The 112,459-nt window shown below is 38.0% G+C and overlaps 7 protein-coding genes across 10 annotated transcripts; 1 reads left to right on the top strand and 6 right to left on the bottom strand.

Moving 5' to 3' along the window:
- Nucleotides 1–6,391: 6,391 nt before the first annotated feature.
- LOC137956730 (MYB-like transcription factor EOBI) lies at nt 6,392–7,981 on the bottom strand. The gene is made up of 3 exons (XM_068804330.1): nt 7,825–7,981; nt 7,162–7,291; nt 6,392–7,033 (listed from the first exon to the last, which is right to left on the bottom strand). Exons 1-3 carry the CDS (start codon nt 7,979–7,981, stop codon nt 6,436–6,438), a joined length of 885 nt encoding a protein of 294 aa, XP_068660431.1. The 3' UTR covers nt 6,392–6,435.
- A 12,226-nt stretch (nt 7,982–20,207) lies between these two features.
- On the top strand, nt 20,208–61,704 carry LOC137955388 (E3 ubiquitin-protein ligase UPL6). Of its 2 annotated transcripts, none has more exons than XM_068802303.1 (26): nt 20,208–20,692; nt 21,076–21,173; nt 21,331–21,452; nt 22,008–22,119; nt 25,360–25,543; nt 25,834–26,013; nt 26,246–26,428; nt 28,596–28,668; nt 32,569–32,678; nt 33,010–33,314; nt 33,458–33,554; nt 34,094–34,237; nt 37,557–37,643; nt 37,724–37,810; nt 38,033–38,173; nt 38,284–38,409; nt 43,188–43,286; nt 44,140–44,207; nt 45,174–45,240; nt 49,813–49,983; nt 50,082–50,171; nt 51,189–51,269; nt 51,351–51,424; nt 60,593–60,664; nt 60,743–60,835; nt 61,061–61,704. In XM_068802303.1, the coding sequence occupies exons 1-26, from the start codon at nt 20,534–20,536 to the stop codon at nt 61,125–61,127; spliced, it is 3,090 nt and encodes a 1,029-aa protein (XP_068658404.1). In that variant the 5' UTR covers nt 20,208–20,533; the 3' UTR covers nt 61,128–61,704. The 2 variants fall into 2 exon arrangements, with proteins under 2 accessions (XP_068658404.1, XP_068658403.1); XM_068802302.1 differs by having other exon boundaries at nt 32,560–32,678.
- A 218-nt stretch (nt 61,705–61,922) lies between these two features.
- Nucleotides 61,923–76,867, bottom strand: LOC137956688 (AP-3 complex subunit mu). 2 transcript variants are annotated; one of them, XM_068804276.1, is made up of 8 exons: nt 76,672–76,867; nt 75,925–76,024; nt 75,582–75,692; nt 64,129–64,218; nt 63,322–63,569; nt 62,787–62,996; nt 62,485–62,692; nt 61,923–62,382 (listed from the first exon to the last, which is right to left on the bottom strand). In XM_068804276.1, the coding sequence occupies exons 1-8, from the start codon at nt 76,704–76,706 to the stop codon at nt 62,137–62,139; spliced, it is 1,248 nt and encodes a 415-aa protein (XP_068660377.1). In that variant the 5' UTR covers nt 76,707–76,867; the 3' UTR covers nt 61,923–62,136. The 2 variants fall into 2 exon arrangements, with proteins under 2 accessions (XP_068660377.1, XP_068660378.1); XM_068804277.1 differs by lacking the exon at nt 76,672–76,867 and having other exon boundaries at nt 75,582–75,682; nt 75,925–75,990.
- Nucleotides 76,868–80,080: 3,213 nt separating this feature from the next.
- On the bottom strand, nt 80,081–83,287 carry LOC137956520 (Golgi apparatus membrane protein-like protein ECHIDNA). Its single transcript, XM_068804052.1, has 6 exons — nt 83,175–83,287; nt 82,768–82,824; nt 82,478–82,681; nt 82,266–82,325; nt 81,959–82,085; nt 80,081–80,534 (listed from the first exon to the last, which is right to left on the bottom strand). The coding sequence occupies exons 1-6, from the start codon at nt 83,187–83,189 to the stop codon at nt 80,446–80,448; spliced, it is 552 nt and encodes a 183-aa protein (XP_068660153.1). The 5' UTR covers nt 83,190–83,287; the 3' UTR covers nt 80,081–80,445.
- A 1,932-nt stretch (nt 83,288–85,219) lies between these two features.
- On the bottom strand, nt 85,220–87,147 carry LOC137955994 (galactinol synthase 1-like). Its single transcript, XM_068803266.1, has 4 exons — nt 86,705–87,147; nt 86,080–86,400; nt 85,850–85,984; nt 85,220–85,755 (listed from the first exon to the last, which is right to left on the bottom strand). Exons 1-4 carry the CDS (start codon nt 87,029–87,031, stop codon nt 85,534–85,536), a joined length of 1,005 nt encoding a protein of 334 aa, XP_068659367.1. The 5' UTR covers nt 87,032–87,147; the 3' UTR covers nt 85,220–85,533.
- A 6,014-nt stretch (nt 87,148–93,161) lies between these two features.
- LOC137957136 (uncharacterized) lies at nt 93,162–102,168 on the bottom strand. Of its 2 annotated transcripts, none has more exons than XM_068804865.1 (9): nt 102,074–102,168; nt 97,724–98,039; nt 96,785–96,910; nt 96,313–96,358; nt 96,132–96,214; nt 95,892–95,969; nt 95,499–95,552; nt 95,282–95,398; nt 93,162–95,182 (listed from the first exon to the last, which is right to left on the bottom strand). In XM_068804865.1, exons 2-9 carry the CDS (start codon nt 98,000–98,002, stop codon nt 93,503–93,505), a joined length of 2,463 nt encoding a protein of 820 aa, XP_068660966.1. In that variant the 5' UTR covers nt 98,003–98,039; nt 102,074–102,168; the 3' UTR covers nt 93,162–93,502. The 2 variants fall into 2 exon arrangements, with proteins under 2 accessions (XP_068660966.1, XP_068660967.1); XM_068804866.1 differs by having other exon boundaries at nt 96,785–96,907.
- Nucleotides 102,169–103,389: 1,221 nt separating this feature from the next.
- Nucleotides 103,390–108,873, bottom strand: LOC137956750 (uncharacterized). Its single transcript, XM_068804355.1, has 8 exons — nt 108,451–108,873; nt 108,041–108,146; nt 107,526–107,618; nt 107,224–107,419; nt 106,327–106,502; nt 104,636–104,886; nt 103,723–103,913; nt 103,390–103,623 (listed from the first exon to the last, which is right to left on the bottom strand). Exons 1-8 carry the CDS (start codon nt 108,806–108,808, stop codon nt 103,456–103,458), a joined length of 1,539 nt encoding a protein of 512 aa, XP_068660456.1. The 5' UTR covers nt 108,809–108,873; the 3' UTR covers nt 103,390–103,455.
- Nucleotides 108,874–112,459: the final 3,586 nt, after the last annotated feature.

The raw sequence follows: 112,459 nt of genomic DNA, 5'->3' as shown, positions 1-112,459 counted from the left end.
ACTAGCTTTCTGGGGTGGAATGAAACCATGACAGGACTATAGCTGCAGCCCATCTCCTTGTCTCCCACAAGCTAACCTCCAAAGACTGAATTTGCCCACTTCTGAACTCATTGCCTCTTTGACTTCCCTTCCTTTCCTCCCCACTAGAAGCTTTATAGACGAAAGAAGAAAACTAAAGCATCTTCACGACCAGTCCTGGGTTCCCACAAACTGAAAGTGGGCAAGAAAAGAAGACAAGAGCAGACTTGCCCATTCCCTGCAACCATTCTCACCACGATTAATGCAGACACTTCGAAGAGAGAAAGAGAGAGTATATATAAGAGGTATTGATCGTTTTCTGGACGGAAAATCATTTCAGACAGTAGAGCAATGGCTGGACTGAGTAGAGTGGAGATGAAGGCATCAGAAAGTCAAGCTTACAGCAGCAGTTGTTGCTGAAGATAATGAATGGGATCTAAGGTGTCTCTATCTACTGTTTGATATGGTGGTGGATCCTTCTAAATGAATGGAAGAGAAAAGGAAAGAGCACGTGGTGTGGGATCCTCCACTCTCCTGAAGCTTAAACAAGCTGTCACCATAGTCGACTGTTGAGATCTTACAGTGAGAAGAATCAAAACAGTTCTTCCTGGTGATTTGGAGTTTTCTTAGTATCAGACAGAGCTTAATCATTCATTCCTTAAGTCCTATATTATTTTATCTCATGCTGAGATCTGCGAGAGAAACCTCCAATAGGAAGTTCTTGAGATTTGCTGACCATGTCTCAGTATGAAAGGAAATCTAGTTTATACCACATCAATATGACTTCTACTGCAATTCATATAGACCCAAAGTCTGACTCTACTTCCTCATCAAAGGAGAGTCTTTATTAACTCATTAATCTGTCTCATACCAATCTATGGCACAAGGAAATGTTAAGGGCTAGGCATGACATAGTGCATTCTAGTAGTGCATTTTAGGGACCATCTCTTTACCTTTTTCGAAAAGAAAATCATAAATAATGCAGCAACTTTTAAATTCTTTGGTCCCCACTTCTCCTAAATGGGCATTGGCTTGCCATTTCAAAAATTCTAGTCCCGCCCCTAACTCTAATTCTCGGGGATCATTTGTGCCATCATTGGAGAAAATGGAAGAAAAATGTAGTTTTTCTTGTCTGGATACATGTGGAAATTGAAAAAGAAAACAAAATTAGTAATATTTTAAAATATTCTCTGAATTTTCTATTTCTTTTCTTCTCTCCAGATTCGGATTTTCTTTTCTCAATATTTAAAATTATTTTTGAGAGAAAACTTATTAACTAAGGGAGAAAGTGGTTTTATCTCCTTTTTTTCCCTCAAGAAAATACTTTTTTGTCCCATTTTCTTTCGTTTTCTTTTATTTTCTTTATGTGGGTTCCAAACAAGCCCGAAAAGGTAAGAGGAATCAAGAAGAATCAAGAAATAAATTTATGTCCCTAAAAATGGTACAAATATAGGCAAACATTTATGATAGTTTTTCCTAGAATTTCCTATTGGCACAAAAATACCCTTGGTAAGAAAATTCAAGCCTTCTCACTCTATAATCTAGTGTGCCACAGTTTTGCCCAAACTAACCCTTTGCAAAGGATGGACCACCCCATGCTTCAAATGTCAATTAAGGTCTAAAACAGCACAAACTTCACTAACTATTACTTTGATTGCCCAATAAAATTTTGAACTTTGCCAAGGTAAAACCTTCATGTAGAAATTTTGATTTTCTCAATACGTAAGTTATTATCGTTTATTACTTGGTTAAATAATAAATATTGTCATATTTCCTATAAAATAAAAAATCATATTAATATTTGAAGAAGTTAAGAAAAATCATTTTAATCAAATAACTAAAATTAAATTTGTACAGTTGTTTCTAACCATTACCAATGGAGTGGACATTGGCCAAAACTCTAAGGTCTGCAAAAGATTAATTGAGAGTTCTAATGGCTTGGACTATCTAATTGGCCCCTTTTAGGCACCCAAAAACTAAATGTCAAAGTTTTAGGTTAATTACATAGGGAGCCATGAATAGACAAACTCTTGACATGCAACTTCAGGGCATGGGCCAAACATATTCATACTTCTATGAATTCTAATAGAAGACTATACTTGTGAAGAATTACTTCCAAAACCAAATAAGAACTACAAATAACTATGTCAACTAATACAAAATTTAACAAGTTCAACTGAAAACTAACATAATTCAGGATTTACATTGACTTCATCTTCTGTCTCACTTGTCCGATTCAAAAGACTAATATGTACCCAATTTTTAATTTATCCAATAATACAAATATTTAATTTTGTCTTTTTCCATATTTATTTCTCGTGCATATAGTATATTCATGATTGATATCCGTGTGAATTTTTTATTTTATTTAAATTAATAAATTAATGGCCATCTTTATAAATAAAACTAATTGAATTATATTATATATATATATATAGAGAGAGAGAGAGAGAGAGAGAGAGATTAAAGTTGAGTACAACTGAAGTTGGTGAACTCGAGCCTCATTCTCCTATTAAAGGCGAGCTAGCCATGTAATGCAACAAAACTCATGTTTCATTTATGGTTGAGAACTACTTATATATTTATGAATAAAATGTTCAAACGTTTCAAATAGATAAGGAAGAACCGATACAAATAACAAAGAAGAACTATGAACATACAAATTACAATTATTCATTCAAATGATCAATTTCTTCACACCCAAGAAAAATGCTTCTACTTTAAGCAAAATTTGAACTAGTTTTTGATGTTCTACAATCCTAAGGAAAGTTTGTGGCTTGTCATTAGCATTTGGGCAAGCTGCCAAATCTTGGACACTCAGAACATTAAATTGTTCTTTTGGGTGAGACATGCTTGTTGCTTCTCTTTTATAATTCTAAACTTGTATAGTAGATTAGGTCAAATTAACTCACTTTTCATCGACCATATTTTAAGCAAGAAATCCTTAAAGTCTATACTAAAAGAAGAAGCATTTTGCAAATAGAAAAATAATTTATATTGGACCCAATATGTCTTAGGTTAGATCAGATTTTAGGGCTAATTATTTCCAGATTTCCCAAATCCACAATTTTTAAAAAGAATTTTGTTTCCACCCTGCATGGTAAAATCAGAACTCGTCCCCAACTAAAGCAGTTTGGATCAGGGTACGGTGGAAAATGTTGACCCAATCCAAACTCAACTGATTTTTTTAACCAAATTTAATCTGATTGGCCGATTAACAAATGCATTTATATTGGACCCAATATGTCCTAGTTTAATTGATTAAAAGAGGAAATTTTGGAATAAAATTTTTTGATTTAATATATTTAAATGAAAACATAAGCTTTTTTCTTGTTTTTACTACTAAAAAACCTTTTTTACTAGTAAAATTATTTTCTAAAATTTATATCCTTTTATTTTATATAATCACATACACTTGCTTATGTTAGTATTTTTTAAAAAGTAAGTGGGTTAATCCAAACCTAATTTGAATATGGCTCTACATTTTCCAAGCATTTAATAAAAGGGTTGGCTTGGAATCTACCAATTTCACACCATGTTCAAGTTGATGAAACCCATTACCATCCCTGACCTTAAATCCAACCCTTGGGGTGCAACATCAATCAAGGGTCATTACCAACCCAAACAATTTTTTAGGCTCGATAGAAAACGACACAACCCAATGTGGCACGTATTAACCGATACATATCGTATTCTTTGAATCTCCGATACCATTGCGATGACGGAACTAACAGAGCCTTTTTAACTCTGTTGAGTGCAGCAAAGCTTCTCCACGAGAAGCACGTATACGTATATGCTTCCTCCTCATCCGCGCCACCCTCCAGTGTCCCTGTTCTCCGTCCCAATGAATCATTGAAGCCTTCGATCCCTCCACCGGGTCAGACCTTCTCACCAGAAAATATCATTCCGACGGTGTAGTCTTCATCAGCCATTCCAGACGCTCGTACGTCACGACGACGTAGGTACAGAGACTCACGGTCCACTTTCACGCTACCTAAACTCCCCGATGAGCACAATTTCAATCCAAAGAATCCGTTCCATTTCCTGATTCGGTAAATGGAAAACGAAGCTGGGTTCATGGGACCTATCCTGAAGCTCTGAGTGGTCAATATCAAAGAACTGGTTCCAGTTCTTCTTAAGAATTCCACATGACTCCATGTGGGTTATCCCTCGATTAATTTGGCCCTGAATGGCATCCGTCTGTGGCTGTGGGAAGATGATAAGCAGCAGCCATGAATGGACTGATGGGGTTTCTCCCGGCGCCATTATAACCAAAACCAGTTGCGTTGAGCCTTTTGAAAGCTTTATGATAAGGATAATTGCATCATCACATTTGCTGCGTATGTTTGTGGTTAGTTGCTGACTTGATGGTAAGAAAATCATGAGTAGCCCCTGTCTTGAATATGTTACAGAAACGTATGGTTTTCAGGCTCTGATCTCCAATGGTAAAACCGCGTTTGACTCCATAGAATTAGACTAAGAGCCACAGACGATGGAATAAATGTTTATTCCTGGTCAAAACCTCCATCGCCGAAAGGGAACGAGTTTCCGTATCGATTCAGAGAGACAAAGATAGAGCTACTCAATCAACTTTTACTTAAATATGAAGGAAAGGGAGTTGTGGTCCATGAATTCGACACTGCAACACATGAGACTTTAATCGTCTCCGTCGACATTACCCACTTCGGAATCTTTACGAAGCAGTAAATACAAATTCAGAACAACGTCAATAAAACCTCTCTCACATTACTTAAAGCTGATCCCGACTATCTCTTTGCCCATGAAAGATACGAATACTAAAACAAGGCTCATATGTGTCGAAAGAGACCAGACAGAAGACGCTCCTCACTAACCATTTGCCACCTCCGAGCTCTCTCACGAATTCTCCTCACTAATTCCTTCATTAGAATTAATTACTGGAACAAAAGAAGATCTGCGATATTCACCGAAGAAAAGCCTGTCCCGCACTCTAAGACCCGAGTGAAGATAAAAAAATTGACGAAGATGAGGACTCGCGTGCTCGAGTTAAGACGCCCGACGACGAAATCGGCGGAACAGAGAGCTGGAAACGCCCTGCTTCTCACCGTTTCCGTCCTTGGCAAGCCAACCTCGTCACCTTGCGGTAACCGAGACCACCACGTGGAATCTTGCGGCATTCACCGGATGCGCCGAGCTGAGGAAGTTTAACGAATTACTTTATACAGTAGCCACGTGTCGTAACAAGAACACCATTCCGGAGGGGACCATTCCAGGGGCTTCCGAACGCGCCACGTGGGTCAACGACGTCGCAGCGAACCTTTTTTTCCCCACGTGCCTTTTCTTTAGTTTTCAAATCCAACTCAAGAAGCAGCCGCAACTTTGACTCGGTCTTCAATCGCCGGGTCCGGTTTTCTCGTCTAAATTGTTAGGAAAAGTTGTGTTGGAAACGGTGGCCGATCATCACCGCCCCTGCGGGGTGTATCTAGTGTCCACGTGTTGCAAAGAAAAGACTGATCGTCTCACGTGCGTCACAGCCATGTCACGTGCAAGTCCGAGGAAACGAATGATTAAACGCGACGAATGAACGGAAGACGGTTTTTTCTTTTTCTTTTAATATTTTAAGCACTTGGTGACTAGACTCAATCATCAGCCTATGCCAAGGAGCCACTTTCATTTTAATATATTATAAGGTAACTATTAAAGGGTGACCAAGAAGCAGCGACGTGGTCCAAGGGATGGCGGAATACGCACATAATGATACAAAATTGAATAATTAATGTTTAATCCGATTCAACATGATCATAAAAACAAAGTTTAAGAATCTAAACTCCAATGTTTAATACTTAAAATTGGACTTAGGATTTCCTATACCGCAATACTGCTCGATCGCATTCTCACGTGGAATACGATCACATCACGGTGTGGCATGTATATGTTTCAGATATTATATCATATTATAATACTTGTTCATTAAAAAACCAGTGATAATGAGAATATGATTATTATTATTTCAAAAAATAGTTTATAAAAAAAATTAATCGTGATTTATTTTTTTAAAATATATTTTAAAAATAATAATAGATAAATTCTTATTTTCTTTTCATTTCTTTTCTAATGTACTAAGGAAGACGATAGATTAGTGAGCCGATTATTCACAATTTAGAGTATTATTAAAATCAAACCAAGCTTCTTAATGTCATCACTACAAGTCAATTTAAAGAATGGGAGTAACAAATCACAAGTCCCAAAAATCCAAAAAAAAAAAAGAAAAAAAAGAAGGAAGATTGGAAGAAAAAAAAAGCTAATTAGCTCTCTTTCTTCTTCATCTTCGTTTGTTTTAACAAATTTCTCACTCTCTTCGTTTCTTTGATTATTCTTGTAAATATCCCTAGTCTATGTATGCGTTCTGTTCTGTTTCTACGAATCGCCAAACCGTATTTATACTCCATTGGAGAACTGCTGCTGCCAAAACCACATATCATCGACATTCCACGAAGTGTTATCTGCTCCGTCGCTGGGGAACCAGGAAGTCCGCTCGCTGGACTCGAAGTCCAGAGTCGGGTTGTAAAAACCGACCGGACTGGTTATGGCCTCCGGGCAGACGACGGGACAACCGGATTGGAAACCTCCCATGTCACTGTTGTTGTTGCCCTGAAAATAATAATCTGCGGTGAAGTCGGAAGGCGGCGAAACCACCTGGACGGAGGGGCCGGCGGAGTCTGAAGAGGCTGCGTTGCTGGAATTATCCGGGGTGCAGCTGGGGTTAAGGTGAGCGGCACCCATTTCGTACGCCGGCGGGCTCACCTGCTGGATTGCCCCCAGGTTGGGTTGGCTGGTGACAACGTTGTTGGTCCCGTTTGCCGCCCGGATTCTCTCTACCAGCCGGGGCATCCAGAGATACCGCATGGCATCTTTGAACTGCTTGCTGTTAACGTCGCATTGGAGCTGCTTTGCGTGCTTCTGAACTCTAGTCCGCCAGTAGTTCTTAATCTCGTTGTCTGTTCGTCCTGGCAGATATTGGGCAATCTTCGACCACCTGAATTAAGAGAGAGAATTAAATTAAACCAGGTAATTTCATCAATTGCGAAACCCAGCTAGAAGTATGAAATCGTGTATCGAGCTGAGAAGAGAGTGGAGTTGTTGGATCGGTTGCACGATAATTACCGGTTGCCCCATCGAGAATGAAGCTCCAGGATCAAAAGCTGCTCCTCTGGGGTGATATTCCCGCGACGGACGTCAGGCCGGAGATAATTCAACCATCTCAGCCGGCAGCTCTTTCCAGTTCGTTTCAGACCTGCTCGTTTCAAGCAACTTAGTTAGATCAGATCCATCTCCAGACGTGCAGGAGAGAGAAAATAATTAAATTGCAGACACTTTTTCTATTTTTTCTTTTGCATCAACATCACTCTCGAGCTTGCTTAATTAGCTGAGTGTAATACAAATCGCTTTCAGAGGAAATTCTTTTTGCTACAATTTTTATCTTTTTTCCTGGAAAAGGTGGCTTTATCTCCTCCACGTTCCAAACAACCTTTCTTTTACTTTTCAAAAGAAATGCAGAACACGAACAGAAGCGGTAAAGAGAACTCTGGAAAAGAGGCAGACGAAAGCTTTCGTGACCCCGACAATCATTCTAAGAGCAACCCACTTCCTAATCCATCATAATTTATCTAAAGCGCATCCCAATCCGTGCAATACCAAACAGCCAAAAATAAAAAATAAAATAGAAATCATCTTTATAACTCCCCAGGAAGATATATTATTTCAGCGCATTCGAAACGAAATCAAGAAACAGGCTTGTGATGAACAAGGACAGGAACCAGATTATACCTGCAGACCGCGCGAGAGCATTCCATCGACCTTCCCCATGGTTTGCAATGTAATTAACAAGGATGAGATCTTCTTCCATGGTCCAAGGCCCTCGCCTCAAATCCATATCCTCTTCGCTCGGACTTCCAGAGTTGAAACCCCGGCCCTCAACATCCATTGCTCCGCAGAATTCCAGAAAGACAGAGAGAAATCAGACAGTTCGGGAGGAGGACGAAGCAGACGAAAAGAAAGAGAAGAAGAAGAAAGAGAAGAAGAAAGTGAGGAGGATGGAGAGATGGAGAGATGGAGAGCCTAATTTGGATTAATATGGAGAGAGCAAAGAGAGACGTGTGGGCTTTTATAGAGAGAGAAACAAGTGGAAAATGAGAAGGGAGGCATGTGAGAGAGAACCCGCCGCAACGTGACTAGATTAAGATTAAACTAAACGGGGTTTCCTTGTTGCTTAATTATTAGAGAGGCGACGAGTGAGTAACAGAGTTTGAAGTTTGACTTTCCTCCCCGACGCTCGAGTCGACTCGGGACTTCTCTCTTTTATTTTCTTATTTTAATTACATTAAAATACCGGTTTTGCTTCCAAGTAATTAATTGGGTTTAAGGGTAGAAGAAAAAGATAAGCAAGCTTTGTCTGTTTCTGTCCCAACCGAGGCACCATATAATATGTGAATAAATATGCACCATGGAGACGCATGCGTGCGCTTTCTGTCACTTTGAGTCTCCGACTGACGTGGCGCTGGCGGTGGCGATGGCGGACATAAGTCTCCACCCAGTGCCCTTCACAAGCAAAGCCCTTCAATTTGTTACCGCGAGTAAAAGGTCGTTATTACTGTCATACTCAGCTGGCTAGATTGGATTCAATTAGACCAAAGTGGGATGCAACTATTAGATTTATTATGTATTTTATTTTTATTTTTTTATATAATCTAATAATTAATAAACCAGAATAATATTTTTAATAAAATATTTAGTTTCCAATTTGAGTATCAAACCGATCCAATTCAACCAGTCTGATGTAAAGTAAATCATAAAAATCGAAAACGAGTCTACTTCAGGTTGAACCGATCGGTTTAGTCTAATTTTAACAACATAAATGCAATATTGTTTGTAATTGATCCTTAAATATTTCAAACATAGTCAATAAATTTCAATTTAACTTTTCATTTGTTCTTTTAACTATTTTGATTGGATTTTTTTATTTAATTTAAAAGTAAATACATGATAGTACACAATTAAAAAAAAATATGTATAAAATAAAAGAAAGTGCCTGATGAATGTGAATATAAAATTTAAAAACGCATTAATTAAATTGGCATATGATATTAATTTTGGATATAATTTTTTTAAGTTTTAAAAAAAGGTATTTCCATGTACTTTAATGTTATTAATATGTTTAAATAAGGATGGTAAAATAAACTATTTAAAATTTGTTCGAGAGTTATTTAGATATAAAATATTTTTTTAAATATTTCTCTAACTTTTTTCTCTATCTGTAAGCAAATAGTATAATTCTAACTTGTTATTCGGTATGGATCCAAAAGAATATATTGAAATAAACTAATAATTAAAAAAATATATAATTTTTAATACAATATATATTTACGGGATAAATAAAATTTCAGGCCTACATAAAATTCTTAAAAAACTGAAAAAAAAAAACTATTGTGGACATATGATAAGGAATTATTTTTATCAATTAAAAATCCTTAATTTTGCAACTTGAGTTTAAAATATTTACACTTAACTTTTAGTTAATTGTTGTCTAAATAATTAAAATATCATTATACTTATTTAAATATATAAAAAATTACTTATTTTATCTTTAAACTAATACAAAATCCTAAAAATAATAATAAAAAGACCAGTAGTAAACCGATAAGCCTCTAATAAGCCAGAACCATGGTAGGTATCTTAAACAAATGAGCTCGACAGCAGTCCATGTGGAGGCTAAACTGTTATCTGAACCTGTCATGCAAGCCAAAACCGTAACGGTCCACTTGCGTGCACAAAAGAATGTTTCCGTGACGTAAATCGAGTCAGTTGGATTTTCTCATCGAAGAGATGGCAATCTCATTTCTGGAAACGTAACCAGAGAGGCATCCGATTCCCGTTCCGATTTTTTCAATCCCGAAACGACAAACCGGCCGACACATGTGGACACTGTTTTATTCATTTATTAATCGAGGCACGAGACCCTCCGTTCTTGAGGGCGTAGGTTTAGATTAGGTTTTCATTTAATATGTTTAGAGAATAAACAAATTGATAGAATCTAGGTTAATAGGAGCGGAGACTAAAGAGTGTGAGAGTAGGCACTAGGGTGTAGGCAAACGTGGCTGAAAATGAGATTTAATCGACGTGGAGTTTATAGAGTCACATAGAGACAAAATCGAAGTCGTTTTTTCATTATTTGGGTTCGCATAAGATAAAGAGGGTGATAGCGTTATCCTTTCTCAAAAGGAGTACACAAAAGAAAAAGTGTTGCTAGGTGGTGGCACAGAATTGGTGTTCTATGTACAATTAAACAAAAGGGGAAAATTAACATAAAATTTCATCAAATGTGACGCTTGATGAGACTATGTGGTTAGCTTAATTAGTTAAAAGTGTCTCATTAATAGATTGCATGTATAGTGGACTACTTTTGGCTTATTAGAGAGGGACCATAGGCCACTAATTGAAATATTTCTTGTAGATCAATTTTTGGATTTTTTGCTCAAAGCTAGATAAAAACATGTCAATTAACATATGAATCTTGTTAAAAGGATAGTCCCATATACATTAGTGAGTATAAAAATCTTGTATTTATTAGATGGGAAAAAATGTTTCCTAAGTGGCTAGTCATTTTAGGATAGGGCATTCGATCCAAATTTAACATAGTATCAGAATAAGGTTTTCATATATAGACATCTACCCAAAATTATCCACGTGCCTATACATGAGGGGGAGTGTTTAAAGGATAGTCTCACATATATTATAAAGATCTTGTATTTATTAAATGGGAAAAAGACTTCCTAAGTGGCTAGTTATTTTAGGATAGGGTATTCGACCCAAATTTAACAAATCTAATTTTAGAATGTAATTATAAATGAAATGGGCATTTAGGGAACATCTTAAGAGAATTTAGGTTACACACCATAAAAAAAAAAAAAAAAAACGAGGAAGTGGGAAAGTGTGACATATAAAAGAAAAGAATCTCATATAAGCATAAATGGTGAAAAATGAGAAAGAAAAAAGGGTAATTGGAGAATAAGAATAAGAATAAGATTCTGGACCTTAAGTAATTAAAAATAAATGAATGCACCTAACTTACATTGAATCATGATTAAAACCATATATTAAGGTAAAATGTTACAAGCTACAATTCTAAAATATTGGATTTGAGCTGCACTTCACTTGTTGGGGCATTGTCATTATGGTTGTGTTGAAAGTTTGAAACTTAATTCCGAGGAAAGGAAGGAATTAAAAATTAAATTATGGGAAAGGAAAGGGTGATTCTAGAAGCGAGGTGTTTGAACTCCCTTCAAGGAGACTGGTTGGGTGAAATCCAAACAAAAGCCGGAAGTCACGAACGAGGACTCTTTTGGCTTGCCACGTCTGATCTTTTCTTCCACCGTCAAGCATTCCCTTTCTTGCGGAACTCAAATACGACCGCATTTTACCTGCTAGGGGCTACTTTTCCCCTGCTTAATCTTCCCTTCGCAGGGTTTTCAGCTCCATTATCAACATTCACTGTATGGAACTCAGCTTAATCAAATGCCATTGATGGATAATGTTAGGTTTTTTTTTTTTTTTTTTTCTATGGGGAAGAGAATCTCTGGGTTTCTGCTGCTGCGTCTGGGTTAATTTGAAGCTAAATTTCTGGGTTAATTTGAAACTGAGTTTTGAATGGGAGTGGAGTGGGAAAGGGAATGATCCGAAACTGCAGAGATGATAGCGAAATGGCGGTGGCTTTATTCGTCAAAAGGCATGGCCGGATTTTCAGGGGCTATGCTCTCATATCCATGGACGGTGTCTGTACCCAGCGACCGTTTTCAACTCATCACAAAAACCCATCTCATTCTTTAGTTCTTTGATCTTGATTTCTTAATCTTTTCGTTTTTCCTTTTTTTATCCATCTTCCTCACTTCTGAAGCGTCTTTGACCCAACCAGGGGAGCTTCAATCACTAACGTTCTTCTTTCTTTTTATCTCAGAAATGTTTTATAATGAGATTGCTTCCCGTCTTTTGACAATCGTTGCTAATGTTTATCTACGTATAAATGTAAAAGCTGTTAAACGCACATTCGTACTGAGAACCTGGTCTTTCATCATCTAGCCAGGGAATTTAAAAAGCTCCGAGGTCCCCCCTTCCATGAACAGCCGCCAAAGCAACCTCGAAAGTGCCGGGGACTCTGCAGGCGCACAATTTCCATGTTCCACTCCAACCCTTTGTTTTGAGCAAGAAATATGTGGGCTGTCGAGTCTTTTAGGTCCATATAATTAAAAAGATTCGTCTGTGTTCCGTCTTCTCACCATCGGTTAACAACCTTGTATCAGTAAGACTTCTGCAACTCATTGACCAGGAGTAATCTACCCCTTTCGTGAGTGTCGAATGGCCTAAGCTTCTTGAGCAAAATGAAGCTCCGCAAAGGGTTTATGTAGCCATGTCGGTGTGAATTCTGAAACCCAGGACGCCTGTTCTTTATTTCCTTTGGGTGCTGAGCCCAGGCACTCTCAATTGTTTAAGGAACAAAGGGACAGTCATTTGGTGGATGTTTCTTTAATTAGGGTTTGTAGTTGAGGTACTGGGCAAGTGCTATGATAAGTTTATTAGTTAAATGATTCGGATGTTCCACGAATGGTGCGAGCACTGAACCCTTTTATCCGTTTCTGTCGAAAGGAAGCAATCCATTTCCGTTCCCATTGTTTTGCCTTTCTGGGTGTCTGATCTCTCTCTTTTTCTCGCTCTGTATGTCAAATTTAATCAGTCAGCTCCGAGGGAGAAGAGAACACACCAGAAGATTCTCCTTCACCGTGAGTTCGCCACGTTGGTGAGTTGCAGACCTGGGTTGGTACACTTGTCCGGCGATGAGAACAGGATAGGTAAGGGAATCGTAATGGGGGGATTTCTGATAGTGACCCAGTTGGTTGGAGGCGCTGCACGCAGTGCAGCCATCTACATCTCTAAAAGCTTGGGAGTTTTGAGTCATCTCTAGGGTCCTCTACTAGTGACAATGCCCACAGATCTGTCAAGGTCGAATAGGAGTTGAGATATGGAAAGGATATCAGAACAGTTGAGGAGAAGATCTCATCGGCACTAACTGCCACTAGTTGCGTTTTCAGGTAGATGACTGCAGAGCCTTGTGGGCTTCCATTTGTCAAATCTTCAGAGACTTCACTTTCCATATGCCAACGAATTTCTGTTTCTGTGTTTATTGATTCTCCTCTCTCCGGTCGTTACAACCAAATTTGACGCAGAAAACGAATTTCTTCCTTTTCTTGGTTTATCGACTCTTCTAGTCCTTTACAAATTACCATGGTTTACTGGAACTGTGTAACATGACTTCATCTAGCCGCTATAAGAACTTCTCATTTGTTCATTTAACAACACTAAAAAGTTTTAAAACACAGAAAAACAGAGGTAAATAAAATAAAAATTTGGAGAGACGACTCGGATGACGAAAACGAAGACGATGAAGATGATGAAGGCAAACGCTCTGTGTAACCATAGTGGAGGCGAAAAGCAGGAGACAGGGACGTGCTAGGAAGAATTCAAAAAGGACGGAAGAGAGAAGGGATTAAGATAAAAGAAAGGCCTTATAGCAGTCCAGATGCAATGCCTTGTATCATGAGTCGTGACTTTGGTCCACTTTCTGAAAGGATCTCTCTCTCTCTCTCTCACCACGAGAATTTTTCATGCTCTTTTGCCAGTTAAGGATAAGTGGACGCTCTTAAACTTAAAAGTTTTAACACACTAACTTAAAGCGATCGACATTATAATAGCAGCTTAAGGTGCTGCCCCCTTAGCGTCTGCTTCACGCCATCGCCCGTAGACCAGAGTATGCCGTGATACCCGCCGGGTGTCACAGTTTTATCAGGAATTTTTGGAACCAAGGACGTGTCTGATATCAGTGACCACGATGGCGGAGAGTCTTGTTCAGTTACATGCTCTTTCTGGTTCAATTTCTACCCCAGAAAGAGATTCATGCGATGGCGGAAATCTGTTAAATTAACCGACGTTGAATCCTTCGCTACTGATCGAAAATCTTAACACGAACAGGAATAATTTGGGCTACAGCTAATCCGCACTTTTGACTGAGTTTGACATTTCTTGGTGGGATGAAATAACTATTCGCAACAACGACTGCTGGGTTGTTCTTAATCTGCCATCTCGGTAATGGATCTCCAAATTCTAACAACTTGCGGTGTTACGGCAGAGGAAGTTTCAGTTTCCAAACCGATCTTAATAAGATATTCCTTCTTGCCCACTTTGCGAACCTCAGATTGATCCATCGTTCATGTAAATTACTAAGTAAGAAATGATTGAAGAGAAGCAAGTTAATCACTGACGTCTGGCATATTAATTCCTTCATCTGTCATCTTCCCACTCGTCAACTCCACTGCACGCGTGCAGACATCCACAGCAGCCAGGAAAAAAAAAAAATGGCCATCTGGGATTGTCGCCATAACCCAGAAGAGGGATTATCCGAAACGGAAATATGAGAGTTTAACTAACATTTCCACATGGCAAGTCTCAGTTTGCGTTAGGTAGTTCCGTGTTTTTCCTCCAGTCTTTTCGGGTTCGGTCTGCAAGTGCTAGTCTTTGTTTCTGGGTTGGTTGTTCATGGGATTGCAGGTGTCGCTCCCAATAATAAGTTGCACATTAGCCTGAAACGATTACAATAAGGAAAAAGCGATCACCGCAATGGGGTTTCGCCATCATGTTTCATGTACTTCTTTTTGGAGCTCAGCATCGTGTAAGGTGATCAACTTCCTCTTTTGAGCGTCAAGCTGGCAGACTTCTATTTGTTTAGAAGTCGTAACTAAATTCTCTGAATGAAATTGGCTGCTTTTACCCTTTCGGGACTACTGAAGGTTAAAACTTATCAAAACGAGCACGAATGGATTAGTGATGTACGTTCTTTGAGCCCTTTTTTTCTTTTTCTGGATGGAAAGTGGAGACCTCTGGATGACGAGTAGTACTCGACCTTTTTGGCGTGTTTTCCCTACTGCAGAGGAGTAAACAATCCTCTTACACGACTGCTGCTCTACCGTTCTGCTATTATTACTCTCAGTCCCACCCATTACAGAGTTGCTTTGATTGTTGTTTCATTCAAATAGCAGAAATCAGAAGTGGGGAAGAAGAAGACGACCACTATCCAAGCTATTTACAGTAAGATTAAGTCTGTGGAGGCTTCTATTTGACTTTGGAAAGCATATCAGTCTTGGTCGTTGTTCTTTAACAATGAGGTAATCATCCTAACCCCATTTTATCTCGAGAATATTCATTAAACATAAAATAACAAGCTTTGACTTCATCTTATTGGTCTGCACATAGTGAACCAGCTCCCATTGGATCACCTCATCGAAGACGACCAGAAGGTAAGGTTGATTAGTTAGCTTCGAGCTTAGACCATTTGACCATTTTGATCGCCATGCTTTAATAAAATTCAAGTGGGTGAATTGTGATGTTCATGGATCAGTCTTTAGATATGTTTCAAGAGTGTGAAATCTAACGCAGCAATAGAAGAATAATGAAGCCCGAAATTAGTACTGCTGCAAGGCTGCAACAGACCAATGCGGCGAACGAAGACTGTGATGGAATCGAATCCAACACTGCCGCAGACCTGCAAGGCCGCCATCCCTATCGTAAAAGAATGGCGAAATTCAAAACCAGGAGAGGAGAAGGTAAGAGACGTGGAGAGGAGGTTAAAAAATATGGGTAGGTATCAGAATTTTGAAATAACGAACGGCCTAAGCTTAGTGGTGAATTTAGAAAGAAAAAAGGAGTAGCGCGCAAGCAGTCGAAGAGAATCTTAGAAATTAGAATTGATTTACAGGTCCCATCTCGACCTTCTCTCGCCTTCTCTGTTCTCTCACCGGTCGGTATCGATAACAAGTCAAAACCGGAGCTGCAGTGCAAGAACTAGGGACCCTCCGTGCCCTTTAAGTTTTTACCTAAAATTTTAAACATAATTAGATAAATGATGAATTTTTGAATTTATTTAGGAAAATAATTAACTTTTACCGGTCAACTGCACATGTGTATAGTCAAAATTGACATGTAAGCTTTGACTGATGATGTGTTTTGACCGATGATGTGTTACCATGTCATCATGCCACATCAGAATTCACCAAGTCGAACATGTCATCACACATGTAGGATGCCACATCGTTAAATACTTTTAACACATCATCATGCCATGTCATCTCCTACCACGTAAGCCCTCGTTGCCTTTCTTATTTTTTTGGTTCTCTCTCTTACCGCTCAATCTCTCTCTTCTCCTCTCCTCTCACCCTCTCGCTCTGTCACTATGCTAGTTGGTACTGCTCCCCTGTCGCCGCCGCTCCCCTGCTGCCACCACTCCCCACTACTCCCCTGCTCTAGTCGCTCCCCACTGATCCCATGATGTCGCTGCGTAGCCTTGTCTTCTACGCCCCACTCTCAACTTCCCTCTCTTCCTCTCAACCCAAACTTCGACACATCTTTCACTCTTCTTCTTCGTTCCCCTCTTTCAGATTTCATGATCTTGTTAAATTGAGAACGTTGACCCGCCTCTGGGGAGTAGTAGGACTTGATCTGCTTCTCCAAGTTTGGTAGAAATTTTATATTCCAAAGTGTATGATAAACATATTGGAATGGGAAGGTGATTGAAATGTTTTAATTTATGAGAAATCTTATGCAGCACTATGAAAGTGTGGTTAACTCATGAATCTAGCCATAATCTTTAACACTTAAACGAGTAATTAAAAGGGACAAGAATGGGTCCTTTTGATGGTTGCATTTTGCTAGTCTTTAGAGTATGCATTAGCGTATTCCAGCTTGATGAGCTCTACTTTTTTTTTTTGTTTTTTTCTTGCTAGTTTTCACGAAGTTTCGTGCTATTAAATGAATCTCGGTTTGGATTGGGAAGTTTAAGAGAGAAGAATGAGGAAAGAGTCATAGAGAATTCTGCAATCCAATATCGGAATAAAAATTGAAAAAAAAGAAAAAAGAATGTGAAAATCTTCCCAATGCATCACAAAGAAAGAAAGTTTTTTTAATTAATTAGTATACTAGTTTTATTTTTTATTATTTTAAATATAAGGAAATAAAAAGTGTACCATAAATTTGATTTTTAAACTAAAATAAAAATTTCTATTAATAATTATTTTAAATGATAATAAAAGGTGTTAAATAGGTAAAGAGTCGAAATTTCTAATTAATTAATATATTTTAATTAATTTATTATTTTAAATATAAGGTAATAAAAAATGTACCGATAAATTTTATTTTTAAACTCTAAAATAAAAATTTCATTTTTTTTCAGCTAATAAATATTTTAAATCTATAATTAAAGGTGTTAAATAGGTAAGAGTAAGATTTTTAATTAATTTATAAATTTTAATAATTGATTATTTAAAAATAAGGTAATAAAAAGTGTATCGATAAATTTTATTTTTAAACTCTAAAATAATTTATTCGAATAAATTTTCAATTTATAAATATTTGAAATCAATAATAAAAGGTTTTACATAGGTACGAGTGAGATTTTTTAATTAATTAGTATACTTATTTTATTTTATATTATTTTAAATATTAATTATTAAAAAGTGTATCGATAAATTTTATTTTTAAACTCTCATATAAAATTTTATTTATTTTAATTAATAAATATTTTAAATCGATAATAAATGGTGTTAAATAGGTAAGAGTGAGAATTTTTAATTAATTGATATAATTTTTTAATAATTTATTAATCTAAATATAAGGTAATAAAAAGTGTATAAAAAATTTCGATTTTTAAACTCTTAAATAAATTTTTTAAATAATTTTTCAATTTATAAATATTTTAAATCAATGATAAAAGGTATTACGTGGTTGATGATATGGTTTGCCATGTTATATTTGAAATTGACGGTTTTTGTGCCATTTAATGACGTGGCATCCTACATGGGTGATGACACAGTGATGACGTAATTCTCTGTTTTTTTGGAGAGGGAATCAGGTGAAGAGCGATTGCTCCTAGTATGTGCAAGGGCTCCATTCAAGAGCCATGTATCGATGTGGAGGCAAACACTCCTTACTATGAGGGGTTAGCTCGAGGTCTTCTGAATGGAATTCTTGTATAGGTGAGGAGCAATCCCTCACCTTAAGTTATCCCCTTACACTCTCTACCTCCTCTTCTTGTCTTCTCTTTCATACAGAAAGGATGATTCCTTCAGCTATAATATTAGCATGAAGAAAATCCTTTTTGTCTGAGGTCGTTTACCTCTCTCTCAGTGATGTTTGAAATGGAAGCAATCTTCAAGTGGTTTCCTATAGGTATGCCCTGCCCTGTCATGATATAAGAAACATTGCCATAATGGCTGTATAGTTGAGTTTGTACAGGGAAACCTATAAATCATTCTCTTTCAAATTTTGGAAACTTAATTACCCCTTTTCCCTCGAAACAGTTTATCCCATCATTTAAGCAGGTGTGTATACTCTGTAGGCCCTAAAAGCCATGGATTTTTATCATTCATCCAGATGTGATTGCTAGTTGCTGAATTGTTTTGAGAGGATCCATATGTTTTGAGCAGGAAAATGGCGCCAGTTTGTTGCTCTTCCATGTGTGCCCATCGTATGAAGAAGAATCATGGCAGGATATCGGGGTATCAGTAATCACAGAAGTAGATGAGGAGTGCCCACTTAGCAAATTGTTTCTTTGTCATGACCAGATCAAAGGTTTTTGCAGTTCAAAGGAGGAACACCATGATCTTCATCTTTTCAATTTGTTTGTCTGGAGTGGAATCGTCGCTATCTTTCTGTTCTTGGAGTTGAAAATAATTGATTGTACGAATTGAGATTGCAAACACTAGAAAATGTATTTCAAGAGGAGGAAAATGACTTGCGACGAGTAATGGGTTCCTTCAGACTTCCTCTCTACTTGTTTTTTGTTCAATTTATTGGTTTGTGGAATGCCTGCAAGAAACAAAAGTTTCAGTTCTCCATTCTTCTCTACTGTATACAATTTGAACCTGCATATCCAAGCACAGAGAGAGAGAGAGAGAGAGAGAGAGGGGGGGAAATCTGGATGTTTTTGTTGGTGAGCTTCTGTTCAGTGACTGCCAATTTCTTCCCCACTGTAATGGAGTTAGAAATCTATTCTTTTCCAGACTTCTGTTGATTATTTTTCAGCTTCTTCTTGCTTCGGAGCCTTCTATGAACACGATCTCGAACTCGCTTGAAACACTCAAAAACAGAACATGAGACCTCAAACTTGAACCCGATCCAATCCCCGTCCCTGCAATTCCATCCCTATCCTATCCCCATAAATCAGACCCATCCCCACCCCTTCTCCGTGACCTGTCCCAACTCATCCCCACCCGAAACCTGGTAAGTGTTTTCCACCGCCTCGTCCTCGATCCGCGAGTAAAACTCGAAACCTGAACCTAGGGTTTTTGGATGGGTTTCCTGTTAAACCCTACCTCATGCCCACCTTACACTAATGAGGTCATGCATCTCACTTCAACAAAACCAATTAGCCCCAAAATTGCTCAATTGTCTATGCTACAAGTCCTGGTAAATTGCCCAAAATCCTTGCAAAACACGACCTAGAAGTCACGTTCTAACATAAAAAGAGCTGCCACAACCAACACTACAATAGGACCAAGAAGGCGCAACTTAGTAATGATCGGTTATATTTTTACCTTTATCTTATTAAAAGGTGAGGTGTTTTAATTTTAACATTTTATTGCTCACTTGTTAATTATAATGTAATTGTGTCATTTCCCGTTAAATGTCTTGAAATTAAATAATCTTATCATATGATAAAAAAATACAATAGCTTAGACTAAAGTATTTCCATGTGATGACAAACCATAAAGATAGTGGATGGCGGCTTCTACACCGATGTTTTGCCTCCTTTCTTAGTTTTTGTAGTAAGAAAGAGAGAGACGGAACTTGGAAGGGAGAGGGAGGTGCTCAATGTCAAGCGGTTTAATCGGGTTGGGGATTCGGATCCGCTCTCTGCCCTACGACTGTGACTGGACCCATTTACAGCTCTCTGTGATTGGCGGAGCGCCGAATCATTCTCGTCTAATTCGTTCTTTATTTCATGTTTTTGTTTTTATTTCTCTCGAATTTGTGGTTAGGAGCGGTGAAAATGTTAAATTCTCATATAAATAATTTCTGCCGCTTAGGAACTCAGTCGCCTTTTTCTTTTTGCTGGTTTCTGCTGGAAAAGGAAAGCTCTCTCCATTTGTCAGCTTCACGTTCCGCACTTTTTCGCCGTTACTAGTTGCTTCAAATTTCTTACCCTACTTGCGATCAAACCACTTAGATCTTTGATCGCTATCAGTTGCGAAATCGGTATTGGGTTGTCTGAGAGTAATATCTTCGATTCTAGGGCATTGTTTCAGCTTTTTAAGACGTCTGTATGCAATTCGCTGTAGCGTGCTTCCTCCATCGGGTGTGCTTTTTCCGATGCGTGTTTCTCGTGCATGTATAGAGGAGCTGGGCTTATAAGTCTGCGACGGATTGATACGTAATTTAGAAAATGTTTTTCTCCGGAGAGGCCTCTACTCGTCGGAGAGTAGATTTAGGCGGACGGAGCTCGAAAGAGAGAGATAGACAGAAGCTTCTGGAGCAGACGCGGCTCGAGAGGAAACGGCGGTTTGATTTACGGCAGCAAAATTCTGCTGCATTAAAGATCCAGGTTCGTGAAATCATCGCAATCTGTAAATTTTGACTCGGCCATACGGTCTGTAACTATTCCCTGTAACACTTCTTTCTAGGTAGATGATTAAAACCATACTGTTCGGCCAGGAGAATAATTTCTTTGGCTGAAATTGGAATAAGGAACAACAGGCAATAAGATAGAAAGGATGAATCATAGATCGAGTTGGTTTTATTAGTTTTATAAGTAGATTGTGTTTTTCTTTTCGAACATCATTTTGCTGCCTCAGTCTATTGGGAGGACTTAACGATTTCCAAATAACTTTTTAATTTCAAAAGAAGGCCCAGCGAGAGTTGGAAACGAAGTTATTTTTCTTTTTCTTTCTGTAATCAATTAATGCATTGATTGATTATTAGTAACAGAAATGCTTCAGAGGGAGGAGGGCTGTTGAAGTTGCACGAGCTACTGTGCGAGAGCACTTCTGCATTTCCTTTGGTTCCCTTTGCCAGAAGGTAGACAGGTTGGTTTTGGTTTCTCGTTTGTAGCAATTTTTTTGTGACTGGTGATAGGTATCTGAACACTTTTTCTCCGGGTGATTTTATGCTGTTATATCTAGGGGGACTTAGTTCTGTTCTACTGAGAAATACGAAACTAACTACAATCTTCTGTGTATTCAGGAATTGTTTTGGACCCAACTCTGGATTCCTTCGAGAGTTGCTTTTCTTCTTTAATGCTCAAAACAATGATGATTTCTCTCTTCTTGTTGAGACCTGTCGATTACTTCAATATTTTGCACAAGGTAAGCTAAACTGATAACTCTAGTGCATAACTCTGTTGTCTTTAGCCATATGATTTTATCTGTTTTCGTTGCATTCTTTTCTTTGCTCCTGATTGTTTGCCATGTATCATCTTATTTATTTATTTTCAACTTCGTTTTTATAACTATGTTATTTTTTTATTTTATTTTTTTGCAAAGGGAAAATGGTTTAATTTTTCGGGGTAATACTTCATTTAGGAAGAGTCGTTCCTTCATAATGTCCTGTCAAAAATAAATACACAAAGTTTTTTGTTTCTCTTGTTTAATTTATAAAAAAATTGATTGTTTTTGTGTGAAATTTTATCCCGATATTGATAGTGACTTTTTAAAATTACCTTGATAATCAATTCCAAAGTAAGAAAATATTACCTTGATAGTGACTTCATACAGAAGATGGCTCCTTGCTGGTCATGTTTTCTTTATGAGCTTATTCTGAATGATTAGAACAATTAACCCTCTTAATATCTGAATCGATTTCTATTTTTTGTCTGGGCGTTCTTATTTTCAAGCTCATGTTCCATGGTATTTCTTATGCAGGGGATGTTGTGAGCCTCTTTGCTGGTGCTGATTATCCGTCAAATTCTGGTATAGCAGAGCATAGGGTCAAAAAACTTGCACTCACCTGCCTTCAAGCAGTTCACCGAAACAGGTTCTTTACATATTTTTTTTGGACACAAAATCGAGCTTTTTACATTACTGAATGCAAGTAATTGTCCTTTCTTGGAGTTGACAATAGAAAGTTTTATTATTGGCTGAATGCAAAAGCTGAAGAATAATATTTTTTTCTTTAGAGTCAGGTGAAGAATAATATAACCATTAGTTATTGTTCTAGGAAGAAATGTGCGTCTATTAAACTTTTTTTTCAGCGGTTAGTCTTATGACAAGTTTGAAGTTGAAATTGCTTTTAGTTGGGCAAATTGGTATGGAATAATAAGTGTTGTATTCTAAGCTAAAGATCTGCAGTTCGTGTAAGGGCCAATCAGGACTCAGGAGTCAGAAGGCTCCATTTTTCACTTAGTGGCTCGAAGTCTATGTGAGGTGTCCATCCTTGTGTTTACTAGAATCTTCTCATTATCTTCCTTTCAGTTTGGTTGTATGACCATTTCAAGTCCAACCAAAGTTGTCTACATTCAACTTTTTATCTTTTTATGAAGTCATATTGTTTACTTGATTATTGTTAGATTTGCCTACTCGGATCCTATAAGATGAAGCAATGCAGTTGAGACTGAAATCAGGGCTCTTCTAAAGGCATTTAGAACTATGTCCAGCACTTTATGGACCCTCTTATAGTTGAAGAAGACTCATTTTGCAGTAATCTCCTGACTCTTAGGTTCATTTTTTGTTGGGACAAAGTGCAATATATTCCGAAGCCCAAAGGCAAAGAGAATACAATCAAGAGAGGAGAAGGCCCTTTACAACAAGGGATGGGAAACACCCTATTTAGCCAATTCATCAGCAACACCTTTAGCTGATCAAACACAATTAAAAGGAAGATCCTGAATTTAGAAAAAAATCTGCCAATGATGCCATGGCGGAGCTTTTTCTTGGAGCACCAGCTATCACGTTTTGAATCACCTTATACATGAAGAGAACCCCGATAATAACTGTGAAAAAGTTGAAGACCATGAAGAACAACAAGTAGCTCAGCATTAATGGAGTCAGCTAGCCCTCTGCAAGTCCCGCAAAGGATGAGGGATTTTCACCATTAGTATTCCTGAAAATACGATTGAAACCAGCAGGGTCTGGATTACCCAAGGAAGAACCATCAACATTTAACTTTAACACACCAATAGCTGGGGGAGACCATTCCATCACTAATGCCTTCCTGCCTTTAGATAATTAGCCACATTTAACCAACTAGAACAAATTTGATCTTCACTAATATTTGTGAATTTTGCTTTAGAGAATTGAACCAATGCACAAGTTGAGACTTAATAGAATCAGCAACAACTCGCCAAGACAAGGAAGTTTGATGAAAACACCGCTGATTTCTTTTTTCTTCAAATGGCCCTAGGAATAAAAACCAAGCAAACCTTAATCAATAGGCCCCAAGTTGGGAAGCTTTGCTACTAACATCATTGCAATTAAGTTGGATAAAGAGTTGGGCGGGCAAAAAGATAGACGAAACAAATTGAAGAAGAAACTCCAAATTCTCCATGAAAATTGCACTGAACCAGGAGATGATCCATACTCTCATTTTCCTGTCTACATAACAGAGAAGCCAAACAAAGAAGATTGGAACCCCTTTTATTCAAATTGTCTCTAGTAAGGATCTTGCCATGAAGGGCACTCTAAGTAAATTTTTTTTATTTTAGGAGTCCCATAATGCTTCCAGCTTGATGATGCAGCATTGAGGGGGACTCAAAGATGGTAATTGGTTGGTGCGATATGCATCCTCCCCCTCTGTGGCTCCATTGGGATTCTCTTCGGAAAATTCTTGAAATTGCCTCTCAATTTTCTTGTATTTGGTCACATTCAGAGATCTGCTAACTCGACAGCAGATGTGCTTGCCAAGTCGGGAGTAACCTTTCAATCTCTTGTTGTCAGGGATATGCTCTTGGGTTCTTTTTAATTCTCTTTGTTAATATATACATCCTTTAAAAAAAAAACATGATGATGCAGCATGATTTTCTGGAGTTCCTAAGATTTTTCCAAGAAACCATTAGGGGATGGCGACCAAATAAGCTTGTCCAATTGAGAAGATTTGATGTAAATCTGCTCCTGCTTGGCTACTAATATCCTGGCTCTCAGGTTCATCAGTTGCTGCTTGGTGCCTTAGGAATTTCTTTGTTTAGATTATTCATTTGTGTTCAGAAATTGATGCAACTGAATTCATGTCCTAAGATCAGCTAATCATCTTGCTGATGATTTAGCTAAATCTGGTATATCTCATTCGGTTGGGGATTCCATTCCCCTTGGAGTTTGAGGCTTTTCCTCTCCCCTCTTTTTAATGACATCGTCGACACCATTAAAAATGTTATTTAATTTATTAAACACTATTATATAGACAATTTCTTATTCCAAAAAATGAAAGAACAGAAAATTTAAAGTGCTTATTATTATTATTATTATTATTATTATCATCGGAATATTGAAACCTTTTACCTTGGTGAGACTAGAACTCGAGACCTCACACAAGAAGACCCCCATGTGACCATTAGCCCAAGTCAGTAGTGGTTGTTAATGATAAGCACAAATGAAAGGGAAAAAGTGTAGAATGAGTAAAAATTAAATGCTACTGATCAAAGTTACCTTTCAAAAGCTAAACTAAAAGATTGGGTGCACCTAACTTGTATGGATTTGAGTCTGCCCTTAAGCCGTTATATACATTTCTTTCTTCTTGTCTTTTTTTTTTTCAAAATTTATTTTTATTTCCAATGTTGTAAGAAGTAGACTAGCCATCAACAGGGTGGTCAACTGCAAGAATTTGATGGTCGAATTGGATGATGTCATGATGAGATCATAAATAAGATAAAAATAAAAATAAGGAGAAGGGTGGGTTGGAGCCCTTCCTCCCCAACCCCGGGGAAAATTGTGGAGGGAAGGGTCGGCAGGCTGGCGTGGTTATTGGCTTTGTCTGTAATTGCGTCAACGGGCTGGGTTTCCCTCCTCTTGGGTCTTTCAATCTGGGAACTGGAGAAGGGACCGGGTTTGGTTGAACCCAATCAATCAAATTGATTTGGTCTGGGTATGACAATAATATTTATTTCTTAATTTTGAAAAGTGCAACATGATGTTCATACTTTTGATTGTATCTTAACATATGCTACATTCCATGCTGCTGCATCAGAATGTTTATTTTGATCCATAATTTTCTTGTTATTTGTTTCTTAATTGAAACTTTAGTTATTCTGAAGAGAACTGTGCTTAACGAATTGACCTTGTACAGGGATCGGCTGAAGGCTGAGATTTTGATATCACTCGACTCTTCTACTAATACTCCAACAGGCATATTACTAGGAGCAGTGCTTCTGTTGATTAATCCAAGAGTTCCTTGGGTTTGTAAAGTTATTGGTTACCTTTTACAGAAAAACTCATTTGCACTGTTGCGAGATATTGTTCTTACAGGAGCTGTAAGCATTCCACTTACTTGTCACTTTTTGATTGTGGTTCATAAATATATATATTAGTTGAAAATTTAGTTGACAATATCAATTTCTGAACCTAACTGTTTTTGGCAAATCAAGTAATCATTAATGGTCCTTTCTAATGTTAATGTCAATTTGAGAGCATCGTTTTTGTCTGTTTGACCATATTGCAAAGCTGCTTGTAATTTATTATTTGCTAGTTGTGTCAAGACATGCTATTCTTCAAGAAGTTCATCAATGCTTGTCAAATTGTTTCATTACGGGCATTAATACAGGGAACAAGGAAGCAAGTTACTAGTGGAAAGATATCTTTTGTGGAGCATGTTCTTACTTTGATGGCATCTCATGTTGGTCAACATCCGTGTAGTTGTTCCCAGAATGATCCGCGTCTAAGTTTTTCTTCACAAATTCTTACTATACCTTTCTTGTGGCAACATTTCCCACTTTTGAAAGAGGTAATTTCTCTTGTACCTCTCCTTTCATTGAATATGTGGTGCATTGTGTCATGGAAGAATATATGAACTTTTTTGAGTTGCTTGTAACATGTTTTTTTTTTTGCTGAATTATTCCGTTCTATTTCACTATACAGCTGATTATCTCGTTTCTTGTGCATCATTTTTTTTTTTGAATAAAGCGTAAATTACATTCAGAAAGAACAAGAAAGTTGATTATCTTATGTTATTTCAGGTATTTGGTACTCTGGGATTGAGTGGATATTATCTCCACCAGATTGCATCATGTGTGCGGGGCTATTCTAATGTTCTTCCGCATGATATCTCACCTGAGTTTCCAGGTTATGCTTGTCTGCTCGGTAATATGGCAGAAATTGCTGGGGCTGCTTTATCTGCACCACACTGCAGCTTTGATATGGTAAGTTTTGTGACTGAAATTATTCTTTAAACCCTCTAGGTGATGGATTCTTGGGTTGTAAAGACCTGATAATCAGCAAAACATATGTTTTTTAAATCTATACTAGTTATTATTTTCTTTCCCACATAATTTGAAGAAATCAACCTTGATGAATGGATAAGTGCCTGCTGTTCTGAACTTTGTTTACTTGTTCCCGTCCACGGTCAAGTTCCTGAATAGGAACTGGACTTTGGTAAGGAGGCAGACTTGATGAAGGTACTGTGTTTGACATTTCTATCTTCCAACCATAATCTGCTTTCACTTTTCTCTCTGTTTGTTCTCTCTTTACTTCCTTCTCTATGATAACTACTGTTCTGGCAACCTTATTATTTATTGTGGCCAAATATGTGGAAAGACGTAAAAGTCAAATTAAATGGCAACAAAAGGACAGGAAATCTCATGAGAAAACGACAGCAAAATTGTTTGAACTTTTCTGTGCTTGTTTGAAATGAAGGGAAAAAAAAATGCTACATCATGGCTTTGCATCATCTGATGCAAATTGGTTAAACTAGCTCCTTATCTATACTATATTTGCAAATATGCTTCTGAGTAAGAATCAACATTGTGAGACACTGTGTAGCACCCTGTAGATGAGAAAGTAAGAAATAGCAGTCTGGATTGGTCTTTTGATAGGCTGGTTTGGTGGGTCCTCTGGATCCAGGTCACTGTGCTACTTAACATGAATGTGCGGGGTCCATATGTCTGTATTATAGCCGTACTTTTTTTTCTCTCTCTTTCTATATATATATATATCCCTTACATTTCGAATAATGAGGATTTTATCAAGAAAAACAAAGATTAAACATCAAAGTGAGTTGAGAGGGAGTGAAATCATGCACAACATGCTATTTCTTAACCAGGATAATGATCGGATTTTAAAGAACTTGTTAGATCCATTAACCTGTTTTCGACTGAATTCAGATTTGATTTAGGTTTGAGGTTTTACTTAAAATCTAGAAGAGCTTTAGGGTTTCTTCGCATCATGGTGTTGTTTAACTTACTTTGTAATCATAAGTAAATATTCAATCTAAAAGAATATGACTTAACAAGGACCTCAAATGCTTTAGTTCCTGTTTGCTCTGTTTTCCACTTGGGGCCGAGAACATGCACTTGGTTCAGGCCAATGGGTGAGAGAGAATGAGTAGATCTAGTTTTTTAGGCTGTTTAGATATTGCCTCTTCTGGGACTATTGCCTGGCTTATGGTTGGACATGTAGGACATAGACCTATTAATACATTTGTGGCACATAGTCGTTAATAGTTGGTGAAACCAAAAAAGTAGAGGTAAGCCAAAAAACAATACATGTACGGAAGTGGCAAAGAATGAACCATAGAAAGGTAGCCTGGCAATAAATCTAGTAGATAATTGATTGAAATGGAGGAAAAAGATTCATGTAGTGGGCCCTAATACTGTTGGGACAAGTGGCGATAGATGAACTATGAAACTATTTAATTCATCATGAAGAATGGGGAAAAAAATAATCTTGTAATGTTTTAAGAGGCATCTGTATTTATTTAACATGTCAGTTTTCTTATGTCCTGGACACTTAGTTATTCTGCAGTGTGTCTGCATGTTGCATTTAGAATTTATGTTGATGCTGAACATTTTTTTTATCCTTTTCGGAAAAAAGAAAATTATCACCATTTAGGTGTAACTTTAATAACCAATTTGGTTAACCAATATGATTATTGATCTCAAATGTCATGCCCTGCATGCTTTATATCTAGCTTCTATTTTTTTTTTTTTTTGATAAAGATGTATATATATTAACAAGAGAAAATTTACAAAGGGAGAGGGAGTAGATCCCTAACAACAAGAGATTGTAGGGACACTCTCTACTTGGTTAGCACATCTGCAGCTGAATTTGCGGATCTCAGAATGTGAAACCAAATACAAGAGAGTAGTGAGGTAATATCTAAAATCTCCCTAAAGATGTCCCAATAGCGCCATGGTGGAGGGGAAGCACACTCGCACTATCCAATGACCACCTTCGAGTCCCCTTCAATGTGAATGGGACCACTGCAATTGTCTCTGAAAACGCGAAACCCATTGAGGAGGCCATATAGCATATCTGATTTCTATTTTTTCATAAGATTTCTTAAATCTTATATAGTTTTATGTGGTGCAGGCTCAAGATTTTGCAGCTGTGGCGACATGCTTGCTGGAGGCACTACCACCTTTAAGATCATACTCCAAACAAAGTAAGGGAACTGTCCTCACCTTATTTTACGTCATGTGTCATGTTTCTGTTAATTTATTTATTAACTGCTTCTTTTTTAACAGTGATAGTATGAACTTAGTGTATTTTTATGATATTTTGCTTACAGATCCAAGGACAATTCTATCATTTGTTATTTACTTTACATATAAAAGTTTGATGAACAGATTGTAGAGTTAGATGAACATTTTATAAGTAAGATTAATTTCCTCTCCATCCGTCTTTCTAGTACACTATTATAAATATGGATTAGAGCACTTACATTTTAACGTTAGCAAGACAAGAAGGTTAAGCCCTCTCCAAGCAGCTAAATAATGCACTATAGCTAACTATGTTTTATCAAAAATATGTTTTCATCCACTGTGAATACAATGTATTTATTTATGTGGGAAGACGAAATGACGAGAACAAGAGCAAGAGCGAGAACAAGGAGACGGGAGTTGGCAACTTGAGGGCGAGCTCGACCTCAACCACAAGAGAGAGACTGGAGATCGGAGAACTAGTAAGACATACGACGGAAGGACACTTTCAAACATGATCGATATGCCAACAACCCTTCTGATTGTTGTCTTGATTTAGAAAGATCCACTAAACCACCGTGGACAACCACCCACGATCATGTTTGTGTTGGAGAACCAGCTCCACTGGATCACAGTGAAGATGACTCGACGCTTGTCCAAGGAAGAAAGTGACGACTGCTGCAACCTGGCGATAGATGTTCTTCTCCTAAGAAATTTCGGTTTGCGCCTCCACCTTCACTTTTTATAGAATAGTCGACGCTACAAGGATAACATCTCAAACGGGCAAAAAGAAATCTTCATCACCATTCCAGACACTGCAACTTCTACCTTTGTTCAGCTATTTGACCGGGTCACTTCAGAATAGCAAGCTGGTAGGAGAACTCGCGAGCTCTGAACGAGACAGATAGCATTTTACGTTTCTGTCTTTCAATGCCAGGGATGACTTGAATTTTTGGACTTGCTTTTGTGATTGTATCATATAAAACAACCCCAAGACACCCACTCAACCCCCATCACTGCTACCACCAGCTGCTGCTGCACCCATCCTCTTGCATCCCCTCCACCCACCTACCCAAAAAAAAAAAAAGAGAAAAAAAAGTGATGCATTAACTCCCACCTACACAATCACCCAACCCTCCTCCACTAGAAATACAATCGCAGCATCTATCACCTCCACCTACCCTCTCTATCCCCGCATCCTTGTGGATGGAGGGAGCAAAACTCCTCTCTCTTTCCCTTATTGCCATACCTGGCAATGGCACCACATAGGGCAAATTTGCTCAACATACCCAGCTCTCAGCTTAATAAGCTATCTTCCACTTGCCTTAGTCAACGACTTCTTGTCCTCGCTCGACGGTTGGAACTTCCACTTTCGCAGAGGATTCAATGATGAGGAGGCTGTTGTGGTCTTTTCCCTATTTGTTGATCTACAACAAATTCAAATTTGATCCCGCATCAAAGATAAGATCATCTGGCATCTTCACTATTTCATCAACATACAATCTCCTCAGGGGATGGTCCTCCGTTTCTCCCCCCCACAAGCTATCTCTCGTTTGGAAATTGGTAGCCCCTCTCAAGGTCCGCTTCTTTCTCTGGTGTGCTGCCCAAGATAAAATTCTGATTGCCACCAATCTCCACAAAAGAGGAAATAATGAGCCTTGTATCCTTTGCCCCTTCTGCAACGCTGCTGAAGAGACAACTTGCCACCTTCTTTTGCATTGTCACTTTGCCTGGCCAGTTTGGACCAATGTCCTCCATCGAACTGGAATCCAACTATACCTCCCCAACCACCTCCTCGACACCTGCCGATACCCCTGGTAAGCCTATCATCTCTTCTTGTGTTGGCCACATCCCTTGGGCCCTTTGAAAGGAATGGAATCAGAAACGCTTCAACTTCAAATCCAATAACATTATCAGCCATGTTGCCACATGGCTATCCACCAGAAAGGAGGTCAGCTTGCTCGGCTCCCCCCTTCGCCTCAGTTGGAGAGAAATTGCCAATCAATACCATTGTGGCCGACCCAATTAATCTTGCTTGGACAGCAGCAGCAACACCCCCCCCCCCCCCCCCCCCCCCCCCCCCCCTCAGGGTATTCTCAAACTAAACTTTGTTTGGAATGCTTGAGGCTGTCCTGGAATTGCTGGCTACGGGGGCGTCTTCCGTAATGCTGTGGGCCATGTCCTCATCACCTATTCTGGCCCAATGGGCCTTGCAGATTCCACGGAGGCCAAATTATTTTCTTTGCTTCAGGGGCTTATCATCTTCAAGGACTATCTCTCCGGCCCCCTTATCATTGAGGGCAGCTCCCAAGTGGTCATTACTTGGTGCTCTTCCGTCTCTTCCCCTCCTTGGATGCATTGGAATGTAATTAACAAAATCTTTGATATTCTCTCCCTTTTTGACTGTTTTTAGACTCAAGTACCAAGATCAGCTAACTCTCTAGCTGACTCTCTTGCTAAAAACAGAGCTTCCCTCCAATCCCTTGTTGTAAATGGAGTGTTCCTTTGATTTGGTTTGTTTTCTTTCTCCTCTGAATAAATTATCATTTCACTAAAAATATGTATTTATATATGTCAATTAATATAGAGAGTGATGCTCCTTGCTGCATCATTATAGTTTTATCGAACCTTCTTTCCAACCATAAAACATGCACTGAATCAAGAAAAATGTGTATTTTACTATGATAAAAAAAAGGACCAATAATTTTGCTGAACAGGTATCCCTTTGTCTGCTTTTTTTGAAGACAAGAAGAAAGAGATTTAACAAGAGAATCCCCTTTGACTGTTTGGAAATGAAATTTACATAGTCCCCAAGATATTTGCATAGTATGTACACATGCTGGCAAATAGCGATTTACACTCATCTGCACTGCTGAAAATATCACCCCAAGATATTTGCATAGTATGTACACATGCTGGCAAATAGCGATTTACACTCATCTGCACTGCTGAAAATATCACTAAATAAAAAATTTAAGTGTTTGCTAACCAAATCAGGATGTGAAAGAAGACGAAAGTTTCCCTGAAATAGCTATTATGCTTCTGTGACAATTTGGACTTCTAAGACCATTAATTCATGTTGTAGGGAAGAACAAGATGTTTGTGCCTTTTTCTGTGTTCTTGGTTAAGGTAACTAAAGATATAGATGACTGTAAGTTTCTTAATTTTTAATGGGATGTCAATATAGCTATCATTCAAGGTGCCATATAAATGGTTTGGGGGGGGGGGGGGGGGGGGTGTGGATGATGGAAGGTGTCAAGTAACTTTCAGGAAGAATAGAAAGTTTAGAGGGATCCTTTTAAGTATTGGATGATATTTTCTTTGAAATTATCCAAGATTTGACTTGTAAGTGGACCCAAACAGGCCGGTGCTGGTTGCTTCTAGTCTAGTGTGGACTGAGCCACTTAATTCTATTTTAACAATGACTGCTTCTAATTTAACTCTGCTATCTCTGGTCTGCTCCAAGATCTTGAGGGAAGTTTGTTATATATTGGATCAGCATTCTATGGAAGCCACAAGCCGTTGGCCCATTGCTTCCATTATGGATAGCATGTGGATCAATATCTTTTGTCATGGAGGTGGTTTCACCAATATAGTTTGCTGGGTTAGTAAATCATCTCTTTTTCTACTTAGGGTTCAAATATTCTTAGAGAAATTGAAGGTTTCTGTGGGGGACTAGATGTTTCCCTAGCCGTGTCATATAGCAGCATTCATACTAGCTGGTCTTGCAACTTGCTAGGGAGGAGTCAAAGCTTCAACCTTCTAGTTTTTAATCTCTTATCTACCTTCTCTTCAATTTTTTGTTTCCAGCAATGAACCTCATCATTTTTCAGAAATATAAAATTGTATTTTAGATTCCACAGTGGATGAAGATGAAATGGATGTGGATGTGGAAGTCACATGGGGAGTTCTGAATGAGAAATTAGAACACCAGATCTCAAATGCAATAGATTCACGCCTTCTTCACCAATTGGTATGTTGTTTTGTGTTTTTATTTTTCTTTGAATGTTAAACACTGCTTAGTGACACAGTTGGAAACTCCAAACAAGCTGGAAGTAGCTCTTTGTGGCTTCTGGTTTGTTTTCTGGTAGATTCCATGCTTATTCTATGCAATAAGTTCTTCGCAATTGTTCTACCAAAAAGTCACTAGCATTGTCTACATCAACTACAAGAAAGCCATTCTTGATGTGCACACCAATATATCTACATATTATCCCTAAATATCAAAAGAGAGCTTATGTCAGACTGCAAAGTTGGTAATGTCAATATATGTGATTGTAACTGAAAACAATTGACACGAACAGGTTAATGTACTATTCAGTGATACCTCGTCTCTTGATGGTTCACGTGGAGATGCAACATTCACTGCAGATGTGGTGGCTACTGGTGCAGTTTGTTCTTTTCTTCATGTTGTTTTCAGCATTTTTCCCCTCGAAAGGATTATGCCTGTGCTAGCTTACAGAACTAAACTTGTCCTGACACTTTGGAACTACATGAAGAGGTGTCATGAGAGTCAGCAGTGGCCGTCTCTTTCTGTCCAAACATCATGTTTGTCAGGGGATGCTCCTGGTTGGATCTTACCACTAGTAGTATTCTGTCCTGTCTACAAGTAAGTCATTTTACATTCATGGATAAAATAAGGTACTTCATTATTTTTTTATTCTTTATTTTGTTAGATTAATTGACATCTCTCACTTTTCCTCTTGCCCGAGTCACATGTTAGATTAAGTGTGCAATTTTGTCCTCATGCAGGTACATGCTTATGCTACTTGATAATGAGGAGTTTTATGAGCAGGAAAAACCATTGTCACTGAAAGATATAAGAGGCTTGATTATCATTCTGAGACAGGTAACTACTAAGGATAAAAACAGTTCATATTTCCTCTGAGACAGTTGATATTTCTAGGCTAAAATGTTTCACAGAAAATGCTTTTGTGTTTTTGTTTATACATTTCATTATGTTATGTCTATCACTTTCTATCTTATTTCTTGCAATTATTAAGTGGTGACTGCCGAGTCTTTCTTGGCTGAATTGAGATCTGCCAATGGCTTGGTTTACTCGCTTATCAGAGAGGGAGTGTTTCTCCAATCCCTCATTGTTAGGGACACCATATCTCAGGCCTTGAACCTTAATGAAAGCATCCTTTTTTTATTTCCTAAAAAAATGAAGAGTCTTGCTATAAGTGATCTTGTTATTGTATTTTTTTCTTCTTCTTATTTCTTGTTTTCCTCTGTTGAGAGGTCTCTCTTTGTCCTTTTTTTTATATGCCCATTATTAAAAAAAAAGAGAAATTTTAGCATTGTGTCATTCAAAATGTAGGAATGGAACTTTTAATACATTACAATTTTACTGCTCAGTTATATTTTCTTTCCACAACTCTTCTGCAGGCATTGTGGGACCTTCTATGGGTAATTCCAACAAGGTCTCCTATTTCTGTCAAGGCGACCAGCAACCTATCTGCTCGCAAGAGATTATCTGTAGATTTCATTCAACATAGAGTTGGTATTGTAATATCTGAGCTTCTAACTCAGGTATATGACACTGCTGTTGCTTCATTTTTTATGTTTCATGCCCTTTGCAATGGATTAAACCGTTTAACTTGAACTATCTTGGAACACTTGAATCATATATGATGATGGGAGTTCCTTAGTTTATTTTATTTTCAAAAGTAGTTTTGGGTTTAGCTACCTAGACATTAGATTATTCTTAGGGTCACCATCAAAAGTGTCAACTGGCTCTTACCAAACTGTAATTTGGATTTTCCTTTCTCTGTAAGAAGGTGAGAATGAAGACAGCATGAATATGCATTTACCTTCTTTCATGTTTTGATCTCCTATATGATTAGTTATGTTGGAAGTTTGCACAAATGTGTGGAGGGATTCTCAAATTGGCTCTAAGTTTACCATATTTCTAAAGGCAACCACATAGATGCCATATGTCTAAACAAGGGCAACAGAACCTTGAGAGAACTATTTAAATGAAGGGAATGATGGTCTTTTTTCTCGTTATTTAATTTACAGATAATTTTGCTAAAAAAAGTGGATCTAACTTCCGTACCTGATGCTAGGAGCCCAATCTTCCCCCAGTCAGGGAATGAAGGAGAAGTGCCCACCTCCTCTCGATGCCTTTTTGTCCAGCATGAAGATGCTCTCCTCATGGGAGAGACTATTCCTCCCATTGGGGGAGATATATTTTTCAAGGGATGGGGTAGGCCGGTCTGTCTTCTCTGGCTACTCTCATAAGAGGAGAGGATGGCATATCTCTGTGGAAAGTAGGGGAGAGGAGGGAGAGTGCCTCTCCTTTCTTCTATGAAAATCTGGAGACGAAATTGGTCCACCCCCTGCTTTCCAAAACCAAAGAGGAGAGGTGGACCTATTGCTCCCTCATTAAAATTTTATGTTTTTGATTTTGTTTTCGAAAAATTTAGATGAGGTAGTTGTAAACATTTTATGAGACTGCAATTTGGACATAATAACCTCAGGGTCATATTATTCACTAGATTTATACAGTCACATAATAACACCAGGGCCATATCGTCCACTAGATTTATATACGCGCATAATAATATCAAGGTCATGTTATCCACTAGATTTATATAGGCCCATATCCTGAAATTGGACATCTTCCGATTTGGAAATTTAACACAACTGGTTGTTAAACACCTAGCCAATACTACCCAAAGGATTGGCCAACCACTGAACCCACCGTTTAGGGGAGTCCCCCACAAATCAACGGAGATACATCTCAAGCGTCTTGTTGACCTCCTCGGTCTGTCCATTAGTCTGCGGGTGGTAGCCGAAAGAGAACACCAATTTGGTGCCTTGCAGCTTAAAAGAGTTCTTTCCAGAACATACTGGTGAAGATGGCGTCTCTGTCACTGGTAATGGACGCAGGCACCCCATGTAACCAGACAATATTATCCATGAAGAGCTGAGCCACATGAGCTGCTGTGTAGAGATGTGCCAAAGGGAGGAAATGGCCATACTTGGAGAAGCGGTCAACCACTACAAATGTAACGGATTTGCTTGAAGAGGTGGGAAGGCCATCAATGAAGTCCATAGAAATATCTGACCATACTTGTAACGGTAGCTGAAGAGGTTGGAGCAACCCTGCTGGACTTAATGATTCAGCCTTGTTCCGTTGACAAGTCTGACAAGCTGCCACATACTCTGTTACACTTCTCCTCATACCCTTACAAAAAAATTCGCGACTGAGGCAGAAATATGTTTTCCGTCTGCCTTCATGTGTACTATCATGGAAAGAGGTAGATGCTGGTAATGAGTGGCGAGGTGGGGTGCAGAAAAATCCTGTTTTTGCACAGGATAAGACGATCCTGGATCGTCCAATGGCTATCCGAGGTCCCCTGCTGAATATCATGATATAAGGCAATGAGTTCTGGATGCTAATGTTTCTCCTCCCTAGTAGAGTCCAACAAAAGACTTCTGGGCTGACTGATAGCATGCAATTGTGGCTCTGGAACGTCCCAGTGAGACAAGCATCGACCCCCACATTCAGATTGCCAGGTTTATACTCAACGGTAAAGTCAAACCACATCGGTTTACTCAACCAGTGCTGCTGAGGAGAGGTGGTGAGACGCTGCTCAAAAAGATACTTCAGGCTTGAATGATCGGTCTGAATAAGAAATGGGCGCCTCCAGAGATAGGGCCTCCAATGTTGGATGACTTTAACTAAACCGATCAATTCCCTTTCATAAGCCGCGAGTTTGTGATGGTGTTGGCCAAGCTGTCGGCTAAAATAAGCGATCGGGTGGCCTTGTTGCTGTAACACTGCACCTAGCTAATACTACCCAAAAGACCGGCCTGTTAGGAGCAGAAGGTATAAGTACTTAGCCCTAGGACCATAACAGTACACCCCGCCCTCCCGAGCCGACGAATACGGCTGCCTTAACACAGCAACGGGGACTGGGTCAGGAGCCCATACTCCCTTATGGCACCCCGCCAGGGGCGTGCGGTCCACCTGTGCACGCGGGGACTCGAAGTCGGGACGTAGCGCCTGCTCTGATACCAAATGTTAAGCACCTAGCCAATACTACCCAAAAGACCGGCCTGTTAGGAGCGGAAGACATAAGTACTTAACCCTAGGACCATAAGCACCTAGGCAATATTACCCAAAGGACCGACCTGTCAGGAGCGGAAGACATAGGTACTTAACCCAGGACCATAACATCACACCCACAGTCGTGAGGCCAACGCCAACGACGGCCTACACTGGAGACGGCCCACTTCTGACGACGGCCCACTCTAGCGACGGCCCTAAGGTGCGGGAACACACTCAAGTCGCCCCTTTCGGTTATAGCGATGGCCCATGGTGCGGGAACACACTCTGGTCGCCCCCTCCGCCCAGGGCTACACACCTCCACACGCCGCTTGAAGCACACGGGCATCGAACCCACGACGTAGCGCTAACTCTGATACCAAATGTTAAGCACATAGCCAATACTACCCAAATGACTGGCCTGTCAGGAGCGGAAGACATAGGCACTTAACCCAGGACCATAACACTAGTCCAAGAATTTTTCTAATTCAAGAGACATGGTTTATTAATTGGCATTTACTTTCTATTGGGGAAGCTCCAAATTGGGATATTATGTAGTATCGCAAGGGTTGACCCTTTTGCTCAATGGCCACTGGGGTGGGTTGGAGAGTTGTTTTACTTGAACAAATTTGGTTAGTATTGATTGCTGGATTGAATTGGTTAATTTGAACAATAAATGATTTTCTGATGCTTTTATCAGAAAAAAGTTGTTTATTTGATGCCAAAAACTTTTGGCAAACACTTTCAAGTTAGTTGAAAAGTTTTTATAAATTTTTATATTCTTTATCGTTTCAGCTGCAAGATTGGAACAATAGACAGCAGTTCACATCTCCCACAGACTTTCATGCACAGGAAGCTGTTGATGAAATTTTTGTTACTCAGGTGGTTAATGTTGTGTTATGAATTGGTTCGTTTTGAGGCTCTCAAAGTTTTATATGATTCATCTCTTCTTCTTCACACAGGCTGTGGTTGAAAATACTCGAGCGTATGATATATTGAGACAAGCGCCTTTCTTGGTGCCTTTCACTAGCAGGGTTAAAATATTCACTGTGAGTGAGCTATCTCCAATATGTTTTCCTGAACTATGGTACCTAAAAGTTATTTACACATATCACATATTTAACAAGTCTGTTGGTTGGACCTCTTAGTGGTGTCTATTAGTGTGTGTGCGGAAGAAGGGAAGGGTAGGGGGGAGTATTATCTTTAACCCTGTTTAGATGTGGAACACTGTATTTTTTTTAATTTATTCAGAATATTATTTGCTGCATCAGTCACAGTTAGCAGCGGCAAGACAAAGGGATGGCCATCATGGTGGGTTTGTGCGCAACCAATTCAGAATAAGGCGAGATCATATTTTTGAAGATGCTTTTAATCAGTTGAGTGCATTGTCTGATGATGAACTGCGAGGATTGGTATGTGTTTTCATTATTTAATTAAGAATTGATGATTCACCAAATGTTTAATCTGTAGCTGTCATTATACGTGAAATGCTTTTTTATCCCTTCCTGTTCCATATCTTCAGATCCGTGTAACATTTGTCAATGAATTTGGGGTTGAGGAGGCTGGGATTGATGGTGGTGGAATCTTCAAGGATTTTATGGAGAATATTGCTCGATCAACTTTTGATGTGCAATACGGGCTATTTAAGGTTGGTTGTTCTGTGATGTATATGTTTCGATATGATGTCTTGGTACCTGAAAATCTGAACATCATAGTAGAGGCATCTAGGCCAAGACATCCCCATAACATCCTTATGGACATTACACTCTAAAAAAATCTGAAAAAATGTAAATATCATTAAAGAAAACTTCATTTCTAATCTATCTCATATAAAAAATTTAAACTATCATATAGAAGTAAAAAGGAAATTGAGATACACCCATTTTGAGTAGAATAGCCTTGTAAATTCCTGTTTGGATTGAAAGAAAACATGGAATAAGTGCATTGATATGTATGGGCATAACCAGTGTCATGAAACCTGGACTGGACCAGCTGGTTGTACCCGGTTCAATGGAACCTGGTCCCTTATGTGGGTCTTTAAAGTATACTGAAATCTGAAAGAAGGGGAAGAATGAGGCAAGCCCATTCAGTTCTCTTGGACTGACTTGTAAGCTGTAGAAAACCAGTCTAGATCGAATCAGTCTCATCCCCCCTCTCTTCGACTTCTGCAGATGGTGGAAACCCATGCCTTTGTTGCAGTTTGACTTTGAGGTGGGGTGGGTGGGGTGTTCCCTTATTGGGTCTTGAAAGTGTACTGAAATCTGAAAGAAGGGGAAGAACAGGCAACCCCATTCAGTTTTTGCGGCTTGACTTGTAAAATGTAGAAGACCAGTCTACATCGCATCAGTCTCATCCCTTCGACTTCTGCAGATGGTTCAAGCCCTTCTCTTTGTTGCAGTTTGACCAGGAGAGAGGGGGGGGGGGGGGGGGGGGGCGCTCTTGCTCTTCCCTCTGGCTTGTTGAAGTTTCGTGCATTGGCAGGAAGGGTGCCCTTCTGCATGCTCGTGGGGGGACCTCCCTTGCTAATTCTATATTGGAACCTAGTTTTTAAAAGGGATGACATCATTAGGTCAATTGTGGTCAAACCCAGTTGAACTGGGTTCAATTGGGCCTGTCAGCTCTTAGGGTCAATGATTGGGCTGATAAGGCCATAACACTAAAAATTCTTTTTTTTTTTTTTTTGAAATAGCTAAACAATGAAAAATCACTAACAACTTGTGTATGTATTCCGGATTACCCTTATTGAATGCTGCATACTAAGGTATTAAACATAAAGTTTGTGAATATAAAATTCACTTGTACTACAGGCTTACAACTTGGTTTAATATTAAATTTACATTTACATCCAAGACTGCCAAATATGGAGCTTGATGACTAGCTGCTATTTTGCTGTGCATAAAATGCCCATAGAAGACATAGTCATTGTTAGCCCCCCACCTTCTAGGAGGAGATGAGTGCTAAGGGTTACTCGATTTGTGGCTCAAATAAAGATGATGACCCTTCATATGACAGAGGTGGAAATAGGTAAACAATGATACAAGTTATCCAGTGTTAGCTTATTAACACTTTTTGGTTTTTAGTTTTTTATGGTATTACGATGGTCACATACTTTGTTATTTATATTTAGTAATTTGATACTAATTACTATACAGTATTCAATATATATTTTATCTGCTATGCAATACATGTCGACCAATTTGATTTATAATATATACATACGCATAATCATTTAAATTATTTCAGTCTTGATCCCCTTTTAACCAAAGTTGCTAATGTTCTATTTCAGTCTTGTTCCTTTTTTAACCAATGTTGCAAATGTGCAAATTCAGTAAATTTTTTAATCATTTCCTGGAATGTTTTTAAATTAATCATTTTTAATAAAATTTTAAACATTTTTTAAGATAAATTGTTAGTCTCGTCTTTTTTATTTATGGACAAAGGGTCTTTAACTATTTATTGGAAATGAGAAAGATGGAATTATGGTTTTTTGAATGATGATAAATTTTATGGGTATTTTGGGTTTAAAAATTGTATTGATGGTTTTTTTGATATTTTAACGAGGTTAGTTTTGACCATTTGGTAATCTGTACTTAAAGGAGTCCATAAAAGGGGTGAAAGAAATTCTTTGGTCATTTAGTAAGTTTATGACAATGAAATTTGATCAATAGGCTTTTTGGATATAAAAGTTTCTTAGATAGACTTCTATTTTTCATTGTTTGAAAAAACATTTACGTCCATTATATTGCCTAATATGAATGCGTAATAAATGTTACTAGAATTCTTAAGAACCTTTTTTTTTTGGTGGGGGGCTATATTGTTGTCTCCTTTTGAAAAAAAAAAACTCAAAGTTGTCTTGGTGGTACGGGCAACTATGCTTATGTGCATATGTGTCAAGTAAAACTAGTCTTGGTTCTCATCATAAGTAATTGAAGCTCATCAACATTCTCCCAAAAAGGTCCAGACTTGATTCTCTTATTTTATTACTTTTGTGATGGACATTGACCTAACTGCAAATATATCCATCATCTTCGAAGCAAAAAAATTGTTTCTAGATTTTTATTTTTATTTTTATTTATATGATCATAATGTTAAACTACTTATTAGTATTTTGTTGATATTGTAGTAGAAAGGAAAATCAAAGTTATTCTTTGTCCCTTTATGGAACAAGCACCTTCGGTTGTTGGAGGGTTATTTTTTTGCATTACTGAATTGCAAAATAACTTCCGAATATTTAAAAGGAAACAAAGTCCATAGAAAGGTGTTGGTATTATGTTGGAAAACAAGAACAAGGGTAATCTTGATGTAATTTTGTTCTACATGTCAAACTATATCCCTAGACCAAATTGTATATAAAGGGAACACGTTTTTTTTTTTTTTTTTTGAGAAAGTGATAATTTTATTAAGCAAGAGAAACAAAACAACCAAACTAGGGAAACACACCCCTTACAACAAAGGAGCAGTGGGAGGCTCCTTGTTTGGCAAAAGCATTAGCTACAGAAGTATCAGATCTGGGAACATGAGACAAAATACAAGACATATGGGGAAGAATGTCTAAAACAGAGTAGTAAGCGTCCCAATGCAGCCACGATCGGGTGGAGGGCGAGGAGAACCATGGACCGGGCAGGTGCTCTAGGAATATGTTGAGACCACTGAGGAGGGCCTGAAGCTCGGCAAGAGTGGAATGGGAAATGCCCAATGCCAAAATATTACAAGAGGTGATTAACATCCGAGTCACGAAAAACACCACCAAAGCTTGCTGGGCCAGGATTGCTGTAGGAGTTGCCTTCAAAATTCAGCTAGATGAAGCCCAACGTCGGAAGCTGCCACTCCTGCATAGTGGGAGGCCTTGCCGGGGAGCAAATTTGAGCAAGGGTACTCTAGTTGTCCTTGACAGAGTGACCCGAGAGAGGAAAACTTCTTTCTGGGATGGAGCCAAGAGGGGATGAGACCAATGACGGAGGAGGCATCCCTTTCCTAGGATAGACATTTGGCCTTGAATCACCTATTGTTGCGCTCCTTCCATATACGTCAAAGTATGAAAGCAACGGAAGCATAAATGAGTATCTTGCCCAATTTAGGGATATGAACCCCAAGAAGCATGCAACATACTGAGAGGAAATCCCTTGGCAAGCATAATTGAAGGCCAATCCGTCTGAGAATGCTCATCCCAATGACCAAGAGATGGGGAAGAAAATATGAGAAGGTGGCTGATAGTCTCCTCCTCAAGACCACAAAGAGGACATGAGGTGCACACATTGGGGTTACCACGACGTTGAAGAATGTCAGTTGTGAGTATCTTATTGGGCCCGACACTCCACAAGAAAAATTTAACCTTGGGGGGGGGGGGGGGGGGTCATCTGAGATGTTGTAATGAGGAAAGAGGTAATTACTCCATATGTTCAGTCTGTTGATCAACTCAACAATATCCAAACTAAGGAACGCGTGAATTCTTGAACTTCTGCGGTAAGCTGGGATTGTTTGACATATACTTTCCAACTTGAGGGGGACTGTTGAAAAACAGGAATATAGGTATTTTGGTAATTTTACCTTGTCGTTATTTATATTTCTTGATCTAATCTTGTTCTACATGTCAAACTATATCTATGGACCAAATTTCATGTAAAGGGGACACATAGAATAGGAGATATAGAAAATTATGTTTTCTTTTACTTAAAGTAGGGTTAATGTTGTAAATTGTACTCTACCCACTCAACCCTAAGCTATAAATAGAAGCTAGGGGACGTGCAGGTCCCCCATCTCAATTTCTTTCTCAATTTACTCTTCTTCACTTTCTCTCCTTCTCATTCTCTTTCTTCAACCTTCTTTCTTCTTACTTTTTACATTACATACACAGTCGGAGCTCATGCATGGTGGGGATATAGCATTTTGTCAAAGCTTTTAAAAAAACAAATATTCTTGGAAATATTTTTAAGAGCATATTATTTAACATGATTTGAATGGGCCTGAAATTCTCATTTGTAAGTTTAATTCTTAAATAGATATTATCAAAATCATCTTCAACTTCAAATTAGTGCAGGACACTTTTTGAAAGCCGAGTCTTGAAGTAGACTTTCTGAAGCTGATCCAAACTCGTGTTGGCTTTTTTTAAATGAACATTTCGAATCAAGACTCCTAATATTATTCTATAATGGGAGAAAACCCTGTAAAAGAACAAAAGATACCAAATAAGATGTGGTCATCTACATTAAAAAGCTGAGGAAGAGAGGTCTACTATTAAATTTTGAAAAGAAGTTCAGCAATATTGACCAATAAGAGACGGCACTCGTTCTTTTACAGTGCTTCATGAAACCACTCGATCCTTTAAAGTACTAAAGAATGGAGCCTGTTGTATTTTGCCAACATGTTACTTTTTGCATGGTCAGGATCTGATAATCTTTTTTGATATGTAACGATTTTTATTTTCAGGAAACAACTGATCACCTTCTGTACCCAAACCCTGGCTCAGGCTTGGTACATGAACAGCACCTCCAAAATTTCCATTTTCTTGGATGTCTTCTAGGAAAGGTATTTTTTGCTTTTGATTTTCTGATTAACTAAGTTGTGACTCCATGTCAGGGTCTTTCTGATCTTGTGCCATTTATTTGCTTGTTAGTTATTTCTGTATGGTGGCCTGAAGAGCATGTCTTTGTGTGAAAGTCTTATCTTCTTTCAATAATTACGGGGTTCAAATTTGACAATTGTGAGTTCAACTAAGTTAATCCTGTCACATTTTCAGTTGGAGCTATAACAGCTAGGATAGGTAGATGCAAATATTTACCATTGGTTGTATCTTCATGTCATGCTCTTTTTGATCTTCTGATCATGTATTTATTTACTTATTACTTGCTTCTGGTAGCCTGAAGAGCATTTCTTTGTTTGAAAGTTTATCTTCTTTCAATAATTACATGGGTTAATATTTTGAAAATTGTGACATTTTGGTTTGGAGACGGTCATAACAGTGAGAAATGGTAGATGCAAATATGTACAATTGGCTAGAGCAATAAAATGATTCTGAAAGTATTTTACTCCAAAATGTAAGAGAAGTTATTTAATATAAGAAACCACCAGAACACTACTATTTTTTGTAACAACTGCATGTGTGAAACAACATCTATTTAATATGTAACATGTAAGAGTTTTGACATCTCAATTAAGATCTGTCTTTTTATTTTTTGAATTATTTCTATTTTTATTTTCCTGTGGAGTATTTTTTTCTTGAACCAGGCTTTGTTTTTTTAATGAATAAAACAACTGCTATGCTATTTCCCAGTGGATACTCAAAGCATTCGCATTCATGTGTATTTATCAGTTTATTGTCTTAAGTGATACTTCTATGGTAGATGTTTCAGGATGTTTTTTTTTTTGAAAACTCCTGCAGGCAATGTTTGAAGGGATTCTTGTTGACATACCTTTTGCAACATTCTTCTTGCGTGCATTAAAAGAAAAGTAAGTTCACATGTCTTATTCATGTTTGCGTTGCACATCTGACATAGGTATATGCCTCTATAGTAAGTGAAGGCGTTTTTCGTTTCTTTTATTAGAACTTATGATGATAAAAAGAACTCGGTGATTTTGAAATACAGCCTGATTTCTTGCCTAATTTCAATTATGGCTCCAAGTTTGCAGCATTTCCAACTGCTGTCTTCTAATAAGATTTAGTTGACTCGGTAGGACATTAAACAATTAAGAATTTATCTTCTCATTTGGAATTGGATTTTAATATTTACAAAAAGCTGGATCCAGCTCTTCCTTTGAGAAAGTGTGCTCTGCTGCTCCTTTTCTGTTACATGTAGAAAGGGAGACTCGCCATGGCTCGTCCTCACTGTTAAAGTTGGGTTGGTTCCTCCCAAAGTGAATAGCTGAAGTTAGGAAGAGTGAAAGGAGGGGAGAGGTGGTCTCTCCCCCTCCTAATTTCTACATTATTTATACTTGAACAAACTTGAGCCCATGTATAGAAACTTGGCAGAATTTAAGGCTTCTTTGGAAAGAAGGATAATTATCATGCTTCTTTTTGTTAAACCTATATATTTGGAAATGCCTGTGACACTTTTAGGACTGTATATAGCATCACAAGAGAGATGCACATTCTTTTCTTCCATGGTTTATTATGGTTTTTGCATGAATATGTGCCTTCTGATTCGTAACTTTAAACTGATAATGAACATTACTTGTAATTTGATGGTTCCAAATGCCCCATGGTTTCCTTAACTCTTGTATCATATGATGTATGATTCCTGTTTCTGGTAATTGGATTCATGGATTGTTAGCTTGTAATATTCAGTCATAGAGTCTAGGCTGAATTTATTCTTGGTATTTCATCATGACAGAGATTTTGAGTGAAACAACTTAAAATTTTCTTTTGGTTAGTTCTTGTTTCGTAAGTACTAATCATTGTCATTTTGTGTTGTTTAGGAAAAACTTTTTGAATGATTTGCCTTCACTAGACCCAGAATTATATCGTCATCTTCTTTTCCTAAAGGTGGAGTGTTTCTTAGATCTTTTATCCTATTTATCTGGTTGTATCAAATAATTACTAGCTCTTACTTGACCAGTCATGAAGTTTACTTTTTTTCCTCCAAACACTGTAAAAATGAAAACTTGTCAAGAAGAGGTGAGTGCATCAGATTTCTGTTGGAAAATGATGTACAGATGATGCAATCCGGCATTTCATATGGATGGCAGCTACATGAAACAAACTTGGCAAAACAACCAAGAAGGAACTCAACAAACCAACCTTGAAAAGGGACATCAACATTCTTCCACTTTTCTGTATGCAGTAAAAAAATTAAAAAACTAGTGTTGGGCTTGTAAGCCTTCTGAATATGAAATAGGAAGAGTGATCTTGGCTTTTTTTTTTTTCCAAGTAATGCTGAATTTTATTAGAAAGAAAGGAGAGTTGCATCAGAGATTGGGGGGACCATCCCAAACAATGAGCTATTGAAGGGATGTCCCGAATTTAGCTAGCCTATCGGCAGAAGAGTTTGCAGACCGGGGTACATGGTTCCAGGAATAGGAAATACTAGATACAATGTCAGAGATAGAGAATAAACAGGCCAGTGTTCTTTGATTGTTGGATTTACAATGTTGGTGATACAAGTATTTGTCTCAAGTACTTTGTGGAAATTACAGAGTAGTCTGTTCACCTTCTTTTTTAGGTGCCCTAATCATTACGGTTCTTTGTAGTCTGCTCCTTTATTTGCGTTGAGGATAATCCTAGTTTTCTGGGGAATTATCCTTGAGAAACTCAGCTGCGGTAGTCTCCCAGGGTTGGATGAAGTTCTCTCTTGACTTTGAACTAGCATTAGGTATCCAAACAGTGTCTGCCCTCTGGTTTTGTTTCATGTTTGCCTGACTATCATTTTATTCATGTGGGAACAAGGTCCATCAGTATGGAATCAGGTGTCAGGGATGTCTGGGAAAGGCATGAACATAGACATTATCATTAATATTCATGTAATTCCATTCAAGCTGTGCTTCTTGGGACTTAAGGTGCTCCACCAAAGAAATCAATCCTTTGAGCTTACCGCCAAAATGAAGTCTCTGTCATCAAGATCTGCGATCTCCTTTGGTGATTACTCATTGATTGGTACTTGTCAAATTTTTTTTTTTTAAATGATGCTGATTTTTATTAAGGCAAAAACTCAAGAGAGCATATTATAAAGGAGGGAAGCCTTTGTTGGGAAGTTCCGAATTTTGCCAATTTATCAGCCAAAGAGTTGGTTGATCTAGGAATGAAATTCCAATTACAATGCGTAGAAGATACAATGTCAGCAATACTATCAGTGATGGGCCAGTGGCGTCAAAGGGGGAGACCATCTTTGGAACACCAACTAATAATAGTCTTCGAGTTGCCTTCAATGATTAACTTGCCATGGAGACGATCCCTGAAGATTTGGAGGCCGAACAGCAGAGCACTAACTTCAGCAGTATTAGAATCGGCATTGCCCACCGGACCAACATAAGAAAGAATAGGTTCTCCATTGTGACCTCTGAACACACCACATGCTCCTGCTGGTCCAGAATATCCAATAACACTACCATCAAAATTCAGTTTTATGCAGTCGCAAGGGGGAGGATCCCAGATAGCCATACTCGGAATTCTGTTGGGGCCAGACATATGAGCAATTAAATTCCAATTTTCCCAAAGGGAAACCCCCGATAGAGTGGCAAATTCCTTCTTTCTATGAAGCCAGCCCGAGATGAGACCAACGACATGAGAAGCCATGTTGCCTGGGGTTCTAGCCTCCTTGGAGAACTTTCGGCACATGCATGATGAAATTTCTTTGCTAAGTCATGATCCTCAATTACATCTATCTCATACTTTGAGAAGTGCAGGTGTTCAGTAGATACTTTTGCAATGATGTCTCTTATATGCCTCTCGTTGAGTCTAACACTTGTCCTATTTATATTGGCTGATCTTTTTGTTCTCTTTGTTATTTAGTTTTCCTTTGATGGCTTGGAGCTTGCTAGTTTCTTAGTCTTTTTATGTTTTGTTTGCTTTGCTTGTGTGCAACCTTGTGCAACCTTGATGTAATTGTTGTAATGGTGGTCCTTTCTTTCTTTTTCTTCAATGAATTTCTCATCATTTTCAAAACAAGTCTCACTAGGGTTTGGGTGCAATATGTATTTGTAATCAACATCTGAAAAAAAAAAATAGCCTTCTTCTATTAAGGATTCATAAAGAATTACTATTAGTGTTATAAAATTGGACTGACTCATTAAACCAAGTTCAATTGGACCTATTCGAATGAAGGGATGAGAACTGGAAATCGGCAAAAACCCAGTTGACTAAGTTGGGTTACCGGTTCAATTAGTTGACATGGCCTGTCAAGTCACTTGTCAGACGGGGAAATTCCCCATGCAACACAAAATGGGGGAGGGGCCTCTCTCTTCATCTAGCATTGCAGGAAAGGAGAGGGGCAGCCCCTTTCTCTACTTCTCTTTGTAAAAATACAAAGAGGGTGGGAGGGAAATGCACCCCTCTCCTCTCCTTTTCCCTTCATCCAATGGTGGGGAGGGCGAGGGATTCTTGCTCTGTCAAAGAAAATCTGGAGGGCTGTGGAGCCCTGACCCTCCCACTACTACTGGTAAGGAAGGATGAGTTAAGAGGAAATCTTTAGTGGTTCTACCTCCTATTTTTTATGAAGAGAATGAATCTTTTTATCAAAGGATAAAGAAAAAAATGATTTGGATCTCCTGTGGGAATGATTTGGAAGATGATCCAAAACCAAAAATAGTGGTATTTGCTAGCAACAACATAATGGTGGTGGTCAACAATAAAGATTGATCTGAAATCTGATTCAAATCCAATATATCACCTATGTGTACATAAGAAATGTATTGAATCGATTCTTTTTAATGAATCGATCCAATCATAACTTCGAATATGAAATTCAAAGGGATCAAATAGGAAACGATTGGTTGCCCTTGCCATGTGGAACCCCCTTTATGAAGATCATGGAGAGCTTCTCCCCTTCTAACTTTTTTTTTATACCTCAAAATGACATCATATCATGTCAACTGTTTATCAAACCGGGTTACTCGGGTTAACCAGATCTGGTCACCTCATTGGGTTGGTAACTGTGTTGATTTTCCTATATTCAGAGATTCAAAAAAAAATATTATTGCTTTTACTATTAAGAAGTAGTCCCAAATGGATTAATGAGTACAAAAATCTTGAGTTTATTAGTTGGGAAAGAGGCTTCCTAAGTTGGCTAGTCATTTTGGGATGAACCTTGGACCCAACTTCACATGGTATCAGACAAGGTACTCATATGTGGGCTACACCTAAGTTATCCACTTGTAGAGCCACAAGGTGGGCTTACACCTAAATTATCCACTTTTAGAGCCACAAAAGAGGGCCTACACGTGAGGGGGATTGTTAAGGAATAGTCCCACATGGATTAGTAAGTACAATGATCTTGTGTTTATTAGTTGGGAAAGAGGCTTCTCAAGTTGGCTAGTCATTTTGGGATGGGCTTTGGGCCTAACTTCACACTTTTCATTATAATTTTTTATTTTAAATGAAAAGAAGAGAGATACAAGGCTTTCATCAAGAAGCTGGAGTAATATAAAATAATGTATGATATTAAATTGATAGATAAATGGATAATATCTCTAAAAATGAATTATCACTTCATCTCAGTCCAAGTAATGGTGGAACTTGACGATGAACTAAATGAATTATCACTTCATCTCAGTTCAATTGATGGCTGTATTCCATGATGATGAACTAAATGAATAATCACTTCATCTCAGTTCAATTGATGGCTGAACTCGATTGAAGCCAAAATTAAGTAAATTGACAGGTTGGCATTGCTAACATTGCATCCAAGAGAGCAGCCATTGGCTGGCATAGATTGTCAGGCATATCATATATTTGAAACGGATGAGGGAGAGAACTGTTTTTTTATGCATTCAGCTAATGCCATATTCATTTCTAAATAATAGGCTGAAAAGTGGTCAGAGTATATGGAGTGCAGTGACCAAAAGGAGCTGGGTTATACCATGTGAAAACTTCTCCCTATCTTCAAAGGCATCACTTACCACATTTTTGAGGTTACTAGGTTCTCCATTTGGATGTCAATGAATCAAGTTGATTGGGTCTTGCATCTTCAAAAGCATTTCAGTAGACTACAACATTGGTCTTTTGCTCAATAGGAATGAAGCTTCTGTAATCAAATGTCATAGCATTATTTTCCATTGACTTCAAGTGGCACTTACCTTTCCTGAAAGTTAGTGATTGGACATCTGTTGGATGGGAATGATATCTATTGTAGAGTTATAGTAACTAGTAGATGCAACCTCCTTTTCTGTTGTTACATGTTTGTTCTGTTGTTCATTTAAGAGTACCGTTTCTTACTCAGTATCCAACAGGTTAAGAAATAGCTGATAGTTAGTGTACTGTGAAATATAGGCAATCTAAAAAAATCACAATTATATTCCCATCATATTCTGGTTGTGGATAAATTTAATCACGTAGTTTCTTTTCTAGATTCAATTTTACATCACTGATTTGAATGCTAATCTTGGGTAGCTTTGTAATCTACAGCATTATGAAGGCGATCTGTCAGATCTGGAGCTATATTTTGTAATAGTAAGTAATGAGTATGGGGAACAAAAAGAAGAAGAACTCATTGCAGGCGGAAAAGATATTCGTGTCACCAACAAGAATGTAAGGGAGTTCATTCATTATGTTGCACATTATCGGCTAAATCATCAGGTGGGGCCACAATTCACTAGCAAAACCACACTGCAGTTTGTTATGCGTATTCATCTTGTTCTTTTGCTATAATGACTCTGTGTTCTCCATTGATACAGATAATTTCTCAAAGCAAGCATTTTTTAAGAGGATTTCAAAAACTGATTCGGAAAGATTGGATGGATATGTTCAATGAGCATGAGCTTCAGGTAAAGTTCTTTTTCTTCCGTCTTCTATCAGCTTCATTATTATTGTTGCCAGACATTGTATAATTGACATAGTGTAGATGATTGTTGTTTGTAAGGCATTCTTTTTCTGACAACCTAATTTTTATAGTCACTACCTATGGTTTGTTCCTCTGATTTTTAGTTTATTAAATTGCTACTAATGCTATGAATGGGCCAGATGATTCACTGAGAATTGTGCATGTTTTAGGCTAGTAATCCAAATTTCTTTCTATGGCATGTTTTTCTGAGTGGCTTGCCGATTGTATTGTTGACATTGTGTCATCTATTCATTGTAATTGGAATCTCATTCCTAGATCAGCCAATTCTTTGGCTGATAAATTGGCAAAATTCGGAACCTCCCAGCAATCTCTCATGGTTTGGGAAAGCTTCCCCCTTTTGTGATCTGCTAGTTTGAGTTTTTGTTTTAATAAAATTCAGGATCATTTAAAATAAAATAAAATTATCAACTCCTGTTGATTGCTCAGCTTATTTTTAGTTTATAAACTCTTTGAGGCTCTGAAGGGGCTAGATCATACAATGATAATTTTGCCTTTGTCCACAAAATTGACTACGGTCTTTATGGAATTTTTATTTGTAGGTTAACTCGCCTTAGGTATGTGTCCACATGTGACTGAAGTGGCATCTCATTTCTTTCTCAAGTTTTTGTAGCTACCTTTTGTAAGTTTGATTGCCCTTTAAGTCTCTTATATGTCAAAGTGGCTAGAAAAGGACTTCAAACATATCCCTTTTTACAGGCGTTAGCTCCTCCTTTTTGACTATGCAGTTGTCAGTTCTAAGTTCAGCCTTATTGATTTTATACTTGTTCTTTCTTAAGGACCATTATATAATATTAGTGGTTGTGTATGAAATGTTATTGGTTAACTCCTGTGAGAAGTTATTGAGACTTTATCTCAGCCATAACACTGTACCTGTATAATTTTTTCTGTTACTTCAGTATTTGCTAATCTGAACTTCGTTGGCAATTGACTTCATTTGCAGCTTCTAATATCTGGTTCACTTGAAGGCTTGGATGTGGATGATTTACATACTCATGCTCATTATACTGGTGGTTATAGTGAGGTTAGTTGCACTTTTATATCCAAAACGTGCATGAATGAGTGAACTAGTTACTGATGTTGTGATTATTGGACGATCTTTCAGGAACATTATGTCATAGCGATGTTTTGGGAAGTCTTAAAGAGCTTCTCTTTTGACGATCAGAAAAAATTTTTGAAGTGAGTTATGCATCCTTGTTTAACCTTGAGGCATTATCCATTTTTCCTGAATTTCCCTTGGAAGTAGCTTTCATTATTCAGTATATTATATCTTATTGCTTCAAGAATTCTAAACCGCTTCTGCAGTCTCTAGTTGTTTTTATACCAAATTAGGTTATATTACTGAGATATTTCACATATTATAGGCATGTTGTTAACCTCCCTCGGAAAGAAGTATTTTTGGAATCTTTTGCAAGATTTTATGTGTCAAACTGCTTTGTTCTTTTCAGCAGTTATAAATTTCTCATCTCGTTTCTAGAATTCTGAATTGCTGCTGCAGACTACTTGTTTATTTAGTTTTTTTATACTAAATCAGGTTATATCACCCAAAATTCCACTGATTATGTGCCTCTTAGTGAGCTTCTCAAAAAGAAATATTTCTTTAATAATATTTTGCAAGATGATATGTGTGAGCTGCCTTTCTTCTCTTCTTGAAATATGTCTACTGGAGTTATTTTAGATAGTAGAAATTTTTGTCTCTTCGAACGATGTGAATTGTTTCTGGGGTTTTTAAATGGTTCTCATTACACCGGGAAAGGTCTTAGTGTTTTATTTAGCTTTGTTCTGCTTTTAAATGGTGAGAAGAAATTAAGAAGACAGAAAGTGTACAAAGGCGCCTTAAAGGAGTGTAATCATGTAAAGAAAGGAAGTGCAACAAAAAAACATTAATACCAATGGAGCTATGGTGGCGTGAAGCATAGAAAATTCCTCAATACTGATGTTGCCAGGAGAATCCGAGGAATCATTGTGGCAATGGATTTCCCTTTATGTACGAATTCAGAAGATTGAGAGCTGGGAACAATTCTAATTAAAAATTTTAAGCAAGCATTTGGAAGAATTTTCTTTGGCTATGTAGCTAATGGTGATCCAGGGAGTTGCCCTCAATTATCAATTGACTGAAGAGAGAGATACTAAATTGCATTTTGTCCCATGGGCTCTAACCTTGGCGGGATTAACAACTCCTGAGAGAATGATAATCTACAACATTCCTCCTTGAACTATAATGAATGACACCACCACTAGCTAGGCCTGATTGCCCAAGTGTTGCCATCAAAATTCAAATTAAATTGTCCTAGGAAAGAGAGTTCAAGCATGAACATCCTCTTTTCTGGAATCTAAAGTTGGACATCATTTACCCTCTATATTTATTCATAGACCTGGCTTACAATTGGAGTCAGGGAATTAGCTGCCCTAATGGCAATTTTGATGAATGACCTTTTCATGTCCCTTGACGGAACAAGATTTACCTTGAGAGCTTCTACTTTTTCTAACCATGTGTTTTCCCCAAATTAGGGATGTGGGCAAAGTGGGTTTGAGGCAAGGATAGATAAGGGGTTTGAAATTTCAACCCTGCCTAGGGTGGACCATGGATTTAGGAGATGCAGGGGGTTTTTGTAGATTAGGGGGAATGCAGGAAAGCTCTCTTCTTTCTCTCAAATAGAGGGCGGAGGCCCTCTTGTTAGGGACCTACCTCAAAAGAGATCGAGGCCAGTCCTAACTCGATTGGAGAACGTTAAAGTACTCCCTTTGTAGTCTTTTAAATTTATGTTGTAGATCTCTTACATATATCAGAATTTATTTTGACTCTTAAGTCTTACTTTTATTCTTGGCTCTAGCTCCTACGTAGATTCCAACTCTAACTTTTGACTATTTATACGACTCTTACTTAAGCTAAGATGTCTCAATGTGCAAGTTAACCCTTGCTTTTCTGATACTAATTGACCCTTCTAATTACATTAAAAAAACCTCAAGTCCCCATTACAATTGTAAAAACTAATTTACCCTTTAGTTCCTAACATTATCCCCCCTTAAAGAACCTTGTTCTCGAAGTTCAGGTATAACCAATGTTGCTTCTGTTATCAGTTATCTCACGGTCCTGCACTTTGTAATTGTTTGCACCCAATTGAGGATCAAATTGCATTATATATATATATATATATATATATATATATATATATATATATAGAGAGAGAGAGAGAGAGAGAGAGAGAGAGAGAGAGAGAGAGAGAGAGAGAGAGAGAGAGAGAGAAGCCTTCTTTGGGTCTGAAACCAGACCCTAATTTATCTTATAAATTCACTCAAGTTAACAACTTTCAAAAAGACATATATGCCCTCTATACATACACACTTATATCTCCCTTAACTAGCTAGCAGTTATCCTAAGAGGGATATACAACCATGGGAAAAACCAAAATACCATTTTTACATATATTTTAACACTCCTCAAGCTAGAGCGTATATATCAAAGAGCCCTTGCTTGTGAAGAATTTCCAAAATTCTGTTTTTCCTTTGTATAGACATCACTAGGCTGATCATAGGTTGACATAGAGAGTAAGTACAACACCAATCATTAAAGCATAACGGACAAAACAATCAACTTCTACATGTTTCGTCTATTCATGAATCATTGGGTTACTTGCAATGAATATTGTGGCTCTATTATCAAAAAACATTTTTATTGTCTTTGTACTAGGAAAACCTAACTCTTATTTCACTGGCCTCACCCACAAAAGTTCACTAACTTGTGTGAGCTATTGCTCAGTACTTTGCTTTTGTATTGGAGCAAACTTTTTTTTTTTTAAATAAGACGTGTAAGCTGTATTAAAAGAAAAAGAGAGATTACAATACCTTGCTAAACAGGGTCTCCTTCCACAACAAGGTGTTGGAGAGAGACGCCTAGTTTAGCCTGGGCATCCGCTAAATGATTAGCAGATCTAGGAATATAATTTCATTTACAATTTAAAGTAGAAATTGAATTACATATATCATAATACATATCCCAATGCCGCCACGGAGGATGATCTTTATTTGCGCACCAATTAATAACCACTTTTGAGTCACCTTCAATGCAAAGGGGCCCCAGAAGCACGAGTTTTGAAAATCCGAAGTCCGTGTAATAATCTAGTTAATTCAGCCGTTGTAGAATCCGAATTTCCAATTGGCCCGACATAAGAAAAAAAGAAGAATCCCATTTTCATCATGAATAACTCCACCAAAACCAGTAGGGCCCGGACATCCATACGCACTACCAGCAAAGTTCAACTTAAAATGACCAATAGGGGGAGGGGACCAACTCACCATAACAGGGGGCCTTGCTGGATAGGTCATTTTAGCTGCAATGTGCTAGTTTTCACGGAAGTTTGTCCCTCGATGATCACAAAATTCCTTTTGCAATAAAATCCACAAAGTAACTTGACCAATAATTTTTTCAACCAATATTTCTCTAGAAATAAACTTCAGGTTGAATTTTCGATTATTCCTTTCTTTCCATAAAGCCTATTTCTTGTTTTTCCAACTAACCATGTTCCACCAACAAAGACAGTACCCTAAAGTAGATTTTTCTATCCAATTTAGACCCTGCATAATTGACATCAGAATACTCACTAATTTGCAGGTGATTGTGGTGCATACAACATCCCTTTTTTTGGTGCACCTTTCAAATAGCATAATATCCTATGTGCGGATTCTAAATGTATCTTCCTCGGATGCTCCATTAACTGGCTTACCTACAAATGATAGTTGATTTACTGTAGCATAGATGAGCTTATTTACTAACCTTCTATACATAGTCTTGTCTTTAAACTTGGCACCATAATTTTTATGGAGACTGTGATTTACTTCCATAGGCATCTTAGCAGGCCTAACTCCCTACATTCCATATTCTTGAAGCATATCAATATCGTATTTTGTCTACATCAAGAAGATACTTGCTTTAATCTTTGCTACCAAAATCCTTGGTTGAAAATGTTTCACAAGGTGCCTTTTGATTTCTTCAGTGCCTTTCAAATCATTCCCTAATAATACTATGTCATCAATGTATATAATCAACACTACAACTTCAGAGGGTCTTTTCAAAACAAAGAACGAGTGATCACACTGACTTCTTGCAATCCCCAATGACATAACTACTTGGCTGAATTTTTTGAGCCAAGCTCTCCCACTCTATTTGAGGCCATTGATGGCTTTATATAGTTTACATACTTTTTCTATCTCCCCCTGAACAACATACCAGAAGGTTGCTCCATATAAACTTCCTTAACCGGATCACCATACAAAAAGACATTTTTACTATCCAACTAGAAGAATGGCTAGCCTTAGTTGATGGTGACAAACATCAATATACAAATTGATGATGGACGTGCAACTAGTGAAAACGTCTTAAAGACATTTACCCCTTGGTTCATGTGTTCGCTTTGGCAACGAGTTGGGACTTTGTCTCGCTCTATAGAACCATCAACCTTATAGATTATTGTGTAAAGCCAAGGACACCCAAGTGTGGTAGCATTTGGTGTTGGCTCACATAATGTCCATGTTCCCTTATTAATTAAAACTTCCATCTCTACATACGTAGCCTATTTTTGAGACAAAGATAATGCAAAAGATTTGAAAGAACTAGACAATGAATCAAAGTTTACAAACTTGGAAATAGGATATCTAGTTCCACGTTGAGTACAAGTTCGAATACCTCTACAAAGTGAAACAGGTACATGTAAATTATTTACCTCAGGACTGACAGACAAGGAAGGCACCATTGTAGTGGAAGAGAGGGTCTTTGTGTGATGGCCTTAGAAGGCATCTGTCGTTTATAGACCTGTAGTGGCTTTGGTATTGGTGGATCAACACCTAGCACAATGCTAGGAACATCCTCCATAGGTCAAGGTACACAACCATCTGTTTCGAGCATAGGAGTACTAGACATAGCCAATTGTGAAAAATATCGGACATCTTTGGAAAAGAATGTCTGTAAATATAAAAGTTTCCCTGCTTGCTGAACAGTAACACTTGTACACTTTTTGAGTATGGGAATAATCTAAGAAGACACTTGGCTGAGCAAGGAGATAATTTATCAAACAATTGACCAAATAGATGGACATAAGATACAAATCCAAGCACACAAGGATAGAGGAAACTGGTCACTGGTAGGTTTGAGAATTTGTAAAGCAATCTTACCATCAAGCACAAAAGAGGGCATCCTATTAATTAAAAACAAACAGTAAAACATTCCCTTGTAAGACAGGAATCTTCATCTGAATGGGCATAGTGCGAGCAATCTCAAGTAAGTGACATTTTGCATTTTGCATTTTGTATTTTCATTCTGTAGTGGTGTATATGCATAGGAATGTTGATGGACAATGCTATTGGCACTACAGAATGTATCAAATTTATGATTCATGAGTTCAAGCCTATTATGAATACTCAAATAGAAAGTGAAGCACCAAAATTGATTCTTTATTTCACTATCAAACTTCAAGAATACATAAAAAGCCTCGGATTTCTCTCGTAGGAGATACACCCATGTAGTCCGACTGAAGTCATTAATAAACGAAAGAAAAAACTGGAAACCAAATATATTAGCTATCCGATATGTACTCCATACATTTGAATGAATTATTTCATACAAGCTATTACTACGACTTGAATTGGGTGGAAAAGATGCTCTATGGTGCTTTCCGAGTTGACAAGAGTTACATTGAAATGATAAAGTAGAAGGTAGATCTGGAAATAATTGAAGTAGCTTGGTCAAAGAGGTATGTTCTAACCACAAGTGTGTCACTGGTAAGGAGACAATGTGGTTCACAAATGGGGAGGAAGCAGTCAACTAAGCCAGCTGCTAAAGCTCATCAAATGCACTAGAAAGAATGCCAAATATACCAATAGACGAGGATGACCTACCCTTTGTAACACTTGAATTTGCCCAGGCAAGCTTACCATACTTATCCCAACACTTACCGGAGTAATGGTAATGACATCTTTGACCAAAGCAACAACTTCTCACAAATCAGACATAACTACCTCTCAAAGCACTCAAATAATCTGAGAAAAAACTGCAATATAGCAACACAACTCCAACAAGGAGTACTCAAATACATCAAATGTCTTGCACAAATGATGTGGGCCCCAACATAGGTTGGCAAAAATTATGGCAATTTTTCAAAGCCCATAATAAGCCACAATATAGGTTATAATAGCATGAAGTTACCTCGGAACATACAATTCCATGCAAATAAGTAGATAAGGAAGATCCCGCTATTGGTTTGGGAGCCTACGTAGGCATAGGAACAGAAAACACCCACTAACAACCCTCTAGGTGTGCAATTGCTCAATAGGTAGTGCAAACCATCAACCCTAGGGTTTTTGTGCTAAGAAGAAAGATCAACTAAAACGTCACTTAGGAGGCCTATTGCTCAACCTTATAACTATTAATTTCTCCAAAGACTTCTCAATGTGGGACTTTTTTCTACTTCACATTCTCTCACTTCCAAGCTTACATGTAATGGTCTTGCGATGTGTCCACGATACACAAACAACTTGACTTTCACTTCATCACTCGCAATACACAAATAACCTAGGGATTACACATTGGGCCATGGCTCACACACTCAACTTGCTTTGATACCATGTAAAAATCAGAGAAATAGAGAAGATAGGAAAGAAAGAAGAGGATTTAGAAGTGTAGTAGTTTGTGGCACTCTCTACGAGGTCAGAATTTGACCTCTCTTTACCAAATAGGTCGCTTAAGTGAAAAATATGTATAATGCTAAAAATGCCTCTCTAGATTGAACTGCTTGTATCTCCTAGAATATAGAGCATATTAACCTTAAATTGAATCTATCATCCACCATAACTAGAGAAATACTTTCCATATCAGGGAAAACACATGTATATAAAATGACAAAAATACCCTTAACACGTACAACTTTGACACTATCTTTAAGGTTAGAAACTTTAGTGCATTGCAAAAGCTAAAATTTTCATAGCTGATCATTTAGTTTAAAACAAGCACCATATTTGATGACCAAGCTTGCAAGCTTTTCAACCTTATGGTCTCTTTTCTAGCTTTTCTTTTAATGCATTTAGTTGGAGCAAGCAATGGAATTTTGATGGGAACTGCAGCTCTGTTGGTGGTGCTTGAAATGATTTGCCAAATATTCTTTTGGGCTATCAAGTTCTTCGGACTCCGCCATCTCTCAAGCTCTGTTTTCTCATGTAACTAGAGATTGGTTTCTACTTTGTTAGATGTTAGTATCTTGTGTCCATCAATGTTTCCTCCTCAATCCGGTTGACTGATGCTCAATGTTTCTCGGCAGTTCCAGATGTAATCAGTGCTAGCCTTGTTTGTTATATTCAGTTCCATTTGGGTGAAGTGATTTTATCATGGTGGATGAAGGCCCTACTTCAGGGACAACAAATGTACATTGATAATTTGGTTGAACCCCTTTTGGTGTAACGCAGATGGCTGTTACCATCAGTTGGCTTTTTTGAAAACCTAGTCTTCTTTCTTGAAGCTTCCATGAGATTGAAGATTGTTTGATCATTTACTTTCTCCTGGACTAGGATGTTTTTTGCAAACCACCTTGCTGATTCCTTGGGTAGGAATGAAGTATTGTTTTCTGAAAGGTAGGAATGGCTTATCCTGACGACGCCTTGTGCTTGAAACTTTCCCTCCCTTATGATTAGCTCTTTTGTGCATTTTTTATGTTTCAGCGGACCATTTTTTATTTTCATGTTTCATTTCATGTTTGCCTGGAATTTGCAACTGCTCTCTGTATCCTTTAATTCTTAATGCAATCTAATTCGTTCTGCTAAAGAAAAAAATCCTTCAGCTTTTACAGTGTTTGTAGTGTATGCCTGCACCTGAAAATGCTCTGTGTCCATTTTTCAAAAATAAAAAATAAAAAAATAATCTGCCTTATTGTGTCTCTGTTGGCAATTATCTAATAGGTGACCTCTCTGATATAGCTGATCAGAAAATTAGGGTGATGACAATAGGAGACTTCCTGCAAGCCGGGATTTTCCAGAATGGAGCAAAAGGATGCCATGTTGTGCAGAGGTGTTAGTTTGTTTTTTTTGTTAACCCTAATATAACGATATATTTGGGGGAAGCGGTCATTTACTGATCCAAGGGCATGATGATGGTTAAGATTTAATCGAAGTTTGACAGAACAGGAGGCAGACTAAAATTTGGGGTTTGCTTACAATAGTGAGTCAATGGAAAGGCTTCAACAGATTTTCTGCAAGGTGGGTGTCAAGCCAGAATTTAGTGACCACTCCATCACGCATGTTGAAGGGAACTGAGGCTTAGTTATGCCGATTGGTTTCAAAATTCCAGAGACATTGGAAAGGGTTGGGTGCATGGAGCCAAGAGTGTTTGTGGGCATAAGGGTTTGATTCATTTTCTACATGGTTAAATCTACAGGGCCCCAAAGTGACATTTTAACCTGGCACGTGCTCCCTTTCAATGGAAGATCTTTTAATGCCCTCGGTATGGGAGGCAACAGTAGCTGGTCTGGGCTGACGGAGAGTAACAGTTTGACAGCCTTTGAAGATGGATTTAGTCAAGGTTGTTCCTCCTGCTAAAGAATTGAGGTTACACTTCAAGTGGAAAGTTACCATGCAAATAGCTCTAGAATGGAATTCAAAGGAGGGATTTCCAGGGAGAACCATGAAAAGAGGCAAACTAAGATAAGTAGGTGAGGTATTTGTCAGCGTAGTGGAAGTCTTTAAGGTTTGTTTTCTGTAATGGTATATAAGTTTCACAAAGTGATGACTTGGCTTGAAATTGTTTCGTAGAGCCTCAATGTTAACTAGGTCGACCCCATGCCGTTGGAGGCACAGGATATCCAAATAAAGGTTGAGCCAGGTGTATTAACTGCCAAAATTTCTTGCAGTTCAGCAAAAAGATGGTAGTAGATCCCTCACCAACACTACTGAAAAGGAGAGGGAAAAGAGAATTTTCATTAAACCTCTCGAGCTCTCCATTTTCTGGGCTAAGCCACTGTAAGCAGGGAGAAAGCCAAAGAGGAAATGCAGTTATGTATAAAATGTCTATAGTCTGTCTCCAAATCCCATTATTTGACGTTTCGGCTCATGCTTTAGGGTAATTCCTGTATGATCACTTCTAGTTAAGTCAGGTCACAAGGGCAGAATCCAGTATTTGTTTGCCTTCTTTTTAAGTTCTCTCTGTATTTGTTATTTTTATTATTGTTACGTGTGCTATTGTGATTACGATGGCGATGATGATGTATGAGGTTAGCATTATACTTAACGCCAGCCGAAATGTGAGAAAAATGTTTAGGAATAATAATCTGATCTATGGAGGAAGTGAATCTAATAGTACTTCTTATGTAGGTTTGTGACTGGATGCTCTCGAGGCCCATTACTCGGGTTCAAGTTTCTGGAACCTCAATTCTGCATACAAAGGTTACTTGCATTTTTTTTATTCTTATTAATAGTAAGTTTGATATTTCTGTCTTACTTGTTCGGTCAAATTGATTGAAGGGCTGCTGCGGCTGATGCATCTGAAGAGTATCTAGATCGTTTACCAACATCTGCAACTTGCATGAATCTTCTAAAGCTGCCTCCATATAGAAGGTTTGACTAGGAGCTCTGTTAAGTTTATGGATTTCCATTTGGTGGAATTATTACCTTGCGGAAAAGCTATTTTTGACCGCTGTTAGTGGCTTTAGCTGTGGTAATCTCCATAAATTGTGGTTGTGCTATCTTGCAAAGTGAACCATTTCCTTGGTAGCTCATTCGATTTGGCAGGTTAATACTAATTGCAGACTTTAACTAATGCAAAACGTGATTTTGATACAGCAAGGAGCAACTGCAGATGAAACTAATATATGCAATCAATGCTGATGCTGGTTTCGATTTGAGCTGAATTCGGCTGGTCATGTGATCATATTCTCGGCCGTTTCTGAAGCCTCAGTTATTGAACAACATGAGAAGCATGTTTAGTTTGAGAGGTGAGCGATCCGGGCTCTCAAGCCCCTCAGCTGGGAATGCAACATAGGATAAAGAGGCGAGGCATGTCTGTACATATAATTTTATTTGTGTGATGAATGTACATTAACCTGCATATACAAAAAAAAAAAAAAAAAAAAAATTATGTGTCTCCAATAAGCAGGAAAAAGAAAGTCAATGAAGGCATGATTATCTGAGCCAAAGAAGAAAAGCCGAGCATTTGATTCTGCCGAGAGCTTTGCATCGTCAAAGATTCTTTGTTGGTGAGAAAATAAAAAGCTTGCTCGTCTTTATGACGGTCCATGGCGTGTCGCGCGCTTTGGTCAAGTGAGTGAGTGTACACAAATTATGCTGTCTCATGGGTGCGGGTTGAGTTCATTCGAAATTTCTTTAACGTATATATTTCTTCAAATTAAGAGACTAAAATATTAACTATTTAAATGATAGTAGTTTGTTTGAGGAAAATTAAGTAATGTTTGATATTTTAAATTCTATTGGAGACTCGATTTATCTATTTTCTGAGAAGTTTCTTAATCATCGATTTATCACTTTATAAAAATACTTACTAACTGTATCCAGTGTCGTATAATTTTTTTAATTTTTACTACTATTCTTCTCTTATTCCTAGTTTCAGTTCCGCATTTCCTAGTTTTATTTCCTATTGGGGTAATTTTGGTTAAAAAAACCCATCGTTTTCAACAAAATCCATTCATTTTTTACTGAAAAAAAACTTGAGAAATATATTGCAAATCATCAGTACGTCTTCTCAAAACCAGCTCAATTGACTTCTAATCATTGGTCTAGAGTAATAACTACTGACAGCAACTTGACAATTCTCCGCGTTAACCATATCTGGTAGCTGCTATGTTTCTATACATAACAGAGAATGATAAACTCATTTAAAGCTTTTTAAACTAGGTTTCACCTTATGATCTTACAAAGAATTCTCCAGCTTTTGTCAGAGCTCGGAAACCTTTGTAAGGACGACCCGTCACTGTCTTGAGATCCAATTGGTCTATCTGCAATCCTGATAAAGCAACGCCCATGATTTTGAAGCCTACTTGAAATGTTGGGAAAACATGCAGCCTATCCACACCACTTTCCAACACCAACGTTCCTGAAAGAGATGGGGATTTATCCTTGGGAATCCGCCCTATTGACCATACACAATCCTGAAAAAAAAGAAGCAAAATTGAAGGAGATGAATCAGATTCTTCAACCAGAAGTGGCTACAAGAAGGGCGTAGCAGGCTTTTAGTTTTCTCTTCAACTTACCTTATTAGATAGAATGTTTACAGTTCCATGATTTGAACTCAAATCTGCAGAAGCAACACAAGTAGGCAGTTGAAACTGTATGGTAATAGAGTCAATTGATTTTCCAGGATCATTTCGCATTCCGACCAATACATTGACTCGACAAGCACCGGCATCAGAGACAAGTTGTGGCTTCACGTAAATTGGAGTGTTCTTCAACTTCTTAACTCTGTAAAGCTAAGGATGCTTGAGTAACTTAAAAATGTAGAATTTTGGCACCAATAAACAAACTCAAAACCAGAAGAATTAAAACATAAATAAACCTGTAAGACATTAGCTTGAACTGTCCATCAGGTGGCACAAATGACAAAATTTGATGAGTTTCCCATGGCCGAAATCGAACGCAAGGGTGAAATCGAACATCATTCAGAATAGAGACATTTGCAAATGAAAGAGTCAAATCGGGAAGACCAGAAAGGTGAGAGTTCACTTGTACTTCACCGTATATTTCACATTTGGCCAATGTACCATCTCTGGAAAAGAATGCAAACTTATAAATCATTTGTGAATCCCATATTAGAAAAAATATAGAAAGCAAAAAGTATCAATTTATTCTCTCAGTCTGCCCCCCATCCACACTTTTATCTACTTATCTATCTACAATTAGGGTAATGTGTGCTCTTGCCTTTTACAGCACTTTTCTCTCCCCATGTACATGCAAGCGCATTGCCCTATTGCCCATGTGTTTATACATGAATGAAAAACATACATCAGAAAAAAAAAACATAAATAATAATGCCAGAACAAAATAATATGAGAAATCAGTGAAGCATGTAAGACAAGGCGTCACAGTTGGACCTGCCTACAATCGCATCAATTTCCTCCACTAGATCAACATAAACTTCATTATTGGCATGCTTGAGATCAGTTGTTCTCCAAGGAACACTGGAAGCTGTTGCACCTGGAAGAGTGTTGCTCACATTGGATGTATTACCAGTCACAACACTCAACACTTTGCTAACAATGTTTGGTGGAGCTATCATTTCCCTTAATATGTTTGGTTCTGTAGTCAGAGGGAAACCATTGTCCATCATCTCTTCCAATAGCTGCAAAGTTTCGTCAAGTATTGCCTATCATTCTTTTAAGTTGAATAGAGTTTTTGATAAAACACAACGAAATACAGAAGGGTTTAAAGCAAGTAAAGTAACCTAACATGAATCTTTCACAAAGAGGAACTATAAATGTTTTATAAACTAAAAAAGGCCCATAAATATGGCAATTTCTACTGTATAAATCATATGAAGGGATTCCCACTAGTGAATCTTTAGATCTGCTTCTCTAGCCATAGGAAATCAAGAATTTTAATGGAGTAAGCATAGTTTGATGATTGAATGGAATATCTTTCCTAGTTGTTTTCTCTTTCATAGCTGAATGGCCTAGTTTTTTTATGGGGAAACAAAAGAGAAATCACAGGATGTTTACTGTCACACTCTTTATCTTACCTAAATTAAATGGTTGAAATAAGATTGATCATCAAAATTAAGTAACATCTATCATTTATTTTTTAACATGCTGCAGCTGTTAAGGCTACTGAATCAACACAACATTTTCACCAACAAGTATTGACTCTATGTCGATTATTTACATAAGAATAAAATGCTATACCTCATACACAATAACAAAATTATCCTTGATTAGATCCTCATTTAGGCCTCCTAGATAATCTGAAAGAACATCAGCAACTCTAGATAGAAACTGCAAAGAAAGGCTACAAGTCAGAAAACAATTTAGCTCTAAAAAAGATGTTTATACTAAAAATGAAGATAAAGAGACCTGTAAAAGTGGAAAATTGAGAACAAATAGAGCGAAGAAGAGAGAGATATAGGAGAACACAAGAGAGAGAGAGGAGAGTACAGCCTCGAGTACTCTTTGAAGGGTCTAGAATTTGACCCCTCATTTACCCTCACTTAAGTCATAATGTGTCAAAATTAAATAAATGACCCTCTATACCCAATTCACATAACTCCCTAACTAAAACTCCGAATTGACTAAAAATTGAACATACACCAAGACAGAATTACTCCTAACATAGAGGGATAATCTGAAAAATGTGAAAAGACCAAGCTACCCTTTTCATATAATTCAATAGTTCCCCTCAAGTTGTAATATATATATTTAGAAACCCCAATTTGTTACAAAAATTCCTGTTGGAATATTTGTTTGCATCGACCGGGTCAGTCCTTGTATAAGATCTGTGCGGATGCTTTCCTAAAAGGTTCGAGCCTTTTAGCCCATTGGTTTCAACATGGTATCAGAGCAGGTTGGTCCCGAGTTCGAGTCCCGCTCCCACCGAATTTGTCCCAGGTATTTCTGGTGAATTTGTCCCGGGTTTTTCCGGTGTGTTTGTCTACGGGTTTTTCCCGTGCAGGGGTGTTGGAATATTTGTTTGTATCGACCGGGCCAGTCCTTGTATAAAATCCGTGCGGATGCTTTCCTAAAAGGTCCGAGCCTTTTAGCGCACTAGTTTCAACAATTCCCAAACACTTTTTTTTCCCAAGGCCTTAGTAAACACATCACCAACCTAATTCTAGATTTAACATATAGAGTGACCACCGCACCACTCATTACAGTATCACAGAAGAAATGATAATCTACCTCAACTTGTTTAGTTCGTTTATGAAAGTCCGGATTATCACAATGCATTACCATCGCCCCCTCGGTTGGGAAGTTTAACTCTAGACAAGCTTTGTTCCCAACAGGTCCATACTCTTGTAACATATTTGTGACATACTTCCTTTGTGTCAAAACAATCTGTCTTACTTCTTGCTACCTCAATCTAAAGAAAATATTTGAGGTAGTCTAAGTCTTTTCTTTGGAAATGTTTTGCAAGATGTACTTTGACCTATTTAATACCTTTTTTAGCACTCCCTAACTGCACTATGTCATCCACATATAAAACGAGCACTACAACTTCAGAAGACCTCAAAATAACTTTTGGTAAAACCCAAGGACATAATTATTTCATTGAACTTATCAAACCATATTCACAAGCTCTCCTTGTGGCCATGAATGGCCTTTTTCAGCCTACACACTTTTCTAATCTCTCCCTAGGCAACAGACCCAAGAAGTTGTTCCATGTATTACCTCTTTTGTCCAAATCCCTATACAAGAATGCATTTTTCATGTCTAATGGAAACAGAGGCCAGCCATTAGTAACAACCACAAGAATCAAAATGTGAATAGATGTCAATTGAGCCATTTTTTATTTTTTTTTGGAAAAGGTAAGCTTTATTAAGCACAAGAGAGAACCAAACAACATCAAGAATGGGGCCCCATTACAATAAGAGATTGGAGGGAGACCCATTCCTAGCAAAAGAGTCAACCAAAGAGTTGGTTGAGCGTGGTACATGAACCCAATTACAAGGAAGGAGAGAGAAAATATCCCGGATATCAAGAAAAGTATTCCACTAGCATCAATCGAGCCATAAGTGAGAAAATTTCAAAAACATCTGCACCATGTATTTGATTATACCCCTTAGCTACCTGTCAAACTTTATATTGCTCTGTGAACCCAACAGCCCTGTATTTCATAGTATAGACCTAGTGGCAGCATCTGGAAGTGGATTACATAATGATTAGGTATCCCTATCAAGCAACGTCTCCATCTCCACATTTATAACCCGCTTCCATTAAGAAGATAACAGAACATCATGCATTGAAGAAGGAACAGTAAAAGAAGACAAAGACAAGGCAAATGTTTTGAATGGACTAGACAACGAGTCAAAGGACACAAATATATGGAATGGTGAGTACAAGCACCAAAATCCTTGGGAAAAACAATAGGAAGATCCAAATCACTTACCTCAGGAGTTGCTAATGAGGAAGAAACTGGCAAACATAGAGAAGAGGGAGCCTTTGATGGTGCCTTGGAAGGTTTGGCTAGGCAAACACTAGGTGCAGTGTTAGGAACATCCTCCATCAAAACAGGAGCTACAACATCAACATCAAGAGGTATAGAAGTGGTAGAGTCATTAGACTTTGAAAAATAGGGAGCATTTTCAAAGAATGTGTATCAGTAGATACATAGGTTTTTCTAGCAATAGGGAGTATTTTCAAAGAATGTGTATCAATAGATTCATATGTTTTTCTAATGGAAGGAGAATAACACTTGTACCTTTTTTTAAAACGAGAATACCTAAGGAAAACATACTTAACTAATCTTGGGGACAACTTGTCATGTGATGGACCAAAACCATGCACAAAGCAAACGGATCCAAAACCATGAGGACAAAAAGGAAATAATTCACTACCAGGTTTAAGAACTTGAAGTGGAATTTTTTTTCCAAGTATAGAAGAGAGCATCTTGCTGATGAAAAAACAAGCAGTAAGGATAGCATCACCCTAAGATTTGAAACTTCCATGCAATAATTGGTTTGTGCAACCTCCAGTAAGTGGCACTTCTTCCTTTCTACTATTACGTTTTGTGTGGGGTATACATAGAAGAAGACAGATGAATAATACCATAATCTTGACAAAAGGAATCAAACTTGTGGTTCGTAAACTTAAGACCATTATCGAAATGAGATATACGAAAAGATACACAAATTGATTTTAATACTTCAAATTTCCCCCATAAGAGATACACCCATGTGAATCAACTAAAATCATCCATAAAGAAAACAAAATACTAATAACCAAAGACACTCGTGCCTGACAAGGTCCCCATATATCTGAATGGATTACTCCAAACACACTAGTACTATGACTTTAACTAGAGAAAAACAATGTTAGATAGTCCTTCCCAAGATAACAAGATTCACATTGAAACAACAAGATAGAAGGTAAAGTTGGAAACATCTAAAGTAACTTGACTGAGGAAGGATGTCCTAGCCGCAAGTGCCACTGGAAGGGTGATACATCTGCTAGGAACGCCAAAGACTAAAGCACTTTTTTTTTTTTTGAAAGAAGATGTATTAGCTGTATTAAAAGAAAAGATGAAGATTACAATACTTTGCTAAACAGGTTCTCCCTCCACAACAAGGTGTTAGAGAGAGACGCCTAACTTAGCCTGAGCATCAGCTAAATGATTAGCAGATCTAGGAATATAATTCCATTTACAATTTAAAGCAGAAGTTAAATTACATATATCATAGAACATATTCCAATGCCGCCAAGGAGGACGTTCAATCTTTGCACACCAATTGATGACAACTTTTGAATCACCTTCAATACAAAGGGGCCCAGAAAGATGACTATTAAAGATTTGAAGTCCATTAAATAATCCGGATAATTCAGTAGTAGTAGAGTCCAAATTTCCAATCGGCCCAGCATAGGAAAAAAGAAGAACTCCATTTGCATCATGAATAACACCACCAAAACCTGGGTCCGGACATCCAAACGCGCTACCATCGAAGTTCAATTTGTAATGGCCTATAGGGGGAGGAGACCAAATCGCCATCCTAGGGGGGCGAGCTGGATAGGACATGCCAGCAATGACCCGCTAGTTCTCACGAAAGTTTGATCCTCAAAGATTTCTGAATTCCTTACACAACAAGATCCACGTAGTAACTTGACCAATAATTTTTTCAACCAATGTTTCTCCAGGAATAGACTTTAGATTAAATTTATGGTTATTCCTTTCTTTCCATAATGCCCAAATGAGATGCCCACACAACAAGATATTAATAATTTTCCAAGAGTTTTGGGAGGTTGATATTTGTAATTGAGAGGATGGTTGAAGAGAGATTTTGAGAGGAACAGTATTGGAGACCGATTTTTTTAAGTAGGCTGGTCCACACAAAATAGGCATACTCGCAATGTAGAAGGATATGGGTGGTTGTTTCTGGAGAAGTTTGGCAAAAGGAGCAAAGAGGGTCTGGAACATGGACACCTCTTCGAATTAGGGAGTCCAAGGTAAGGACTTTTTTCTATCATATAGACCAAATAAAAAATTTAACACGTGGGGGAGCATGCAAGGTCCATGCGATGGCGGTTGGATGTTTGATTTGTGGAGGGTTGGGACAACTCAGGAAGCAGGAAGCAGTAAGCAGTGGAAGTTGAGAAATTACCTTTCATACTCGGCATCCAAATAAGAGTATCTGGCGATTTTTTTTGACTTACCGAAGAGAGAATGGTAATGAGGTCAGAAGCTACCAAGGCCTCAGAATCAATAAGTGATCATCGTAGATTTAGGTTCCATCCTCCTGAATCAGTTTGCTGGTCCGAAATAGATGCTTCAATTATTCTTGCTAGGTTTGAAATCAAGTTGTGGCTGACGTCGAAGCTGTGAGCGCCGGTCCACCAATCGGTCCAAAATCTTGTTACAAAACCAGTGCCAGAGTAACATTTTACAGCAGACTTGAAGGCAGGTAATAATTTTACAAAACAATTTCATCGCCCACCCTCAGTCCACCAACCCAACAGTTTATTTGCTTTTGCAGCAACCAATTTCCTCCAAATTAATTCAGGAGATAAGTTAAACTTCCAAATCCATTTAAGTAGCAGTGCTGAATTTGTAGTGACAGTATCACGGATCCCGAGCCCACCAAGAGATTTTGATTTACATACCTCAACCCATTTTACCATAGAGTATTTCCTTTCGCCGTTCGGTCCTCCCCACAAAAATTTTCTTTTGAGCAATTCAATTCTTTGGCAAACAGAGGTAGGGCATCGATAAAGGGAAAGGAAATAAGAAGGAATGTCATGCATACATAATTTAATAAGAACCACTTTACCAACCTTAAATAAAAATCTTCCTCTCCAAGCCGCCAGACGTCCTTCCAAACGCTAAATAACAGGGTGCCAAGAGCTTTTGGAGGACAACGAAGGTGATAAAGGCAAACCCAGATATGTACAGGGAGGCGTTGCAATTTTACATCCCAGGTAATGAGCCATGGAATTTAACGCATTAGGAGCAATATTAAAGCCAGTAAGTGAAGATTTCAACCAGCTAACTTTCTGACCAGAAGAGAGTTCAAATAAATTTAACAAGACTTTAATATGAGAAATTTTCTCTAAAGTACCTTCCCCAAAGAGAATAGCATCGTCGGCATATAGAAGCAGGGAAATATCTTGAGTGGGATCATTTGATATGGATTTCAGCCACCCAAAATTTTTTGCAAGATGGACCATAGAAGTAAGATGTTCAGCAATGAGAGTGAAGATGAATGGAGACAAAGGGTCCCCTTGCCAAATGCCTCTTGTGGCATTAAAATACCTGCAAGGTTTTCCATTAACTAAAACAGAATACGATACATTGGAGATGCAGCTCCTCATCCAAAATTTCCAACGTGTCCCAAACCCCATCTTATCAAAAAGCTTGTCAACATGTTTCCAATTCACACGATCAAAAACTTTTTCAAAATCGAATTTTAGGACAAATCTGGGCAATTTGGAATTTTTGAAGGAATCCAAAAGTTCATGTATGGCCATGGCAGAATCAAGGATATTTCGGCCATGTATAAAAGCGCTTTGACTAGGGCTGATGATTTTGGAAAGGAGGGATCTAAGTCGACTAGCAAGAATTCGCCCAACGATTTTGTAAAAACTTGTGGTGAGACTAATGGGCAGAAAGTCTTGAGGCAAGGCAGAGTTAGTTTTTTTCGGAATAAGGGCTATGAAAGAAGCATCCACAACTTTGTGAGTGATGCCAACTTGATGAAAATTTCGGACAAAAGTAAAAACATCATTTTTTACAACATCCCAGAATTTGTGATAGAAACCGTTGAAGCCATCTGGACCAGGAGTTTTATCTTTCGAGAAGCCAAGAGAAGCAAATTCGATTTCCTCAGTACTGAATGGCCGTTCCAGGAAGTCCGCATCCGAAGAGGAAATGCGCTTATAATCAAGCTGGTCTAGCATAGGACAATTAAAGCATTCCTCAGAGTAAAGATTTGTGAAGAACTTCACAAGAATGTTAGCCATAAAAGGGCTATCCGTGATCACCTGGTCCTCCTGACGGAGAGAGGTGATACGATTAACCCTCCTTCTGGCCGAGGCTATATCATGGAAAAACTGTATTTCCATCCCCCTCGGTCAGCCAACGCAATTTAGCTCGCTGCTTCTAGTACATGCTATCATTTCGAAGAAAATTTGACAGATCAAGATTTAATTTATTTCCAAGAGACAGATCAGGGGAAGAAAGGGACCTTTGCTCTTCAAGGAGATCCAACTCAGATAAACGGCGACAGATCAAATTTTTCTGAGAAACAGCAGCACACTGGATGAGAGACCATTGGTGGATCTTTATCTTCAGAGCTTTGAGTTTCAAGGGGAGAGACCAACCCGGGTTAGGGTCTTGAGAGAGATCTTGCCACCATCTAGCAAGTTTGGAGGTGAAACAATCGGAGAGGATCCACGGATTCTCGAATTGAAACGGAGATCTACCCCAAGCAGGGGGATGAGTATTGATTTGGATCGGCCAATGATCAGAACCAATCTTATTGAGAACTTGGCCAGTAGTGTTGGGGAAAATTTGGAGCCACTCATTATTGGCAAAAAAACGATCCAGTTTGGAGAGGACATGGGGTTTCTGACCATTTGACCATGTGATTTTTTTCCCAGAGAGAGGTATTTCAGAAAGTTCAAGACTGCTCACGAGGTTCGAGAAGGCTTGCACATTGGAGGTGGTTCTAATAGTAGGAGGGCTTTTTTCAGAGCATTGGAGGATGGCGTTGAAGTCCCCTGCCAGGAGCCAAGGCAGGTCCCAGAGTTGGGTGAGGAGGAGGATTTCATCCCAAAAGGATACACGATATCAATAGCGAGTTGGCCCATAGATGCCAGCCAGAGCCCAAGAAGTCCCCAATGAACGGTCTAAAGACGAAAGCACTTATGAGCCTTCCAAGTGGTAAAGACCCTCACTCTCATGCCCTAAACTAATCGTCCTCCTCGTTTGGAAGTCCTAAAACACATAATGAGTAGGAAAGAAAATCATCAAACAATTCAAAGATTTTGTAATCTAACTGACTAACAACAACTTATTAGAAATTTATGGACAAATAAAAGGCTTTAAGGGTAAAGATGAAGTAGGGTGAACCTTGTACACTCCAATAACAGGTAAAGAGAAGCCATTAGTAAGGATGACATGTCTAAACAGGGATGCCATACTAAGAGAAGTAAATATGGAAGACATACTTGACATGTACGATGATGCATCATAATTGATCACCTATGACGTAGCAAAAGATGCATGGAAAGTAGACATACCTAAACAAGCCATAGTGGTTGTGGCTATAGATGTCAAATCTCTAAGCTTCATGGATGTTGTGGACAAGATCAACCATGCGATCCTCTTAGCCAATTGTTAAAGCTCATCTGGAGCACTAGGAATAATATCTATTACAAGGCCCATTGACATCTCAACACCTTTTGGAACACTAGAATTGACTTAAGTAGGTTTTCAAACCTGTCCCAGCACTTACTTGAGAAGTGACTACCACACCGACAATGGACACTCCTCCTATCACTTCTACCATCACCACTACCAAAACTATCCCGACCTCATCCCCTACTACCTCCACGTCCATGAGGTGCCTCTGAACAACTCAATGTGGACTAAATATTGAGGGCAGCGACTTCTGCCCCTTTATTTTCCTTCCTATGCAGTCATTGCTCTGTTGGCTCGACCTACTCTATTAAAAGCCTTTTCAATGACGGTACATCATCAGAAGCAAGTATTTGGGCCTAAATTGCTTCATATCCGAGACCTACTCATCAAGAAAACTTTGTCATCTACATGAATCTTCCCGAATTACATCTGAAAAGGATAGTATACGCCAATCTCGATAAGTACACTTTGGAAGTCACTAAAATAATTAATTACAATTCTATCCCCTCGTTTCAAACTAAAGAACTTCGCATGGAGTTCATAAACCCTTGAAAAACTACTTTCTTGATCATAGAGATTCTCAAGAGACATCCAAATCTTCTTTTTTGTTTCACAATTCATAATCAAGAATTCCATGCTATTTAATCGAGATTCCATGCTATTAACAAGCCACGTCATCACATGATTCTCCTCAACCTCCCACTCAACCATCATGGGAGTGGGAGGGTCATTCCTAAGATAGTTTTTCTTTTGGCTTTCAGATAAACTTGAACAGATTTGGACCAACTTAGATAATATCATCCGTTCAACTTTTCAATAATAATTATAATGGTATCCTTACCTTCAAAAATTCCACACTATTTGGCAGGAGTAATAACTTCACCCGAACCAGCCATAATTTACCACAAGAAAAAAGTCAATCCACACATGAATCAATCTGAAACAAGTTAACACACCAACCAAATAAAAAAATTCACCAAAACCACAGTAAATTGCCCATGCAAACAAGGATGGCACCACAATGAATACGATTAGGGCACCTGCACTTCAAACTGATTCACTAGTACTCAATACCCTCTTAATGGTACTAATTCAACACAAAATAGCAAGAATCACCAACTGCCTAGATGACATCAGCATCCATGAGGATGATGGAGGTAACAAACACAGGTCTGGGGACCTACAGATCATGGTTGGGAAAATCCCAATATACAACCCTTTCAAGGCACAAATAACAACTCATAAAACTACTCAATTGGTAACATAAGCCACCAACCATAGGGTTATGGCACACAAAAGAAAAATAAATAAATAAATAAATCTAGCCTTGAACTTAAATCAGCAAAAAAATAGAAAGAAGAAGAGAGTGAAAGGAGAACATGAGAGAGGGATAGAGAGAGAATGCATAGCCTCCAACATTCATTGAAGGGTCAGGAATTTGACCCCTCATTAACCCTCATTAAGTCATGATGTGTCAAAAGTACAAAAAATGCCTCTGTATAACCAACTCACCAAAACTCAAGAGTTAACTAAAAATTAAATCATACAACACATACGACAAGACCAACATACTCCTAACACCGAGGGACAATCTGACAAATGTGAAATGACCAAACTACTCTTTTCATATAATCCAACAGCACCAATATATGCGAAGCACATAACTAGTGGAAGACGTTGCTATAAGCACATCACTAACTAGTGGATGACCTTCCAGTATACACATCACTAGCTAGAGGAAAACGTTGCTGTATACACGAAACTAACAAGCGGAAGATGTTGCTGTATATGGATCACTGACTAGCAGAAGACTTTGCTGTATACATGTCACTAACTAGTGGAATACATTACACACATCATTGACCAGTGGAAGAGCTTGTTGTACACACATCATTAACTAGTGGAAAACCTTGTTGTATACCCATCTCTAACTAGTGGAATACCCTGCAATCAAGAATACAACTCATCAACAGAAAAGAGAAGCCTTGATTGTTTTTCAGTCTTCTAGCAGAGTACTAGACTGAAATGACCTATCTCATATCATGCTTGAAAGTTGGATATCGATCACAAGAAAATGAATTGATTAATACAGCAAAGATTCAATGAAATTAAGAAAGAGCAATGCTGCATCAATTTTGGCAGGAATTTTTTTGACGGAAATTTGTAAATTTTTATTCAAGGAGTGAAGAATACAACCTAGCAAGATGGGTTGTCCTCCACAATAAGGTGTTGAAGGGAAGAACCCCATTTTGCTTGAAAGTCCGTCAAGTGATTGGCAGATCTAGGGGGTATGGATGCATGTACAATTTAGATTGGAAGTTATATTACAAATTTCAAAATAAATATCCCAGTGCTACCCAGAAGGGGATGAATTTTCTTGGCACACCAATCAATGAAGACCTTGGAATCTCCTTCGATGATAAGAAGCCCAACGAGACTGTCCTGGAAGACCAAAAGGCCTTGAAGCAGCCCAGTGAATTCTGCAGTAGTAGAGTCGGAGATACTAAGAAGGCCCACGAAGGAGTATAGGAGGCAACTATTTCCATCATGAATAACCCCGCAGGAACAGGGCTGCCAAAGGTACTTCCATCAAAGTTCATCTTGAAGTGATCAAAAGGGGGGGGGGGGGGGGGGGGTAGGCCCTGCTAGTGCGGCGATCAGATGCCAGTTCCCTCTAAAACCAGTGCTACTGAGGTGAATAAAATTCTTCTTTGCCAGAAGCCAGAAGGAGACCTGTCCAGCAATGTTTAATTTTTTGCAGGAATTACATCCTAGCTGATTTCAGCTGAGGTTTAGAATAACTTGGGCTTGGGCATGATCAGACTGAGATTCTAAGGTATATCATGTTCACATACTGGCAACACTTTTTTTTTTTTTTTTGAAAAGGCGAATTGAAATAAGAGCTAACAAGCAAAACAGGCAAAAAACAAGCAGAAATTGGCCAACCCCTTCCTTGCTAGCTTATCAGCAAAGCCATAAACAGACTCGCTGATGTCAGACCAATTTCAAACAATATTTCTTGAGAGGTTTACGTATCTGAAAAAAGGAGCTCCAATGTCTCCATGGAGGCTTGAGAGATCTCTTGCATCTAGGCCACACAATATAGTTGGCATCTGTCCACCTGAATGCTAAATATGCACTAAAGTCAGTTTATTTGCAAAAAAATGACAAAGCTTTTGACCATATCTAGACAACACAATTATAGTCAAAGCTTAGTCCTTTTTGGTGAATAAACTTATATTTAGCTTTCAGATTTACAGTAGTTTTTACATTTTAAGATTATTATTTTATTTGATTAGATTTGTAGACTATTTCATTGAATGTTGTTACACACAAAATACTCCCTAAGCACTGGTGTGATAAGAAACAAAGATCTCACACTAGAAACTCACAGCCCCACCTGCCCACCCCCTCTTGCAGGAGTTGAGACCCACAATGGTAAGCAGAAATCAACCATTTATCTCTGTTCCTTAAAATCATCAATCAGTTGAACTTCTATACCTGACCTGGGTGTGGATTAGGCCTATTTCAATGAGGTTATTGGATGTCATGAGAGAATACATCCTTCTCTACTAAATATAATACTGATTGCTTAAACAGATAGCATTCAAGCTTCCATACACAACCATGATTGACCAAATTTATGGAGAAGAACATTAACGAACATCTACCTTACTGACCAGATTTATGATATGTTTATAAGAGATCTCCCATCTTAACATGTTTTATATAACCATTTATTAATCCGTATTTTGTTCTAAAATTGGTTCCATCATGAATCACATAGAGTTACCTCAATTCCCATCAAAGGTGGCATCTCAACTTGTGTACATGCTAAGAAAGTAATCCCCTCACGAACAACTTGGAATAGATAATGTGTTGGTGAAGCAATCACTGGTAGAAGCTTCCATGCAAAAGAGTAAGAGCACTTCAAAGATTAAGAATACCAGCAGAGAATCCCAAACATAATTATTATAACAGAATCCATTTCCAAGTGCAGTTGTAAATATGAGTCTTGATCAGTGACCTAAATTTGCTACTGTCTTACATTCACCGTTTATGGACTTCTCTTGTCTGCATTCCATATGAAAGTCCTAACAAAATGGGGCTTCGTAATAAAATAAAAATAAGTATACCTTAAACGATTCTCCTTCTGAGATGACACGTTCCCAAAACCATGCACATATGGACCTGTCCACCTGATGTGCGGTTAGCTGTTTCTCTAGCATCACCTCCCTGCAATTGGCACCAAACAGATGCCCATAACGAGCCCGACGGAAAAATAAATAAAAATAGAGGCAGTACTTAAATTTTATAAATGAAAATCAGATTGTCACAATAAATGATAAATGTTGGCAACAAAAGCAACCATAACCATTCTACCTTAACCCAAAAAAAATAAATAAAAAATCCAGGAAATCGCCACTTGTATAGCATCGGAACATTCCGCGACTTCATTAATTGAAAGATTCGACCAAAATTCAAATGAAATAATATCGATTGGCTAAGACTGTTAAATCATGATCAACTCAAAGCAAAAAATATGGAAGGTGAAACTGAACGACGACGACAAAAATGCATAGGAAGATAATTTTGTAAAGAGAGAAAAAAATTTGCATGCTTACAGAGCTACAAGATCAAATGGCCGCGAAATTTTCAGAGGACAGCTACCTCTCAATAGGAGAATAGACTGAAAATCACTTGGAGATGGCGCAAAATCTTCGTAGAGTGAAACTTAAAACTTCAAAAAAAAACCTATCCAATCAACTAAGAGAGGATCTTCAGACGAAAAAGGGCTTTGAAGAGGAGCAATAGCAACAAACAAACAAAAAAGAAAAAAAAAACAAAACCATCTTATTCATGAGATCCAGTAGAGAGATTACCCGGAATCCGAGAGGAGGAAAATGCATTGCAACATTTCCTTTCGTTTAATTCCCACAGCTAGATCTACTCGTTCGAGATCCTGCGAAGAGTAAAGATCACCCGAGAACGGGAAGATGAATCTATTTTCGGCGAAAGCAGAAGGACGACACCAACACCTGTTTCGTTACATATGGTGGGAAGTTGGAATCGGGGCGGGGCGGGGCGGGGCGGGCTAAAATGATACGTTACAGCTTATACAATGGATGTTACCCCCTCTTCAGTTATATCAAAATATCAATCAATTTATTTCTGACTTAGTTTAATCTAATAACAATTTATCAAAATATATTACTTCATTTGTTTTTCAATATTTCATTATATATCAAATAAAAATAGCAAAATCAATTTCATTTAAGAAAAAATTAATTTCTTCGCCTCCTCTGTTTCTGTCGCCGTCACTTCCATCGTCATCGACAATAGGTGCTCACCAGCGCCGCCGCGCCTTCGCTCCCCGTCGTCTCGATGGAAAACCGGAAAATAGTTAGAATTTCCTAAATTGGGAGAAATAATTTCTTCCCCCCCAAAGTCGATTTTCACACGTGTGAGATAATAAACAAGGAAAAAAAAAACTCTTTGTCTCTTCCACGTGGTTCTTGAAGAAATTGAAAAGATATTTGAGTAGAAATACATTTCTAGAGACTGTTAGTGGTTTTTTCAATAAATTTTGAAAAAAAAATTAGTAGAAATATAGGGACCATTAATGCCTCATGTTTTTTGAAAATATTTTTCTAATTATAAATTATTGTTAAAAAATCATATAATTTTCTAAATAAGATTTTCTTGCCATGATGGGCTAGAAAATCGTATAAAATTTTTTTGAATAAGTATTTGATAGTTGATGATATAATACTTTTAACATGAGGCAATTTTCATAGCAATTTTGTATTTGATATTTTATTTGATTAAAAATTTATTGATAAGTATAGTAATATATTAGATTAATTATTAATTTTTATTTATTTCCTTAGAAGAGGCAATAAGAGGTCCATTTAACTTTCCTAAGAAAAATTTAAAATATTTCTTGTAATTTTCTAGTAAGTCTCTAATAGTAATAGGATTTTATTTAAAGGATTTATAATTTTTATTTGGGTGATTGTAAATTGATAGTGATATTTTATTTAATTTTGTTGTGTTTGATTATTGTATGGAGTTTATTCATAATGTTATGCAGTGTATGGAGTGTTTAAACTATTTTATGAAGTGTATAAACAATTTCATGGAGTGTTTATTGATGTGAAATTTAATTACATTGGCTTTTATACCTCGCAAGCGTACGAATTGTTCATGTAATCTAGCGGGAAGCGAGGGTCATGTCCACAGGGAGGACTAAATTTTGTGTATTCTTAAGTCAACTAGCTTAACCAAATATGATGAATTAATCTGAACTAAACACTAATTATATCCTAAATTATCAAGCAATAATCTAATTAACTACTTGCACAACAGGAAACGTCAACTCTGGATTTTACCGTGATTCGTGCCTCTCTCGAGCGCCACGTAACCACGAATTCGGATTCTCAATCCTTGCGTCTAGCCCCTCTAAGGTGACTAGAGTTAATGACAGAGATCGGATTACAATAGAATGTAGAGAATCAATTTCCTATTGTGATGATGCTAAAATTATCAACTTTGGATTTTATCGTGATTCGTACCTCTCGAGCGCCACGTAACCACGAATCTAGATTCTCAATCCTTGCGCCTAGCCCGTCTCGGGCGCCTAGAGTTAATGATAGAGATCAGATTACAATAGAATGCAAATAATCAATTTGCAGATAATCAATTTCCTATTGTGATGATGCTAAAATTATCAACTCTAGATTTTACCGTGATTCATGCCTCTCTCGAGCGCCACGTAACCACGGATCCGATTTCTCAATCCTTGCGTCTAGCCCCTCTCGGGCGCATAGAGTGAAAGACAAAAATCGGATTAAAATACCAAAATCCAACCTAAATTACAATCCTACCCTAACTAGCTAATTTAATCAAATATCTGGAAAACAAATATTCGTTAAACATTAATTATCAAATCAAATTTAATAAACATTCAAAACCTAAGTTCAAACTATAGGAAACTTAAATTACAAAATGGCGGATTACTCCCCTTCTCCTTCCTCCCACTCGAGCAGCAAAGGCTGGTTCTCACGGGTGCTGCAATTTCCAAAAATTGATCCTTCCTCCTGCTCGAGCAGCAAAGGCTGGTTCTCACGGGTGCTACAATTTCCAGAAATTGATGGCTTCGGGTTGCAAGAGCGAGTGGCCGGAGGTAGAGACGACGCCGGCGAAGACGGATAGAAACCCACGGATGGAGGTGGTGCGGCGGATGACGGAATGGAGCCGAAATCCTCTGACCGGCTCTCGGTCGAAGTCGAAATAGCTTCGGAAATGGGTAATCGACGCCGGAGGATGGTCGGAATACGGAATTGGCGCCGGAGGAGCCCTCTCGGGTCACCTCTCGGCCTGGCGAGCAGAGAATGGCAGTGTCGAACTCGCCGCGACGGAGACTCTCTTGAGCTCTCCTCGGGTCTGTTCTTGGTTGTCGGATGGTGGTTGACCCCCCCCCCCCCCCCCGTTTCTTCTTCAAACGTTGTTACCCTAAAAATCCCCCTTTCACTAATGGCATTTTGGTAAATATCTCCTTCTCCACCAAAATTCTCTTGGAATTCCATAATTGAATCCATAAAAATAATTTCAGGAAGAAATAAACCCTAAAAACAATTAAATATAATCCAGGAGAGAAAAATATGCAATATAGACAGTGATTAATGCCAAATTCAATAAATGCACATTTCATTTGAAAACCGATAAATAACCACCTATAACACAATTATAAGTGTTATTCTATTATAATTAACCTAGTTCTCATGTCAGAATCTGGCATCTATCATTTATGAAATGTATACACAATTTTATGGAGTGTTTATGCAGGTATTATGTATATAGATTAAGTCTAATTTTACGTAGAGGTCATGCCGAGTTTTATATATGTATTATATACATAAATTATGCTCAATTTTAAGTAGAGGTCATGTCTAATCTTATACATATATTATATATATAGGTTATGCCCAATTTTATGTAGAGGTCATACCTAATTTTATGTAAAATGTATGCATACTTTTATATATAATTTATTTTATATATATTTTTTTAAAAAAATTTAAATATATATTGAAGCTCAAGCTCGGCTTGAACTCGGTTTTTGGGCTCGAAGAAAAAAAAACAAGGGGAAGAAGGAAAATTAAAAAATATTTTCCCAGCAAAAATAGAAATTCGTTGGGAAAATTAAAACTTCCAATCTTTTCCAATTTGATTATCTACTTTCACAAGGAACAAAAGGAGAAAAAGGAAAAGGAAAAAATAAAATGAAAATAAAAGTGGACAAACTTTTCTCCTTGGATATATTCTCAATAGTGTTTAAGTGTTATAAATATTTACCACATAAGGATGCCAAAAAAGAAAAAGCAAGAAGGGGTGCTATAGCCATAAGATCTCACCTTCTTGTAAGAACAAATGCTACAATGTAAACACAGCAAAACATGGGTCCAAAGAAGATAATGGGAAATATTATACTGCATTCAAAAGAAAAGAGAAAAGTTGGGTTATCTGCTACACAAAAGTCATCCCACAACAGAGGGCCTTTCAATGGCCAAAGATCACGCCCAAACATCTCCCCTGTTGGTTGGTTATATTGTGTATATGTGGACATTTATGTTGTGTCCGTCCACCTTCCGTACTCAGACAACGCTGAAAGCTGACTGCATAGTTGATGTAAAACGGGAAGCAATCGTCTGAGAAGCAAATGCTTGCAGCTGTTTCTTGGCATCTGAAGCATAGAGGATGGACCATCAGAAATATTCATAGAAATTTCGTACTTTATATGTTTTTTTTTTCACTAATACAAAAATCTAATAAAATGAAGTTGAAAGAATAATGAATCCACATGAAAAAAGATTTTGAATTTTAATGGTTGCATGTAGAGACCATTTTGATGCTTCAAGACTTCATTCTGAGGAGGTGAATGCTTAGGAAAAATATCCACCTATTTTCTTCAGGAGCAGGGGATAAATGTTCAGGGAAGCACAAGCTTCAAAGAAGAAGGAAAAGGGAATTCATCAGCCCTTTCCCCTGCTCAAAGATGTCTCAAAGGCACAAAAGGGGTTCATATTGCACCAACCAACCAGCAATTTTCAACCACCTATTATCTCTAATAAGGCCAGAACGCCTATCTTTAAAGATTCTCAAGCCCCAAAAAAGAGTTATATGCTCAATTTCTATTTAATCCACCACAGTAGAGAGAGACAGGAGTAGGTGAAAAACAAAACACCAACTTCATTATGAAAACCCATCCACATTAGATAGCCATTTTTGAAAGACAAAATGGAGTCATGAAAATTCTTGTGAAGCAGTGGAGTACGTTATAGTTTAGTGACTCGGGTGTATTTATGATCTAAGCATTCTGATGCCCAACACAGGAATAACAAATTTTAAAGACTGTTAAATATTGCAGCCCACGAGACCAGAAACTGGCTCAAAGCATAGGAACCGTACAATCAGGTCAACCGAGTAGAAGATAAAATGGCACACATGAAAACTCCTGGAAGCCACCAACACATACTGATAAAAGTACATCAAAAGAATATACTTAATTTTCTTGAAGTTTTCATATTTATAGAAATAACATGTACTGGATGAAATTTCTGATGAAAACTATGATTTTATTTCATCTTTGAACATGCAATATATCTTTTATTTACTTTGACAATGGACTCAAATCATAGTGAAAAAATAGCTTACTGAACTGCTGCTTCATGTGAGCCCAAAGTTCAGCAACCATTAATGAATCCGTGACCAAGTAGTCCATTACTACTAAAAAAAGACTTTGATATAGCACAAAAAAGAATGAGTAAAGGCACTTGACGTTCATCAATTTCCCATCCATCATGTTGAAAATCTTGTTCAAAGCACCAGCCTAATTTAAACCTAACTTGCATCTTATATAAACCAGGGATCTCAGTGGAGGGCATCCTGATACAATCTTAAATGGCTAAGAGTCTTAAGAATTTTTTTATTTTTTACTTTTTTACAAAAGAGTCTAAAGGGTATTGATTGGAGTATTGGTTCCTAAAGAAAAAAACAGACAAGGAAAATTTTCTATTGCAGTTTATTTCATGTGCTACACTCAGGATCATGCAAGCTCCATCAAGTGATGTCTCTACAATTTGTCAAATAAACTTAGTGCATACATACCTTTCCGGCATTTTGTGAAGCCAATGATATTTGCGATGCTGAGACTCAGACATACTCCAACCACTAGTAGATAATCAGCTTGAAACCTAATGAGTGAAAATATTCCAAGGAAAATCCATGCAGCTGCCTGCAAAGTAAAAAATCCAAACATAAAAAATTTACAAAATACAACATGCTATAGGTGTTGTCAGGAAAAAAAAAAATGCTAAAGGAGTTCATTAATACTCAGGACTAAGTTAAGAAAGGGCAACGAAGTGATCTGCAATCTGCAATTTAATTCGAAACGCAGAACAGACAATATACTTACTGTTAGATAAAGAGTCCACCAGAAGAGCCATGAATCTTTCTTGTTCATACGAGCCAAGGACTATAACACAATGAAACAGATGACATAAGCGTACAGTTGCAAAGAGGATAATGAAAAATAAAATCACTGAATGAAACAGAAGTTATAAAGTTTAATGATTCCTCTCCAAGGTCCATGGAGTTCATATTGCAAAAGAAAGAAGCAGAAAGCACCTCCTGATCAAGGCATTCAAACTTCCAAATGCTTTCCCCTTGGTCGTTTATTTCATTCCACCACCTTAGACCAACCAATATCCGACCACTCACATTTTTCACAACCCAAAAGTCAAGAGCAGCGAGAACAACGGTTACCACAAAAACGATAACAAAGCTATCAAAAAAGAGAGCTGAAAGAATATAGAACGCCAGAGCTGCTGCCTGTAATAGCCATAAGGCAGTAAGATTTATGGAAGTAGAGGAAATCAAATAAAACCAAAAACACATGTAAGGTATGAATACTAGACCTTGAAGACAACATGAAAGAAACAAGTTTTGGGGTTTGCATAATTTTCCCCTAAGCTCTGCAGAACAAGAAAGAACAGATTTAATTAGATTTATAAAAGAATAGATGACTGGCTCACAGAACAAGTAACATTGAAACAATTTTTCTCATTAATTGGAAGAAATTCACGTTCATTTCTAATAGTAGATCCATCACGAAAACATTCGCCACTGGAAAGAAAAACCGACCAGAGCCTGTACGACTTTCGAAATCATAGATCAAGAAAAGTAAGATTTACCGTTTCAACGCCAAAGATATACGTAGGAGACGGAAATAAAGGACTAAAACAATCGCATTTGATCCCAAATAAAATAAGGTAGTTGAGGCCTCAGAAATTAATAGGGCATTCGTGGGAGACGAGTAACTTGCCTGATTCGGATCCATTTCTAGATAGGATTTCAATTCAGGAGATCCAAAAAGGATCTCAAATTACATGAGCGTAGACGACAAGCCCTAGCTTCTTTCTGTTGTTTAACGTCTGAACCATTCCCTTCCCTTTTATTCCTCGTTTCAACAGATCTCTTTCGATCGAAGGTTTTAAAAGTAAAATACCGTAACTATCCCTATAAAGAAAAGCAAACTTGCGTTTCAAGAAGGTAGTTTGGACGGTAATTTAGTAACTTCAAGTACTAAGTCTCGAACTTCCTTACCGGAGTTCAATTTCCCAGTCCTCGGAGATTATTGGAACTCAATTTGAGATGGAAACGGAAACACATCTGTTCGCTTTTTCTTCGCTTTGAAGCAAGAAAATATACAAATATTTGAGTGCGCGCTTGTGTGCATGTCTGTGTGAGAGAGAGATTGAAGGTGAAAATAAAACACACACTCATCCAGTCGAAAGATCTACACGAGGTAAAATCTCCCTTGTCAACCATGTGTTCTTATTAATTCCAAATTGATAACATGATGGGCGTTTGGAGAAAACCAAGAACAGAGGAGCTCTGGTTGCGAATGATTTTCTCAAGCCAGCCTGCAGTTAAATGCTACCGATGGTTGACGCCGGACGTCGGAGCTGCATGGAGAGTACGAATAAAGAGATAAAAGGCCATGAAGAAATAAATATATAAATAAAAGAAAGAAAGAAACAGAGGGCAATGAGATAAAAGGCAATGAAGAAATTAAAAAAGAAAAAGAAAAGAAAGAAAGAAAGAAAGAAACAGAGGGCTTCAAAGCTCTTCTTTGTGCCGAGATAAAAAGAAGGCATAAAGAAGAGAGAAGAGAAGGAAGAAAAACAGAGAAAGAGAAGCGGGAGAAACAAAAAGAATGAAAACAGAGCATAGCGGCTCTGCATGACTCAACAAGAACGAGAAAAAAAGAGAACATAAAAGAAAGAAAAGGAAGAAAATAAAAAAAAAGGGGTAGGAAGAAAGGCGAAATGCACAAGAATTCAACAACGACGATGCCTCCCAGGAGCTCAACAATTCAATTTCTAGACCAACGAGGGAAAAAGAAAAATAGAGCGCCGAAGCTCTGGATGGTACCGTAAGTATTAGAAGAAAAAAAACAAAACCCGCACTGCAAGGCGACGATCGAGAAAAATGGAATGCAGAAAACGCAAAATACATAAGAAAGGGCAGGATCTTCTGGCCCCATGGACTCGATCCCTCTTGAAAGAATTCAATATCTCACTGCTCTCTCTGTCCTTCTCCAGACCTGCTTTTTTCCCAGAATAATAATGGGGAGAGAGAGAGGCTTCTGGAGAGGGAGGAGAAAGCAGAGAGATAGTGAATTCGAATACGTGGAGGCTCTTTCTTCCTTCTTCCGTGGAGGCTCTTTCTTCTGGCAGCTCTCGCACTGTGGAAGAAGAGAGACAGAGGCGGTCGTTCATCTCAGCCATTAGATAATGAAGATTGATCTGAAACGTTGAAAAGTTATCGGCCTGGCTGGACCCATCTCGATGCAAGGGGTTCCCCCATACTATACCAATATATGCTAAACTATCGAACTGCCCTCTCAGGTTATTCAGTGAGCTCAAATGCTTAGTATATACGAAGTTAAACCTGATCTCATCCTCTTTCCTTCTAAGAATCGAGGTGATTAATCTTGGTTTCGAGGAAGAGTATTGAACCGAAATGGACGTAATTGGTTCTTCAAATTTGCTTTAGTTCGGACGTAATCCTCGTATCTGTCAAACTTTCAGCAACCAGTCTATTCTGGAAGACAAGAAAATTAGAATTTTAAGGGGCCACTTGTCTGGTTCTCCTTCGACAAAAATAGACATTTGATACAGTGCCAGTGTCAGATTGCACGAAAACCAAGCTCGGACAGATTTCGGACTATAAGCTCCTTTTTCGTAATATGACAGTCTCTCCCAGAAGCTTCGCTGGAGGAGACTCCCGCCCATTCTCTGGAGATAAAAAAGTGAAATGGAGGAGGCTCCACTGGAGGAGGCTCCGTAGCTTATCGGGATCCAATTATTAATGCATAAAAGTGACCCCAATTCATATTATATATAATATACCCTTCTGTCCATTGATAAAATGAGTAAATACAATGCTTCTTCCCGGTTTGGAAAACGAATTTACCGGGAACAGATCCTTACATATCTCCAACCCTCTATTCACAAAGGTTAAACAAGAAAAAAATTAAATCACCTCACTCTCTTTTTTTCACAGGATGTTCTGTATTTTTTTCCAGTTCTTCTATCGAACTGCACAAATCACATTTGACTCACTCATTAAACACCCACTATAAATTACTTCTACCTAATCAGCCACCGGGCGGTTGTCTACGCCGCGGATGGCGCTTTTATATATGTAACAACTCCAGCCTCCGACATGGACTCCAAGAATGGCTGCAATCCGGTAGGCTCCGGCAACGTACCGTCTATCTCGGGCTTGAAGTCCAACGACTCATCGTTGTAAATGTCCCACCATTTCTTCACCAACATTTTGATGTCTTCCCTCTGCATGTTCTCCTCTCTGCCTGTATACCTCCATGGCTTTGAGCCCTGCAATCGATATTCCAAACAATCAATCTTTAGCTCTCCACCCACATGAATTCCCTGATCTCAATTTCATTATTAAAGAGAACTTAATGCTTACCGCAGCACAGTAGTGTACCACTTTCACCTTGTCCAGCTGAACATTCTCCGGGTGACGCCACAGCATGGCCAAGACGAGGTTGTAAACTAGAGGAATGGGCTTGTAGATGTTCTTAAAGAACATGTTCAGGAAATCCTGCGCAGTTCATAAACATTCTACAATTTCAGCATCAAATTCTTTGTAGTAAATTCATAAATTTAATGTTCGCCACGAAAACTCGACTAATTAACCTGCTCGGCGAAAGGTGTGGGCTCGGTAATCTTGACGGTGTTCAGGAGGGCCTGGCAGGTGGACAGGCTGGGTTCAAACACGAACATACCGGCGTTGAAGTAAAGCGCCGGACGTTTGCCGAGCTCGACCGGCCACTGAACCTTATCCGGACATTGCTGGCAGTAGCCGACCTCGTACTGAGGCGTGTGAGACCACGTTTTCTCGCAGAAGCAGTCCATCACTCCGTAGAAGTAACCGTCAGGGTAGTCAAATAAGCGGTCGATGTTCTCGTACACTTGGATGTCAGCATCAAGGTAAATCATCTTGCTGTACTCCACGAACTGCAATCAACAATCAAGATCACCAAAATGTTCACTCGTACATTTCTTGATTTTCAAATGAGAAAAAAACAACTCCAAAAAAAAAAAAAAATCCTTTTAAAAATAATGAAATCCTCCAGCCTTGACAAGTCGCACCTCGAAGCACACAACCGCAATGAATAACTAAAACAAAGCTCGACGAACGACGCGACAAATTAATCCCACACACATCGAAAAAGAACTCTAAAATCGGATATACGAAAACTTAATTCCACGATCCATACACGGCTAACGTTACTGTTAATGAATCAAACTCAATACTTACGCCCCAAATCCTGAGCTTGGAATAGTTGATGACGTAATACGCCATGGCGAACTTCGTCTGATTCTCGGGAGGATATACGGGCTCGATCTCCCGCACAAGACATCCCTGAGACTCCAAAATCCGGCGATGCTCCTTCGGCACGTCAGGCAGAACCGCCACCACCAGCGGATAAGCAGATTTCACCTTCCGCAAGCCTTTCGCCAATCCGACCGCACCTTTGATGTAATCCCCGTCGCCCGCCAGGAAGGCCACATAAGCTCGTCTCCTGACACCGGCCGCCGGTTTGGAGTATATGGGTGTCTTGCTGCTCAACGTCTTCGGCGCCATTGTAGCTAAGTGTAGGAAGAACGAAGGATAAGAAGAAGCAAAGATGACTGTAATGAAGAAGAAAAGCTGCCGTCACAAGAGAAAAATAGCTTCGAGAACTGTGAGAACTGTGAGAACTTCGAGTCTGAGCTTGAGTTGGGGTCGGAGGGATGGCCGGGACTTTATAGAAACAAAATGAGAGACAAATTTGGGGCAAATGAAAGGGAAATGCGAGTGAAATGCAAATGGAGAGTGGTGGGGTTCCGATAATATTGGATGGCATGACGACAAGTGGCAAGTCGGATGATCCGACGGTTGAGCGTTCGGTTTGCATGGGAAAGTTCTCGAATAGCACTCCACGTGGATTTTGAGAAGTGGCTAGAGTCGCTAGAAGCTCTCTCGTACTCGACGAGCTCATGTATACGAGTAGACGAATCAAATACTATTCCAACTTTGGATAATACATTATCTCAAATGACTTTCATGTCCTTCTTCTCCTTTGAGATTCTCGCACTTTTCTTTTCTGCTAATTCTAGTTAATTAAATAATAATCTAATGAGATTTAGGCTTAAACGGAGTAATTAATTAGCTGAAACTCGCATGTAAAGGGGAATCGATTATTTAATCCAGAACGTTCGGAACTTTGTATCAGTTATCTGGATTTTTTAATTCAATTTTGGGTAAAACTCCGATACCTATTGAGTGTATCGGCTGATACAAGGAAAATGTACACTCCGATACATATCAGCTTACAAGGAGTGTATCGGAAGGACAAAATCCGATATGACAAAATCAAATTACAAGCGTAGCACCTCAACTCGGGTTCAGAACCTCCGACGCGATACTCCATTTAGAAAAGAAGTACGGCGACATCTGCCGTATGATGAGAAGCAGATAAAGTCGCATCCGACGGCATAGACGCCGTTGTCGGCAGGAATAATGTCGGTCGGCGGCGTCGCTTTAACGGAAGGTCGTTAAGCGGTTCAACTGCTTAATAATCTGTCGCATCCAGACGTGTCGCCGTTCCCTCGTCTTCCTGTGCCCGACCTCCTCTGTTATCCCCGCCTCAGCTCTCTCCGTACAACCAACTCGCGACACAAAGCGTTCCAGCAGATACGCCACGTGTTACCCCGATCGTTTACACGGTCCATCACCTGCCACGTGGAGACTGAGCGCCTTCGCGGAACGGTTATGGAAAAGCAAACAATGGTTTGTCGTTTAGCAGGACCGGATTTTGGGTGGGTCCGGCTATATTTTTGAACATAAAAGTTATCTTGTTCTCGAGCGACCACCGTCATGGATTTTGGGTAAACCAATTTGACTTGGACCCAAGTCCACTAAGAGGGAGAAAGTTCGAGTGGGCCCAAAAGTGTGGTCGCTTGTATTGTTCCAGTTGGGCTATTTCGAGCAAGCTGTGACTTTAATACTAAAATCAGACTAATTAATCTATCAAACGTCGGTTACTTGTACCGACCACGAGTTGATGATTTGTTTAATGAAAAATTAAAACAAGTGGTTAACTTAATTAATACTATTAACCCTTTTATCACAAGGTGGTTGTATAAGATAAGGTTGTTTTAAGGTAAAACCCTTTTTGGCTTTCAAGGCCCTTTTTTTATAAAAAATAGATATAATTTGGACCACTTTGTAAAAACCAAAGTAGCTGACGTCGAACCTGTCCCTACAGGAAGCAGCCAATCGACGTCGACCGCTTTACAGCGGTCAATCGCAGCGAATCGAGCGATCCTTTTCAAATATTTTTTAATTAAAATGCGGGCCCGCATGGATCTTTGAGGAATGAATCTAAAATAAGAATGTTGGACTTGGAGTCCGATGTGAAGGTTCTAATTCATATTCCGGCCCATGGGTCGGGGGTTACAATTAATGAAGCATGTAACGTGGTAGCCGGAGGTGGCATGGGAGGCCATGGATTGGAAGACTCGAGACTCGAGACCACCTTATCTGAGTTGATCCTTAAGTCTGGGTTGTTTCCAGGAAGTGGTACACTGCTACGGACAGTGACGTTTGATTGAGACTAGCTAGTTTCTAGTTGCGAATTGTCGTCGTGAACGTTCTACCATGTGTACCATCAGTGGTCCGTGACATGTGCGGTGTCGTAACGTTTGGTTTGGAAAAGTTGTTTCTTTCATTGTCACTTTATCTACTTTCATGTCAGATGGATATGGGTGAAGGACTTTTTGACAGTGGAACTTTCGAGTTTGGAAAGAAAAATGATTATTTTATTTTTTTATTTATTAGATCAAATTTCTAAGAAATTAAGGATACGTTGTAAGACGGTTCACCGTTCGTCACTTTAGTGACCCATAATAGTGGTTACGGTTATGATTTTCAATTTTTTTTCATTTTGTAGTCTCTTTTAATAGAGAAGGGCCTATAAAATGAGGTCTGGTCTAGCAGAGGCATATTTGATTATTGCCATTGACGAGCCTTTGTGATAGACGAAATATTTTATTCATAAAAAATTGATGCCATGTCAGAATATACGATTTTAATTTAAATTTCTTATATATTATTTTGAAATTCTAGTTAAAGTATTCCTATACGTAAGTTTCGTGCCGTTTGAAAAGGGTCTTAATATAAATTTAATTATTTTTTATTAAAAAAATTGATTAGAGTCTTGACATATGGGATCTTATCTAGACCCAATCTCATGATTCTAGTTTGGGCAAAACCTTTATGACTTGAGGGTGACTTGATCTGACTCAAATTTTCATGTGTTGGACCTCGTATGGTGGAGTGCTCCATCATATGAGTTTTGAGGGTTGGTTGTCTTTCAAGTTGACACATTGTGCTATGAATCATAGTTTTTTTTTTTTTTTGTAATTTTGATATAATTAATGTTATTGATGTCTATAAAATGTGATATTATTTGGTGATTAATGTCCATGGTATTATTTTGTAATTTTTTGATAACTTAACTTTCATAATTTGTCCATATGCAAAGAAAAAATCAAGTTTTAAAAGATTGTTTGAATAACCCTAACTTTGATTAGAATTCAATCATTCAAACCGATTTTGAAAGCTAACTGAATCCAACCTGTTTCTAAACCTACGATTGTACAAAAAACCGATTTTTACTGTTGGTATGTCATTTAGATGGGTGTTGTTTGTTTATTTCATTTGCGTATCTTTCATATTGTCATCTCTGTGAAAACTAGCCACCCGCATAAAGTCCTTTGAGGGTATACTCAATTGAACTTATTTGTTACTTCTATGGTTATACTATTATGGTCTCCTCTATTTATTTATTTTTAAAGTAGTCATTTTTAGTCCTTTAAAATTTCTAGAAATCTTTTGGAGGTTGTCGAACATCTTATGTGAGTCAAGTGTTTTCACCCAAGTGGTGATTTTTTTGAAGCTGTCTTGGTAATAGTGGGGTTTTTATTCCTTAAAATTGAGTATTGTTTTCCACCTTTGAAATTGAGTAGAGTTTTATTTTGTAGACTTTGACTGTCTTTTGGTTGGTGTAGAGTCTTGCCGTTTCGATTGGACGACGTAGGAGTAATTTTTCTTCTTCCATATTTCTTTTGTCTGACTTGGTTTTTTATGTCATTTTGATCTCCAACCGAGAAGAAGTAGAAAAGAAAAACAAAAAAGAAGTATTTTGTGGTATTTGACACCAATTAGATTAAGAATTCTATGGGTGGTACTAATTTTTATATGACAACATAAGATGCAAATTTACATCCTTCAAAGATTTTTCATTACAAAGAGTTGAAGATCAAATAAGATTAAAGACCAAGAATTTTTCCTTTGTAAGTTTTTAAGTTAGAAACTCTAATTTGAGGGAAAGTATTGAAGAGCAAATACTAAATAGTCTTACGTTACTCTCATAGAAAGAAGTCACATGTAGAGGGAGAATTAATATGATAGAGTTTATTAGGAATCTCATGAGAGGAAGACTCATAGATGATTTTTTTGAAATAGTTATTTCTTTATATGTGATGTCATAATGATATCATCCGATAGTGAAATATAGTTTATCTAGGTTTTCTACAATCCAAACTTGACTTTGTGACCCTGAAACCTAAATCCAACAAAGTCTCGAAACCTTAAATCGGACCCCTATCTGATCCTCATCCTCACAACCATGTCCACCTCCCGTCCCCATAAACCCAACTTGAACCCAATCTATCCAAATCCAATTTAAACCTAATCCATCCCTACAGGTTGAGTTTAGGAAAATTTGCACCTGACCCGCAGTTTCGGTTCCATTCATTCATTAAATACATGGAGTCTCACCTAAATGGGAATGCAAAACTTGGCTCCTTTGAATTTAGAGAGAGAAAGATTATACAAATTAACATGGTATTAGAGTATGTATTCATATGTGGACCTCCTCCCAAATTATCCACGTACGGGAGAGTGTTAAGGAATAGTCCCACATGGATTCTGTTTCTTGGTTAGGGCGATGGCTGTTCTACCCATTATCCAAGCTCCTCATCACTTATATCCACGAGTAAGGGTAGGCTCGTGTACGGGTTTCTCAAAACTCGAACCCTAGCTTGGTCCCCGAAAAAAACCCAACCCATGAGTAGGGGTTCATACAACCCTTTGGTGTAATCTATGGTTGAACCTGGTCTAATCCGGTTAGATAAAAACCAGCAATCCTACCGGTTTGATAACTGGTTCGGTTTTAATAATATTGGTTGAAAGTAAATAAGGCTGTCTCTAACATCAAATTACCTCTTTTCTACATCTACAGATCTTCAATTTGAAGAGTCTATATCGGTCTCTTCAAATACAATCTTAAGATGCTTGTGAAAGAGAAATATTCTCAAACAGACAGATTCAGAAAACGATCAGAGGCAGTTAACATAAACTGTCTCCACTGTTTCCATTTCTAGTAAGAGAAACCATCAGCTGTAACTGAGACAAAGATAATAAATTCTCTGAATCAAATAAAATACTATTCAAGATTTTCCAACTGATTCAGAGTCCATTCAGGATCTGACTAATTAAATTGGTTTAAATATGGTATGTTTTATAAAAGATGTTGCACAAGCAGAATCAAATAACCTGGGAAGCAGGTAAACTTTTCTTCCTTTCTGACCCTCTTCTGCATCAGAATGTCTCCTTCAGGTACTTTTTAACCAGACATAACATTCACAAGCCAGTTTCAAGGTTTTTTTAACCAGACATAACATTCACAAGCCAGTCTTCAAACCTTGAAACTGCTTGAGCCAAAACCTGAATTGTATCATCTTAAATCTTACCACCCTCATTAGCAATTAACATGTTTGGAACACGCCTGCTTCCAATATGATGTGCTCTGAGAGGGCAGGTCCAAGAACAGCCTTCAGTGTATGTTTCTTGGCATTGGTGCCACTCTAACTTTTCTTGTTCGGATCTGATAGCTGCTTTAGTTTTGCTGATAGTTTCTACTTTAGATCTGTCTGAAGCATTATGGCTGTTATCGTCATCCTAATGAGAGTTGTTTTCCTCTGATGCTGCCCCAAGTATCAGGTGCACTTTCTGTAGTTTCAGGAAAACTACCTCATGTATGCAGTGTGCAACCTCATTTGTAACCCTGGTCGAATACCCAAGTCTGTATACCAACTGACAAAGTACTATTAATAAGTCCTCAAATAATACTCTTATAATCTAGACGTTCCCGGCGAAATTCATTTTCCATCTCAAATTGAGTTCTGGTAAGGAAGTTCGAGACTTGTAAGCATTCTTCTTCCTTATTTGTTTTATGTTCATGTATAAGTTCTATTAATCAGAGGAAAAAGAAGCAACGCAGAAAAGAGAAGCTACAAAGTGCTTCATTACTCTGGGATTATCATCGAGCTATAGATGCCATTGTTCACAAGGTGATTACTATCGTCCTTATTGAAAATCTTCTTCAAATACAATTATAGATGTGTTTATACCGACAGGAAATAATAGGAAAGAAATACAAATGGAAAATTTTCTGTTTGGCTAATTTTTTTCAATATTTCACCATTTTTAGAGAAGGAATTTTCACCTCAATTTCTCATGTTTCAGAAAACGTTTAAGGGGGGACAGGAAAACTCCAATATGAAACAATGGAAAAAACAAACCAAGAAAGCACAAACATAAGAGTTTTTAACGATTTTGCTCCAATTTTTACTTTGTCATTGCAGCTAATTTCAGTTCACAAATCTGTACTGGAGATTATAGCATATTAGCAGCCAAAAATAACAAAAACAAATAAAGTTAGACAGCAACAGAAGAACCTACTGATTCGATCTCAAAACCCTTATCATCCACTGTACTACTGTGTCCTAATAAGGGGCATTCAATTACATTTGCACAGCAAAACCAGACAAGTGCGTCCCTTCACTGAATTTAGGAAGTTACCGCCACAAAAAATCTTCCAATCTCCTGAATTTCCACGTTAATACCATGTAGACAGGAGTCATCATATGGTAACACCATCCTCCTTGCTCTCTGGCATCCTTACTTTCCTAGATTCATTCTCTGCATCTAGTCTTGCAGGAGTGTTTAAGTGGGTGAAAATGGATCATATATTTGATTTCCTCCTGATGGTCTTGAAGCCATTCTCGAACCAGGAAATGAGGGGTTGTTTCCCAGCTGTTGGTTTTGGAAGATAATGTTCACGTCTCTGATTGTATTTGAAGCTCCAGGCCGAACAGGAAAAGATCCACCTAGATTGTTGCCCAGGGGAGCCGACATGAAGCCGGTAGGGCGCATTTGAGTTGTCCGAGCTGCAGAATTTTGAAAAGCTGGAAGTCTTGGAGGTGGGCCCAAAGGAACTATAAGGCCTGAAGGAGCACAAGCCACTGGATTAGTAGCGGGAGGCTGAGGAAATCCAGTCATTCTCAGAGTAGTCAGGTTGCTCACAGCCGGTTGGAAGGGCGGCGTTTGGGGTGCAGGAGGCCTAACTAAAAGTTGCTGTTGACCTGGATGGGTGTTCAGAGGTGGAGGCTGATTACTTGGCCTCAGAGATGCTTGAGAAGCCAGCGGCAGCATTTTAAGAGGTTGAAAAGTGAAATCGCTGGTGCTAGGGCCAGGTGGTTTTGGGGATTTCATCGATTGAATTGTCAGTGGATTAGATATCGATGGTTTTATAGGTGAAAAGCTCGGTAAGTTTCCTGAAATGGGGCGAGGTGATGGTGGCACAATTTGTCCTGGAGTTTGCACCAACATTGGCTGCAATAAATTGGCTGCTTGACCTAAGACTTGAGGTGATGTATTCACTGGTCGTGGTGGCTGTGAAAATGTTGGTGATGGGGCATGAGCTATGGAAGTTGATGAAACCATTGCAGGATGAGTGACAGGTGGAGCTGACACTGATAACCACGAACCACCAACAATTTGAGGTGGGGCAGGAGTAAATAATGGGCCTAAAGGATGGTTCATTGGTGGTGTAGCTGGAGGAGTAACATTAGCAGCCCCATTAACTGCAGTTGCACGCATAATTGAGTGTGGATCTGTAAGAGGAGGCCTCATTGGTGGAACCAAGTTGGGACCTGTTTGGACAATGTTGGAGGGCCTTGCGTGAGCAGTGGTCGGTGATGCACCAGTCCATGTGGGAGGGTTTAAAGTTGAAACTGGGCGAGGTGATGCTGATGACACAGGTCGCAGCATTGAGGTTGCAGGAGGTCTAAAATCAGATCCTGAAGGGGTAGCAATTGATGTAGCACTAAACTGAGGATGGACACTAGAAGTTGGCTGGGCAGGTAAAGGAGTATAAGCCTGTGGTGCCTGTGTGCGTTGCATGGTACTCTGAGGGATGAAGTGACTCATTGGATACTGTAAACCATGCATGGAAGGCTGTGATCCAGGCCCAAATGGAGATGCAGTTACAGAAGAAGATTGAATTCCTATTGAGGTCAGAGGGCGTGCACCAAAATATGGTGGGTTGTAAATATTGGCTATAGAAGGAGGAAAATGAGGGTTGGCTAAACGTGAATTGGGAGATGCAACAGAGCCAGCAGGTATATGAGTTTGAAGTTGACCTGATGGGGCCCAAGAACTTGGGTAAGGTTGAAACTGAACTTGCAGAGGAGCAGATTGTGCAAGTCCCACCATTGGTCGCATCAAACCTTGATTTCCAGAGGCTTCTGGCACCAAGAAACCAGATGACACATTCTGATCAGCTAGTTTCACATTATCACCAGAATCTGAAGTAGAACTTGTCCCAGCTGTATTTGAATTTCCCTATAATTTCAAAGAAATGACTTCAATATAGTTGCTAAAGATATTGTGTGTACATAGATATGCAGATATATGTATATTGAGAGGGTATAGAGGTCTCACAGATACTGGGGTGACTAAAAGTTCTATAAGAGCAGCTGCAGCATCAACTTTTTCAAATGTGTCTGCAGATATATGAACATAAAGCTCTTGATGCTTGTCTGCCAAAGTAATTTCCCTCTGAATATAAGAAACAATACAACCATATAGAGATTGGGTCCAAAGATCCAAAGATAAAATGGAAAAACCAGTGGAAAAAATATATTGATAGAATGTTTACCTCCTCCATGATATCTGCTTTTTTACCCAAAACTCTTATTTTAGCTCCAGTTTCCTGGTTTTAAAAAGAAAAATATCAAAGAAAGACTGAGTTCTACATAAACTAGTGCAGCTTGAATAAGTAACAACAGTGATATAGAGACATCTTTGAATAAACACTCAAGAAACTACTTTCTGGCAGCCATAGACAATAGAAAGATGAGCTCCATAGTTTTGAGAATATCACAGAAAAGTTCATTCTTTTCATCTGAAAATTAGAACATGCATATATAGAAAGAAAATGAATAAAAAAAGTCCAAATAAATAATAAATAAATGAAGGAAACTGGAATCTACAAGAAAATCTTCCTGAAGATGAGCTTCAATAACATATAACTTGCATAAGGAATGCTTACTTCTTCCAATCGCTTTTGAGTATTGCTTTCAGGTGCTAAAAGGACACCAAGAAAGTCGTATCCGGGATATGCTTTAAGCTGCAGAAGTATTAGGATAATGAAAAGTGAACTTTTTTTTGTTTTTGCTAAAAATTCAAGGCAATCAATGGCAACTAGAAACAGATAAATAGAAGCCAAATGCTTAATTTAAATAATATAAAAATCATATAAAAGAGCCAAAATGATCAGAAGTACACTTACAGGAACAGGTACTCTGGCTTCTTTAAGCAATGGTTTGTAGTCAGGTGGGGCCTTGTAATCAGGATTTAAACGTAATATTTCGCCTAAAAATGGAAATTACAACTTCTAAACACAGAAAAGACAGGCTAAATAACATAACTAGCAAAATCAAATAGAAACTCAAAAAAGCCACTGAAGATACCAATAGCTTCCCGTCTTTCCAATTCCAGTAGTTCAAAGTTTTGTTGCTGCAGGTTTAAAGTGAACTATAAAAACACTCGAATTACAATATGTAGATAATAAAAGAACAAGGGTCATGGCCCATGATGGAATCCTCTTCATAGAACACACCCAAATATTTTCAAAGCACAAATTCCATGGGTCTTATGCACAGGCAACATGTACCACAAGCATCCAGAAAGGTGCCACCATGGATGAGATGTTCTAAAAATGTCACTAATTGGAAATTTTCTTGATATACCAAATGATGACTTCCAAGAATACACATCATATGTGGGACCTTCAATTGGTTGGACCAAGTTTGGAAGTGCCAATAAGAGCAATAGTGTGATCTTAGTTTTTATCTTTTCTTGACAAATCAGTATTAATCACCCAAAATAAAATCATGCAGAATGCAAAAAAGTTGGTTCAGGAGCTAAATAGTTATTACACACCTCATTCTTAGTTTGCTGGTTGGATGATTCATTATCTGCAAACTGAATGGGTGACTGCAAGTCCTGACTATCTCCAATCTCATCTCCTGCTTTCAGTTGCCTCGCAATTTGCTCCACTCGAGCCTGCTTAAAATTTTTACCACCACACAGGCAGTAATATCACTTAATGGCACCTGGAACGGAAGCTTCAATGTAAGAAATTCACAAGGAAGACACTAACATTCAGGCAATCAATGGACAGAGGAAGTCCGACTACCAGATGTGGAGCAAGCCACTTCCTTCCATGAGTTGGAGGGCAAGAAGCATAGCCCCCTGCCCAAGGCCCAGTTAGTGTCATTTCCTAGAAATGCAGGAAATGCACTTCTAACCGGAAACTTATTCCAGGAAAAGGGGTTTCTACATGGAAAACCTATCCTTGTAAAATCACCCATTTTGCACCTACATATTTCCAGCAAGAATTGTTCAGATTGAAACCCACTTACTCAGGTTTCCTGACACTGCAAGAGGTAAAAAAAGAACTTTATAAATGCCATTTAGACAATTTTACTTGGTAAAGTCTAGAGCGCTAAGGTTTTCAGATTATGGTTCCCTATGGAAACCTCATGCAACTTTTGCACAAATAGACATTACAAGAAGAAGGCCAAATAGAGCTTAAATAGCTTACAAAGCTCACCAAGCGTAAACATCAAGAAAAGAGAAAAAAAGTTGAACAAAAATGAAAGCCAAGAGATACACAGCATATGCCCAGTGTGATTGAGGAACATAGTATATCAGAGAAAAAAAGGACCAAGGTTCTAACCCCCAATGAATTAGAAAAGGATTGACCATCAGGAAAAGTAAAATATTTGTCCAAGAAAACTTCTTTACAGAAACATAAAAATATGAATAACTCAAGTCTGACGGATGTAGTTTGCAATTAGAAATAAAAAATCAATTCACCTGATATGCCAAGGCTCTGCCCATTCTGACAGAGGTATCTTGAGTCAGATCCAGACCCCATTTTGTTTTCCTGTGAACTTGTTTAGTGTCTTCTTTGGAAGAACTACCATCTTCTAACTTCCTGCTGCCTCGAAAGACTCTCAAGGAGCCTGAGAGTTTATTTTTTGGTATAACAAACCCAGACTTCTTTCCAAACATAGAAACCTTTGGACTACTCGCAGATACTGTTGATGAAGTAGATACGAACACAGCAGGTGTCTGGTCAACTTTCGTAGCCATCTCTGAAACAGCTACGTCTAAAACTAATAAGAAGTCACTGCCAGAACAAGAAGAAGATAAGCCTAAAGAAACTTACTAAAGTCTATATTATCAATACTAACAACATGATGCCCAAAAATTGAATGCATTCAAAAAAACATATTGAACAAGCAACCAAGACATTAAAAATATTGACAATGCCTACATGCTACTTATGCTGGTTCTCAGACATGTTATTTTTAGAATGATGAAATTAAGGAGAAGAAGAAATTAAAAACAGGCCACCCACAAAACTAGGACAGCCAAAAAAAAAAAAAAAAAAAAAAATCAATTTTTAAAAAAAAAGAAAAGAAAGGAAAAGTGGGAACATATCTATACAATCAGCAAACAACAACCCCACTAAGCAAAATTTGCAAGAATATTTTTGAATAAAACGAGAAAATTCATTAAAGAGAGAATATAAAAGAGTTCAAAGCAAGAACAGGAGGCTGTCCAGAATATAAAAGACTTATCCCATATCTAAAGGGAATGATCACCCACAATAATACGATTGCAATATAGTTAACACTTCTTAAAGAAATTACAAGAATATTAACCAGTATCAATTGCATAATTGTCACCTTCAAAGAGATGCAGAACAGAAGTCCACCCTCACTTCTTATATCATGAGACCAAACTTAAATCCACAATCTCATAATAAATAGGCTAATAAATACAAGGGAAACACCTTGAAGAGAGCTACCCTACTACCATTGCAAAATCACCCTCAACAACAAGCGAAAGATTAAAATATTGTCCACAAATCTTCAAACCACCAAGCAAAGCTCGAAGAACACTTCAATAGAAGCACATATCCCAAAGCAAATAGCGTATACCTACAAGACTTGTTCTGGATCATTACTTGATAATGTAGGGAAAATCATTATTCCTGGACATGAAGATTTGAATTTTATAAATATCATAGTCTGCCACGCCTCTTATTCTCTCTTTGTTCTATATCCCAAGCATTGCTTCAAGAGAAAGAGGTTGAATGCTAGCCACAACATAGACAAATGATGAAAGAATGTTTACAAAGGGAAATACAGACAATGAGATAAAAATTCCTGCATATTCTAGAGGCTCATCTGACAAAATTTACTGTTGGCATGTAAAGAGAAGTTCCATTGAGAAAGATGTTTGTCTAAATAGATGCTAAGTCATAACTAAGCAAAGTATGACCTCACATCAGCCTGAGTGCTAGCAGCCTGCAAAATATTTTCGAGAGTCAAAACTTAAGGGGTAAAGCCAAAGGTATCATTCTCTGGAAGTGGAAGACTAGTGATGAATTCTTGGTCACCTATTTTTACAAGAGAAGATGGTCAACTGCCACATATCAATGCGTCATTGCTGTTCTGGTCTGGCAACTGTTAGGACCTCCGGAAACTCTCTTTTTTGGCTGATATGCTATTAAAAATAAAATTCCTACTTATGACAACTTATATAGAAGAGGCACAATGACAATCAGCTCTAGTTGCAGGCTGTGGGAGGTTAACGAAACAGTTAATCATCTCTTTTACAAAATTAATCTCTATAAAAAATTATTATACTATATAAAGAATAAATAATAAAAATCCAAAAAAATTAAAGAAGTTCTTTCTTTTATTGTTAAATATATAATTTTAATTTTAAAAAAGTGTATATAATTTAATTAGGTTAGGTTAGGTCGAAGTCTCGGCATCAGGTTGAGTTTGGTAAAACCCGTCCCTTCCCCGAACTAGTGCGGGATTTTTTCCCCAACCCCATCCCCACCCCATGGAGTGAAGAAGAAAACCCGAACTGGGATTTTTCGGGTCGGCTTGGTCTGGTTCCCCTCTTAATCCAACCTGATACCCACCCCTAGTTATCAGCAAGACTGAGACCTCAACGCAGCTTGTTTGGCTCATGCTCTCTTGAGTCCTCACTCATAAGGAATTCCCTAAATTCACTAGTGCATACATCAGAAAATATTGGGCCAAAATGGCTACTATCTGTCCTTCACGGCCATTGACTACCTCTCCTTAGAATCCCCCTTGAACAACTCAATGAAGCTTAACATTGATGGGAGTGCTAAGGGAAACCTGTGGCCGGCTGGTTTCTGTCCTGTGTTCTATGACCCTAGGTGCAAAACAAGTTCTCACACATACTGCTCCCATTGGAGATGCCAATTTATTAGCTACTGGAAACCTATGCCCTCCTTAAAGGTATCTGCCTAGCTCGTGACAGTTTCAGTGCCCCTCTTGTCATGGAAGGAGATTCATCCTAGTAATTGCATAGTGTAGACGTTATGTAAACCCACCCTGGAGGCTGCTGGACCAAATGGAAGAAGTTTTACATTTGACTCTGCTTCTCCATCACAAACAGCCTTGCAAGAAAAGGAACTGCCCTTCCTGGCTTAGTTATTAAGCATTTAAGTTGCTTGTTCAATTCCATGTTATTGTAATTTACATAGCCTTCTTGTACTTGTAATTTTCTCTTTTTTGGGTTGTAGCCCATACCCACGCCCTGTGGTAGTAGTAGTTTGTATTTGTCCCTCACATCTAAGAAGCACCAACAGTTCTTTACTAGACATCTTGGAGTGTCAGAATGTAACAAGTCTCAAAAATGGTATGGAAACCAAGTAGAAGGATACATAAAACATGGTGGAAACCAGCATTCCTCTTATATACTAGTGTAACAGAATAATCTCCCATAAAATTATACTAATTCAGGCAGCAGCAACAGAACACGTACACAACCATACAATGGAAAGTCACTGGGTACAAGCAGCACAGCGCACAATCACACAGGTCTAAGTGATTATCAGCTGTGTTTCCATAGATTAACATAAACAACTGATGTCTTTTTCAAGTTTACCCTATACTCCATTCAACTTATGCCATTTACTATGTAATTGGCAAATAATATATTCCTCATTAACATGGTTAATATTACCATGGTGATCAGCTTTAACAAATCAAATGTAAGAGTTGAAAAGAAAAAACAAACTAGTTATAAGGAAAAAGAAAATTAAAGAACAAAAGAAATGATGTTTCAGAAAGTATGAGCCCTTGGTCGAATGCGACTGGCCACAGGTGTAAGTGGTGGAGCCAAACTGCAACAGGGAGTAAGAACCCAAAGAATCAAACAGATAATTCCTTTCCATATATGGTGAAACTTCAGCTTCTGTGTTTGTATTCTTACCAACAATTGTTCTGTTTGTACTTTTTGTTAGCTTGGAGGAGATAACAGGTTGAAAACACAACTTAGTTAAATATCCATGATAGTATATATTTACACAAAATGTTTCAATGGTCATATAATGAGATTTCACCTTAGTAGGAAAAGGTCCATTTTTTCAACACAATGCTGTAGACACCAGCAACAATGTGAACACGGACATTTAATTAGGAAAAGAAAATGTAAACATACGCTCGTAGCACATGCCAATGAAACAGTAAATTTACTTGAAACTCATGAGACAAATTTGAACTCTTTACAATCACTTCACAAAAATTTCTGCGCACAACAGGTTTTTGCATACCCGCATGTATTTGAACATGTTGCAGAAATCCAGAGATATATAAACGTTTCAATTTTCAAGTAAGACCCTTTCCACACCGTATCCTTCAGATAGAGAACCACCCTTGTCCTTTGGGCTCCTGAATCATAGAACCCACTCCCTAGACTCATAGTTTGTTTGCTTAAGATATAGAAAGTCATGTGAAGCATTTCGATAAATGATCATTTTCAAACGTATGCAAACCAGTACAATGTCCTTAAGTCCAGAATTGTGATAGGTGCCCCCACTTCCTTCTCGCTTTTTAAAACTTCTCGTGATTATTCTCATCATATAACCGTTTATATTGAACGAAATAACCACTGTTACATTTTCCGGGATCAAGAAAAGAAATTTTATTGGATATATAATGAACGCTAAGGCCCCAAAAAAAGGTTATCCTTCCTTTCTCTGTACAAAATTTAAACATTGAACAACACATGCCAACAAGCAGCAAATCATCAGATGGACGAACAAATGTTTCAGTGAGAGGGGAAAATTCAGCTAAGAAAAGAATAGCGTGTAGTAAAAGAAAGTACCTGACATATTGTCTTCGAAGTGAAGCTGCATCACCAGAGAAACCCTAAAGGCAGCCGTTAGTTCTCACAGTCCGACACTAATAGGAGAGAAGAGCACAGAACCGAAGACAGTCAAAGGCGATCCTGAGATGCTTCAAATTACTGAAATCTCCTTTACAGACAAACGCAGTGAACAATAACGCACCTTTACAGTTTTGTGATGATCTTGACCGTTCGTCTGATCGTCCAAATCGGTCGGTCGAACACTCTCTAATCTCCTCTCTCTTGGTCTTAGTCAAACCATTGAGGGATCGGGACCCGACTCGGCTCACCCCATCCGGAGGGGGCTCAGGCGAATCGGATGTCTTTTTATTAATTATCGATTTATTCTTAGTATTAACTATTATTAATTTAAACTAATTATTATGGATCCAAATTATTGATTTAAAATAAATTAAAAATTAGTGATGATTATTACTTCATCATTACTATTAATCTACATTTATTATTTATCGTTTATATTAATTATAAATTTATTATAATTATTAGTTATTATTATTGACTATTATTACCAATATTTATTGCTCTATTTTATAGATTGATAATAAATTAATAATTAGTAATTATTTTTATATCTATATTATTAGTATTAATTAGTAATAGTTATCATACTTATTAATTACTATAACTCCATTAGTACTTAATAAGTATTAAGTTAATACTTATTAGTTAATAATTATAAATTTATTATTATAAATTTATTATTATTAATAATCATATTATTATTATTATCGGTATTTATTGTTTTAAATTATCGACTAATCCTTTCCATAATAATAGATTATGGTATAACTTATAGTTATTTAATAATTAATTAGTTAATATATAATTAGATAAAGTTAAGGGCCTAAGTTGGGGCAAATGGTATTTAGCAGGCGAACCATGACTCGGCCTCGCTCGTATTCCTGACCTGCCCGAATCTTATTTTCCATGGCGGGTCGAGTATATAGGGCAATTCCTCCTTACAGAACCGACTCGCTCACTGAAATTCAGAGTCAACTCACCCGAGTAAAAAACAATCGACCTAGCGAGTCAGACGTTCCGTAATTCACCTCTTGGGAATTGACGCGCACATTGCACAAGATGGACAGTGCGAAGCAATTCTCAGAAGAATATGCATCTGGAGACTCTGGACAAACTATTTCATTCCTGTTCGGACTCCACTAGAGGCCTTCCAGGCACTGCTAAGGTCTAATGAAATGCGATGATGCGAGAAAAAAGCGAATTGCCAAGTGTAGACAAAGAGGCAAATTTTGATTACTGATTGAGGTAACATATATTTTTATTGATTGAATCCAGTTAAGGGTTGCTGACAAACACTACAAAAATGATACAGCAGCTTATTAGGTAAAAGGATAAAAATTTGAAAACAGCAAGCTGCCAAGGAGAATATAAGTAATAAAATATACCCAGACCAGGTAAGCCCATCTTCTGCCCTTGCCGGAGGACACCATTAAATAAGAGAGAAACCAGTAAATAGGAGGGCTTGCAGATAGAAACCTAGTGGCAACCTGCCAAAAAGTTGGGCGTGTCACGCATACTAAAGAAAAAGAAGCTGATAGTTCTCAGTTAGTTAGGAAGGGAAAGTGTAGAAATAAAGAATGACAAACCTGTACATGCATAACAAGAAAGGCCACAACAGATATGAAAGCTAAGTGTAAAACAAATGGCAGGACTAAAATGGAAGAATATCCTTGCATTGCAGAAGAGTGCACATTGGTGCTAGCTGGTATAGGATTTCCGGAGGTTTCAGAAATTTCTTCATTGATCTTCTGTTTCTTCTTTCGCAGACTCTGAGGTTCTGTTCCAAACATAGAGTGTAAGAGGAAATACAGTTGGTGATACTCGATATACAATTAAGAAGAAACAGAGAACAAGACCTGTCAAATAAGCGGAATAAATATAAGTTAATGCCATCATATTGATTAGTTATGCTTATTATTGCTGGCACTGAAATAATAAGTTTCAGCATGGCTGGCATTCTACCAACTTAATTTTCTGAAAAAGAACCAAACAAATGTGTGTTCATGGTCAAGAAGAAGAATATTTGGTGGAAAGCCTGGATACTACTATCATGTAAGATGCAACAGAGAGAGTAGCATGTCAAGGCAGCTCAGACAGAACATCTGAAAGCTCATAGTTGCATACAAATTGACTGTCCAAAACACACAGCAGCCATGCTTCACATCATGCTTCACATTTAAGCATGAGATATGAGCCATCCCTAAGAATTATTACCAGCAGCCAGTCAAAAAGTTAATAAATAAAGAAAGCTGGAATAATTGTGAAAGGATATGCTGAACAGCAAGCCAAGCCACACAACTACAAGCTCAGTCTTATGCCCTCAATAGTAATGGCAATATACTTCAACAAAATGACAAAATCTGACTACACTTAAATGTTGTGAATATATTTCTTTTCAATCTGCAGGAGTAATCTGACCATAACAATGAGAAGAAATAGCACTGCTGCATTAAAAATGAAATTTGATCCAGCCAAGAAACTAGTAAAACTTACAAATACCTCTCATAGTAATAGAAGATGCCCCCTTTGTACTCTGAGAGCCATTGGGTCTCTGGTCTGTCTCCCAAGAATAGAATATAGAAGCATGCTCTTTTTCATTCTGACAAGCTTGAAAACCCAAAGTCAATACGACTTCAGGTCTTAATTTCAGATATTTAGCAACCGAGCAAAATGCGAGAGACAACATTGGAGATGCAAGAAGAAAGTTGGGTAATTGTTTCAGCTGGAAATATCTCAAGAAACCCACTCCCCTGAAAAAATTGCATCAACAATCAAAGAATTTACCACATTTTCATTTCATTTTTGGTGATTTCAAGAACAAAAATATAAAGCACCAAGGAAAAAGACCTATGCAACTGATTCGAGTTGGAAAGGTATGCCAATTGCTAATTTACACTTTCTTTGAACGTATTAGGAAGAAAAGGACTGATTGATTCTGAAGATAAGTCAGTGTTAAATTGAGGGGTAGAAATAAAAAGTAGGTACATTGTTTCCCTACTTGTTAAGAAAATGACATTTTTTGTGAAACTAAAAGTAACATATTGCATTCACATGTTACCTAAAATATTAAGAAAAATTACACTACACATGAACATTTTCAGAAACATTATGTCCTGCATAACATAATGTACAAAACTTAAAATAGGGCAATTACGTACATATCCTGGATTATTGCATAACTCCTTATAATCCCATGAGATTTCAAATAAATATTTGCACACCCCATAACATCGCAAAATATGCCTATATACACCTAACATGAAGTTCCTAACAAAAACAGCAGACGCCCACTTGCTGCACAAGGGTGTTAACAGGGACAGTTCAAAAAGAAAAAAGAAAGAAAAATCTAATATATATTTGAAAGACCACCATATGCTACATCAAGGGTTAAAACATCGAAAAATTGCAACCCCACCAATAAGTGGTCCACATCCAAACCAATTGTGAGCTTTTTTTGTGAACAAACTTCAACATCAAGGGTACTAGGTATTTATGAGTTTAGGGTATATTATGAAAATATGTAAGAAATAGAACAAAAAAAAGGGCAAGTATAGAAGGGAGTATGCATACTTACTTATTAATGACATTATAAACTTCTACATGTCAAAAGTAATTATCATATTGGGCTAAAAATCACTTCAAGTGTGCTAATGTGAGTTGGTTCCTCCCAAAATGACAAATTTTATACCTAATTAATAAGTCCAAGATCATCCAAGCCCGTAACTACTGTGGGACTATTGCCACAATAACTCTTGCTTTTAGACAACTAAACTAAAATATAGAGCAAACTTACAGCCACCAATTGGTGAAACTTATTATCCACCAACACTCCCCATCATGTTAGGCCTAAAGAGACAACCCAATCCAAGATATAGACAACATATAAAGGGCCTACATAGAACACCATGAGTCATAGAGATTATAGATACGGGCATGATAATGTTGATATGGCTCCTCCCAAACTTACAAGCCAAATTTAGGTTATTCCTGTTAAGATCATTCAAAACCAAAACCAAAACCAATGTGGGAGTATTCTTCCACCACAATGCTATTAATTCTCAGACCACTAGCCTGACATTTGCCGCACACTTATATATCAGCACTAATAAAGGTGGGCATGAAAATTTTAAAGGAAATGAATGAACAAAATCCATTAATCAAGCCCAACATAGTTTGAGAGATGAACATACCAATAGTGATTTTGAATATAATCATATAATAATGGTACAGTTGCTTTGCACCAAGGTCGCAATTCATTCACGCTTCCAAGACAAATATTCAAATATCCATAAGTTTGAAATGCAATAAATGGAAAAAATATACAAAGAGTCTGCAAAGTTGCCATCATGATTCTCTGCAAGGCCACCTTCAAACGGAGATTAAAATATTAGACTGCATCAAAAAGAAAATAGAGAGAGAGAGAGAAATTTATTGCACGGTTTGCCATAATCCAAAGAATGCTTAAAAGATGAAAGGGACTGCAAATATCAGTGTAAGAGGGCCATATGCATCAGAAATAATATATCACAAACTGAGTTCTATTTAATCCAAGAAGCTGTTTTATTTATATTCCAAATTTTCTTTAAATTCATAAGATAATTAAACATGCCTGAATTTGACACAGGACTTCGTCCATCAAATTTCATAATAAATCAGAAAAAATAGCTCAAATTCCTGGAAAGATGGTCTCAACTTGCACGATCAAAACCTTAGTGGTGACCAAAGCTAGATGAAAACTGTGTCTGTGGACAGCTTTGTCTACATTTAAATTTGATGATACTTGAAAGAATGTCTACATCCTTTTAAACAATTGACAGGATTCAAGTCATGGAACTAAGAAGAGCACAAATAATAAAAAAATAAATAAATAAATAAATAAAACGTGTTGAACATAAAATCAAGTTACAGGAATAAGCACTTTAATTTAAAGACAGTGCACATCAGCTCACTTATATAGACTAGAATCAACAACAAGATGAGTTGTCCAGGATCTGAGTGAAAGCAATTGAAAACTATCCTAGTGGAGCAGCATACCAAAAAAATAAAACTAAAAACAAACAATCAAAAATCAAAAATCAAAAACTTACATAGGCATTACGTTTTTGGAATATGGCATCATAAGCCAGATGCAATGCCTGAAAACAGAAATAACCAGCATTAAGCACCCCATTTGACCTTGCTGAAGCAGACAGCGCAAACATGAGCATGGACATAGTATTAGCACCAGTAAGTAAGTGGTACATTCCTCCAAATGAACCTAGGGAATACAGGCTCTCTGAATATCTGCCATGTAATGGAGAAAGCCAGAGTTAGCTAAGTTTCTTTTCTTTTGAGAAATATCAGTGAAGTCAAAGGTATGGATCATTTCAGCAGGAGATGAGATGATTACACTGATGAATAGAAGATGGAAGCTGGATTGAAGCAAAAGAAAATCGATGCTCGGAAGGCAGCTTCAGAGTCCTCCAAAACAAGACACGAAAGCCTGTAGGAAGTAAAGATATTTCATCTTCTCCAAAATTTCATGACTGCAGCCGAAGCATAAGTAATCCTCATGTTTGTGGCTTGAATAAAATTAAAAAGATAGTATTTATATATGTAGTCAGTACAGATGATCATCCATTGGCAATCCCAGTGATTTCCACCAGTTATCCAAACGGTGTTTTTGACCCCATGCACCACAGCAAACCAGTCCAATTGGCTCCAGAGGTGGGGAGCAATTGATTATTATTTTTCTTTGGTTACTGGCGTTCTGACAGTCGATGGAATAAAAAAGCATCAATAACTATGTGAGATCTTAGGTTCAATTCTCACCAGGTATAGGTGTAGTGTGCATGGGGGACAAAAAAAGGCTCACCAATTAATGAAATTATTAACAAAGGAAAAGAAACATTTTAGGGACATCACCTGTACAAGTAAACTGCAGCAAATGTGAATGCTACATTACTTGTTACATAGCCCGACAAGGCCAATACAGCTCTATACCCGATAACAGGAATCAATAGGCCGAAGACTGCAAAAGAACACATGATCCATAAGAAGCATGAATAAGTTCCTCCTTGTATCAAAACCTTCAAATATGAGCTACTCCCGGGTGTCAGCTAAATGAATCCACCTCCATTCAGTGGCTCAGCTCTATCATTTATAACCCGGCCCATTAAAAAACTAATAAGCAGAAATACCACAATGAGAACTTATCACCAATGGTTGAAGCTCGGAACTATATCTTATTTGAGCATCGATTAAAATGGATGTTCAACAATATTCAACATCATAACTTCAAGTGAAATCATTAGAGAAAGATAAAGTTCACTTACCATATCTAGACAGGAAGCGAATGCATAAAGGAACCAGGGGCAGAAACGCGTATGTTTGTTCATACTCGTATCCGCATTGGGCGATACGTACAAAGTATACCCCGTCCCAAACAATGCTGCTTTCGAGTGCTGAAGCAATGCGAGGGAAGCGAATGGCTTCAGATTGAGAATTGCTGGTGGTAATCGCAGAGAGACAATTAGGGTTTATGGAAGCGGAGGTGTCATACGGCGAGGCAAGAGAACGGAAGAGGAATATCAGGGTGAAGGTTAAGAGTCTGGAGAGAATTGCAATTCGAAAAATATGACGCTGATCCGATGGAGTTGGTCTGCTGGAAGAGAATGTACGAATTTTCACCATGATTTCATCAGAGAGAGATGCTGGCCGGAACTCGGAAGTGGACTCACGTGCTGGAACAAAGGTTAAAGCCGTCGGAGATGTTTAATCAAGAGAAAGACAAATGCTACTATCTCAACCACATAAGGGGGGGGACGAGATTCAACCACATAACGCCCTTCAACACTTGAAGTCGTTAGTGGAGCGCAGATGAAGCTTCATCTCGATGCAGGAGATGAAGGGTCCTTCATCTCCACGGTTTAATTTCGATCATGTGGAAGAAGGCCCTTTTTGATCTTTTTTGAATTGAAGGACGGGCGACGCTCACATTTTTCCCTCTCTCTCCTCGCACCCCCCATCACGCGTTGTCATTTATCATTTTTTCTTCCTCTCTCCCGCACTCCCTTCTCTCGCTCGTCTCCCTGCGCCCCCAATGTTGATCTCATCCTTTGTCTCCGGCCACCATCTCAATTCCATCTTGTCTTCGGCCTCAACTCTCAGTCTTCTCTCGGCCTCGCCCTCTCTCTCTCGCACCCCCTCTCTTGTCTCCGTGACTCCCTCTCTTCTCTCGGACTCGCTCTCCCTCGCTTCTCTCTCTCTATTCCCTCCCGACCTCCCTTTCTTCTCTGTCTTCTCCCTCTCTTCTCCCTTTCGGCCTCCCACTCCCTTCTCTTTCTGGCTAGTCTCTTTTCCCCCGAAAATACCTTCCGATTTCGTTCGATTTTCCCATTTCAATTTCAATTTTCTTCGATTTTGGACTTTTGGGCATCGATTGCTTAATATATACTTCGATTAGGCATCGATTTCACCCTTCGGCTTCGGATTTTCCCAAAGGTATGCCTAAACCCTAATTTTTTTCATTAAATTAGTGTTTTATTTTATTTAAATTTATTTCCAATGCATAATTTGGGGTTATTTGTGCATTATTTTGGGAATTAGGGTTACGATTTATAGTCTAAATTCTTGATTCGTGTATGGATTATTTTTAGGGTTTGCTGCTCGGTATTTAAGGGTCTAGTAATTAGGGTTTAGGGTTTAGGGTTAAGGATTTAGGGTATTTTAGGGATTAGGGTTTTTAAGGTTTAGGGGTTTTAGGGTTTTTAAGCTATAAGGTTTTTTGGGTTTAGGGTTTGGAATTAGGGTGTAGGGTTTAGGGTTTAGGCCTTTTAATGTATTAAGTCCTAGAATTAGTGTTTAGGGTTTAGAGTTGAGTAGGTGATAGGGTTTAGGGTTTGATGGTTTAGTTTTTTTTTTTTTTTATGGTTTGTGTTTCGGATTTAGGGTTTAGGTTAAGGGTTTAGGGTATTTTAGGGATTAAGATTTTTAAGGTTTAGGGGGTTTATGGTTTTTAAGGTTTTGGGGGTTTTGTGTTTTTAAGCTCTATGGTTTTTTAGGTTTTGGGTTTGGAATTAGGGTTTAGGGTTTTGGGTTTTTAAGGTATTCAGTTCTGGAATTAGTGTTTAAACAAGGTTGAGTCACCTACACGGGCGTCCATTAGCCAACGAAACCCGACCCCCATCACTGACGAGGTACAGTTCATAGTGACTGCGAAGTTATATGGGGCTCTACTAGGGGTCTTCGGTGAATTTGGACTTGATGTGTGTGTGTTTTCATTGTTTAGTGCATATGCATTAGTGAAAATAATTTAATTAATTTTGAAATGTGGAGAATGTTGTTGAAAATTTTTTAAGTGCTATGGAATATTTTTGCCATGTGGTGAGGAGATTCGGGTATTATACATATCCACCACATGGTATTTTTTTAATGGTTTGTGTTGGTATTTTTTTTTTTATGGTTTGTGTTTCCGTGACGAGTAAAGGTTATCTGATAAAGTTTTTTCCGTGAGGACCGTCTCGGATTTAGATTATATATGGCTGCAAGAAGACAACCAAGTCGTCGAACATATGATATTTGAACATTCGATGAAGATAGCAAAATGCTCGATCTCTTGGTCGAGCAGGTCAATCTAGGGAACAAGTTGCCTAATGGGGTGTAGAAACATGACGTATACATAGATTGTGTAAATAAGTTCAATGAAGACACAGTCATGAAAAAAACTGTTGAGCAGGTGAAGAATCGAACAAGAGCATGGAAGAAAACATACCAAACGGTAACGAGCTGTATCAACACTAGTGGGTTTGGTTGGGATGCAACCACACAACGAGTTACTGCATGTAATTCTGTATGGCTTGATTACATAAAGGTCAGTAAATCTGTATGGCTCGACTACATGATGTACTATAAAATATTTTTTATGTTTTCCGCGTTAGTATAACACTATTCCAAGACGTCTAAATGATGTTTTATTCTTGTAGGAGCATAAAGATGCTGAGAAGTACAGACATGAAGGCTGCCCATTGTACGACAAATTAGCTGTGGTGGTGGGAAACACAATAGCGGTAGGGTCAGGAGCTGCAACCTTTGTAGATCAGGGCGATGAGGTGATCCGTGAATCGGAACATGTCCCGATGGATGAGCCAGAGGATGTTGATATAGTTAGGGATACTCCATCACTATTATTAAGCATGGATGAGTCTCTAGGTAATCAATCTAAAAGAAGTAAACGGTCATCTTCAAGTCGTCGTAGAAAAAGAACTGAAATGCCCGATAATGACACTAGTAGAAGAATCTTTGATGCAATAGATCGAATTGCTAAAACATTTGAGAATTTCATGATGAAAGACGATATTGTAAGAGATTGGGTCAAAGCCCTCAGGGAAATCCTGGACTTGCCTACAGAATTGAAGTATCGCGCTCCTTCATGGTTGGATACACCAACTAAGAAGGTCATGTTTACGGAAATGACAGTGGAAGAGCGGGTCAAGTGGCTTAAATTTTGTTTTGAAAACTAATTGTAATGTGTTATGAATACACTATTTTTTTGGAATATTATTATGTAGTAGGCATGATATTTGAATTATGACGTTGCAAGACTTATTAGTATGGTTTGTATTTAAATTTGATATGTTGTTGTGTTTATATATTGCATAGATGAATATGGTGTTTTGAGTATGGATGTGGAATGTGGACTGTGGATGAATGTAGGATGCGGAAATGTGGATGAATGTAGGATGTGATTGAATGTAGGATGTGGAATGTGGATGAATGTAGGATGTGATTGAATGTAGGATGTGGGCATGTGGATGAATGTAGAATGTGATTGAATGTAGGATGTGGGAATGTGAATGAATATGGTTGTTTATAGGTGTGATTGCAAATAGGTCATGATTGAAGATTGATGTTACTTGTGTTTATGAATTTTAGGCGATTGAATTTGTGGATTTCCATGGATACTATGACAGATGATGAAAAGGTTGCAACTATGGTTGCATTCACAACTTTGTTGATCGCCATGGAAAGATACTATCTGTACCATTGCAACAGACGTGTACCACGTTCTTGTGGGATGAATGGTCCATTATATTTGCAAAAGGCACTAGACAAATCTTCAGTTAAATTTCGGAAAGTTTACAGGATGAACCAACTGGTATTTCACAAATTCGCAGATATACTTACTAGTAAAGGGTTTTTATCAGCCACAAAGACCATCTCAGTTGAAGAACAACTTGCATATTTACTCCTAACTGTTGGTCAAGGACAAGTGTATAGTGTCACAGCAGAGATGTTTGATAGATCAAACTGGACGATAAGTAAGTATTTCAACAAGGTATTGGA

This window comes from Aristolochia californica, unplaced genomic scaffold (assembly GCF_029961685.1).
Source record: "Aristolochia californica isolate CCGP_79_NKW_82.1479 unplaced genomic scaffold, dmAriCali1.0.hap1 SCAF_2, whole genome shotgun sequence".
In the NCBI taxonomy this organism is placed as follows: Eukaryota; Viridiplantae; Streptophyta; class Magnoliopsida; order Piperales; family Aristolochiaceae; genus Aristolochia; species Aristolochia californica.
The sequence above is the reverse complement of the archived record's forward strand: the minus strand, read 5'-3'. Positions and strand labels throughout refer to the sequence as shown.

Excerpts from the sequence above, each read along its gene's own strand:
- LOC137956730 (XM_068804330.1), bottom strand. The coding sequence starts at position 7,981 with ATGGATGTTGAGGGCCGGGGTTTCAACTCTGGAAGTCCGAGCGAAGAG. Across the intron at positions 7,292-7,824 it reads TGCTCTCGCGCGGTCTGCAG|GTCTGAAACGAACTGGAAAG; the intron begins GTATAATCTGGT and ends TGAAACGAGCAG. Across the intron at positions 7,034-7,161 it reads CATTCTCGATGGGGCAACCG|GTGGTCGAAGATTGCCCAAT; the intron begins GTAATTATCGTG and ends CTCTTAATTCAG.
- LOC137955388 (XM_068802302.1), top strand. The coding sequence starts at position 20,534 with ATGTTTTTCTCCGGAGAGGCCTCTACTCGTCGGAGAGTAGATTTAGGC. Across the intron at positions 25,544-25,833 it reads ATATTGTTCTTACAGGAGCT|GGAACAAGGAAGCAAGTTAC; the intron begins GTAAGCATTCCA and ends GCATTAATACAG. Across the intron at positions 44,208-45,173 it reads TTGCGTGCATTAAAAGAAAA|GAAAAACTTTTTGAATGATT; the intron begins GTAAGTTCACAT and ends TGTGTTGTTTAG.
- LOC137956688 (XM_068804276.1), bottom strand. The coding sequence starts at position 76,706 with ATGTTGCAATGCATTTTCCTCCTCTCGGATTCCGG. Across the intron at positions 63,570-64,128 it reads ATTTTGTTATTGTGTATGAG|CTATTGGAAGAGATGATGGA; the intron begins GTATAGCATTTT and ends GAAACTTTGCAG. Across the intron at positions 62,693-62,786 it reads TTCAAGCTAATGTCTTACAG|AGTTAAGAAGTTGAAGAACA; the intron begins GTTTATTTATGT and ends TTAGCTTTACAG.
- LOC137956520 (XM_068804052.1), bottom strand. Across the intron at positions 82,682-82,767 it reads TCTTTCATGTTGTCTTCAAG|GCAGCAGCTCTGGCGTTCTA; the intron begins GTCTAGTATTCA and ends TGGCTATTACAG. Across the intron at positions 82,086-82,265 it reads GGTGGACTCTTTATCTAACA|GCAGCTGCATGGATTTTCCT; the intron begins GTAAGTATATTG and ends TTTACTTTGCAG.
- LOC137955994 (XM_068803266.1), bottom strand. The coding sequence starts at position 87,031 with ATGGCGCCGAAGACGTTGAGCAGCAAGACACCCATATACTCCAAACCG. Across the intron at positions 86,401-86,704 it reads CCAAGCTCAGGATTTGGGGC|TTCGTGGAGTACAGCAAGAT; the intron begins GTAAGTATTGAG and ends TGTTGATTGCAG. Across the intron at positions 85,756-85,849 it reads TGGTACACTACTGTGCTGCG|GGCTCAAAGCCATGGAGGTA; the intron begins GTAAGCATTAAG and ends TATCGATTGCAG.
- LOC137957136 (XM_068804865.1), bottom strand. The coding sequence starts at position 98,002 with ATGGCTACGAAAGTTGACCAGACACCTGCTGTGTTCGTATCTACTTCA. Across the intron at positions 95,970-96,131 it reads AAGCCAGAGTACCTGTTCCT|CTTAAAGCATATCCCGGATA; the intron begins GTAAGTGTACTT and ends ATACTTCTGCAG. Across the intron at positions 95,399-95,498 it reads AAGCAGATATCATGGAGGAG|AGGGAAATTACTTTGGCAGA; the intron begins GTAAACATTCTA and ends TCTTATATTCAG.
- LOC137956750 (XM_068804355.1), bottom strand. The coding sequence starts at position 108,808 with ATGGTGAAAATTCGTACATTCTCTTCCAGCAGACCAACTCCATCGGAT. Across the intron at positions 107,619-108,040 it reads GCTGCAGTTTACTTGTACAG|GCTTTCGTGTCTTGTTTTGG; the intron begins GTGATGTCCCTA and ends TACTTCCTACAG. Across the intron at positions 103,624-103,722 it reads TTCTTGTTATGCATGTACAG|GTTGCCACTAGGTTTCTATC; the intron begins GTTTGTCATTCT and ends ACTTTTTGGCAG.